This window comes from Phytophthora cinnamomi (assembly GCF_018691715.1).
Source record: "Phytophthora cinnamomi strain GKB4 chromosome Unknown Contig60, whole genome shotgun sequence".
Lineage (NCBI taxonomy): Eukaryota > Oomycota > Peronosporomycetes > Peronosporales > Peronosporaceae > Phytophthora > Phytophthora cinnamomi.
In genome coordinates, this window is record NW_027150993.1 from 370,187 (window position 1) to 504,063 (window position 133,877).

General features: G+C 55.3%; 41 protein-coding genes across 47 annotated transcripts; 24 read left to right on the forward strand and 17 right to left on the reverse strand.

The window, feature by feature from the left end:
* Nucleotides 1-19,647: 19,647 nt before the first annotated feature.
* Nucleotides 19,648-20,847, forward strand: IUM83_14033 (F-box protein; the record flags this gene model as incomplete). The annotated part of the gene is made up of 2 exons (XM_067938748.1): nt 19,648-19,725; nt 19,807-20,847. The coding sequence occupies 2 exons, from the start codon at nt 19,648-19,650 to the stop codon at nt 20,845-20,847; spliced, it is 1,119 nt and encodes a 372-aa protein (XP_067787517.1).
* A 553-nt stretch (nt 20,848-21,400) lies between these two features.
* On the forward strand, nt 21,401-22,330 carry IUM83_14034 (uridine phosphorylase; the record flags this gene model as incomplete). The annotated part of the gene is made up of 1 exon (XM_067938749.1): nt 21,401-22,330. The coding sequence occupies one exon, from the start codon at nt 21,401-21,403 to the stop codon at nt 22,328-22,330; it is 930 nt and encodes a 309-aa protein (XP_067787468.1).
* Nucleotides 22,331-22,666: 336 nt separating this feature from the next.
* IUM83_14035 (Uridine phosphorylase) lies at nt 22,667-24,082 on the forward strand (the record flags this gene model as incomplete). The annotated part of the gene is made up of 1 exon (XM_067938750.1): nt 22,667-24,082. One exon carries the CDS (start codon nt 22,667-22,669, stop codon nt 24,080-24,082), a length of 1,416 nt encoding a protein of 471 aa, XP_067787469.1.
* Nucleotides 24,083-24,197: 115 nt separating this feature from the next.
* Nucleotides 24,198-25,757, forward strand: IUM83_14036 (Phenylalanine-tRNA ligase; the record flags this gene model as incomplete). Its single annotated transcript, XM_067938751.1, has 5 exons — nt 24,198-24,315; nt 24,403-24,559; nt 24,652-25,435; nt 25,508-25,624; nt 25,707-25,757. The coding sequence occupies 5 exons, from the start codon at nt 24,198-24,200 to the stop codon at nt 25,755-25,757; spliced, it is 1,227 nt and encodes a 408-aa protein (XP_067787466.1).
* Nucleotides 25,758-25,885: 128 nt separating this feature from the next.
* On the forward strand, nt 25,886-26,991 carry IUM83_14037 (phenylalanine-trna ligase; the record flags this gene model as incomplete). The annotated part of the gene is made up of 6 exons (XM_067938752.1): nt 25,886-25,904; nt 25,983-26,128; nt 26,195-26,224; nt 26,281-26,382; nt 26,472-26,801; nt 26,896-26,991. The coding sequence occupies 6 exons, from the start codon at nt 25,886-25,888 to the stop codon at nt 26,989-26,991; spliced, it is 723 nt and encodes a 240-aa protein (XP_067787467.1).
* A 2,611-nt stretch (nt 26,992-29,602) lies between these two features.
* On the reverse strand, nt 29,603-29,809 carry IUM83_14038 (Ubiquinone biosynthesis protein COQ7; the record flags this gene model as incomplete). The annotated part of the gene is made up of 1 exon (XM_067938753.1): nt 29,603-29,809. The coding sequence occupies one exon, from the start codon at nt 29,807-29,809 to the stop codon at nt 29,603-29,605; it is 207 nt and encodes a 68-aa protein (XP_067787474.1).
* Nucleotides 29,810-29,827: 18 nt separating this feature from the next.
* On the reverse strand, nt 29,828-30,184 carry IUM83_14039 (Ubiquinone biosynthesis protein COQ7; the record flags this gene model as incomplete). Its single annotated transcript, XM_067938754.1, has 1 exon — nt 29,828-30,184. One exon carries the CDS (start codon nt 30,182-30,184, stop codon nt 29,828-29,830), a length of 357 nt encoding a protein of 118 aa, XP_067787472.1.
* A 1,479-nt stretch (nt 30,185-31,663) lies between these two features.
* On the forward strand, nt 31,664-32,224 carry IUM83_14040 (Ubiquinone biosynthesis protein COQ7; the record flags this gene model as incomplete). The annotated part of the gene is made up of 1 exon (XM_067938755.1): nt 31,664-32,224. The coding sequence occupies one exon, from the start codon at nt 31,664-31,666 to the stop codon at nt 32,222-32,224; it is 561 nt and encodes a 186-aa protein (XP_067787509.1).
* A 2,945-nt stretch (nt 32,225-35,169) lies between these two features.
* Nucleotides 35,170-36,036, forward strand: IUM83_14041 (putative serine protease family S33; the record flags this gene model as incomplete). The annotated part of the gene is made up of 1 exon (XM_067938756.1): nt 35,170-36,036. One exon carries the CDS (start codon nt 35,170-35,172, stop codon nt 36,034-36,036), a length of 867 nt encoding a protein of 288 aa, XP_067787508.1.
* Nucleotides 36,037-36,258: 222 nt separating this feature from the next.
* On the forward strand, nt 36,259-37,694 carry IUM83_14042 (putative serine protease family S33; the record flags this gene model as incomplete). The annotated part of the gene is made up of 7 exons (XM_067938757.1): nt 36,259-36,317; nt 36,414-36,523; nt 36,608-36,641; nt 36,721-36,770; nt 36,845-36,908; nt 36,995-37,146; nt 37,213-37,694. The coding sequence occupies 7 exons, from the start codon at nt 36,259-36,261 to the stop codon at nt 37,692-37,694; spliced, it is 951 nt and encodes a 316-aa protein (XP_067787507.1).
* A 2,633-nt stretch (nt 37,695-40,327) lies between these two features.
* IUM83_14043 (RxLR-like protein) lies at nt 40,328-41,063 on the forward strand (the record flags this gene model as incomplete). The annotated part of the gene is made up of 4 exons (XM_067938758.1): nt 40,328-40,432; nt 40,502-40,606; nt 40,690-40,783; nt 40,864-41,063. The coding sequence occupies 4 exons, from the start codon at nt 40,328-40,330 to the stop codon at nt 41,061-41,063; spliced, it is 504 nt and encodes a 167-aa protein (XP_067787506.1).
* Nucleotides 41,064-41,166: 103 nt separating this feature from the next.
* Nucleotides 41,167-43,013, reverse strand: IUM83_14044 (Negative elongation factor A; the record flags this gene model as incomplete). Its single annotated transcript, XM_067938759.1, has 2 exons — nt 41,167-42,705; nt 42,777-43,013. The coding sequence occupies 2 exons, from the start codon at nt 43,011-43,013 to the stop codon at nt 41,167-41,169; spliced, it is 1,776 nt and encodes a 591-aa protein (XP_067787514.1).
* A 949-nt stretch (nt 43,014-43,962) lies between these two features.
* IUM83_14045 (Clusterin-associated protein 1) lies at nt 43,963-45,348 on the reverse strand (the record flags this gene model as incomplete). Its single annotated transcript, XM_067938760.1, has 1 exon — nt 43,963-45,348. The coding sequence occupies one exon, from the start codon at nt 45,346-45,348 to the stop codon at nt 43,963-43,965; it is 1,386 nt and encodes a 461-aa protein (XP_067787513.1).
* A 165-nt stretch (nt 45,349-45,513) lies between these two features.
* Nucleotides 45,514-46,645, reverse strand: IUM83_14046 (Tryptophan synthase beta subunit-like PLP-dependent enzymes superfamily; the record flags this gene model as incomplete). The annotated part of the gene is made up of 2 exons (XM_067938761.1): nt 45,514-46,452; nt 46,538-46,645. The coding sequence occupies 2 exons, from the start codon at nt 46,643-46,645 to the stop codon at nt 45,514-45,516; spliced, it is 1,047 nt and encodes a 348-aa protein (XP_067787512.1).
* Nucleotides 46,646-46,794: 149 nt separating this feature from the next.
* IUM83_14047 (AGC/AKT protein kinase) lies at nt 46,795-49,621 on the forward strand (the record flags this gene model as incomplete). 2 transcript variants are annotated; one of them, XM_067938763.1, is made up of 4 exons in its annotated part: nt 46,795-46,816; nt 46,903-47,115; nt 47,202-49,022; nt 49,107-49,621. In XM_067938763.1, the coding sequence occupies 4 exons, from the start codon at nt 46,795-46,797 to the stop codon at nt 49,619-49,621; spliced, it is 2,571 nt and encodes an 856-aa protein (XP_067787511.1). The 2 variants fall into 2 exon arrangements, with proteins under 2 accessions (XP_067787511.1, XP_067787510.1); XM_067938762.1 differs by having other exon boundaries at nt 46,906-47,115.
* A 48-nt stretch (nt 49,622-49,669) lies between these two features.
* On the reverse strand, nt 49,670-50,659 carry IUM83_14048 (phosphatase Slingshot 2 protein; the record flags this gene model as incomplete). The annotated part of the gene is made up of 3 exons (XM_067938764.1): nt 49,670-50,202; nt 50,321-50,486; nt 50,546-50,659. 3 exons carry the CDS (start codon nt 50,657-50,659, stop codon nt 49,670-49,672), a joined length of 813 nt encoding a protein of 270 aa, XP_067787516.1.
* Nucleotides 50,660-50,958: 299 nt separating this feature from the next.
* On the forward strand, nt 50,959-53,536 carry IUM83_14049 (E3 ubiquitin-protein ligase HERC2; the record flags this gene model as incomplete). The annotated part of the gene is made up of 3 exons (XM_067938765.1): nt 50,959-51,041; nt 51,113-52,044; nt 53,511-53,536. The coding sequence occupies 3 exons, from the start codon at nt 50,959-50,961 to the stop codon at nt 53,534-53,536; spliced, it is 1,041 nt and encodes a 346-aa protein (XP_067787515.1).
* A 43-nt stretch (nt 53,537-53,579) lies between these two features.
* Nucleotides 53,580-54,751, forward strand: IUM83_14050 (E3 ubiquitin-protein ligase HERC2; the record flags this gene model as incomplete). The annotated part of the gene is made up of 5 exons (XM_067938766.1): nt 53,580-53,687; nt 53,750-53,824; nt 54,235-54,391; nt 54,458-54,600; nt 54,701-54,751. 5 exons carry the CDS (start codon nt 53,580-53,582, stop codon nt 54,749-54,751), a joined length of 534 nt encoding a protein of 177 aa, XP_067787432.1.
* A 148-nt stretch (nt 54,752-54,899) lies between these two features.
* Nucleotides 54,900-57,587, forward strand: IUM83_14051 (ATP-binding cassette sub-family F member 1; the record flags this gene model as incomplete). The annotated part of the gene is made up of 1 exon (XM_067938767.1): nt 54,900-57,587. One exon carries the CDS (start codon nt 54,900-54,902, stop codon nt 57,585-57,587), a length of 2,688 nt encoding a protein of 895 aa, XP_067787433.1.
* Nucleotides 57,588-58,071: 484 nt separating this feature from the next.
* Nucleotides 58,072-58,846, forward strand: IUM83_14052 (40s ribosomal protein; the record flags this gene model as incomplete). The annotated part of the gene is made up of 3 exons (XM_067938768.1): nt 58,072-58,146; nt 58,232-58,300; nt 58,577-58,846. The coding sequence occupies 3 exons, from the start codon at nt 58,072-58,074 to the stop codon at nt 58,844-58,846; spliced, it is 414 nt and encodes a 137-aa protein (XP_067787434.1).
* Nucleotides 58,847-60,622: 1,776 nt separating this feature from the next.
* Nucleotides 60,623-62,576, reverse strand: IUM83_14053 (Transmembrane protein 87A; the record flags this gene model as incomplete). Its single annotated transcript, XM_067938769.1, has 6 exons — nt 60,623-60,935; nt 61,027-61,118; nt 61,198-61,403; nt 61,479-61,592; nt 61,669-61,790; nt 61,879-62,576. 6 exons carry the CDS (start codon nt 62,574-62,576, stop codon nt 60,623-60,625), a joined length of 1,545 nt encoding a protein of 514 aa, XP_067787435.1.
* A 186-nt stretch (nt 62,577-62,762) lies between these two features.
* IUM83_14054 (Gpr7 transmembrane protein) lies at nt 62,763-64,519 on the forward strand (the record flags this gene model as incomplete). The annotated part of the gene is made up of 4 exons (XM_067938770.1): nt 62,763-62,945; nt 63,039-63,650; nt 63,737-64,264; nt 64,343-64,519. The coding sequence occupies 4 exons, from the start codon at nt 62,763-62,765 to the stop codon at nt 64,517-64,519; spliced, it is 1,500 nt and encodes a 499-aa protein (XP_067787436.1).
* Nucleotides 64,520-64,669: 150 nt separating this feature from the next.
* IUM83_14055 (Gamma-interferon-inducible lysosomal thiol reductase) lies at nt 64,670-67,301 on the reverse strand (the record flags this gene model as incomplete). The annotated part of the gene is made up of 12 exons (XM_067938771.1): nt 64,670-65,008; nt 65,086-65,184; nt 65,248-65,292; nt 65,376-65,501; nt 65,591-65,759; nt 65,836-65,892; nt 65,951-66,363; nt 66,446-66,490; nt 66,568-66,696; nt 66,768-66,912; nt 67,002-67,082; nt 67,156-67,301. The coding sequence occupies 12 exons, from the start codon at nt 67,299-67,301 to the stop codon at nt 64,670-64,672; spliced, it is 1,794 nt and encodes a 597-aa protein (XP_067787437.1).
* A 393-nt stretch (nt 67,302-67,694) lies between these two features.
* Nucleotides 67,695-68,644, reverse strand: IUM83_14056 (Phosphatidylinositol transfer protein SFH5; the record flags this gene model as incomplete). The annotated part of the gene is made up of 2 exons (XM_067938772.1): nt 67,695-68,136; nt 68,226-68,644. 2 exons carry the CDS (start codon nt 68,642-68,644, stop codon nt 67,695-67,697), a joined length of 861 nt encoding a protein of 286 aa, XP_067787438.1.
* Nucleotides 68,645-69,078: 434 nt separating this feature from the next.
* Nucleotides 69,079-70,038, forward strand: IUM83_14057 (TBC1 domain family member 5; the record flags this gene model as incomplete). Its single annotated transcript, XM_067938773.1, has 1 exon — nt 69,079-70,038. The coding sequence occupies one exon, from the start codon at nt 69,079-69,081 to the stop codon at nt 70,036-70,038; it is 960 nt and encodes a 319-aa protein (XP_067787439.1).
* Nucleotides 70,039-70,256: 218 nt separating this feature from the next.
* On the reverse strand, nt 70,257-72,298 carry IUM83_14058 (Myotubularin-related protein 2; the record flags this gene model as incomplete). The annotated part of the gene is made up of 3 exons (XM_067938774.1): nt 70,257-70,695; nt 70,777-71,340; nt 71,463-72,298. 3 exons carry the CDS (start codon nt 72,296-72,298, stop codon nt 70,257-70,259), a joined length of 1,839 nt encoding a protein of 612 aa, XP_067787440.1.
* Nucleotides 72,299-73,634: 1,336 nt separating this feature from the next.
* IUM83_14059 (uncharacterized protein) lies at nt 73,635-75,522 on the reverse strand (the record flags this gene model as incomplete). The annotated part of the gene is made up of 2 exons (XM_067938775.1): nt 73,635-73,970; nt 74,050-75,522. 2 exons carry the CDS (start codon nt 75,520-75,522, stop codon nt 73,635-73,637), a joined length of 1,809 nt encoding a protein of 602 aa, XP_067787554.1.
* Nucleotides 75,523-75,696: 174 nt separating this feature from the next.
* Nucleotides 75,697-76,686, forward strand: IUM83_14060 (uncharacterized protein; the record flags this gene model as incomplete). Its single annotated transcript, XM_067938776.1, has 6 exons — nt 75,697-75,699; nt 75,811-75,894; nt 75,970-76,026; nt 76,100-76,147; nt 76,231-76,413; nt 76,477-76,686. 6 exons carry the CDS (start codon nt 75,697-75,699, stop codon nt 76,684-76,686), a joined length of 585 nt encoding a protein of 194 aa, XP_067787523.1.
* Nucleotides 76,687-76,946: 260 nt separating this feature from the next.
* On the forward strand, nt 76,947-78,051 carry IUM83_14061 (px domain containing protein; the record flags this gene model as incomplete). Its single annotated transcript, XM_067938777.1, has 4 exons — nt 76,947-77,319; nt 77,393-77,824; nt 77,919-77,956; nt 78,046-78,051. The coding sequence occupies 4 exons, from the start codon at nt 76,947-76,949 to the stop codon at nt 78,049-78,051; spliced, it is 849 nt and encodes a 282-aa protein (XP_067787522.1).
* A 502-nt stretch (nt 78,052-78,553) lies between these two features.
* IUM83_14062 (px domain containing protein) lies at nt 78,554-80,293 on the forward strand (the record flags this gene model as incomplete). Of its 2 annotated transcripts, none has more annotated exons than XM_067938779.1 (2): nt 78,554-79,034; nt 79,104-80,293. In XM_067938779.1, 2 exons carry the CDS (start codon nt 78,554-78,556, stop codon nt 80,291-80,293), a joined length of 1,671 nt encoding a protein of 556 aa, XP_067787526.1. The 2 variants fall into 2 exon arrangements, with proteins under 2 accessions (XP_067787526.1, XP_067787525.1); XM_067938778.1 differs by having other exon boundaries at nt 79,107-80,293.
* A 383-nt stretch (nt 80,294-80,676) lies between these two features.
* On the reverse strand, nt 80,677-81,200 carry IUM83_14063 (uncharacterized protein; the record flags this gene model as incomplete). The annotated part of the gene is made up of 3 exons (XM_067938780.1): nt 80,677-80,742; nt 80,819-80,890; nt 80,964-81,200. 3 exons carry the CDS (start codon nt 81,198-81,200, stop codon nt 80,677-80,679), a joined length of 375 nt encoding a protein of 124 aa, XP_067787524.1.
* Nucleotides 81,201-82,073: 873 nt separating this feature from the next.
* IUM83_14064 (Phox homologous domain) lies at nt 82,074-82,895 on the reverse strand (the record flags this gene model as incomplete). Its single annotated transcript, XM_067938781.1, has 1 exon — nt 82,074-82,895. One exon carries the CDS (start codon nt 82,893-82,895, stop codon nt 82,074-82,076), a length of 822 nt encoding a protein of 273 aa, XP_067787519.1.
* Nucleotides 82,896-87,053: 4,158 nt separating this feature from the next.
* On the forward strand, nt 87,054-88,791 carry IUM83_14065 (CAMKK/CAMKK-META protein kinase; the record flags this gene model as incomplete). Its single annotated transcript, XM_067938782.1, has 2 exons — nt 87,054-88,690; nt 88,767-88,791. 2 exons carry the CDS (start codon nt 87,054-87,056, stop codon nt 88,789-88,791), a joined length of 1,662 nt encoding a protein of 553 aa, XP_067787518.1.
* Nucleotides 88,792-90,272: 1,481 nt separating this feature from the next.
* Nucleotides 90,273-91,286, forward strand: IUM83_14066 (WW domain-containing oxidoreductase; the record flags this gene model as incomplete). The annotated part of the gene is made up of 1 exon (XM_067938783.1): nt 90,273-91,286. One exon carries the CDS (start codon nt 90,273-90,275, stop codon nt 91,284-91,286), a length of 1,014 nt encoding a protein of 337 aa, XP_067787521.1.
* A 127-nt stretch (nt 91,287-91,413) lies between these two features.
* Nucleotides 91,414-93,540, reverse strand: IUM83_14067 (Acyl-CoA dehydrogenase/oxidase; the record flags this gene model as incomplete). The annotated part of the gene is made up of 2 exons (XM_067938784.1): nt 91,414-92,749; nt 92,939-93,540. The coding sequence occupies 2 exons, from the start codon at nt 93,538-93,540 to the stop codon at nt 91,414-91,416; spliced, it is 1,938 nt and encodes a 645-aa protein (XP_067787520.1).
* A 386-nt stretch (nt 93,541-93,926) lies between these two features.
* IUM83_14068 (uncharacterized protein) lies at nt 93,927-94,902 on the reverse strand (the record flags this gene model as incomplete). Its single annotated transcript, XM_067938785.1, has 4 exons — nt 93,927-94,336; nt 94,418-94,471; nt 94,543-94,755; nt 94,848-94,902. 4 exons carry the CDS (start codon nt 94,900-94,902, stop codon nt 93,927-93,929), a joined length of 732 nt encoding a protein of 243 aa, XP_067787496.1.
* Nucleotides 94,903-95,173: 271 nt separating this feature from the next.
* IUM83_14069 lies at nt 95,174-100,087 on the forward strand (the record flags this gene model as incomplete). 4 transcript variants are annotated; one of them, XM_067938787.1, is made up of 2 exons in its annotated part: nt 95,174-95,916; nt 95,972-95,987. In XM_067938787.1, the coding sequence occupies 2 exons, from the start codon at nt 95,174-95,176 to the stop codon at nt 95,985-95,987; spliced, it is 759 nt and encodes a 252-aa protein (XP_067787528.1). The 4 variants fall into 4 exon arrangements, with proteins under 4 accessions (XP_067787528.1, XP_067787527.1, XP_067787529.1 ...); XM_067938786.1 differs by lacking the exon at nt 95,972-95,987 and having other exon boundaries at nt 95,174-95,793; nt 95,852-95,933; XM_067938788.1 differs by having other exon boundaries at nt 95,174-100,087.
* A 214-nt stretch (nt 100,088-100,301) lies between these two features.
* IUM83_14070 (Potassium channel GORK) lies at nt 100,302-100,766 on the reverse strand (the record flags this gene model as incomplete). The annotated part of the gene is made up of 2 exons (XM_067938790.1): nt 100,302-100,356; nt 100,423-100,766. 2 exons carry the CDS (start codon nt 100,764-100,766, stop codon nt 100,302-100,304), a joined length of 399 nt encoding a protein of 132 aa, XP_067787449.1.
* Nucleotides 100,767-106,441: 5,675 nt separating this feature from the next.
* On the reverse strand, nt 106,442-108,210 carry IUM83_14071 (R2R3 Myb protein; the record flags this gene model as incomplete). Of its 2 annotated transcripts, none has more annotated exons than XM_067938791.1 (4): nt 106,442-107,173; nt 107,335-107,698; nt 107,786-108,057; nt 108,124-108,210. In XM_067938791.1, 4 exons carry the CDS (start codon nt 108,208-108,210, stop codon nt 106,442-106,444), a joined length of 1,455 nt encoding a protein of 484 aa, XP_067787450.1. The 2 variants fall into 2 exon arrangements, with proteins under 2 accessions (XP_067787450.1, XP_067787451.1); XM_067938792.1 differs by having other exon boundaries at nt 107,275-107,698.
* A 987-nt stretch (nt 108,211-109,197) lies between these two features.
* IUM83_14072 (Thymidylate synthase) lies at nt 109,198-110,664 on the forward strand (the record flags this gene model as incomplete). Its single annotated transcript, XM_067938793.1, has 1 exon — nt 109,198-110,664. The coding sequence occupies one exon, from the start codon at nt 109,198-109,200 to the stop codon at nt 110,662-110,664; it is 1,467 nt and encodes a 488-aa protein (XP_067787447.1).
* Nucleotides 110,665-115,627: 4,963 nt separating this feature from the next.
* On the forward strand, nt 115,628-116,392 carry IUM83_14073 (uncharacterized protein; the record flags this gene model as incomplete). The annotated part of the gene is made up of 1 exon (XM_067938794.1): nt 115,628-116,392. The coding sequence occupies one exon, from the start codon at nt 115,628-115,630 to the stop codon at nt 116,390-116,392; it is 765 nt and encodes a 254-aa protein (XP_067787448.1).
* Between the last annotated feature and the right edge of the window lie 17,485 nt (nt 116,393-133,877).

The following is a 133,877-nucleotide window of genomic DNA, read 5'->3' on the forward strand; positions in this document are numbered from 1 at the left end:
AGAAGGACATATGTCTTCTCACGTCCGAGATGTCCCGCAGTCGGGGCGTCATGATATTCGTACATGATCCTGAGTCGCAGGTCATGGTCATTCGACACGACAACGCGGACCGCGTTGTCGTTGACTGCATTATAAAGAAGCAGTCCGTCGTGCACACGAAAGCGGTGTGCACGCGCTCGAAGGTGCTTGGGCAGCTTCTGACGGGACTTGTCAGAAGGCGCTGTGCCATAGGCCAGCAAGAGCTTCGCGTCCGCGTCGTGCGCGTACGCGGCCTTCACATCATCCAACAGGGACGATGTGGGTTTGCTCGATCGCATGACGTCAATGGCATTGACGTCGGCAGCTTCCGCGTAGTCCGGCCGACGTGATAACACGTCGGCCACTACATTCAATCTTCCGGGTTTGTATTCGACCCGGAAGTTATACTCCGCAAAGAATGAGAGCCATCTCGCCATTCTTTGTGATATGTGTGGCGACTTCACTGCGGTGCGCAGTGAAGCATGGTCGGTGTAGACCACAAATGGTCTACTCCCAAGCAAGTACACTCGGAACTTTGCGAGTGCATACTTCATGGCAAGGAGTTCCTTGTCATGCACCGGATAGTTGCGCTCAGCTGGCTTCAGCTGACGCGATTGGTAGTAGACGACACGATCACGGCCCTCGTGATCGTGCTGCATCAACGCGCATCCGATCGCGAAATCGGATGCGTCACACACTACGTGAAATGGGCGATCTTGGTCAGCCACTGCCAAGATCAGCGCCTCAGTCAAGCCCCGCTTGACTGCATCGAATGCCTTTTGGCAATCGGTTGTCCAATTCCACACAGCTTCTTTCTTAAGAAGTTGTGACAGCGGGCGGATCTTGCCCGCGTAATCCTCCACGTACTTGCACAAGTACGTGGCCAAGCCAATGAACTGCCTCCGTTCCTTGACACTTGAAGGCGTTGGCCATTCATTGATCACTCTGACCTTTCCGGGTCAGGGCGAACACCATTCTTCCCTACGAGACACCCGAGGACGGGTATCTCGCTCGCCCCGAAGATGCACTTCTTCAGGTTCGCGTAGAGCTTATGCTTTCGCATAAGCTCAAGTAGCTTCCGGAGATGCACCCTGTGCATCTCTACGTCGGTCTTCCCGTCCACAGCTCGGCTGTGGATGAACACATCATCGAAGTAGCTCGGCGCGAAGTCGCGCACCGAGCGCAACAAGTGCGTTACGCACCTGTTGAAAGTCGCAGGGGCGTTCTTAAGCCCCTGTGGCATTACTAGCCATTCCCAGAGCATGCCGCTTGGCGTGCTCACTGCCGTGAGAGGGATATCGCTCTCACGCATTAGGATTTGGTAGAATCCATCTCGCAAGTCGAGAGCACTGTAAACGGTGCTCCCGGCCATCGAATCGATGATAACATCTTTTCGCGGTATCGGCGTCTGCGCCGGTACCGTCGCATCGTTCAGCTTGTTATACGCATGAACGATGCGCCATCCGCCCTGTGGCTTCTTGACACAGAACGTCGGAGCACTGTGCGGGGACTTTGATTCCCGCACTTGTCCTGCTTTACGACGACTTTCAAAGAAGTCGTCGATTGGTTTTACTTGTTCTCGCGGCAGTGGCCACTGCCGCGTGACACAGTACTTCGTGCCCGGCACGAGATCAATCTCGTGCTGAATACCCTTATCCTGCGGAAGCTCCGCAGGAATCTCTTCCGGGAGTACGTCTTTGTACTCCCTCAGCAATTCGTAATAGGGACTCGACTTCAGCGAGTCCCAACCTTGTTCCTCGAAGCGCTCTCGCTTCGTCTTCGCACTGAGAGTGTCTTCACTCTCAGTGGTACTTCCCATGAAGAGCTGTTTCAGCTCTTCGCTCTCGCTCTCCGTTCTTTCGCTGTTCGAAAGAACGCAGACCTGCTCGATGTGTCCATCGTACAAGTCGCGCGTGAAGCGCTTCCAGCTCATGGCTGGAAGCGAAGTAAACTCCGACGCCATCGTCGGAGGACTAGCGAGTTCCATCTCTCGATACTGGAATCCAGTATCGGTGCGCGTCAAGACGCTTAGCGTCTCGACATCCGGCGTCACCGCCGCAGTTTGTCCAGCAGACTGTTCTTGTTGCGTCTCGGTCCCGGACTGAGACTTGCGCAGCGCTCTCCGCATGCGCCATCTTCTTGTTGTGCGGAGTCGGGCTCCGCACAGTTGTTCTTCTGGTCCAGGCCCGGACGTGGACAGTTGTTCGCCGGCGGACCCTGTCCGCGGGCGCGCGGTATCAAGCCCGGCTTGATCGCATGGCGCTTCGTCGTGCAGCCCGGCTGCACGACAGCATGCAAATTGCTTCAGTGCAGTAAGTTTGCAACCGTCCGCACTGTTTGCAGCGTCAACTCCCGGAGTTGACACGCCTTCGTCACCTCGACGCCATTCATTGGCGGAGCCCCTCATGACCGAGGGTGCGTCGGCTCCCGGAGCCGACGCGTCGTTGTCGACCTGACCTCTTCGGGTCAGGGACTGTCCCTTACACGCTTGAACGTGGGTGTTGGTTCCCGGAACCAACACATCTCTTTCTTCCGACGTCGGCAGCATTGCCGACGCGGGTTTCACTTGTGCGCGCCCTCGCGCACTCCTTGGGCACTCCGGGACAGCGGCGTAAAGCGCTGTCTCGACTGGCGAGTCACGCGCACCCGCTGGTGCGTGCGCTGCGGTAACAGGGCCATCGCTCTCTGTTCCGCAGTCGCGACCGAAGCGCACGAGCGTGCGCTTCTTCCAGTCTATTACCGGATCATGCCGTGCAAGCCACGGCATGCCCATTACCACGTCGAACTTATCGTCCAGGTCCAGGACGATAAAGTGTTCGACAAATACTCGTTGTTTGTACGAGAAGTGCATGTTCACGACGCGCTTCTCGGTCGTCACGATGGCACCTGTTGCCAGTCGTACTTCCAGAAGATTTCGAGCTGTATCTACCTCCTCGAAGTCAAGTCTCGGCAGGCTTCGTAGTCGAACAAAGTTGTTCGACGCGCCTGAATCTACCAAAGCTCGAAGAGAGTCACTCGCTCTCTTCGAGTAAACCTTCAAGATGACTAGGTTTGGCCTGTCATCTTGTTTCTTGCAGTGAGAGCTGGTCTCACTGGGGGCTGCAGTCCTCAGTGTCGCGTCCCGATGTCGGCACGCGTGACTGCACTACCAGTAGGGCGCCCCGCGCCTACTGGATGTTCGCGTTTTTTGTTGGTCCGCGGCGATGCCTAGCATCGCCACGACGGCCACCTCCAGGGGGCATGGGAGCTGTGCACTCCCGTGCAAAGTGACCGATCCTTCCGCAACGGAAGCATCGCACGTTGCCTCCCTGCTGCTGGTAACCAGCAGTTGTTGCGTTCGAGAGGTCCATTAGTTCTGGACCTCCCGTCCTCGCTACCGGGCGCGGTTGCGGCCTCGGCACGTTTGCATCGAGGTTAGCCTGCCGTAGGCTAAACTCTTCTTGCATGGCAAGGGTGATCGCAGCTTCGAGAGTACTCGGGTACTATCGGCAGAGATAGGTCTTCACAGGCCCATCCCTCAGTCCCTTCATGAACGTGACGACTTTAGTGGCCTCGTCTATCGGGTTGGTCTCGATATTTGAGACCAAGTATCGTGCGCGCTGCGCGTAAGCATGAACGTCATGCTTACCCTGCTGAAGGTCGAGGAACTCCGCCCTCGACCGGAACTCGTTTTGCGGGGGATCAAACGCTTGTCTGAGCTCCTCTTTGAATACTTCGTACGTGCTAAAGCACGTAGGATCGGAGAGTCGGCGTCCATACGTCCAACTCCTTGCGCGTCCTCCAAGACAGGACATGGCGAACGCGACCTTCGACAGCGGGTCGACGATGCGTCGAGCCGCTATGGCTGTGTCGAGCTCGACAAGCCATCGGAGGAGAGGCTCGCCCTCTCTTCCCACGTAATTGCTTACGCTCAACTTTAATGGTTGAGCACGCGGTGTCGTCCCTGACGACGCCGTCACTGAGGAAGCAGCGTCACGCTGCTCCTTCATGATGAACCCCAGAGCAACACCATGTTGCTCCGTCGGCGATAGCGTACGCAGCATTGTAGCTATCGCCGCTTCTCCAATGACTGTTGACAGTCGTTGGAGGTCTTCCCACTCTGGGTCAGACAGGTGGGGGCAGTCTGCGCGTGCAACATGCGTTGCAGGCGTATTGGAGCTCTCCATGGGCACCTCCGTGCTCATGGGGTTCTCGGCTCCGCGTTCGTACACCGCGTACGAACGTCAAGCAGTCGGTCGTTGGACGGACTACAAAGTGCTACCAGGTGTAGTGGGTCTAACTTGACTCACTACTTTAGCTTACACGTCGCGCTACGTGTATGAGGAAGCGTAGGAGTTTATTAATAATTTGAATTAATTATACTTGAGTCCACAAGTATAATATAATCAAGTAAAACACCAAATAGCTAGTTTAAGGTAAAATGAGAACTGTATTTGTTTGTGAATTGATCTTCCTTCTAAATCTGCTAAAACTGTTTATCATCTATGAATGGGGTTGGCAGCGGCTGGCTGTCAGAGCCCCGCTAATATGCATGCCTCTGATTGGTAGAAAGATGCTGCTTTCTACCAATAGGATCTTTGGGTATGTGTGGACCACTCATTGTGGTGGCCCACTTCAATGTATCCATTGGTGTGACTTACACCAAGATGAGGAAGTATCCAAAACTTTTAACAGATATCATATCTGTTAAATTCGCAAGTGGCTTGTAGCCACTTGTACCTGTAACCCCGTTACAGGGAGTGCATCCCGTCGGCCGAGAAGACTGTCACGCTGAACGATGTTATGGAGCTATCATACTGTGTGGACACTGGTGCAGACCGGACTGCCATTAGCCAGAGGAACGTCGAGGAGCTCATGCTCCGTGACCCCGCGATTAAAATGACTCGGCTTAGCACATCATTGCTAATCGTTGGGATAACCGATCACGATATTACTTGCAGCACATCGGTGAAACTTTGGTTGTTGTTGAACACCGCTGCTGGGCCAGTAGCGATCCATGAGCCCATTGAATGTCTCGTTATTAACGATGACGAGCCCGAATTCATTCTGTGCCAAGACCTGCACAAACAATTGGGTCTTGACGTCGATCGACAGTTAGAACAGCTCGCCGAGCGCGAGACTGACGGTGATGAGTGCCTGATGGATGACGATGACGGTGCACCTGTCTCTGACTCCCCTCCAACAGACGATGACCTTCGCTAAGCTGTTGAGCGCCTTTTGCAAATGGCACTCCAACACGGATTTCCGGAGCATTTGGAGGAGAGGCTCCGCGATATTGCGACCAAGAACGACATCTGGCGTATCGAACTCGGCAATGACCCTCCGGCCCGAGTTAAACCGCTCAAAATTCGTATCAAAGACGGGGTCAATGCTGTGAAAAGCAAGCCGCGCAGGTACCCACCTGCCGTGCGAGCATTTCTACGCGAGTTTAACGAGAAGCTGGTTGAACTCGGCTGGGTTTATGAGAATCCGAGTAGCCGTTGGGCCAGCCCAGTGCTGCCGGTTCGAAAGCCGGGTACCAGTGACGATGAATATTGCCAAACCTGCGACTACCGACTGGTCAACGGTCTAATCGTAGCATTGATTAGTACCATGCCTCACATGAGTGCATTGCTAGAGCACACCAAGGGCAAGAAGTATTACGGGCTGTTCGATCTCCTCAAAGGATTTTGGCAGATCCCTCTAGATGAGCTTAGTCAAGAGCTGATGTCATACATCACTGACGCAAAATATACACTCCTCGTCGTGTGCCCCAAGGGTGCTGCGACGCTGCTGTGCATTTCCAGTAGACAATGGAGCTATGTTTTGAAATGCTTTTGTACAAGTATCTTAGGCCGTGTTCGAGGATAATGCGTATTATGATAAAACGCATACTGAGCGGTTGGTACGGTTCGATGATAATATCAGTTTGGTTTGTGTGTGTTCGATGAGGAAAGTGTACTGAGAACGAAGGGTCGCGAGAGTGAAGGGTCGCACTCCCCACGATGAACGACTCAAGCGAAGACGATGCTGATGCTGTGGCGAGCTTGCGCATGCTCTACATTCTGCTCACTCGGCTACGTCAGCTTTACGAGTCGAGCAGTAAGCAGCCCTCAGTCGAACGGATTCCTCGTATCTCGCCTACATTGGCGGAGGCCGAGCGTCCTTTAAACCTAAACTACTGCAGTCAGAACCCGAGGGTTTTCCGCGACGCGTATCGAATCAACCGTCCCGTGTTTGATGCTCTACTCGAAGTATGTGACCCGTACATCACAGAGTCCGTCCGCAGCCGTCGGGAACTTCTCGGTGTTACGTTAGATTGGATGGCGACAGGATCATCTGCAAGAGCCCAAGAAAACAGCTTCAAGATAGCATATTCCACTTGTCATAAGTACCGAGTACTCGGTTTGAAGGCTATCATTGCTGCGCTTCATCACACGATATGCATGCCTTCAAGAGTGTGCTCGACATTTGCCTCGCGTCATCCTCATTTCAATCAAGCGTTATGCGCAATCGATGAAGTGCATTTCCAGTTGGTGGTTGCAGAAGATGATGCCGATCGATTTAGATCCCGCAACGGAACTACAACGACCAATGTGCTCATAGCAAGTGATTGGAAATTACAAGTTGCTTTTGTCTATGCTGGTGTGTTGAAGGAAGTGCTCACGATTCTTCGGTACTCTCTTTTAGTGGATTCATGACTAATGTTCCACCTCGTTACTACGTACTTGCTGATGCTGGATATGCTTTGACGTCGCAAGTTCTTACTCCATACAGAGGGGCTCGGTGTCATTTGCAGGAAAGGGGTCCTCACAATTTACAACCACAGAACCCCAGCGAGATCTTTAACATGAAACATGCAAGTGCACGCAATATTGTTGAGCGTATCATTGGTGTTCTGAAGCGCAGGTTTCGAGTGCTACGCCAGGTTAACGAGCGTGAATTGTCAGTGGTAAAAGCTACAATATTTTCTTGCTGCTGCTTGCACAACTTCATCCGTCGAGTGGACGCTGAGGATTTGGCTGAGGATTTCCCTGCCGTGCAAGAGCAAGAGGAAAACAACGACGTTATTCCGTTCGACTTCGAGACAGCAGTCTCCTGGCGAGACTACTTGGCAAATCAGATGTGAGCAGAACGCCAGACCGTCTTACGGGAAAAGAACATGGGAACAAGAGCCGCACGCTAAGATGATGCACTAATTGCATTTTATTATTTTTAATAACAAGATGATGACCGCATATTCACAACCGAGTAGCGTGCACGAAGTGCAGGAATGGGGACGAGTTGTCAATCCGATGACATTACTAATCATCGGACTCGGAGCTGTCGCTGTCCAAGTCGTTGGAACTTGGACCGGTGTCAATTTGCTTGGAGCGTTTTTTGAAAAACTCTTCACTGGCTTTGCAAGCAATGAATGCCTCCAGGGCACGATCAGTTGAGGCCGTCGCCGCTGTAGCCGAGGCCACCGCCGTCGCCCTCCCGTCTCGCAGTCTTTTCACCTTGTTTTGGCGTTGCTCGTGACTCGGTGGTACAGGAAGCTCGACCTCGCTCGCCACAACGTCATCGCCACAAGTACCACGCGTTTCGAGGGAGGCGGCGGATTCTTCTATGTTGTCGAGGCCTGCGGTAGCAAACTCAGTGGTAGAATCTCCCTGCTCACCAGCAGCTACAGCATCCCCAGCGAGAAGCGCGCAAACATCAGCATGTGCGAAACCAGACCTCTGCAGCATGCGGTACGTGCTCTGAGTGTTTGCGTCGGCCCTGCCCTTCAAGTCCATCCAGACGCTGGGGTCGAGCGTCACTCTGTAACGGGGTTACACGCACACGTGGCTGCAAGCCACTTGTGAATTTAACAGATAGGTTATCTGTTAAAAGTTTTAGATACTTCCTCACATTGGTCCAAGTCACACCAATGGATACATTGAAGTGGGCCGCCACAATTAGTGGTCCACACATACCCAAAGATCCTATTGGTAGAAAGCAGCATCTTTCTACCAATCAGAGACATGCATATTAGCGGGGCTCTGACAGCCAGCCGCTGCCAACCCCATTCATAGATGATAAACAGTTTTAGCAGATTTAGAAGGAAGATCAATTCACAAACAAATACAGTTCTCATTTTACCTTAAACTAGCTATTTGGTGTTTTACTTGATTATATTATACTTGTGGACTCAAGTATAATTAATTCAAATTATTAATAAACTCCTACGCTTCCTCATACACGTAGCGCGACGTGCAAGCTAAAGCAGTGAGTCAAGTTAGACCCACTACACCTGGTAGCACTTTGTAGTCCGTCCAACGACCGACTGCTTGACGTTCGTACGCGGTGTACGAACGCGGAGCCGAGAACCCCATGAGCACGGAGGTGCCCATGGAGAGCTCCAATACGCCTGCAACGCATGTTGCACGCGCAGACTGCCCCCACCTGTCTGACCCAGAGTGGGAAGCCCTCCAACGACTGTCAACAGTCATTGGAGAAGCGGCGATAGCTACAATGCTGCGTACGCTATCGCCGACGGAGCAACATGGTGTTGCTCTGGGGTTCATCATGAAGGAGCAGCGTGACGCTGCTTCCTCAGTGACGGCGTCGTCAGGGACGACACCGCGTGCTCAACCATTAAAGTTGAGCGTAAGCAATTACGTGGGAAGAGAGGGCGAGCCTCTCCTCCGATGGCTTGTCGAGCTCGACACAGCCATAGCGGCTCGACGCATCGTCGACCCGCTGTCGAAGGTCGCGTTCGCCATGTCCTGTCTTGGAGGACGCGCAAGGAGTTGGACGTATGGACGCCGACTCTCCGATCCTACGTGCTTTAGCACGTACGAAGTATTCAAAGAGGAGCTCAGACAAGCGTTTGATCCCCCGCAAAACGAGTTCCGGTCGAGGGCGGAGTTCCTCGACCTTCAGCAGGGTAAGCATGACGTTCATGCTTACGCGCAGCGCGCACGATACTTGGTCTCAAATATCGAGACCAACCCGATAGACGAGGCCACTAAAGTCGTCACGTTCATGAAGGGACTGAGGGATGGGCCTGTGAAGACCTATCTCTGCCGATAGTACCCGAGTACTCTCGAAGCTGCGATCACCCTTGCCATGCAAGAAGAGTTTAGCCTACGGCAGGCTAACCTCGATGCAAACGTGCCGAGGCCGCAACCGCGCCCGGTAGCGAGGACGGGAGGTCCAGAACTAATGGACCTCTCGAACGCAACAACTGCTGGTTACCAGCAGCAGGGAGGCAACGTGCGATGCTTCCGTTGCGGAAGGATCGGTCACTTTGCACGGGAGTGCACAGCTCCCATGCCCCCTGGAGGTGGCCGTCGTGGCGATGCTAGGCATCGCCGCGGACCAACAAAAAACGCGAACATCCAGTAGGCGCGGGGCACCCTACTGGAAATGCAGTCGCGCGTGCCGACATCGGGCACGCGACACTGAGGACTGCAGCCCCCAGTGAGACCAGCTCTCACTGCAAGAAACAAGATGACAGGCCGAACCTAGTCATCTTGAAGGTTTACTCGAAGCGAGCGAGTGACCCTCTTCGAGCTTTGGTAGATTCAGGCGCGTCGAACAACTTTGTTCGACTACGAAGCCTGTCGAGACTTGACTTCGAGGAGGTAAATGTACCTCGAAGTCTTCTGGAGGTACGACTGGCAACAGGTGCCATCGTGAAGACCGAGAAGCGCGTCGTGAACGTGCGCTTCTCGTACAAACAACGAATGTTTGTCGAATGCTTTATCGTCCTGGACCTGGACGATAAGTTCGACGTAGTAATGGGCATGCCGTGGCTTGTACGGCATGATGCGGTGATAGACTGGAAGATGCGCACGCTCGTGCGCTTCGGACGCGACAGCGGAACAGAGAGCGATGGCCCTGTTACCGCAGCGCACGCACCAGCAGGTGCGCGCGGCTCACCAGTCGAGACAGCGCTTTACGCCGCTGTCCCGGAGTGCCCAAGGAGTGCGCGAGGGCGCGCACAAGTGAAACCCGCGTCGGCAATGCTGCCGACGTCGGAAGAAAGAGATGTGTTGGTTCCGGGAACCAACACCCACGTTCAAGCGTGTAAGGGACAGTCCCTGACCCGAAGAGGTCAGGTCGACAACGACGCGTCGGCTCCGGGAGCCGACGCACCCTCGGTCATGAGGGGCTCCGCCAATGAATGGCGTCGAGGTGACGAAGGCGTGTCAACTCCGGGAGTTGACGCTGCAAACAGTGCGGACGGTTGCAAACTTACTGCACTGAAGCAATTTGCATGCTGTCGTGCAGCCGGGCTGCACGACGAAGCGCCATGCGATCAAGCCGGGCTTGATACCGCGCGCCCGCGGACAGGGTCCGCCGGCGAACAACTGTCCACGTCCGGGCCTGGACCAGAAGAACAACTGTGCGGAGCCCGACTCCGCACAACAAGAAGATGGCGCATGCGGAGAGCGCTGCGCAAGTCTCAGTCCGGGACCGAGACGCAACAAGAACAGTCTGCTGGACAAACTGCGGCGGTGACGCCGGATGTCGAGACGCTAAGCGTCTTGACGCGCACCGATACTGGATTCCAGTATCGAGAGATGGAACTCGCTAGTCCTCCGACGATGGCGTCGGAGTTGACTTCGCTTCCAGCCATGAGCTGGAAGCGCTTCACGCGCGACTTGTACGATGGACACATCGAGCAGGTCTGCGTTCTTTCGAACAGCGAAAGAACGGAGAGCGAGAGCGAAGAGCTGAAACAGCTCTTCATGGAAGTACCACTGAGAGTGAAGACACTCTCAGTGCGAAGACGAAGCGAGAGCGCTTCGAGGAATAAGGTTGGGACTCGCTGAAGTCGAGTCCCTATTACGAAATTGCTGAGGGAGTACAAAGACGTACTCCCGGAAGAGATTCCTGCGGAGCTTCCGCAGGATAAGGGTATTCAGCACGAGATTGATCTCGTGCCGGGCACGAAGTACTGTGTCACGCGGCAGTGGCCACTGCCGCGAGAACAAGTAAAACCAATCGACGACTTCTTTGAAAGTCGTCGTAAAGCAGGACAAGTGCGGGAATCAAAGTCCCCGCACAGTGCTCCGACGTTCTGTGTCAAGAAGCCACAGGGCGGATGGCGCATCGTTCATTCGTATAACAAGCTGAACGATGCGACGGTACCGGCGCAGACGCCGATACCGCGAAAAGATGTTATCATCGATTCGATGGCCGGGAGCACCGTTTACAGTGCTCTCGACTTGCGAGGTGGATTCTATCAAATCCTAATGCGTGAGAGCGATATCCCTCTCACGGCAGTGAGCACGCCAAGCGGCATGCTCTGGGAATGGCTAGTAATGCCACAGGGGCTTAAGAACGCCCCTGCGACTTTCAACAGGTGCGTAACGCACTTGTTGCGCTCGGTGCGCGACTTCGCGCCGAGCTACTTCGATGATGTGTTCATCCACAGCCGAGCTGTGGACGGGAAGACCGACGTAGAGATGCACAGGGTGCATCTCCGGAAGCTACTTGAGCTTATGCGAAAGCATAAGCTCTACGCGAACCTGAAGAAGTGTATCTTCAGGGCGAGCGAGATACCCGTCCTCGGGTGTCTCGTAGGGAAGAATGGTGTTCGCCCTGACCCAGAAAAGGTCAGAGTGATCAATGAATGGCCAACGCCTTCAAGTGTCAAGGAACGGAGGCAGTTCCTTGGCTTGGCCACGTACTTGCGCAAGTACGTGGAGGATTATGCGGGCAAGATCCGCCCGCTGTCACAACTTCTTAAGAAAGAAGCTGTGTGGGATTGGACGGCAATTGCCAAAAGGCATTCGATGCAGTCAAGCGGGGCTTGACTGAGGCGCCGATCTTGGCAGTGGCTGACCAAGATCGCCCATTTCACGTAGTGTGTGACGCATCCGATTTCGCGATCGGATGCGCGTTGATGCAGCACGATCACGAGGGCCGTGATCGTGTCGTCTACTATCAATCGCGTCAGCTGAAGCCAGCTGAGCGCAACTATCCGGTGCATGACAAGGAACTCCTTGCCATGAAGTATGCACTCGCAAAGTTCCGAGTGTATTTGCTTGGGAGTAGACCATTTGTGGTCTACACCGACCATGCTTCACTGCGCACCGCAGTGAAGTCGCCACACATATCACAAAGAATGGCGAGATGGCTCTCATTCTTTGCGGAGTATAACTTCCGGGTCGAATACAAACCCGGAAGATTGAATGTAGTGGCCGACGTGTTATCACGTCGGCCGGACTACGCGGAAGCTGCCGACGTCAATGCCATTGACGTCATGCGATCGAGCAAACCCACATCGTCCCTGTTGGATGATGTGAAGGCCGCGTACGCGCACGACGCGGACGCGAAGCTCTTGCTGGCCTATGGCACAGCGCCTTCTGACAAGTCCCGTCAGAAGCTGCCCAAGCACCTTCGAGCGCGTGCACACCGCTTTCGTGTGCACGACGGACTGCTTCTTTATAATGCAGTCAACGACAACGCGGTCCGCGTTGTCGTGTCGAATGACCATGACCTGCGACTCAGGATCATGTACGAATATCATGACGCCCCGACTGCGGGACATCTCGGACGTGAGAAGACATATGTCCTTCTCACGCGCGACTTCTACTGGCACCACCAGTATAAGTGAGTGCGCAAGTACATCCGTGCTTGCGAGGTATGCCAACGCGTAAAGCCTGCGCCGTTCGCGCAGGCTCCGTTACAATCACTACCGACTCCGTCGGAGTGTTGGAAGTCCATGTCTTTGGACTTCATCTTTGGTCTTCCCCCGGACAGCGGAGGGAATACCTCTTCGTCGACCGCTTCAGCAAGATGGTACATCTTGCTGCGGTGCCGGCAGAGGTGACCGCGAAGCAGACAGCCCGTCTGTTCGTCGACATGGTGTTCAACCACCATGGCATGTCGTCCGACATCGTGTCGGACAGAGACCCGCGCTTCACAGCGCACTTGTGGCAAGAAGTGTTTACACTTCTTGGGAGCCAGCTTTCCATGTCGACTGCGGATCATCCGCAGACGGACGGTCAAACCGAGCGCGTGAATCGCGTGCTCGTCGATATGTTGAAGAGCTACGCTCACTCGTTCCAATACTGGAGCGAGTGCTTATCGATGGCAGAGTTTGCCATCAAAAACTCAGTGCATGCCTCGACCGGGCATACACCGTTCTACGTGAATACCATGCGGCATCCACGTCTACCGAGTTTACTCGGAGTGATGGCTCCCACTTTAAGTGGGGGAGGATCTACGACTGCAATACAGCAGCCGCAGAAAACCGCTGACACTTCCACAGTGTCAGCTGCAACAATGAACAAACCACATGAGTCTGCACAGGGCGCAGACTCCTCCAACAACAAGGACAAGGACCACGGGTCTGCGCAGGGTGCAGACACCGCGAAGAACCACGCAGAGACCGGGCCTCTAGCGGAGAGCGAGCTGAATGACTTCAGCTCGGATGCAATCAGTTTCATCACCAAAAGACAAGCCGTAATTCGGTTTGTCCAAGACACAATAGCAGCTTCTGTTGATCAACAGAAGCTGAACGCAGACAATGCGGGCAGAGGCAACACAAATGAATTTAAAGTTGGTTCATTAGTTTTGTTAGCTACACAAAACCTGCCTAGACATGCAGTTTCGGATTTCGGAGCAAGCAAGCTTGTTCCGCGCTTCATCGGGCCGTTCACTGTGTTGGCACGGCACGGCAACGCATACACGCTAGACATTCCGTCTAGCATGCGCCTCCATCCGACCTTTTACGTCGGACGGCTGAAGCCATACCTGCAGCACGAGCCATCTAGCTCGGCTGACCCGAAGCCTCGGCAGGAGCTGAGGCAGAAGCGGAGGACTTGGCCTCGGCGACGAGCAGCCTCTCCTCCAGCGCGCGGACGCGCTGGAGCAACACCTTCATCTAGGTCCCCAACTCGACCTGGATATTCGAGGCGGTCTGCGAGACCGCCGCGACTTGGGCCTTCTGGTTCGCCAGCTCCTGCTTCAGGGCGGCGAACTCAGCGCCCTGCAGACGCTCCACGGCGGTCACCCGGTCGTGGAGAGGCGCATACTGATCAGCCCGGGGCAGATCATACCCGGGGCGTGTTCCCACCCCCGCCACCGCCGATCCGTGACGCCCGCGGCTCAACCCGCTGGATTGTTGAGCGGATTGTTGACCATAGTATCCCGAAAACGAACCCTCAAGGGGCTCGTTTTCGTATTCGTTGGAGAGGATTTCCTCCCCATCAAGATACATGGGAGCCGCGGAACGTCTTGCTGAAGGACGTTCCGGAAATGGTGAGGGCGTACGAAGAGCAGTACGCGCTGGCGCAGCGGAAGTAGTGCGAGCGCTGCGGTCATCGCTACCGCCCGAACCCTCACGTGTTAAGAACTTAGCACGGAGCTCTTTGAGACTCTCGGGCACACGGAACGACGTGTACCCGTTCAGGTCGCGGTCGCTCAAGCGGACCGCGCCTGCGAAGCACTTCGTGCACTGAAAGCCCTCGGGCACAGCGCACGGCACATTTGCCTCCTCAGCAGCAACATGAAGTTGCTCCAGCTTTCCACGCTTCGAGTACGTCTCGAAGCGATCACGCGCTTGCTTAATCCGATCACGGTAAGCACTCGGTTTCTTGTTGAAGTTCTCAACAAAAGCATTCCAGCTTTGACAAAGTGCCTGTCATTCGGGCACTTTGCTGCGAGAAGAGGTCTTCTTGCTTTGAAACCATCGGAGCTCATGAAAGAGTCCGATGTAGTAATCGCGCCTTTGATGCGTTTCCGCGTCAAAGTGCAGCTCGGCAGCCACAGCGTCATCTTTGATGGTGCTGTATACGTACAGCGGCACCTCATTCGGAGGTACCGAGTTCCCATACCGGTCCGCGATCTCGGACGCGGACGGCATCCATGGATCGCGCGCTGCAGGCGCAGCGCGCGGAGAGCCTTGAGCTTTGACATCACGCGCTGCAGCAGCAGCGCGCGGAGTACTGAGAGCCCCAGCGGAAGCGAGTGGGGTATTGCTCTCAGTACGCGAACGCTTCGAACTCGAAGCGTCCGATTTGTCCCCTTCACGCGGGCGAACGTTCTTGGCGTGAGGGTCGAGCGATTCGCTCGACACTGAGTCTTTACGCTTTGAGGGCGAGTCCTCCTCGCCCTCCATGTCTTCATCGTCGTCGTCGAAGTCGACGACGTCGCCGTACTTCGCCTTCTGGCGTTCGAAGTAGTCGTCGATGGAGAGATGACTCCCCACCGACTTTGTGGACTTCTTCTGAGGCGCGCTCATCGTTGAATGAGCGCGGATTTCTTCTCCAAACGCGGAGAATTCACGAATGGTCAATTCCGAAGATTGACGTGCGGAGACCCCGCGCGTCTAACCTTAAGGGGGGATGGTGTAACGGGGTTACACGCACAAGTGGCTACAAGCCACTTGTGACTTTTAACAGATAAGATATCTGTTAAAAGTTTTAGATACTTCCTCACATTGGTGTAAATCACACCAATGGATACATTGAAGTGGGTCACCACAATGAGTGGTCCACACCTACCCAAAGATCCTATTGGTAGAAAGCAGCATCTTTCTACCAATCAGAGTCATGCATATTAGCGGGGCTCTGACAGCCAGCCGCTGTCAACCCTTTCATAGATGATAAACAGTTTTAGCAGATGTTAGAGGAAGATCAATTTACAAGCAATACAGTTCTCATTTTACCTAATCTAAGTCACTTGGAATCCCTTCTTATTTAACTTATATTTGTGTATTCAAATATAATTAACCTAAGTAATTACGAAGTACTTACGCTTCCTCGTACACGTTGCGCAACGTGTAAGCTAAAGTAGTGAGTCAAGTTAGACCCACTACACACTCGGTGCGACTTGGGGTCAACGCCAGCCCCACTCAGGTTGCACACGAAGCGGTAGGTTTTGTACTGAGCCATTAGACGCTGGTATTTGGTCTGGTATTTGCCTGGCGAATGAAAACGTAGGCATTGTAAGCAATCTTCACTCGGAACAACAAAAACCCGGGACAAGTAACCAACCTTGCATATCACGGTTAAAACGAGTCTTCATTGCCTCATCAATGCGGTGCCAAGCCTTCTTCTTATGGCCCTTCCTCCCCCCCACTCCCTCTCGCCACCATCACCAAGTCCAGCAGATGCTTCTCCATGTCCAGGTCCCACAAAAACTTCATCGATACTTCCTCCTTCGTGGAGCTTCCCCCTCGAGCTGCTTTTGCGGAATGGTCACGCCGCGCCCTTTCAGCATAATATCAGTATGGATTTCATAGATCACCAAAAAGGCTAATCTGAGAAAACGCATATTATGTGGGGATAATACGCATTATCTTTCAGCGTGTTTTTCAGAACATAATATGCATTATCCCCAGATAATACGTATTACCTTCTCAACGAACACGGCCTTATTATCTGAATCGATGCTTTGCCGATGATATCGACACCTACTTGTTGAAGTTAGAGCAATTCTTTGACTTGGTGACGCCATTTGGGCTGAAGCTCAGCGCGAAAAAGAGGAGTTTGTATCAACAATCTGTGAGATGGTGCAGTCGTATTATCAACAGCTATGACCCAGAGAGGATCGACTCCCTGCGTTCGATGCCGCACCCGGCCACCGCCGGCCAGTTGCAACAATTTCTTTGTGCAGCTAACTGGATGCGAGAGTCTATAGCAGACTATGCTTGTGTTGTCGAGCCGCTCCAGCGGCGACTTGATGACGCCTTCCGCAACAACAAACGCACAAAGCGTGTAGCTGCTGGAATTTCGATTGAGTTGTCTGGAGTAGAGCGAGATGCATACGATCACGTGAAGAATTTACTGGCGACATCCAGCACTCTGTCTCTGCCTGATGATGCGGCTATGACTTGCGTTTTCACCGACACCTCTGATATCGGCTTCTCGGTCATCCTCGCCCAGGTGAAGGATTTTGCACCGAAGGTTTCAATCACGACACAGAAGCATCAGCTGCTCACGTGTTTGAGTGGGACCTTCCAGGGCTCTCAGCTAAACAGGGCCGTTATTGAGAAAGAGGCCTATCCTATTGTGGTAGCCTGTGAGAAGCTAGATTATCTACTGCTGCGCGCAAGACCGATTCGTCTATTCTGTGACCACCGAAACTTAATTCACGTATTCGCCCCTCACACGAGCATCAAAAAGTACATACGCTGAAAACTTCTTCAATGGGCGCTGAAGCTGATGCCCTACCGCTTTATTATCGAGCACATTGACGGAACAGCCAACGTTTGGGCCGACATGCTCTCAAGGTGGGCCGGCCAGCCAACGACTGTGGTCAAGCTGAAGCGTTTCACTCAAAAGAAGACGAAGAAGCAGCGACCATTGACGAAGTCACCCGGCCAGCAAGCCCTGCGGCCCCTAGACGACGATGGTTTCACGTGGCCAACCCTGGCCAAATTCAGGGCGGCACAACAGCAACACCAGGCCCCTGTAGGTGTAGTTAGTGACAAGTACTGTGTGTTACGAGTTGACCAGCGAATCTGGGTCCCTCGAGCATGCACAGACCTCACTCAGCGTCTCTGTGTGATCTCTCACTGCGGGGCCCAGGGCCACCGCGGCAAGCAGGCTATGGTAAACCACCTGCGTCGAGTTTTTCACATCCCTGACCTACGGAGCGTCGTACAGACATTCGTGTCGACGTGGATGTTGTGTCCACAGATAAAGGGAGGAAAGATGATTCGTCGCCCGTGGGCGAAACTATTGAGTGCAATGAACGAAACGGAATCCTACCTTGGGATTTCTTGTCCTTAGGCGAATCCTTTGATGATAGTAAGTACCTATTGGTGCTAAAGGACCACGCAACGCATTTCTGTGAGCTGGTAGTGTGCGATGCAGCGGACAGTGCTGTCGCCACTGCAGCCATCCTCGACTGGCATAGCCGATTTGGAGCCCCACCAGTGTGGGTGAGTGACAACGGCAGCCACTTCAAAAACGAAGTGGTGACAGAGCTTTCCAGAAGGCTCAACAGCCAGCAAAACTTTACTTTGGCATACAGCCCTTGGATCAACGGATCTGTTGAGCGCGTCAATCGCGACATGCTTCAGGTACTACGAGTCATGACTCTAGAGTACAAAGTGTCGACGAAAGATTGGATCTATCTAGTACCATTAATTCAAGTCAGCTTGAACCATACGGCTCTACCTTCACTCGGCAATCGAACACCTGTAGGACTATTTACTGGGTTACCATGTTCGTCACCCCTCGCTGAATTCTACCCAAAGTTGGTCACACTGCCGAACAACACAGAGGAGATTGACAAGTATCTGGCAGAGTTGCGAACCAGCCTGTGCGCAATGCATCACCCCATTGCTGACCAGCGCCTCAAACAGAGGTTCCTCAACAAGAAAAAGGAGCGAGGGGAGAACATGGTAAACTTCGACGTGGGTGACTACGTGCTACGCTCACGCGTCGATGAGAAAAAGGGTAACAAGCTTCTCGTCACGTGGCAAGGGCCGTACAAAGTGGTCCGAGCGGACGCTCACTCCTTCCGAATCCGTCATTTAGTGACAGGGGATGAGTTCGATGTGCATGCATCACGTCTAAAGCTCTATGCGGACAGTAGTCTTCACGTTACCAAGGAAATCCTCGAGCACGTGGCCTCCCAAGGCATCATTTTGGTCATTAGTGAGCTGAAAAGCATCGCTGGAGCACTACAATCAAAGGCTATTGGGTCCTAGTAAGCTGGAAAGGCTTGAAGTCTGTAGAAGACTCGTGGGAGCCGCTGACATCTCTAGCCAAAAAAATTCAAGGTTCTCCTTGACCAATACAGTCAAAAACAAGACGCCAATGTGCGCAAGTGGAAGGACTACCAGTCCAAATATCAATAAATGTGGATGCATACTTTTACCAAAATCAAACATTTTCTTCAATCCTTATGGATTATGCTACCATGTCACTCAGCAATGTAAAATTATTTTACGCCACTTCCGAAACTAAACGGTCTAATATTAACTCCGAAACAATTCCGTAAGTTCAACTTCAACACGTTGCACCTGTAGCAGTTGTTACACAGCATAGGCATGGGTACACTGGCCCGTTACACCTGGTATATAACCCGGTGTAATTGTCTAGTCGAATCGCCACTAGCTATTATAGACTAGGCTAGGGGGGGCAGTGTAGTGGAGGAAATTTCCAGCCTGTCCAAGCTAGCAGTTTCAGCACCAACTGGTCGCAGTCAATAATGGCAAACGTGAGACTGCGACAACAAATCGTGTGCATAACGAAAAGCAAGCTGAGCATAACGTAAAGCTGATGACCAGCCAGAAATCCAGTGCACCATAACGACAAACTTGATGACTAGCTAACGACAGCCTAGATTGCAGTAGCTGCGGCTTCACTAGTTAGCAGGGGCCATAGAACTAGGAGTACCTCGTGTCCTATTCACGTTGCTGTTTTACCTTTGGCAATACAGACGAGGGCGTGAATAAGGAACGGGTGTCATCCTATAACCTCCAAAACCTAATGTTATGCAATTCTAGAGGGAAGAGCTTGAAGCATTGACATTGGCCATCATTGGCCAGCTCTCTGCACTGTGAGGAGCCGAACACGAAAGAGCAGCAATCATTTCGTTGCGTTTGCATTGAGTCTTATTATGCCCAGAATGTTCTCAAGGTTTACTGCGAAGCGTCACAAGTTCAGTTGCAACGTCTTCCTCATGCAACCTGCCAGGAGACAGCAAACGATGGCGGAGAAGGCAGTGGCGCTGCTTGACGCCGCGGCCCGCAATGACGAGAACACAGACGCGCAGAAGTCCGCCGAGGTGCGCCCTTGATTGAGCCTCGTAGCAGCAGCAGCAGCGGCGGCGGCAGTGACCTTTGTGCTTCCTTTTCCTGCTGGGCAGTCGGCGGAGAGCAGCGACTCGGAGAGCGAGTACGAGATCCTGTACCCGGGCGACGACGCCACCCAGGAGATCCTGAGCGACAGCGACTTCTACGGCAAGTTCATGCCTAGCGCCGACACGCTGTCCGAGTCCGTGCTGCGCTTCTGCGGCAGCTTCCCCGTGCGCATGGCGCCGCTGGTGGCGCGCGCGCTGGTGCAGCGCTTCACGGACGTGCGCTTCAACTGGGCCACCAAGACGCTGCAGTCCTTCCTGGAGGTGGTCTGCTGGGCCAGCGTCACGTACGCGACGTACTCGCTCTACGGCGACGTGCTGCTGGCCTTGCAGGTCGGCACCTTCGTCGGCGCCGTCATGTCCGTGTGCGACGAGGTCGTGCTGCAGTTCGTGCGCGGCTTGGCGCGCGTCATCCGCAACCAGTCGGGAGGCGGCGACCTGCTGCAGCGGCTGGGCTTCGACGTGCCCAAGAACGGCAAGGCACCGACGGACGGCCAGGAGATCACGCTCATCAAGAACCTGGTGTTCGGCTACCTCGGCGTCGTGGCGGTGCGCTCGCTGTGGGAGAACTTCCACGACGTCAAGTTCTTCGCGCTGCTGACGGCCTGCACGGGCGTGGCGTTCGTGGTGACAGCGGAGTTCTGCTGCCTGTGGCTGCCGACGCGACGCGTGGGGCTGACCCTGCAGTCGCGGTTCACGCAGGTGCGACGGAACTGGCAGGAGCACTGGCTCCGGTCGATGGTGGAGGTGCTCTGCTGGATGCTGTCCACGAGCTACTTGTACTACAGCTCGGAGGACTTCTGGTGGGCCTTCCGGGTAGGCACGCTGGTCGCCGTCGGCGTGAGCCTGGGGTCGGGGCTCGACCGCCTCGCAGACGTCGACGTCATGCACATCGAGAAGCCCGAGTACGGCTTCTGGGAGGAGCGAGCGCTGGACGACCCGTTCATGGCGCTGGCCGGGCGACTGGTGAAGGTTCAGCTCGCGCTGGAGTCGACCTGGCGCGCAGTGGAGGCAGAGGCCATGAACATGTACGAAAACTTCGGCGAGTGAAGAGGCCGATCGATGCCCATGGAGCCGAATCTCAATCCCAGATCGGACTGTACGATTGTTGCTCTCTCACTTTCTCTTCTCTTCCTTCTCGCGCAGCGTCTCTGGTGACGCGCGAGCACCGCGATACTAACCCGACACGCGTCACCTCAGCGAGGCCGCCATGCTGCGCATGATGGCGGCTGTTACAGTCGCTACCGGTAGGACAGGCGCCGCGCATGCTTGCAGGCCGCAATAAAGCCGCAACTTGGCGGCTCTATTCGTCTGCAGCGCTTCACGTTGAAGCGGCGTCGACGCTATACTTACCGTCGCCCCGACTATAGCATTGGCGCTGCTATCATTCCGCGCCGTTAGTCTCGATCAAAGCATCAATCCGGTGCGCAGCGCGCATGCATGGTTGTACTTGTGCAAAAGGCAACTTGGCCGAGTCTGTCCCAGGCCATCGACCGCGTACCTCTGCGTCTTAGCCGGCGATGGCGCACCACCAGCGGCAGCAGCAGTATCCAATTCTCCCCATCAAGCTCAAGTCTTCCACCGTCCTCTCTCGTCAAGAAAGATGGCTCCCAACATGGACGCAGTCGCCACGGCCGCCCCGCTGGCGCACGTGCAGAACAGCCACATCCGCGAGATGCACTCGGACGTGCTGTTCCACATCGGCCTCACGTGCTCGCAGGAGGAGCGGCAGCAGGTGGCCGCCACCTTCGGCGACGTCAAGTTCTTCATCACGGGCGGCAGCGCCGAGCGCATGACCAACTTCGCGCACGCCGTGGCCAAGGAGCTGGGCATCGCCACGCCCTACGGCTACAAGCTGTCTCCCATCGGCAGCACGTCGCGCTACACGCTGTTCAAGGTGGGCCCCGTGCTCGTGGCCAACCACGGCATCGGCATGCCCTCCATCTCCATCCTGCTGCACGAGGTCACCAAGCTGCTCGAGTACGCGGGCGCCCACGGCGCCACGTACATCCGCATGGGCACGAGCGGCGGCATCGGCGTCGAGCCGGGCACCGTCGTCATCACGTCCGAGGGCGTCAACAACAGGATGCAGTCCGTGGACGAGGTGGCCGTGCTCGGCGCCACCGTGCAGCGCCCCTCCATCTGCTCGCCCGAGGTGCGCGACGAGATCATCACCGCCGCCAAGGAGGTGGGGCTGCCCTACGCGGTGGGCAAGACGCTCAGCTGCAACGACTTCTACGAGGGCCAGGGCCGCCTGGACGGCGCCATCTGCGAGTACACGCTCGAGGACAAGATGGCCTTCCTGCAGAAGCTGTCGGACGCCGGCGTGCGCAACATCGAGATGGAGGCGCGCTGCATGGCCGGCTTCTGCCACAAGCTCCGCATCCCCGTCGCGGTGGTCTGCGTGACCCTGCTGAACCGCCTCAACGGCGACCAGGTGCTCTCGAGCCACGAGACGCTGCAGGGCTTCGAGCAGCGCCCCGGCGCCGTGCTGCTGCACTACATCAAGAGCAAGGTCAACGCCTCCGCGTAGACAGACTTCTGTAGATAGACTCGTGTCAATATGAAAACGTTTTTGCTCCAAGACGTGCTGTCGGCAGCGCAGAGCTGCAGCGGGCGTTATTGAATAGTTCGTCGTTGCAGAGCGCCAACTGATCGCGCTGCAAGCACGTCAAGGTGCTCAGCCCAGCAATCCAGAAGCAGATACACAACGCGGCGAGTGCCGCTTGGGCGGCCCACTTCAACATCCCCAAGAAGAAGGGCGGAACACGCCCGCGATAACTGCTGCAGCCGAGTCTGCAGCATTCACTTTTCAATCGCCGATACACTGGCACGACGTTGGACCAAGCCCCGCAGGTGACGACGCACCATGACCTCCAGCTCGCGAGCCACGCACCCCGTGTGCTTCCAGTCGCAGTGGGGAGACTCCGGGCTGGGCGTGAACGTGGCTGTGAGCGGGATCAGCAACATCGGGGCCACCGCCAACCGCGAGAACCAGGACGCGTTCTTCACCTTCTACGATCCCAAGAACGCCGCCTTGGTGGTGGGTCTCTTCGACGGCCATGGCAGAGACACGGGCCGAGACGTGGCCACAGCAGCCAAACGGTACTTCGAGGCGCAGTTCCAGGGCTACTCGCACGAGGACTACGCGCGGCTGCAGCGAGACCCGGAGGGTTTTTTCCACGAGTTGTTTGCTTCGTGCCACCAAGTCCTCAAGTACATGCTGCGCGACCTCTACGAGCGAGCGGGCCACTTCGTGGAGGAGCACCAGCCCGACGGGTTCTTGGTGCGTCACAATTGGCACACCGGGACGGTTGCCAGCGTCCGTGGCGGTACCACGGCGACGGTCGTGGTGGTGTTAAACGGCCGAATGTATTTAGCGAATGTGGGCGACTCGGCGGCGCTGATGATCTCGACCCGGCCTGCAATGCGCGCGGATGACGTGAAAGTTCACGGAAATGATGGCGCGGATGTGCTCCGGCAGAACGAGCAGCTGAATGATGACTCGAGCGAAGGCAACAACCACACGCCAAGGTCCAATATATTGATACTCTCGGGCAACCACAGTCCCGAAAGCGCCACCGAGTTCTTCCGCGCTCGGTCTACACGACGCAGTTCACTAGATGCTGCATTGCCAGCTCTGCGCTTCGTGTACGACAGCACGGAGCCGAAAAGCCGACGACTCCCCGTCTTCACCTTGGCCAACAACGGCGAGCTGCACCGGAACCCAAGAGGCGACTACTACAAGAACGTTCGCGATGAATGGGCAACAGTGGTTGCAACGCCATTCACCTCGCTGTTCCCGGATGCGCTGGCGTTCACTCGTTCGCTCGGGGACTTCCACATGCACAGCTACGGCGTCAGCTGCGATCCGACCGTGACGGAGTTGTCACTCGAGTGGGTCGTGGCCAGACACCTTCGACTCGCCACTCACTCGCTAGACAACCAAGATTCGCACAACTACGACGACGCAGACAAAGACAGAATGAGCTGCGCCTCGAACAGCAGCAGCGAGGAGCCGAGCGAGCACACGTTCATGTTGCTGGTGGCGTCCGACGGGGTCTGGGACAACTGGGCGTTCCGTGACCTGCACTCTTTCCTGTGTACTGCAAACGATAACAAGAGCTTGCGGCAGCAAAGCGAAGTAGTGTCCACCGAGTTCGCTCCCGTGGACGCCGTGGTGTCCTCGCTGATGGACGTCAACCTTCAACGCGCCGCCAGCTACTTCGGCGACCAGGCGGACAACATGACGGCCGTTCTATGCAACTTCGCCTTCAGAAACTGAGTTAGATCATAAATATACACATATGCGTATGCATAGGCTTCTCGCGTGCGCCACACCATATTTTGTCGCGCGTCCACCGCCGCAGATCACGAGAGACCAGCAGGCCCAGAAGATCATGATGCGCCGAGCGGCCCAGGGCTTCGGCGCGCGATGCGCCGCCATGACGAGACGCCCGAGCGCGCTGCAGAATGTCAACAAGTGCGCAGCCCGCGCGCTGGCCACAAGCGGCTCCGGTTCGTGGAGATAATGGCGTGGGTGCGCCATTGACACACCCGACGGATTGACTGACCGCCTTGTTGCCAATGCTATTGCTGCTGCAGAGCTGGAGTGGATGAAGAACCGCGACCCGTACTGCAACGTGGGCGAGTCCATCGCAGCCAAGATCGGCGTGAACCTGCACCGCCAGCCGAACCACCCGCTGCACATCATCAAGACCAAGATCGAGGGCTACTTCGACGACCTGCACCAGACTCACGGGTGCGTCGGGCTCTGGCAATGCTCTGAGCCTCTGATGGTTGGTGGTGGTGAGTCGGTTTGGCTGACAGACTTGTGTCTTACTAATCTTGCAGCGCCCCCAAGTTCACGGTCTTTGACGATCTGGACCCCGTGGTGACGACGTACGACTGCTTCGACTCGATGCTCGTGCCCAAGGACCACGTGAGCCGCAAGGTCACGGACACGTACTACGTGGATGAGAACCGCGTACTTCGCGCGCACACTAGCGCGCACGAAGTGGCGACCATGAAGAAGGGCTTCACGTCGTTCTTGGTTTCGGGCGACGTGTACCGTCGTGACGAGATCGATGCGAGCCACTACCCGGTGTTCCACCAAATGGAGGGCGTGCGCATTTTCTCTGAGCTTGATGCGGCGACACCTCGGGAGGAGAAGGTGGCGCATGTCAAGGAAGAGCTGAAGAAGACGCTGGAAGGCATGGCGAAGGAGCTCTTTGGCGATGTGGAGATGCGCTGGGTGGAGGCATACTTCCCGTTCACCGAGCCGTCGCTTGAGCTGGAGATTTACTTCAACGGTGACTGGCTGGAGGTGCTGGGCTGTGGTGTGCTGCAGCAAGAAATCGTGCGCAACGCTGGACTTGGCGAGAACGTCGGCTGGGCGTTCGGACTTGGTCTCGAGCGTCTTGCTATGGTGCTGTTTGACATCCCCGACATCCGTCTCTTTTGGTCCCAAGACGAGCGCTTCATTTCGCAGTTCAAGGACGGCCAGATCAGCAAGTTCAAGCCCTACAGTAAGTACCCCGCTTGTTTCAAGGATGTGAGCTTCTGGCACGACGACAACTTCCACGAGAACAACTTGTGCGAAATTGTGCGTGACATCGCTGGCGACATGGTCGAGCAGGTACGGGCAATTACAGTTCACCTAATGCAAAACCCCAACGACTGTCAGTCCTCACGCTTGTATTTGCTACAGGTGGCTGTCGTGGACGAGTTCACGCACCCGAAGACTCAGCGCAAGAGCAAGTGCTACCGCATCACGTATCGCCACATGGACCGCAACCTTACAAATAGTGAGGTTGACGACATTCAGGTAATATATTATACTCCTGCTCAAAAAATGTGCCAGGTACTTCAGGCAGATCACTAACATCAAACTTATTGCCGATGCATAGGAGGTCGTGCGTGGCAAGATGGTGAAGGACCTTGGTGTTGAACTCAGATAGATTTTGGAAGCTTGATGTTGAGCTAGATGTACCAAAGCACGGAAGGGTATGCCAAAGCATGAGGAAAACAAAATCAAACAACCCAAAAGCTGAGGGCTATACTTGATCTTGCTTTGCTGCTTCACTCACTGTGGTGTCCAAAAGAAGGTATGGTTCCTGCATTGTCTCGTCGAGTTCATCTTATTGCTTGCTTAGGAACCGTTTTGTTTGGCTGAAACGGATAAGCGAGTGAGGAGGCGAAGACAAAACAGGCCACTCGTGCGCGCGCTGGCACAGCGCACCGATTATCTTGTGTCAGCATGGAGGAAGTGGCTAGAAACCCAACGAGCCCAGCAGGAGACTGGAAGCGAAGGTTTCAGAGGGAAACCAAGGTAAGAGCTGTGATCTGCTCGCCCTAGAGGCCTTTAAGACTCATCGGACATTACTTGGATGTGAAGGTCAACAAGGAACTAGGCCGACGGCTTCGGGTATGCCTTGTCAGTCAAAACATGTACGCTTTGGTACTGATCGTTCATTATTGTAGGAAACAAAACATCAACTCGAGGAAGAAAGGTTGCGGTCGCAGGAGTTGACGACTCAGCTGCTTCACTACAAAAGACATCTGTACGGCGATGAAAAACCGAATGTGCGCGTTTTCGTATTGCATCTTCACACGAATATGGCTGAAAATTGCTAATCAACGCCTTTTTGCTTCTTACATTTGCTGCATGCTAGAAACAGGATGGTGAGTGCTGTAACTGCGAAAGGCTTGACGAGGAAATTGCCAAGCTCAAACGCATCATCGCTGAAGCTGGCTTTTCCGCAACCCAGGAATTGGACTTGGAATCGAAGAATACTCAGCACGAAAAAGATGAGTGCACACCAGAAAGAAATTTTTCTGAGTTTGAGCAAGAGGACCCAGCAGAGAAACAGACCGATGGTAGCTCTTCAGCAACGCAACCCGTGCCATTTCAGCCGAGCGTAGCAAATATGCCGTTGCTGAGCACACAATCAGCGGTAACCGCTGTAGGGATCAATGGACCTGAGACCGACGATAGCAATCAGGTGGACCACGACTCTCCTCGACAGATTTTCACTGACATTGATGACTCATCCCTCGGTGCTTTGTTCAAATATGCCGTTGTGCTTGCTGGTCCAGTACCCACCAAAACTAAACCAAAGCCACGCTTATCATTCACGGATCGGTTCAAACCTTTGGATGTTCCGCGAACACGGAATCCCCAGGAGTGTCTAGAGCAGTCTGAGCAGCAAGACAATTTGGCTGCCCAGGAAGAGGTTTCTGGTCGTCCAAGAAGTGCTCCAGCTGGCAAGTGGAAAGCAATATCTCCGAATGGTGGTAGCATGTGGCCGTTAAAACGATCATCACCGTCAGTTCTGGATAACGTTAACGAAGCGAGAGTACCATCGCCACTAAGACGAGCAGCTACGGGATTATTATCAAATCTTGTGCCCAATGGACTGCGAGGTGGATCTCCTTCGCTAAGCGCGCCATCAACACCCCCACTCCCTCCCCCTGCTTCGCCTAAAGCTAGCACACCACCACCTGTTGAAGTTTCCCCAGCGTCAAAGCTCTTGTGTGTATATCCACCCAATGCTGGTGAAGTCCAAGAGCTTGAAGGTTTACTGGAGATATGCTTTCCATACGGAGAAGAACCCCCACTCACAAGCGATTTCTCAATTACGCAGCTCAGACGTTCGCTGCAAGAGCGACATCGGACGTACCGAAGTCCGAACTCAACTTTTGTGTTGACAATCGCCAGTGCTAGCAATCCAACGGAAGTAACCTATGCCATTTGCGTGCGCTGTCCGTTGTTTCCGGACAGAGAAGACAATGATGACACTGACCCTACAGCGTCGAAACGTGAGGATCCTCCGAAGTTTTCGGACGGACCGACTCAGTGCTGTTTGTGCTTGCTAAGTCCCTATCCCTTCTTCGGCCTCTTTTTCAAGGTTTTGTATGGAATTGCTGTGCTCTGGAACAACAAACGAAGGGAAGGTTTGACGCTGAGAGCGACCAGAACAGGCTCGGCATCCGATACTTTGGCTACAATGCTGGAGAAACCTTTGGGGATGCTAGACTTTGTGGAAGTGTTTCAGGGAGTAATGGAACGCTTGAAGGCGATGGAAATTCCGGCTATGGGTGGGTGGAGCCGCATGGTTCTTTCTCCACAAGTCACACATTTGGCTTTCCACCGTCCTCACAGTTCAAGTCTGGCCGTGGAGCGAAGACACTTACTACTGGAATACGCAGCTCCAACCCTCTTCGGTCTCCTATCAGTGGACCAGGTGCTCTTTTTGCTCGGGTGCTTGTGTAGCGAGCGTAAAGTTTTGGTGGTGTCGGATCATGTCAACATCGTCAGTTCCTGTGTTCTCGCGCTTATTACGCTACTTCACCCACTACAATGGGCCGGCCCAGTAATTACAGTGCTACCACCTAGGCTCAACGAGCTCCTAGAGGCACCTGTTCCATTAATTGCTGGTCGGGTCTCCATCAATTCGGCATCGATACGAAACTTTTCAACGTTGGATCGCCCGATGAAAGACGTCATCGAAATGAATATGGATCAGAATGCTTTGCATATGCACGACGAAGATCTGATCACATACCATGAGCTTAAACTTCCAGAATGTGACGAGTTGGTTCACGAGCTTGACCCCTATTCGGCGCAGCTTTTTGGAAAGCATGACGCTCCCGATTTTCCGACCGTTCAACAAGATGAGGCATGCAAGATTATGTGTGCAAGGATTCACCATCACATTGAATCCATCTGTAATTTAGCTATGGCGGACAAAAATGGAGATATGATCATCGGGACGGATTCTCCGGGGAAACAATCAGATTGTTCTTCCTCAGAAACCTCTCCGCCTCGGGGATCGATCACGCGCCTTGGTGCTGAGCGCCGTTGTAGTGCCATGGTTGCTGACTACATAAATCGTTTTCAAGAAACTCAAATGTTCAGCATGTTCACACTGCAAGCCCAAGACGCACAGAACGAAAGTGACGAAGGTGATGCTGAGCACGATGACAGCGAACACGATGGTCACAATGATGAAGAATATCACTATGAAATCAAGGATGCATGATTAATCCGATAGGAATCACATTCTTCAGTACATTCGACCAATTTCTTGGTTTTGAACCAGCGAATGGAAGTCCACCCATCCGCTACATGTAATTTCCCAAAGGGGGATAGTCTCTTGAAGAAAAGAGAGCAGAACAACCGTAACATATCAATTACCTAACAATCGGTAGATCTTACGAAGTAAATATACACAGGTAGATGCCATCAGCTTTATTTGGCAAATCGGTATCAATACTTCGTATACTCGCTAGGATGATAATATCTACGACTACAAAGCCGATAAGCACTTTCATCATCGTTTTAGCGTACATGAGTACACCGCCAAGAAGCATTGTCACGAGGAATTGATACTGCGATCGCTTGACTATCGGCATCTCACGTTCATACACAACAAAGCCAATGCATGCGAGCATGATGCATGCAAGTAAACATGCGACTACCAAAACCGCTTGTGATGCTGTGGCGGTGTAGGGCACGTATTCACAGTCAATCAAAATCGAATCAGGGAGAGCCATACCGTCGCTGCATTCGCTTGAGAACGTTGTATTTGAGCTATTCGGCAAAAACCAGCGGTATGTCACCTCGCGTTCCCCCCCCCCATACTGGGTTCATAGTTCAGTGTTTATATTAGGTATTTATGTGAACGGTGCCCATGCACCTCGCTCGAAAAACAAGTTCCGATCCTAGATTCTTCCGCACCATGTCGACTGGACTACATCCCCCTGACGATGACCACTAGCCGTCTCAGCCCCAACCTGCGCTCTACTCGTCGTCCGCCTCCACCTCCTCAAAGCGGCCACGTTTCTTCATATAGTCACTGAACGCCATCGAGCCCAAGAGTAGCGCCACCACCGCCGTCTGCCCGTAGATGCGCGTGTGCATGATCTGCTGCGAGCGTTGAATCGACGTGTTCATGCTCTGGTACGCGAAGATGCCGCCCACGAGCGGCACGCCCGCCGTCACGAGCATGCGGTACGGGTGATCGTATCAGTAGTTAGCGGCACGTTGGTACATCTTCAGCGAGGCTTGCTTGGGCACCCGCAGCTCGACGAAATTGGGGTCCATGGCGGCCAGGTACATCTGCGGGTTGCGAGCGCCTGCCAGCATGCGGTTCTCCGATACGAAGGAGAAGACGGCCATCGCTGGCATCAAGGCCAGAGCCGTCTTACCGCTCACTCCGAGTCGGACACGGAAGGCTGGCCAATACTTGTTCGCCGACAGCACCGCGGCGCCAGCGACCATCCCTGTCACCGATCCGGCCTTGATGCCGGACATGTAGGCGTGCCACGTGATGACATCGCGCGTCGATTTGGGAGCCATCATCGAGTTAGAGGAGTGCTGCATGTTGGTCTTGCTAGTCTCGTTGGGTTGCTTGGACTATCGTTGGACGCTTGTTGATCGCTTGCTTGCTCCCTCGATAGGAAAGCTTAGCTGTTTTTTTAAGTTGCTTGTTCGCTGTATATTCGGGAATGAGGACTTCGACGTCATCGGTGTGGGTCTTATAGCAACCTTCAAGAGGCCGCAGGAATGGTATGATGCAACCGTGAGCTCTATCCTCGCGGTAGACAAGATCGTGTGCCTGACCGCTGCGCCAAGAGGTCCAGACCGGGGATTAAAAGACAACGAAGAAAACAGAGAAGTGCGATAAGTTGGTGTGCCTGACTTGATCGAGCCTGATCCCATTGGCGGATCCCACTTCATCCCAACGGCTTCGTGTTTCATCAGATCTTGCCTGTTCCTAAAAAGTAATCTAGATTTGGTTAACGATGGTTTCTTACATGGCGGAATCGCATCCCACCAAGAAGGTGCCAAGCGAGTTGCCATCGATTATTTATCGTGTTCGTGAAAATACCACTGATGATTTTCCTTTGTTTTTCCGGTGGTGTCTAGCATAAAATCGGTTTGTCAAAGGCTAGGCTCGCTTGGAAAAACGAAAACTCAGAATGTGGTCGTCATCTTCGATTCCAAGACTGGCTCTTCGCCATTGGGTTCGTTCAGAAAAAAATATATGGTATCGCTAGATCGTTTATATACCCCATGTAGTGTAACAGAAATCAGGATCTCAATCCTTGCCATAGCGGATCATGGTTTCACTTCCATAAATTTAAATTGTGGATGAGGGAATGAATCGCCACGTACTGAAACAAAGCCTGGGATTGCGAACACGTAGATATAGTGTATAGCAGAGTACTTTTAACTAGTTTAAAAAGCGGTACGTTTCCATTGTTAAGCAAATCTAGACTACTTTTTAGTAACAATCCGAGCGGAGGTATCCACGAACGAAAACAACAGGGTCGCCACGCTGCCCCACTTGCCAACGTAAACTATAAAACACTTATCAGGTCTCACCTTAGTACAAGCCAACTGCTAGAGTCCCAGGGACGGGTATGGTCACAGCGCCAGCCCACAACGTGGTAAGATCTGATGAAACACGAAGCCGTTGGGATGAAGTGGGATCCGCCAATGGGATCAGGCTCGATCAAGTCAGGCACACCAACTTATCGCACTTCTCTGTTTTCTTCGTTGTCTTTTAATCCCCGGTCTGGACCTCTTGGCGCAGCGGTCAGGCACACGATCTTGTCTACCGCGAGGATAGAGCTCACGGTTGCATCATACCATTCCTGCGGCCTCTTGAAGGTTGCTATAAGACCCACACCGATGACGTCGAAGTCCTCATTCCCGAATATACAGCGAACAAGCAACTTAAAAAAACAGCTAAGCTTTCCTATCGAGGGAGCAAGCAAGCGATCAACAAGCGTCCAACGATAGTCCAAGCAACCCAACGAGACTAGCAAGACCAACATGCAGCACTCCTCTAACTCGATGATGGCCCCCAAGTCGACGCGCGATGTCATCACGTGGCACGCCTACATGTCCGGCATCAAGGCCGGATCGGTGACAGGGATGGTCGCTGGCGCCGCGGTGCTGTCGGCGAACAAGTATTGGCCAGCCTTCCGTATCCGACTCGGAGTGAGCGGTAAGACGGCTCTGGCCTTGATGCCAGCGATGGCCGTCTTCTCCTTCGTATCGGAGAACCGCATGCTGGCAGGCGCTCGCAACCCACAGATGTACCTGGCCGCCATGGACCCCAACTTCGTCGAGCTGCGGGTGCCCAAGCAAACCTCGCTGAAGATGTACCAACGTGCCGCCAACTACTGGTACGATCACCCGTACCGCATGCTCGTGACGGCGGGCGTGCCGCTCGTGGGCGGCATCTTCGCGTACCAGAGCATGAATACGTCGATTCAACGCTCGCAGCAGATCATGCACACGCGCATCTACGGGCAGACGGCGGTGGTGGCGCTACTCTTGGGCTCGATGGCGTTCAGTGACTATATGAAGAAACGTGGCCGCTATGAGGAGGTGGAGGCGGACGACGAGTAGAGCGCAGGTTGGGGCTGAGACGGCTAGTGATCATCGTCAGGGGGATGTAGTCCAGTCGACATGGTGCGGAAGAATCTAGGATCGGAACTTGTTTTTCGAGCGAGGTGCATGGGCACCATTCACATAAATACCTAATAAAAACACTGAAGTGAAATTAGTATGCTGGTTACGCGCAAACTATTGTAGTGTTGGCGTACCGAGTACTGGAGACAACACGAAGGTGATGATATCTTGGGCTTGTTCTAGCAAGTTAAATTGAGCCAGGGCGCTTGCTTGCAGTAACGTAGCTAAGTCCAGCTCAGCAGTGTTCATACTCGGATCGTGGAGTGCGAAACCTCAATCTCGCTGCATATGAATCTCAGCAATCGATTCAGCGATGCTGCATACTTCGAAGTACTTTGAAGTAGTTGCCATTCGCCGATGCAATGCACGGTGTTCAGAAAGGATAATTCGGAGATGTCGTATTGCAGCTCGGAGCTATATTAATACTTAGGTCCGTGAAACGAACGAAGCAGACTATCTTGGTGTACTCTAACATACGCCGTCAGGTTCTCCTTGTCAGCAGACCTTGCGCGCCTGACGGTGCAAGCGCTAGTTACGACGATTAGCAATGCTTTATGCCCGGTGTGGTGGGTCTGTATTGCGTGTTGGCAGAAGTTTACGCTGCATTGCAATAGCATTTATTGCCTGGCAGGTGAGTTCTGATGGCACTATTCCTGCGTCGTCTTGCACCGACTGATGAACTTGTTCAGGCATTTGCTCTTCTCTTTTCACAGATATCTGCAGCTGTAGCCCCCAACCAATTGTTGGGAACTTGCTTTGATGATGAGTGGGCAGCGTCAATATCTGCAAACTTGTCTATCTCGGTTACAGACCGCGATTCATCTGGCACCTTGATCAATCCGTACCTACATGGGGCTCTTAGCACTCCACGTTTCCGCGTGAACGATGCCCGTACAGCCCGTTCACGTGATACGCTTTTCAAGTCTGACTGTATGCCTTCGGATTCAGTTTTCTATGGTGTTGGCGCACGTATCGACAGCAATGGAATTGTCACCAATCCAGGGCGTGTCAATGGCACACTTGTACTGGAGATCGACACCTGGAGCTCACACGCACTCTCCTCGACGGTTTTAGCTATTCTAGCGCAGGAATTGGTCCGTGTACATGCTTCGATATATATCGTCGTTTTACTTCTTCACGGAACTAAACATCGTCTTTCGTTGTAGCTAGGGTATGAAGTATCCTTCTTCCAAGCTTCCGGTTCAGCAGATATGACACAGCGAATGTCTTCTGTCAAAACGGGAACTTGCTCTCCCACTCATGCAAATATCGAGGTTTGGATGGGCGCAGCAGCAGTACGCTCGTTCGCTGTATACTCCAATGAATCCTCTTTCGTTGGAAGCGTGGGGTATGACGGACTCTCAGGTCTATTCGCAAGCACTTCGTTCATTGAAACTGGGCTGACTGCGTCGACACCGTTCAGCGCTGACTTTTGGAGAGATTATCGTGATAAAGATGCTCTAATCTATGAATTGCGCGCCTCTATTCTCTTCAACAACTCAGATCATTATCCTCCAAAAGAGTCTGGCTGTGCTGACGGTGTACTGGGCTGTAAAGACTCGTGCTCCAAGTCTGAAGCTTGTACAGCAAGAGAGCTGCAGGGACAGGAGTGCCTTGTGGTCATTATGATGGTTGCGTCGTACGATCTTGGATATTTGCAAGCCTCGATGTCCAACAACGGAATTCCAGCCTACTTTTGCTTCCTTGGTATATCTGGGTCCGCAAAGTATGTGGCTGAAGCACTGGCGAACAAGACGCCTGTAGCTTTCTACAATTATCAGCCTGACGATTTTTTTCAGCATTACTCCGGAAAAATCGAGCGAGTAGCTTTGCCATGGGCTACACCTGAGCTAACAGCGATGAATACGGGTGATTTTGGAGAAAATGGTTATGGTAATGCTACGAACAACCCCGTTCGTGTCGACTTCCCGCACGTGCTCCTTGGAAAGTACTATGCCAATGTGTTATCTTCGAACGAGGGTGGAATAGCTAGTCTGATAAATGTGATCATGCTGTCCGAAAAAGACATGGACACTTTACTTAGTTCCTACGACAAATTACGCAACGCTGGCGTCCTATCGGAGACCGAAAGCCACTTTACAGCTGCCTGCAGCTGGCTACGCACGCCTGAGAACTATGCCATTTGGAATGGCTGGTTAGACCCTCTACCCGCGTGTGAATATGATGTCCATTATAGCTATGTCATAGAAGGGTGCGACACTACATCGAGCGGCACAGACTCTTTCCCTCGCCGTGTAAAATTTTATTGGCGATCACCACGACCAGAAAACGAGTCTCTACCTTATAATTGTGACCCGTACCATTTACCAAACTCGCGGTTGCCCAGCACACTGGCCACTAGTCGGTCCTGTTCCTGGCTCACTGAAAATACTAACATTTGGCTGGTGTGGGCAACTCTGGGCACACAACCGACATGTGATACTAGTTTCTATACATACGACGTTTCTGAGTGCACAACCTCGGGTCGACGCGAGGTGACATACCGCTGGTTGTTGCCGAATAGCTCAAATACAACGTTCTCAAGCGAATGCAGCGACGGTATGGCTCTCCCTGATTCGATTTTGATTGACTGTGAATACGTGCCCTACACCGCCACAGCATCACAAGCGGTTTTGGTGATCGCATGTTTACTTGCATGCATCATGCTCGCATGCATTGGCTTTGTGGTGTATGAACGTGAGATGCCGATAGTCAAGCGATCGCAGTATCAATTCCTCGTGACAATGCTTCTTGGAGGTGTTCTCATGTGCGTCGCCACAGTTATCTATAGTGGCGCGCCGTCACGAGTACGTTGCTCTTTGCGTCCAACGTTAATATCTTGGTCCTTCACGTTGATCTTTGGCTCATTGGTGGTCAAGTCTATGCGCGTTTACCGCGTGTTCCTATCAAGCACCCTGAAACGTGTCGTGCTGTCGGCTCAAACGATGATGAAAGTTCTTGCCGGCTTTTTAGCAGTAGATATTATCATCCTAGTGAGCTGGGAGCTCGTATCGCCATCAAGGGCTGTCGTTAAGGCAGAAAGCGATGCTGAAATTGGTGGACTGACTGTGGAGCGTCTTCGCTGTGCTTCCAGCAGTTCTGTCTTCGTCGGACTGTTGTTCTTCTGGAAAGCGGTCATGCTATTTGGTGGGCTCTACTTGTCCATTCTCATCCGCAAAGTCTCGTCCGATTTCCAGGAGTCTGTTTGGATCTTTGCTTCTGCATGCGTGGTGCTTTTCTCGAGTCTTCTCCTGCTCCCGATGGGCTACTTCGTGACGCTGCCCGCAACTACTTTCTTCCTGTTCTTCTCGTTTATCGTGTTGAGTGCCACCATGCTCGTGATTGGGCTCATGCTGGTCCCCAAGATCGTCCGTCTGCACGACTTGGCCGCGAGCGAAGCTACGAGTAACAAAACTTCGAGAGAACGACCCAACTCTTCGTCGGTCTCGGACGCCCAAGTCGCACCTCTGCCGCATCGCTCCGGAACCAGCGGCGGCAGCAAGAACAGCAGAAGAAGCAGCAAAAGCAGCCGCGGTGGCAAAAGCAGTCGCAGTGGCAAGACCGATATCGTACGCGTTGCTGTCCGTATCCCTGCGTCCGTCCGAAAGATGTCGGCCAAAGTCACCGCCATGAATTCTTCCACACCAGTCACGTCCTTTAACCCCACGGGCCCAAGATGGAGGTGGAAGCGAAACAAGGACGCGGGCGCCGAGGCCACCGTCGACGACCGAAGGCCTTTAGACGAATAAACAGCAACGACACCTCCCATAGAATAGAATAACCACATCCGGCCAAACTTGACCACGTTGAAGTGACCTACGATCAGCGAGATTGTACCCATATCGGAAATGACTGCGCCATTCGTGACACGACCAATCACAGCCCACTGTAGCTCTCCGACGGTCGGCCAGTGCGTCATTCATCCATCACCGACTGTCGTCGCAAGTGCTCGACGCTCGTGCCCCTCGCCGATGAGACTTCCCAGCGGACTTTTCGCCTCGGCCGCGCGTCGCGGAGCTGCCGCTCGCAGGTGCAATCGCGTTGTATTGGTCTATTCATTGGCTGGGCGAGTGGGGGCGGCGGTGGTTTTGACGCGCTGTGGACTGGCTGTTGTCACTGCATGAAGCTTCGCGCTGGCTCGACGGGAGAAGAGCACGTTGTCGTACCGAGTGTTCGAGGACGCCAGCAGCGGCAAGACGCCCACGAAGACGGCGCTGGTGATGCACGGCATCCTCGGTACGGAGAACAGGGTGGGGGGTGCATTGCGGGGACGGCTGGAATGACCATTGACGGGTGTATCTGTGTGGTGGTGCGACGCAGGGAACAAGCTCAACTGGCGCACGTTCTCGCAGAAGTAGGGAACTGTGGGAGGGATCGACAGGTGTGGGGGGAGCTTGTGGCTGAGGGTTTGTGTGTGGTGGGAATCGTTGCAGGCTGACGAAGGCGAACCCTGACTGGCGGTTCGTCTGCTTGGACCTCCGCGGTAAGTTAGCACGCTGGGGTTTGACTGTGGAAATGTGTTTGCTGAAGCGTTGCACTTGACTTTGTGTGCTTCAGGTCACGGCGACTCGCCGTCGTTCTCGGAGCCGCACAACCTGGAGGCGTGCGCCAACGATGTCCTGTACGTGCTGAAACCTTCCACTACCGCAGCTAACTACTGTTTGGTGCTTGATACTGATTTCTGGTGCGGGGTACTGTCTGCCACAGCAAGCTGGCTGAGCATTTGAAGGTTGAGCCGACGGCTGTGCTAGGGCACTCATTCGGAGGCAAGGTGGCGTTGACGTACCTGCAACAGTGCATGCAGCACGACCGCACGCCACCCAGCCAAGTGTGGGTTCTGGATTCGCTCCCGGGAACAGGTAGCAACTTCTGCACAAGGATTGTGCCCCCGGAGGCATCTAACCTTGCATTATTTGTCTAATTAGGTGAGACGGACTACGCGAGTCGGGATCTGACGAACTCGATCGAGACGATCCTACCGGTTGTGAAGAAAATCCCTGTGCCGATCCGTTCGAAGGTGCAACTGGTGAAGGATCTGCAGGCCCAAGGCGTTGCGTTGGGCGAGGCCCAATGGCTTACGACGAACTTGCGTCTAGCCAGCAAGAGCCCGGAACTCTACGAGTGGAAGATGGACGTCGATGTTATCGAGCAGCTCTTCCGCTCTTTCCTGGCGACGGACCTGTGGCCAGTGGTGGAGAACTCGCCTGCGACGGAAGGCAAAGATGTGGAGCTTCATTTCGTCCACGCTTCAAAGAACAATATGTGGACCCCGGATCTGCTTGACCGACTGGACGCCCAGCAGGAAAACCAAGTCTACCACCACTTGCTGGAGAAGTCTGGCCACTGGGTGCACATCGACAACCCGGCGGGTCTCATGCAGATCATCCAGACCTACATGCTTAAGTAGAGATACAGGTAAGCCGTGTGTTACGCATTCAAGTTGTGTCTCAAATTTTTCAGTGAATACAGGGCACGTGAGTTGTGAACCGTTCATTGTCTCGGATCCTTGCGCGTCCCTCAGCAGGATGCGAACGTCTGCCCTGGCATTTCGCTGTGGAGAACAGACTGCTCAGACTCGGATTTACCGCGACTGGTTCAACCCGCGACTCCCAACCGACCATGGGTCTCCCCAAGCACCGAGGAGTTTTGCTGCTGGGAATCGCCTTGCTCCTAGGGGCTAGTCCCTCGGCTCAAGGAAGTTTGCTGGAGGCGGCTGTGACGTACGATGCAGAAAACTCGTGTACTGAGTTGTCTACAGCACCTGTGCTAGTGACGGCAGTTCCATCTGATGGTTGCGTAGAGAACACAACGTGTGCGGAGACACCAGCAGGAAGCTCACTGTTTCCTGCCACCGTTTGCTCGATTTCGGATGGCACAAGCAATAGCGAGTTCATCAAGACAACACTACCGTACCTGTTTGGTGCAAGCCCATACGTCGTTGTGGAGGCGTACCAAGCTGGTCAGAGCTGTGATCCGACGAAGCTAACGAAAAGCACGGCGTATTATGCCAACGCCAAGTGCCACAAGACGGATTTGACGACGAGCTACCGAGCCACGCGCAAGGCGGAAGGCTCGGTGACTGTGCAGCTGTATGCGGATGCGGTGTGCGGCACTGCCGAAACGTTGCTGGCGGTCTCAGCAGCACAAGCTACGAACAACGCATGTGACGGAACTATGAATGGTATTCCGGATGTTAAGGTTTACGGTTCGGGAGCGACTCCAGTGTATTTGACATCCACAATAAGTTATGACTCTGCTGACGGATGCAACAACTCGGGCTGGCCGTCGCTGGTGACAACAGCGGTGACTACCGTGGATACGTGCGCGGAATCAACAGCTTGCGCTGGCAGCTCTGCACCGTTCACGGGCATATCATGCAGTACGACGCTGACGTACAAGGACGACATGGCTGCTGCGTTTGGGTCGACCCCATACTTAATTGTGGAAAAGTACACTACCGGACAAAGTTGCAGTCCGGAGGAATTAATGAGCATCACGACGTACCGGGCGGACGCCAACTGCCGCCAGATGAGCACGACAACCAGTTACAGAGTGACGTGGTCAGCTAGCGATCTTTCAGCAACACTTGAAGTTTTTACCGATGTGCCATCTTGTACGACGCCTGCAACGATACTTGACTTGACCCGAGATATGATAGCGAACAACGTCTGCTTCGGTGACATCAAAGTGTACGGCAGTTGGGCTATTAAACTGTACTTGTCGATGACAATGGTATACGAATCACGTGCGAATGGCTGCGACTCACCAGCGGTACCGACACAACTGGTGACTGAAATGGCGGACCAGACCTCTTGCGTCACGTCGGATTCTTGCATCGGTGAGACCGCACCATACACTGGTACGATCTGCACTAAGCCTACAAGTTACCAGAAGAATTTAGGTGTACTGTTCGGCTCGAATGCATACGTGACCGTGGCGAGTTATGCAGCCGGGACTAGCTGCAATGAGGATTCCTCGACCAACCGATCTTATATTGCAGACACCAAGTGCCATCGGTCGAGCTCTACCACCAGTTTCAGAGCAATACGCAAGGCTGATGGATCGGCAACAGTTATGCTGTACGCCAACTCTACAAGCTGTAGTCGTGGTCTAAAGACGTTCGCTGTCACAGCAGACCAGGCGGCCGGGAACTCATGCGCAAAAGGACCCACTGGTGTCGTTGACAAGAAACTTTTCGGTAGTGGAGCGACGCCGCTGTTCCTGACAGTGACTTCGATTTACGATTCAATCGCGTACGACTGCATGTCACCGGCTATTCCAGTGCAGTGGGTGGCGACCACGCATAGCGTAGATGTCTGCGCTCCATCGGCCGGTTGCCGATATGCTGGATACTCACCCACTAGTACTGTGTGCAGCTCAACGCAAACGTACCAAACCGATGTCGCTGCCGCGTTCAGGGGGACTCCATTCGTGACTGTCGAGAGGTACATCGCTGGAAAAGGCTGCTCGGAATCAGCGCTTTCGAGCGTCACTACCTACGACGCCAGAGGCAATTGCCACAGCTCGAGCTCGACCACCAGCTTCAGGGCCAGCGTAGGAGCGGATGGTTCGGCTACGATCGAGATATTCCCGGACTCCCTTAGGTGCGACACAATGCAGTACACTCTGTTCACTCCTGCTGCCCAGATCAATGGCAAACAGTGTATCAACACCGACCTTGCTGACATCAAAGTCTTCACTGCGCTCGACGACTAAACAGCGGCGTGAACCTCCAAGTTGAAGTGTTGAAGTGACAATCTAGTCGGTTACCATAACGACGCGCTATTGCTACCGATTTTACACTTAAACGTTGTATTACGACTATCAAAAGCTGTCAAAAAGATCGCGAAACGACGCCAATCATCACCGATCGTAGCTCCTCGACCGAACATGTCCTCGCTGCTCCCTGCTCTCCTACTGCTGCTGCTTGCCAATGCTGCTTGTAGCGTGCGTTCGCCCCCGCAATTGCCCCACCAGTTCCAAGCGGAGGTGCAAGTGTTGTCGCACCTCACCGACCCTCGGCAGGACTATCCGCCGTCCATGGGCAGGATGAAGGTGCAGTACGACTTCGATCAGCAGCTCGCACGGGCCGAGATGCTGGAAGGATACAACGCGGGCAAAACCTTCGTGCGGCGCTACGACCAGGTATGGGCACACGGGTCCTGTTGCAACAATGTCGTCGGATCTCTAGAAATGTTACGGCTTTTTGGCTAGAAACAAGAGTTCATGGTCAAGAGCGGCGAGTTCCGCAAGTGCGAGCGAGCGTACTTGGGGGACGCCATGCCGACACCGGAGATCCCTTTCACCCAGGAGTTTGTGGTCCGTTGGGCTTGTTGTTTGATTGGGGCAAGTTGACAAGTAAAATGTTGTTGACGATGAGACTCCTTTTGATTGTGTAATAGGCTATGGAGAGTGTGAGGGGCAAGGTCTGCGAGCACTGGGTGCACGCGCATGAGGACGCGCGTGTGCATGTGTACAGTGATGTTGCTACGAGTGGTACGGACAGATCGATTTGCTCCACTGAAGAATACCGCAGCTTGCTCAGTGTGTTTTTGTTGTTGCTGATGGTGGTGCAGTCCCCATTCGACTGACGGAAGAGAACATCATTGACGGGCAGCCTACGATGCTGCTGACGTTTGATCTACTCGACGTTCGCGTGGGGCCACAGAACGTGTCTACCTTTTCCATCCCTGACGGATATGAGCGCAGCGACTGTGTACGAAACGTTGGGGGCTTCCCGTATATCCATGCCTTCCATTACTACCTGAGGTTTTAGTGTAGGGACGATGACGACTTCAGGATTGGGCGTGGTAACACTGGATACAAATGCACATGCCTTCGCACTCACGGGTCCTCTTCGCCATCGTCTACAATTCCGCCTATCTCCAATATTCCCCTGATCCCATGTATCCGCCTTGGTTTTGCTGCTGGTGTTGTTGTTGCTGTTGCTGCTGCGTTGGGTCGAACCCCAACTGCCGACTGCCGAGGGGCGGGAGTCCGAGCCCGTTGTCTGGCTGTCCCATAGCCGAGTTGCCGTAGCCCGTTGAACCGAATGCGGTGGGATCTTGCGGCGCGCCGTAGTTGCCAAATTGATCGCCGTAGTATCCCGCAGTGGTGCCGTAATTGTAGCCCCCAAATCCCATCGGTACCGCGCCGGGGTTGCTGTTGTTGAGGGTGTCCTCCGGCTCGAAGCCCTGGTGATATTGAGGCTGCGGCGGAGCCAAATGGTGCATCTGCAGTTGTTGCTGGGGTCGATACAGTTCCTGGTACGAGGGTGGCTGAAGAGGTTGCTGCTGCTGCATCTGCTGCTGGTCCTGCAGTTGCTGGCTTTGCTGGCTCACGACTTCCTTCATGATGTCCTGTGTAGAGTGGAAGGCCGCGTTCAGCAGTGCCTGGGTTCCATCAGGAACATAGTCGTCTCCACCTGCACTCTGGTTCGGTTCAGCGTGCTCGGTGTTATCCTCCGTTTGCAGTTGCTGCTGCGAATACTGCTGTGCCGGGTCGTCCAGGCCTGGTTGCTGATGCATCGCAAAGATGTCGGCAGCAATAGCCGCGTGCTCTTCATTGACAGCAGGCGTCGCAGCCGTGCCATCAGCAGCTCCACCCTTCTCGCCGGAGCTGGCAGCTGCGCCCGCCGCAGCAGCGCCACTCTTCTCCTTCTCCTTCTCCTTGGCTTTCTCCTTCTCCTTCTCCTTCGCCGCCAGCTTCTGCTTCTTGCGCTCCTCCGCCTTCTGCGCCTTCTCCGACTCAATCTGCTTCACCTCGTTGATATCGATCATCGAGATGCGGCTGCGCTGGCGCTTGAAGCGGCCGGCGTCCGCCTTGCGCCGGATCTCGGACGACAGCTCCGTCAGGTTCTTCTTCTTCCCCACGGGCGGTTTCGGCGCCGCCTGCGCCAGCCGCGTCGCCGAGGACGAGGACGAGGCCGCGGCCGCGGCGGACGTCGCCATGGCGCCCGCCGGCCGCGCCATCTGCGGGCGGTGCAGCGGCTTCTTGAGGGGCGACGCGGCCACGTCGTCCTCCCTCCCGTTGGCGTCGTCGTCCTCGCCGCTCACGGTGAAGTGCGTGGCGGCCGAGGGCGCCAGCTGCGGGCGCAGCGACGCGCTCAGCAGCGCGTTCTCCAGGGAGAACCGGTCGTCCAGCGCCACGAGCGCCGCGCCGCCGCTGGGCCGGCGCCGCTGGGGCGGGGACGCCACGGCCTGCACCACCTTGGCGGCCGTGGCCTCCAGCTGCGCGTGCAGAGGCTGCGCGTCGTCCGCGCGCAGCAGCAGGAACTGCTGGACGAGGCCGGCGCTGACCTTCACCCACTCCTCGGCGTCCTGCGCGGCCAGCAGCAGCAGCGCGTCCGCCTCCTGGCGCCCGGCGGCGGCCTCGGCCTCGTCGCGGCGCACGCTCAGCAGCGACAGCAGCAGGCGCACCTGGCACAGCAGCAGGGGGAAGACAGCGTCAGTGGGGGCCGCTGGGGCGAGTGCACACGGGCGTCTGGTACCTTGATGGGCGTCTCCAGGTGCGGGAAGCTGGCGCGCGCCTCCGCCAGCTTGGGCGGCGTCAGCAGCCCGCCGAACTCGCGCGAGCTCCACTCCTGCCGCAGCTTCTGCAGCAGCCACGCGTCGAACGAGGACGCCGGGTCCGCGCGCGCCGCGGCGGCCGGGGGCGTCGTCGCCGTTGCTGTCGCCGTCGCCGTCGCCGTCGCAGAGGCCACAACGCGCGTGCTTGCCTCCGTCATTTTAGCTCTGTGGTCCGACTGACCACTCTTCGCGCTACAAATCACAAAAATGGTCAGTTGGCGAATCACAAAAATAGTCCTGAAAGTGTGTAGTAATAAGTCTGGTCCAGCCTAAATTTGAACGTCGCTTTTTTATCGCTGACAACAATTAGTCAGTCTTCAAAATGGGCAGACTAATTTTGACACAAACTAATTTTGAACATGGACTAATTTTGCATGCTTATGGTACCAGTAAAAAGAACAGATATTTAAGTAGTCAGGACTGTCGCTTTCAGTGCTTCTAGGTAAACTCCAAACGATGGCCTGCCTCGTCGAGGATGGCAGGCCCTATTCGCTCTGAGCAGCATCTAGCTTCACTCTCGTCTTCGTCGATCGGCTATTATTCATCTGTTGTCTCCCCCCCCCCTCCGCCGCTTTACAAGCGAACTCCATTGTGTACTCTGTATAATCACCTGTAAATGACGGAAGATGCGCTGCTGACCATGTTCCGTCAACACTAATCGGTAAGCCACATCGCATCATAGCGTTGGGTACTTTATTCATGGGAATGGAACCAAACCAGTTGCCCAAGACGAGCCCTGTTCAGACAGACTAATTATGAATATTTCTGCCCAGACTAAATAATACCAGCATGTTCATATTATGAACACGCTGATGTCTGTAGCACATGAATTAGTCTGGTCCAGACTAATTTTGAAGCCGGACTAATATTGAGTCAGAGTAATTTTGTATCCATAATGATTTTGAGACCAGACTCATTTTTGTACCCATACTAATATTGAGTCTGGACTAATTTTGAGCCCTGACTAATATTGAGTCCAGATTAATTACAGTACTAGGCGCTGTAGTTGTCCAGACCAAGTTGAAGTGGATTTGAATTCATTGACCTGGGCCGTGAACTGTGAACTGTGAACTGTGAACTGTGAACTGTATGCAGCTAGCTAGCAGCTCAGAAGTCTTGATCCGAGTCCGAGTTGGTCTCGGAACCTGATCCTCCCGAGCCCGAACCGGAGCCAGAGCCCGAGCCAGCCTCGGACCCAGAGTCGTCGTCGTTGTCAATGAGCTCGCCAGAGTCTGCAAGTGACACCTGGTCCGAATCCGAGCCGTCGGCTGCGGCCCCATTGCCCCCGCCACTCGGAGAAGCAGCGCCAGCCGCGCTCTCGTCGCTGGAGTCGTCGTCGTCGCTGCTGCCGCTGCCACTGCCGCTTATCCCGTCGGAGCTGCTGTCGTCGGAGCCCGCTTTCTTCTTGCTGGCACCCGCACGGCTCTTCTGGTTGGACGCGTTCGACTGTCGTGTCTTGCCGCCACCGCTATGCCTGCTATTGTTGTTCGACTCCATGGCGTCCAGCATCGAGTTTTCGATCTGGTCTTCCTGCTCGCCGCGCAGGATGGCGAGCTCGTCGTCCCGGAACTTCTTCTGCAGCTTCTTGAGCGACCTGTCGTTCTCGGCGAGCTTCTTCATCTCGCGGCTATTGTGCAAATCGAGTTCGCGCTGCAGGTAATCGAGGTTGCGGAAGCGCTCGCAGTAGATCGCGTACTGCCGCTCCAGCTCCTTCTCCAACTTCTCGTACTCATCCATGAATGCTGGGCGAACGTGCTGCAAACTTTTGAGGCGCTTCTCGCTGCGTTCGAGGTCTGCCTGCGCCTTCTTGATCTTAGCTGCTAGTGCTTTCTCCTCGGCATCCAGCTCGACAACTTGGCGCTCAGTTAGCTCGACGTTATCCTGTAAATTGACCAAGATGTCCTGGATACTGCGCTCGAGGAACTTCTGCTCGCTCGAGTTTTCATGGTTGGTGGACAGCGCGTCCAAGAAACGGATAGCTTGCTGTCGTGCGTCACGGACGTCGAGCTCCGTCTCCAACAGGTCATATAACTTGGCGCCCGACTGCGTGATGTCCGAGGCAAGCTGTCGTGTCGCTTTCGGGTCTTTCACACGCGACCCCAGCAGCGACTTCACCGATACGTCGTCGTCATCGTCATCGGGTTCCTGTTCCGTAGCCAGATCGATCCGTGAAGCCTCGTAGAGCACCCGTGCCAGCTTGATGAGCTCCTTGACAGCAAACCCGTCGGCTGCGTACAGCCTCTTCGGGTTGAGCCGGATCCGAGCCTTCGCCAGCACTTCCGTCGCCACCTGCGTGAGAAACTCGACGCGGTCGTCTTCCGTGTCAATCTCCTCTGCGATGCTCGAGCTCGGGTCGTACTTCTTGACCATCCAGTAGAGCAGATCGGACACCAACTCAAAGTTCGGCGTGCGGAAGTTTTCCATCGAAATCGGGCGAGGGTAGCCCAGCGCCCGCATCATCTCCGTCAGGTTTCGCAGCTCGCGGAACGACATCGCTCGCTACACCAAGTACGTAGTAGTTACCAGTCTCTTGATCCCTCAACGCAGAAGCAACGCGGTTGAGCAAGCTGGAGGCTTATCTCGTGTGCGATGGATGCACTACTCGACGGACTTCACCACCCGACGCGCCGTTTCAAGGACCCTGGATCGCGGCGGCTGTCAGCGCCCTCTATTCTTGCGCTCGTATCTCGCGAGCATGGTGGCGTTGCCCGAGGTGCCTCCCGTGTGGACGTAGAGCAGCTCGCGCTCCTCACCGCTGCCGTCAATAGGTTTGTTGCTTGGTGCCATCAGGTCTCGTGTCAAGGCGCCTCTTGTCTCGCTACGGCCTAAAACCTCGCCCAGCACCGCGTCGTCCGAGAACAGTGTGTGCCAGGCGAAGGCTCCGTACACGAGGTCGAAGTCCACCTTGGTCTCCCGCAGCACCTCGTGGTACGTGTCGTACAGCGGCCACCATAGCCGTCCGAACCGACTTTTCCTCTCGGGCGCGATCACTCGCGGCAACAGCGCCGTCTGCTCTTGCAAGGTCGGGTCCTCGTCAATAAGCTGACGGAACTGCTGGTGCAAATACGCCGCATCGCCCACGCAAGGAACAGCGTACAGCCTGATGCCCGGGTGCAGGTGCTGCGCCAAGTACAGCGCCGTCGTGCCCGTGCCGCAGGGCAGCACAACCGAGAAACGCTTGTCCGGCCACTCCGTCCGGACGTACTCGTTGATCTCCTCTGCCAGCAGCTTCACGCCGTCCTGCGCCTCCGGGAACGCAGCTCCTTGCGGGACGTACAGGCTCTTCGTACCCGGCGGCGGGCGTCGATCTCCATCCAGAAACGCAGCGAAGTCCCGCGTCCGGACCAGTTCGTGGTATGCGTCCGGAGGGAGCTGCACGTGGTCCATGCCCAGCGCCCTGGCCAGCGCCAGATTGCCCTCCACAGCCCCACCTCGAAGCTGCAGCTCTCGACTGAAGTACGTGAAGGGCACGCGCCTGGCGTCGGCCAGCTGCGCCAGGGCCAGCATGGCGTTGCTCTGCGAGCCGCCGAAGCTGAACAGGTGGGCGCACGCGAAGAACTCGTCCGTCTGCCTGACGAACCAGTACATCTTGCGCATCTGAGCGCCATGTATCACAACCTCCGAATTAGCCAAACGTCCTCATCCCTCCCCCGCGGAGCACCCGCAGCCAGTCCGTCCGCACCTTGTTCCCCGCCAAGTGGAACACGTCGTCCCTCTTCACGTGCACGCGCTGGCCCCGGAAGCGCACGCGCGTCACGGGCGACGCGCGCCACTGCCAGCCGCGCGCCATATTAGCCTAATTCGCTGCTCTCCAAGACTGATTAACTGCAGTGTATCCACGCACCTCCAAATTAATTCGCACTTAGCGCGAAGCTACACCCTTTACAACGCGACGCCGCTTCCTCGGGCGTCAGTTTCCGCGCCGCCCAGTCCGCCAGCATGCGGCGCCTGAGCTCCAGAGGTGAGCGCTCCGCCCCCGCCGCTCCTAGACGCATATATATATGTGTATGCATACGTAAACTCACTGTCCTCGCTGCGTCTGCCCAGCAGGCGGCAAGAACTTCAGCCTCAAGAGCGAGGAGGACGTGGAGGAGCTCATGCAGACGCTGGTGGCGCAGATCCACGCCAAGCTCAAGAGCGAGCTCAACCTGCGCGAGATCTTCATCCCCAACTCCAAGGCCGAGGCGCGCTGCAACATCTTCGTGTCGCACAACTACGCGGCGTGCCCCAAGCTCTGCGTCTTCCTGCAGCCGGGCGAAGGTGGCTCGCTTTTCTGCCGTTTCTGTAGACCATTTTACTGATAACTTTTACATTATTTTATGTTTTTTATTTGTGATGCCCGGCAGGCATGCAGCCGGGCATGTGGAGCAGGACGATCCACCCCAAGACGGGCTTCCAGGGCTCCATGATCCCGTACCTGAAGACGGCCATCCAGGGCGGCTACGGCGTCGTGATCCTGAACCCGAGCACCAACTTCTGCATGGTCAACGGCCACCGAGCCAAGATCCTGCACTCGTCCTCGCCCGAGGCCCACGTCTCGTACGTCTGGAAGAACTACATCGTGCCCAACGCGGCGCAGGAGATCAGCTTCATCGTGCACGACAACGCTGGCGTGCTGTTGAAGACCTTCCTGTCCACGCTGAGCGGGCACGAGGAGCAGCGGGTCGGAGGCATCGCCTTCATCGAGTCCGCGCACCAGATCTCGTCGAGTGACAGCAACGCGTTGCGGGACTTGCTGCGCGAGAAGGCAGTCAACTTTGAGGCCTCGACGGAGCCCATGTTTACTGTGATCGGGTCCTCCAAGGCGAGGCTGGGGTGCATGTCGCTGTCCGTGGGGCGCACGTCGGGTGAGGCCAATAACCGCGAGTGGACGGTTCATTCCGTGCAGACGTCGGCATTCGTGTTCCTGCAGTCTATCGCCAGCGGGATCGAGGAATCGCTGCATGCTATCCGTGCCACTTTCCCCAACAAGCTTATCGTCACGGTGAACCGTGCACGTCTGACGGGTCAACCGTACAACAATCCGTTCGCTGTGGTGCAGTGTGCGGGGCAGAAGAAGGAGACCGTCGGCAGTCATAAGCATACGATGGACCCCGAGTGGAACCAGACCTTCTCCTTCCCCGTCACGTCCAGCGAAGCTAAGGTGGTTATCATCGTGAAAGACAGATCATTTCCAATGAACACTACGCTGGGTCAGGTTGTAGTGAGCATGAGCGAGGTGGGACTAAATCGCGCCGACCGGCGATGGTTCTCCCTGCGTGACGAGAAGGTACCATCAGCGCTCGGCAATGGTGAACTGGAGCTGACACTCGAGTGGGTGCACGATACATTCGTTGCGCGCTCTGATTCGTTTATTCGTGGGAACCGTATGCCGACGCTAGAAGCTCAGCAGCAGCGCACCCGTCAAGGTGGCGATGGCGAGAACTCCTGCTACCTGTGCAAAACCACTTTCGTATTGCACCGCCGTCGATACTGCCGCATGTGTTTGCGCTTGGTATGCACGTCGTGTTCAGATCGCCTCTTCCTTCCCGGATTTAGCGAGCCAAAGCGCGTGTGTTCCGGTTGCTGCGATCTTCAAATGATGCTACACAATAAACTTCCGCGTATGGGTCCTAATGGTCCGGGTTCGAAGTTACCCTCCCAAGACAAGCTGGACGAACATGCACAGCGTATGGAGGCGATGCGGAAGCGCGAAGAAGCCGAAAAACGGCCTCTTTCTATCAATGATTTCGATCTGCTCAAGGTGGTTGGACGTGGTGCCTTCGGTAAGGTGCTACTGGTGCGCAAGAAGGACGGCAAAAACGCCGGCCAAATTTATGCTATGAAGATTCTCGTGAAGTCGCACATTATTAAGAACGACCAGATCGAGAATACAAAGGCGGAGCAGCATATCTTGAAGGAGATCAGCCACCCGTACGTGGTGCGACTGCGGTACGCGTTCCAGAACGCAGACAAGCTGTACCTCATCATGGACTACTACCCGGGTGGCTCCATGTTCTACCACCTGCGCAAGTCGAAACGATTCACTGAAGACCGCACACGGCTATACATGGCTCAACTGCTGACGGCTCTGATGCATCTCCACAGCAAGCAGATTGCTTACCGTGATTTAAAGCTGGAGAATATTCTGATGGATCCGAAGGGCAACATCGCGTTGACCGATTTCGGTCTATCGAAGGAGGGTCAGATGGTTGAAGGCGCAATCCGTGCGTCTCAGGCAGATACGGGTATGAAAACCATTTGTGGTACAGCCGAGTACATGGCACCAGAGCTGCTGCGTCACCAACCGTACGGAAAGGTGGTCGACTGGTGGAGCTACGGCATTTTGCTGTTCGAGATGCTAACGGGTCGAACGCCGTTCGTCGACCGCAATCGTCGGCAGATGTTCAAGAATATTATGCAGTCCGAGGTCATTTACCCCTCGCACATTTCGCCGGTGGCGCGGTCGCTGATTTCTAAATTGCTGAATCGTGATCCAGCACGACGACTTGGTGGCGGCCCCAACGGTGGTCGTGATATTATGGCTCACCCGTTCTTCGAGTCAATCGACTGGGACAAGCTTATGCGCAAGGAGATAGAGCCTCCGTTCGTTCCGGACGTCTCGAGTGTGGACGATATCACGAATGTGCCCGAGATGTTCCAGAACATGGCGGCCGTGGACTCCCCCGTCAACAAGAAGAATGGGGAGGGCCACCACTTCGACGACTTCACGTACCAAGAAGACGGGTACATTATGCGTGCCACGCACAACATAAACCAGCATTAAGAGAGCTACGCAATACATCGATCTGTATTATTTGTAAACTGTCGAAGCTTACTCGTCAGCCTTAACTTTCTTCTTCTTGCTCGATGCTTCTCCATCTTCTCCGCCTTGCTCGTTCGTCTCGACATGTTGACGCTTCAAATTGGGCGGAAGGCTTGGTCCGATGACAACCTTCTCTTCATCCGTGCTAACCTCTTTCACCACTTCCTTAGAGCTGGAACCAACACTTGTGGCTTCAGCTTCGCGCTTCCGCGCATTCATGAGGTGCGGAGGCAGCTGGGGTCCAATGGCCGCACTACTCTCCTCTTCGCCATCTCCGCTCGCTTTAGCAGAAGGTGGCAACTGCGGTCCCGCTGGGCCGCGAGCAACTCGAGCTCCTTTCTCCTTTGGTGCACTGCGCTGCAGACGACGTCCGTATTCTTGCAGCTGCCGACGGAAGCTCTCGTTGGGGTTTGCTATGGGGCGGCGTTCGACCACAAACGCCAACGCCTGCTCGAAGCTCATGGCGCGCAGCTTCATGAGGTACGCCACGACCATGGACGACGAGCGACTCACGCCCTTGTTGCAGTGAACGAGGATGCGACCTGTATGTCCATCACCGACAGAACACGAAGGAGGGAGAAATGCACAACACACGCCGCACTTGGCCACCGTTAGCAAGTCGGCCACGCCGTCAAGTACCGCCGTACACGTAGCTGATACCATAGTACTTGGCTTGGTCCATGAAGGCGACGCAGCCCTCCAGCACGCCCGAGATGTCCTCTGCCTTGTTGTCGAAGATCGGGCAGCGCCTGTACGTGAAGAGCTTGTCCTTCTCGAAGAAGTTGGGCACCCCCGCCACCGGGTCCATCGTCTTCGGGGGCGTCACCTGTGCACCAGCACGTTAGTCCCCTCCCATCGCCCCCAACATGAAAACTGCGGCTTTACATTCAAGACGTGGGTGATGCCCAGCCGCTGCAGCAGCTCCTTGTCGCGCGCGTGGGCTCTGGAGCCCAGGAACACGTGCGCCAGGATCTGCGAAGGCTCGGCGTCGTCGCCCATTGCTGCTGCGCGCGCCGCGTTTTCGCGCCAAATGCAGATGTACCGGGATATCTGCTATTCAAATGCCCCAAATGACTGGGGACAATGTGTGAACGTCAAGTGTCCTCGCTGCTGTGGGGAGGCAGCTCAATGTGACTTAATGCTGGCGACAGAATGCTAGCTCTGCTACCCGGGTGCATGCAGCTCTACTCGTCTCGAAATCCTAGCGACCCATCCATTTCAACAAGGACGACCCTCGAGCGCATCGCGGCTCTTGGATTGTTTGTGGTAGACTTCGCACTCGCTGGTGGTGGTGGGCAATGGGCGGCCGGTTCTCTCGGGTGCAGTATCGAGAGCAGGATGCTGCTGTCTTGGGCCACTTGCTGCTGCTCACGCAAGTCTGGTGCGCGTTCGTCGGGTGGTTTTGATATGGTTGGTACATGTATTGAAGTTGGTGGCGCTTGCTGGTGCTAGGGGTCTGGACGAGATCGCGTTCCTGTCGACGAGGCTGCGACGACTGTCGTTCAACTTCTGCCTCACTCTCCAGCAGTTCGAGGACCTCGTGGGTCTGCGCAGCAACCCGCTGTTCAAGACGATGCTGCACCGGTGGTTCGCCAGTTTCCAGAACACGCACAGCAGCACCATCGTCAACGGACTCGAATTCCTCACGGCTCTGGCGCTCACCGCTGCGGACGGCAAACTCGAGGAGAAGGCGGGTGCCGTATTCGACATCTTTGACTTTGACGATTCGGGCGCTATCACGCGCGACGAACTTGGGATTCTCATCAAGTCGGCAGTCCGCGGACTCTCCAAGGCGACGAAAGGCTTAGGCCCCAGGCTGGCAGCACTGTGCCCCATGAGCGAGGTGGCGGAGCTCACTCGACAGTGTTTCGTACACTGCGACCTGGATGATGAACAAGATCTACCACGATCGCGCTTCATCCTCTGGGTCAAACAAACGCCAAAGATCGTGAACTTGTTGCGTTGTTTCGTGCAGCGAGAGTATCTGTCAGAGGAAGAAGCTGCGGTAGTGATTCAAAGGTGCTCTCGAGGTATGCTGGCGCGCCGTGAGGCTGCTGAGCGTCGCCTCGAGCTGCAGCTCGAAGTGGAACAGGAACTCGCACAGGCCGCACAAAAGATTCAGGACGTGGTGGTCACGCGCAAGAAGAAAAGAGAGCGCTTACGGCAGCAGAAAGTGGAGCAGTTCGCTCATCATGGAGCCGTGTATTCATTCGGCGCCAATGCTCGAGCTCAATTGGGTCATGCAAACTTGGAGTTGTCCCGACACGTCGTATCTCCATTGCTAGCAGCGTTTTTCAAGAACAACGAGTTGCGGATATCACGTGTAGCACTCAGTGAAACCCATGCGAGTGCCGTAGCGTCCGATGGCCAGGTGTTTACCTGGGGTGCGGGTGTACCGGGGTCCTTTGGCTTCCTCATTCCACCGCATTCACAAGACGGTGGAGCTGGTCTTGTTCGAAGACAACCTACCAGAGTGGATGATCTGAACGATGTCATCATTGTCGATTCACGGCTTGGTTGTCACCACTCGGTAGCCTTGAGTGCTGGAGGAATCGTCTACACCTGGGGTTCTGGTGGCTATGGACAACTTGGACATGGCGACTTCGCAGTTGCAGAAGACAATTCAGAGCGCAGCGATGCCGTTTTTCGGTTCCAATTCGATCCTCACACTGGTCGAGAGTACCCTGTTATCGATCTGCCACTGCAACTAGACTCCAGCTACTTCGAAGAGATGCGAGTTACACAAGTAGCTTGTGGTTACTACTTCACTACGGTTGTGACTGAGGATGGCAGCGTGTTCAGCTGGGGTGAAGGCTCGGATGGGCAATTGGGTCTTGGTTACTCGGATTCGTTTCGCGTTGGCTTCCTGGACCCTAACATCAGTGGCAGCAACTTCGTTTACATACCGTCTCCAACGCGCATCGATACGCTCAAGGAGCCGATAGATAGTATCGCGGTGGGTGGGAACCATGTTTTCGCTATCGGACGTGCCCCAGCAAGACACGTTTTCGAGTGGGGTGCCTGGAAAAGACGTGGCCCCACGGATGCACGTGAAAGTGCCTTCGCACCTCTGGAAAATGCAGCCCTATCAGCTCTAAATGTGCAACAAATAGCTGCAGGCAAAGAACACGCGCTTGCTGTGGCTTCGCGCGTTCAGGTCTCTCTCTCAGTAGACCAGTATCCGTATCGACAACGGTCTGGTACCCAAAGTATCGACGAAAGAACCGGGGAGGGCGAGTCCCTGCGTTCAATTGCGCTGTGTGCACGATTCGGAGCTCAGCCAACGCAACTCTCACGAGCGATAACAGGTTCAGTCTTCGCTGTGCCACTACCCACTGTTGAGTTTGGGGGATCGTTTCAGGGTTATCCGAGTGCATCCGCTTCATCTTCTGCAGCTTCAGCAGCGTTGAGTGCTGCAGTATGCAATCGTTCCGATTCACAGCTGCGATCCAGTTTCGCACGCTGTACGGGCAGGATCACGCTACTTGATCGAGGCACATCTACAGGTCATTGGATATCTCTGCTGCTGGACTCGTCGCGACCTGCTGAACTGCTGGAGATATCTTGTGTGCCAGCGAATTTCGGGCCTGCACTGAATGCGACAGGTGTAAGAGCGCAACTCTTCTACTCACAGGAGCGGTTATCAAGTCTGCGTTTGTATGTTCGACCTGATGAAGTCGTTGGTCGAATTGCTGTACTGGAGTTTGGTCAAGAGGATGTTGCTTTCGATGCAGATGCACTTGAGGCGGCTGATCTTATTGGACGTCTCATGAGCTCTTTAGTTGCGCTTGTCAAAGACGCACAGGATGCAGGCGCAGTTGGGGTTGTGATCATTTTTGACTTTCTTGAGGCGGATGCCTTCTCATTGGAAATTGACGAGGAAGACAGCGACGCGGACGCGTTCAAAATTCCTGCAGTTATGATACGCAAAAGCCTTCATGGTGAACTGTTGCTTGAGCAGCTTCAAACGCCTGGCAAGCGGCCGTGGTCGATCATTTCATACAAGGAAGACGTGCTGGGGAAGCAGGTAGGCTGGGGGAGATCAACGTGAAAGATCACTTCGTGCATCTAATGCTGCGTTGTGCTCAGATATCGATAGCTCAAAAGGCAGGGGCGAAGGCTGTAGTCGTTGCTCAAACTCGCGTCGACCCCGACCCAACAAGGGTAAACTGATCTCAACCTCGTTGCTGAGTTGCTACAGATATTTACTCTCCATGATTGGTTTCTTGGTAGCTGGGCATGAGTGTATTTGGTCCAAGCGAAGACGAGAAGGCCCCCAGCAGCTCGGGCGTAAAGATCCCCGTGATCTCAATTCCATACCAGGTACAATGAAGATAGCTGCAGTAATTATCCTCTTGCCTAGTCTGACACTGGCGTGCGAAGATGGGAGCGAGAATGAAAGCAAACCTGGACGGTGTACAGGCCGAGGACTCTCAGTGCCGCATAGCCCTTGTTGACTCAGGGACACTTTATGCATGGGGGCTAGCGGAGAATGGACGACTCGGATTGGTACGTAACTTCATCGTCTACTCTTGCCGCTTCCGAACTGATGAGCTCGCACGGTGATCCCTCAGGGCGACATCGAGAACGAGTTGCTGTTTCAGTCGGGCTATGATGGTGCACGACAAAAGAGCTACCAGTTCGTCCAGGACCCAGAGGTTGTGTCGACGCTGCTGCTCAAAGAGATAACACACATTTCGTGTGGCGAGGAGCATTCGGCTGCTGTGTCAAGTACGTTGTGCTGCACGAAACTCGAAATGGTCGGTTGGTCTGAAATTGCTCAAACTATTTGCACAGGCGACGGCGCGCTTTATTGCTGGGGAAGTGGCCGCGACGGAAAGCTCGGCACAGGGTCACTGGACGATGAAGACGCACCCGTGGCTATCGACTCGCTGAGCTCCGTCAAAGTCGCCCGCGTCGAGTGCGGCAGCAGCCAAACGGTGCGTAACAACTTCAACATGACCAAGTGGCATACACCATCAAGTGTCTCCACCTCGCCTCACTCTAACACCGTGTATACATGTATCCACACACACGCAGCTCGTCGTAACGCAGAACCCTTCTCTGCTAAGCAAGCAAGTAAGCACGTAAGCACATAACGTCATAAAGTCATGGAGGCACAACCATGTTGAAGCGTGCGGTCTTAATTCGTACCCTTTATAAGGGGTGTAGTCGTGTAATTCGTCGGTACGTTTTTGTCCAGTCATGACGCCGAGCCATTTCCCCATTAGACTCGACGATGGCTCGCGGCAAGAAGAAGGGAGGCCGGCGCGGCGACGACTCGGACTCGGACGACGCGCGCGCGGCGCCGCCCCCCGCCCCGGCGGCCGGCGGCGAGGGCGACAAGAAGGCGGCGCGCAAGGAGAAGCTGAAGGCGCGCAAGGCGCAGCGCCAGGCCGCCAAGGCCAGCGAGGAGCAGGCCAGCGAGCGCACGGCCTCGGACGCCGAGCAGGAGCAGGAGCAGGAGGAGCAGGAGCAGGAGCAGGTGGACGAGTACGCGCAGGCGGCGGCCAGCGCCAGCAAGAAGAAGAGCAAGAAGAAGAACAAGAAGAACGTCAACTTCGCGGCGCTCATGGACGACAGCGACAGCGACGAGGAGCAGCAGGAGGAGCAGGAGCAGGAGGAGCAGGAGGAGGAGGAAGTGGACGAGTACGCGCAGGCGGCGGCCAGCATGAGCAAGAAGAAGAGCAAGAAGAAGGACAAGAAGAAGAAGCACCAGGTGGAGGAGAGTGAGGAGGAGGAAGAGCAGGAGGAGGAGCAGGAGGAGCAGGAGGAGGAGGAGAAGCCCGAGCCTGTGGTGGAGAAGAAGAAGGACAAGAAGGACAAGAAGAAGAGCAAGAAGAAGGTGATCTCCACCGACCTCTTCTTCGACCCCGTGGACCAGCCCGAGGAGGAGGAGAAGAAGGACAAGAAGAAGAAGAAGAAGAAATCCAAGCTCCCTTTCGAGACGAACGACGAGGAGGACGAGGACGAGGACGACGGAGAGAAGAAGAGCAAGAAGGACAAGAAGAGCAAGAAGGACAAGGACGGCAAGCGCCTTAGCAACAAGGAGCGCAAGCGCCTCAAGGAGGAGCAGGAGCGCCAGGAGCGCGAGGAGGAGTACCACCGCGCCGCCAACCCCATGGACGGCGCGCAGTTCTCCGTCTCGCAGCAGGCCTTCACGGAGGACTCGAACTGGGAGAACGCTACGGACATCCACATCGAGAACTTCAGCATCAACGCGCACAACAAGCTGCTGTACGACAACGCGTCGCTGCACATTAACGCTGGTGGCAAGTATGGTCTCGTGGGACCCAACGGTCAGGGTAAGACCACGATCCTGAAGATGATCGCCCTGGGTGAGCTCAAGATCCCGCCCAAGATCGACTGCCTGTACGTGGAGCAGGAGGTTGTGGCCGACGACACGCGTGCTGTGGACGCCGTGCTGAAGGCCGACGCCGAACGCTGGGCGCTGTTGGAGGAGGAGAAGCACCTGCTTGCCGAGCTGGAGACCAAGCAGGACTCGGCCCTGGATGACCGACTGAACGAGGTGTACGAGCAGCTGTCGACCATGAACGCGTCTGCTGCTGAGGCCCGCGCTCGCCGTATCCTGTTCGGTCTGGGTTTCGACTCGGCTATGCAGGAGAAGGTCACGAAGGACTTCTCTGGTGGTTGGCGTATGCGTATCTCGCTCGCCAAGGCCCTGTACGTGGAGCCGACTCTGCTGATGCTTGATGAGCCGACGAACCACTTGGATCTGAACGCCGTTATTTGGCTAGATGACTACCTGCAGAAGTGGAAGAAGACGCTGCTCGTGGTGTCCCACGACGCCGATTTCCTGAACAGCGTGTGCACGGAGGTGCTGCACCTTGAGAACAAAAAGATTGCTCACTACAAGGGCAACTACGACATGTTCCGTGAGATGGAGAAGCAGAAGCGCAAGCAGATGGAGAAGGCTTGGGAGAAGCAGCAGAAGCAGCTCCGTAACCTCAAGGCTTCTGGTAAGTCGTCCAAGAAGGCTACTGAGATTGTGAAGAAGAAACGTGAGCCCGGTGCTCGTTCTGCAAAGAAGAAAGCGCTTACGCCCGATGACGCGGCTGATGCGTCAGCCCCCACGGAGCTGCTGGAGCGTCCGAAGGAGTACATTGTGCAGTTCAGCTTCCCGGAGACGACGGTTGTTTCGCCGCCCATTCTTGAGGTTCGCGAGGCCAGCTTCCGCTATGGCGAAGGCCCGTACCTGTTCAAGAACTCTGACTTCGGTATCGACACGACGTCGCGCGTGTGTATCGTGGGCCCCAACGGTGTGGGTAAGAGTACGCTGCTGAAGATGATCACTGGTGAGGTCATCGTGACCGAGGGCGAGGTGCGTCGCAACCCGCGCGTGCGTCTGGGTATCTACAGCCAGCACTTCGTGGACAAGCTTCCCATGGGCGAAACGCCCGTGGAGTACCTGCGTCGCCTGTTCCAGGACCAGTCCTACCAGCAGGTGCGTAACCTGCTCGGCAAGGTCGGTCTCGAGGGCCACGCCCACGAGATCAAGAACCGCCTGCTGTCTGGTGGTCAGAAGGCCCGTGTGGTGATCGCCGAGCTGATCCTGATGCGCCCGCACATCCTGATTCTGGATGAGCCGACGAACAACCTGGATATCGAGTCCATCGACGCGCTGTGCGACGCCATCCGCGAGTTCGAGGGCGGCGTGGTGATTGTTACGCACGACGCGCGCCTGATCGAGTCGACGGAGTGCGTGCTTTGGGTGTGCGGCGGCGACCAGGACGTGGTGGTGTACGACGGCTCGTTCGAGGACTACAAGCAGTCGATCCTGGACGACCTGCACAAGCAGGCGCAGGCCGAGGAGGAGCGTCTGCAGGAGAACGCCGCCAAGAAGGCCGAGGCGCGCGCCCAGAAGATGATCAAGCAGACGGCGGCCGCCACCGAGGCCGAGGCCTAGATGTCCAGTGCCGGTGCTGCTGCTGCAGTGGCGGTGCAGCTATTACAATAGCGATATGTTGCTGTGCATCGCCTTAGACCCGCGGAGTCCGCGCCCCCAAAACAAGTTGCATATAATCCCCATACCTCCATGTCGTCGCTCCAGCATTTCTGAACATGGCTACACGGCACTCGATGCGCGGGAACTTTAGTGACGTGCCACTGTAGCGAGTATTGCGCCAAACAACCGACCTCTCTGTACGCATCCTCTGCAGCATCTTATCGGTATAATAATGACGAAACAATCTGACTATCCCTGCTATCACACGTACCCCTGTCAGTCCCGATATGAAGTAGCCGGCCACGGCGCTCTCGCACGCTGATTGGCCCGCGCGCAGAGCGGCGGATTGGTTGGCTCTGGAGGTCTTCGCCTCGCTCGAGCCGCCCGCCAGCAGCTCACTCCATTCCCCGCAGAACTTCTCGTTACTAAGTCAAAGACAACAAGCATGGCTGACAAGGTCCCCGTCACGGTGCGCACGCGCAAGTTCCTCCGCAACAGCCTCCTGGCTCGCCGCCAAATGGTGCGTCCCTGCCTTGCCCCGCCGCGCCGCGCCGCGCCGCCCGCCTGCATGTCTGACCGTGTCCTCTCGCTCTGCGCGCTATCAGGTGGTGGAGGTCATCCACCCGGGCCGCGCCAACGTGCCCAAGGCTGAGCTTCAGGAGAAGATCGCCAAGGTACGAACGACACCCGCACACCCGCTACTCTTCCACACAGCCATCCAGCCAGTCAGCTACAGGAAACACACACGCACACACAGGAACAGATACTTTCCAGCGCTGAAAGCGCTAGGAGCGAGATATTCAGAGCCGATTGCACTGCTGATAGACGTGCAGACGCCCCGTGCGGAGGCCTCGGAGATTCCGCACTGCTGACTGGCTGGCTGGACGACGCACGCATTGCGGGACCGTGGATGGATGGCTGACGCTGTTGATGGTGCTGTCTGTGCGCAGATGTACAAGGTGAAGGACGCCAACACGGTCTTCCTGTACGGCTTCCGCACGCAGTTCGGCGGCGGCAAGAGCTCGGGCTTCGGTCTCGTGTACGACACGGTGAACGACGCCAAGCGCTTCGAGCCCAAGTACCGCCTCATCCGCCAGGGCCTGGTCGAGAAGGTCGAGACCTCGCGCAAGCAGATTAAGGAGGCCAAGAACCGCGGCAAGAAGGTGCGCGGTGTGGGCCGCCGCATCGCTCGCCACAAGGCTGCCAAGGCCAACAAGTAGAGTTGAGGACTCGGTCGCCACTGCGACGTCGATTCTGGCCCGAGCGAGCGCTCGCCGCGCTGCTCACTGCGCTTGGCTCGTTGTCGCCATTCCGCTGAGAGTATTTTGGGGAACAAGAAGGTCATGCTGGGAAGTGTAACTAGTCAAGAAACTCACACGTTTGCTTGATCCACCACGCCGTGTTGTCCTCAACTGTGCCGTTTGTGTCTATTAAGTACTATTGTCGACGCTAACTTGGCGAGTGGTCTGTCTGCAGAATTCAAGCAATGGGGGAGACACCCAAGCGCAATGGGAGACTAGCATTGTGGGACTGAAATGCATTATGGGACTGAAAGGCGTGTGCTTCTACCAATTCTATGGTCGCGGCAAACTGCGCTCATAATTATGATGCCGGGGAGGGTGGGATCGACTTCAACACGGAGCAAAACGTCAAACGCGAGTCGCTCAAGTTGAATCTGGCGGGGCTCACTGGGTTGGCTCGGAACTCGTTCAACACTCCACTCATGCCTCCGGAACTGCGAGGGATTAGGATGAAGTGGCGATGCCTGGATGCGTTATTGAATCACGCAACAACCACCCTTGGGAACCCCTTGAACCGTGCCCGGACCTGCCTGCTTGCTGTAGTGTGTTCGATTGGAGTAATTCATTTCCACCAGCGAGCCGCCGGTCTCGTCCGCGAACGTGAGTAGCCTACCGGTCTTGGCGACACTGAATTCACCGGCCCCAGTCTGAGGTGTAGGAAGAACTTCAGCTGCTCCATCAATATCGTCTTCTTCAAATTCGTGGCCGTTGGCGTCGGAAGTGCCATTCACCTTGGCGTTGCTGCTTCCCGTTACGAGCGGTGGCCTTGAAGCTTGAGGTAATTCATCGTTCGGGGTGTTGTCTTGAGTCATGAAATCTGGAGCGGTGGTAGGATCATCCCCAAATGTTGGCCCTCGATAACCTCCTGGTGCGGGTGAATGATCTGTGGTCTCTGGTTGAACACTTTCGGACGAGTTTTCGGTTGCTAGGTCCTGCCAGTCATCGTCTTCCACGCCTAGCTTGCGTCGCTTCTCGCCGTCTGCGTTTGCTTCCATTGGGTGTACGGACTGGCGCATGAATCCCCTTCCCATCCAACGGGGGGCCTAGTCGACGCGCAAGCAATAAGCTTGGCTGGGTGTGTGTCTGCTCTTGGGGGTCTTGAGGTTCTAAATGAAACAACCTTGATGTCTCGCGGGAGCAAGGCGCATCGGGTGGCTGACTTCCTTGTGCAGAAGACCTGGGTTGCCACAGACGATGCTCTCGTCCTCGTCCACCCCAGTTTAAGTTGGGTAGTACTAACAACACGTGTGATCGTTATCGCCTGACCTGATCAACTTTGTCTTGATATCACGCAGACACCAGGATAGTAGTCCCCACCTTCCCTGACGTTCTTATCGCGGATAATGCAGTCCTCCAGTTCTGGTGTGGCATGTTCTGCTGCCGCTGCACAAGACAATAATGCGCTCATCATGGGTGCTCCTATATATAGGGGTGTCGGAAACTTCTCTCTTCGCGTGTAGGTGCACCAGAACGAAAATACGCGTAGCTGTGACGGGGATAGCAGGTAGTTGTGGCCATTTTGGCCTGTTGAATTCAACCTTCACTTTGGGATGTTGCCCCAGTAGTGGCTGTGTTTACTGCACATGTAACGAGCTCTGCAGCCTCATAATAATTATTACCTGTTAAACTGGCGCGCATTCCCACAGCTCGATGGCCTACATATATCATACCTGCTTGATCAACTCCCACCCCGTTTTACAGCGACTCGATAGTGGAGGCACTTGTGCCAGTGTCAGACGCCGATTTGGTTGACGAAGCCTTAGCTGGAGGTGAATTTTCATCATCCGCAGCTGAAGTCACACGCTGTGTCAATTCGATCCCCCGAGCGATCGAAGCAGGCGTGACCGGTTCACGACTGGGTAGTTGGTCCATCCGTGCGTACAGCAGTCCGTGCTGCGTGGGTCGCCACAGATACACCACTACCATCAAAATCCCGAAGAACAGTAGGCGAGTAGCTGCCCATACAATCCACATATATGTCCATGGCACCCATATAGCACCCGAATAGCTGCAGCACAGAGATGATATGCACGCAAAGTTGCGTCAGTAAAAGGATGAAAGCCACCCAAAACATCGGTAAGAATGACGCCAATACTTACACAGCTCCTTCAATTGCCATAAAAACGAAGGATATCACCACATACGCTACGAGGATTCGATTCAATGAGGTATACATCTGTAGTTTCGCTGTCTGATAGCAAGACAAAGCATTAAAAGCAACATAAGTGTTAGTAAAATAAAACGATAGATGCGTTTGCATGCTAGCTTGCCTGGCCAAAAGCTGCGAGGTTCTTGCGAGTTAGCTCGAGAGACAAAAAGATCCAACCCCCAAAGCACGCGTTTGTCATAATAACGAGCGCTTCCCAGACAGCAGGTGGCTGCGCCTCCCCGTCCGACTGATTAGCAAGATGACTCACTTCCAGTGCTCCAACAGCGATAAAGTAGCACACCCCGAGACCAGAGACCACAAACACTTCTGGCCATGATATTTGCATGCGCACAATGCCGTAGCCCAAGCTGACAAGGGTGGTAGCAATGCGAGCCACCATACCTGCCATCACCTTCACGAGTGTAGAAAATAGCACCGAGTCCGGGTAAGGGCAACACACCGGCACACCCGAATCGTTCAGCAGTTTATACGTCACAAACCATGCAACCGATTCGCCTTCACACAAAGCAACACCAGCAACATTTAGTCGAGCTTTTTAATCACCTCACCATAATAACTTCAACTCACATACCGGTTGCAAGTAGCAGCACCACAAGCAGAAAGTAGTGGGTCCCCACGACGCTCTGGCGGTGGCGGTTCAGCAGTGCCAGGAAGTACACGTCCAGCGCCGCATACATCAGCGACAAAACGCCACTGGGCCGCACCAATCCACACAAACACACAAAAAAAATCGCCATCAGTCTCCACTCTCTAGCCCAAAAGGCAGAAATCACCCACTCACTTGAACGGGAACAGGCCGTACAGCAGCCCCGGCAGGTATCCGTACGGGTTCTGGAACGCAATCGCGGCGTCCAAATGCAACAGCGGGTCCACCATCGGATACGCCACGAACTCGTCGGCACTCACAGGGTAGCCGAACGCCGCGCTCTTCTGCTTCCAGCAGGGCACGAGCAGCGCCGTCTGCAGCCCGCCCTCCGTCGGGTAGAACGTGGCGTTGAGCCGCAGCGTCTCCCCGCTGCTCACGGGGAAGAACTCTCCCTCCAGCTGGCCCTGGGCGTTGCTCGCGTTGGAGAAGTTCCAGCTGCAGGCCGCGCGGTCGTCGAAGCCCGCGGCGAGCGCCGCGTCCGCCGAGTAGGCGGCCAGCACGACGCCGAAGTCGAAGTAGTCGCGCAGCCGGCGCACCGTGATGGTGTCCTGCACCTCGTCCTCGCCCAGAGGACGTATCGTCGCGTTGACGAGGACGCTGGAGCGTCCGCCGAGCCCCCAGGGCCCCTGGCCGTCCGCGAACATGCTCTCCGTGAGTTTGCAGCCCGTGATCTTCTCGTGCACGTTGTGGATCGAGCCGGCCGCGTGCAGATCCCGCCAGCATATCACCAGAAGCGTCGCGAGCAGGAGATTCCACTGATGTCTGCATCGCCGCGAGGAAGCGCCGTAGGCGTGCGGTGCGGCGGCCGCAAGCGCGCCGACCAGCGGCGCCATGACGTTGCGCGCGAGTGCGGAATGATCATCAGGCCATGTCAACTGTCACATCGTCTTCAAACCGCATTTTGACCAATGAGCGGCGACGTTGATTTTCCTCGCCTTTTCGACCAATGAGCAGGCGCGGATGCCCTCGGAAGCTGTTCAGTCCGCAATTCACCCGATACAGGAGAAAAGCTCTGGAAGATGCCTCCGAGGCTCGTGACGTCGTCGCTGCTGCTGCTGCTGGCGCTGGCGCTGCGCTCCGTGGCCGCCTCCATCTACCCCGTGGAGAGCAGCTACTGGGTGCCGCCCTTCCAGCGCGCCGAGAAGCTGTTCGCCACGGACCAGGGCCCCATCCTGGCGCGCACGGGCAACTCGTCGGTCTCGGTGCGTCGTGTTGACACGCAGCTGCAGTATTGCATTGTATCACTTCCTGGAGGGCGGAGATATCACTAACTGGGGGTGACTGAGGCCACGCAGATCGACATCAGCGGCGTGAACGTGACGCAGGACATGGCCGGCTGGAGGCTCGTGGTGTTCTTCTACCACGTGGACAGCTACGAGGACTTCCAGGCCGTGGCCGACAAGATCGAGCTGCTGGCCTGCTCCGACGTGGAGGGCATGAAGTTCGACGGCATGTCGGACATCCAGCGCTTCGTGTTCCCCGTGGCCAACTCGTCCACGCCCGCGGTGAGCGCCAACGTGACGCACCCGGTGAACACGAGCGGCTGGACGGACACGCAGGTGTTCGTGTGCGCCGACGACGAGGGCGCCCCCACGGAGACGCTCACGTTCGCGGGCTCCATGGAGGTGCGCAACCCGTACGGACTGCTGCCCGCCGTGCTGTACGGCATGCTGCCCTTCAGCGCCTTCCTGACGATCGGCTACCTGGTGCTGGACGTGTTCTTCGTGTTCCTGCTCATCCGCTACCGCCGCCAACTGCTGTCGCTGCACTGGGGGATTCTGCTCATCCTGGTCATGGGGACGGCGGCCTCGGCGGTCTGGTTCTACGCGTTCTACAGGATGAACAAGACGGGAGAGCCCGTGTGCTGCCCCTACCCGACGACGTTCCTGATTGCCGTGATTCTGGATGTGAGTTGTGGTGTTTGTGGGGACGTGGATGCTGATTATGTTGACTAATGTGCTTGGATTGTGGTGTTTTTTTGCTGGAATTGTAGACGTTTGTTCGCACGCTGGCGCGTATCATCCTGCTGGTGGTGTGCCTCGGCTACGGCATTGTGCGCAGTCACTTGAGCCGCGTTGAAGTTGGTGTGATCGCCTTCTTGTCGCTAGCGTACTTCGTGTCGGGCATTGCTGACGAGGTCACGCGCGGCACGTCTAGCGGTGCTGACTTCCGCGAGAAGCCGACAGCTTGGTCGTTTATCCAGTTGTTGTGCAACCTCACGTTCATTATGTGGATCCAGTACTCGATGGAACGCATCTTGCGTGATCTTCGTGATCAGAAGCAGTTTGCCAAGCTAAGCATGTACCGCTGGCTTGCGTGGTCTCTGGCCGCCTTCATCGTGTTCTTTACGATTCTTACGGTTGTGGCCGTCTGCAGTCGTCTGGGCGTGTTCGAGTGGGATGTCGAGTGGGAGTGGATGCAGCTCGTGGCTTGGCCCGTGCTAAACTTCACTGTCTCGGCTGCGATGACCTTCATCTGGCGGCCGACGCAGAATAGTTCGCAGTTCGCGTACTCCATGCAGGTACGTTTTGAAGGCCACCAGAAGTTTGGGGATACTATGGAGCTAACGGTTCAACTGTTGTATCGTATTGCTTTTCAGTTGCCTATGACAGAGAGCCCGGGGATCGAGATGACACGGAACACACATGGCTCGTCATCTGATGAGGACATTAACCCGGAGATCGAGTCCGACTCGGACGAAGAGAACCCGCGTCCCGTTACGGACAAGAAGCAAAAGAGCTACAGCAAAGATAGTGATGATATGGAAGGGGTCTAGGATATCAACATAATTTTGTGGGCTGTTCGCATCGTGTTGGTGCAAGTAAAAGGCATGGAGACAGAGGAATGAAACCGCTTTTTGTACGTAAAGCAAAACAAGTTCCTGCTAGCTACCATTTAGCGAAGTTTACATTGCTCTTCCTCCATGTTAGGCGTCCTTCTTGTGGTCGCGCGTTAGTCGCAGGGCAACGACAACCAGGCCAACAAAGCACGCGCCGGGCAAAATTACCGCCGTCATTGTAGCTCCATCGGATGCTTCCTGTTCATCGGCCTGTTTGCCTCCGATGACCTTTGCATCAAACTCGGTGACGGTCTTGGCCTCTGGCACTGGCAGTGGCTTACCGATGCCTGGGGCATCATCATACTGCGCACCTGTGTTGCCTGTGTCCTTCTTTGGAGCGCAAGGCTTAACCACATCGTCTTCAGCTGGAGGCTTCGATTCCTCTTCATCACGAAGCCGTTTGGGTTGGCACGCCGCTGGCCACAACTGTTCATGGATCAAGAGAGTCAACCTTCGTTAGAGTAAAGCCCGCGATCTACTGTAGAGACAGAAGGCATACATACATCTTTCGGCCCCGAGTACGCCTTGCATACAGCATCCATGAGCTGCTTCAACCCGATTCCGTGCGATGCATCGCCCAACGGTTCACCATTGAGGATAACCTACCACCCAAGAGAAAACGTCAGGCAAACTAAAGTACCAATCATCAAGATTAAACGACTTACATAAGGCACCCAGGGAACACGAAGAGACTGCCGTTTTGCAACGTTCTGCATCAAGTAACAACACCCGGAGGTAAGACCGATGTTAGACGTACTACCAACATGGTGTTAATAGCTAGATTTAAACTGACCTGTCGAAGAAGCTCGTCGCTCTTCGTGTCGTAGCACGTTTTCATCTTCGCATGTGCTTCACCTTCAAAGCATCGGTTGATGATGAAGCTCCAGGTCATGCCCTTGTTGTCCTTGCTTTCCATACACTATCTCAATTAAAAAAATGCATCCAACGTAAGTAAACATCCAAATGAGAGATCGAAAGGTAAAGCGTGCGTCCAACGGAGCTACTCACAGCAATACGCTCCACCAGCTCTCCAATTTGATGGAATTCCTCAACAGCGCAGCTTAACCACTTGTGCCCCATACACTCCACCATGCCAGCTGTGCATTTGAAGTTCCCCTTCGCATCAAAAGTCGTTCCTGCTGCCGGTACGGGGTGAAAATCGATGATCTCCTGGAATCTGGTCGGTTGAACGCAATAGGGATTAGATGATGATACTGGGGTATAACGCTAGTTTGCATGGACAGTGAACGTACTCTTTGTTTCGGATCAGCGAAAGCAAAGGCCGCGTGATAAACGACATGCACCCAGGGCTAAGCATAAGACGTTAGAAGGAATATAGCACCAGGAGTGGTATAAATTGCTACGTACCAGAATGCTCGCCAGTACATATCAAGTTTCACCTTTCCAGTCATTGCTGTAGTAATGGGCACGTTTGCAGCTGCAGGGGTTGGCTCCTCTTCCTTCATATCAACGGCAATATCACCGTCACCGCCCTCGATCGCGTCCCCTTTTGCAGGAGCTTGGACTCCAGTGTTCACTTCTTCCTTTTTAGGCGCAACAGCAGCAGTTTTAGGGGTTTCTCCTGCTGCCACAACCGGGTTGTCGCCCTTGTCCACTGTAGTCTCTTCAGGTGCAAACTCCTTCTGCTCTCCAACAAGCTTCACACATTCTGCCGGGTAGAAGCTTTTGGGGCCGGTGTAAGACGAGCATACGCCTGCCTTCAGCGCGTTCAAGGCCACGCCTTCAGTAGCGGAACCCAGCACTTTTTGATTCACAATTGTCTGCTCAAAACAAATAAAAAATACGTGATAAGCAAACATTCCAGGCTGACGTATGCATCAAGCCGCAGGTATACTAGCGTACGTATGGCATCCAGGGAACGCTTCCGGAGCGCTCGTCGCGAATCATCTAAATCGGCACAACAATCGTCAAATGTTATTCAGTCAGCAACGTGCAACTACATCACCCACAACATCCCCACCTACCTTCACGAGTAGGTCCTTGCTGCGGTTGTCAAAGCACTCCTTGACCACCACGCGCTCTTCGTCCGTCAAGCAGTTCTTGACCTTTGTATTCCAGTCACCCACTTGTCCCGACTCGTCTCCTTCAATACACTGCAAAACGTAACCCCATCAGTCAATCGCATTTACCACTATAGCACCATTGAAACCGGTCGCCTACGCACCGCAATCGTGCCGAGGTACTTGACCACATCGTCGCGGTCCTTGTCCAGCACGCAGACCTGCCAGCGGTGGCCCGTGCACTCCAGCGGGCCTGCCTCACACGTGATGGATCCGTCCTTCTCCTTCATCCCCGCAGCCGGGATCAGCCTGCAGCACCAAACAGCACACCAATAAGTCGCGAACGTATTGCTACGGATGAATCCCTGGAGATGCAGCACTAGGCAGCAGTGACGCACGTCAGGTTCACGATGTTGCGGTACTCTTCCGTGCGCACGAGCTCCAGCAGCGGGTCGCCCACGAACCACTGGCACGCGGGGCTGCAGAGTGCACCCAACGAGAGAGCGTGAGACATTGGGTCTAGGACGTTAGAACTGCAGGGCGTGAAGGTACCAGAAGGCGCGGAAGAAGACGCGCAGGCTGATGCGGTGCTGCTCCGAGACGCCCGTGGACGCGGCCGAGGCGGAGGGGACTGGGCCATGGAGGCCAAGCAGCAGCGCAGACGCAGCTGCAGCCGCCAGCGATCGCAGGAGGCCCATGGCGCGAGGGGAGAGACGCGACTTCGAGCAGCTACGATACGCGTATGCGTTGGCAAGTCAGTCAGGCGGTCAATTGGCAGTAAAGTGGAGGTTCAGTTGGAGAGAGGTTCGTCTGGACGGTTTAGGAGCATGTTTGGGTCTGTACGGTACACCAAATTGAAGTGACGAGTGACCGAGCTGCAGCCTACGACGAAGTACATGACATTGTGTAGTCACTGTTGCTTAGAGCTAGCTCGCGTCACAATGGACAATAGATTCAATAGAGTTGGGGTGGTTCCAATGGAGTTTCTCACTCACCTACTCGCTATACACTCGGTGACTTGACTGCTCTGTCCGCGGCCATGTCAAGACGGTAGGAGGGGCGCGTGACAAGTCTCTTGCAAGATCGAACGCCTAACTCGTCTCTGCATAGAGCGTCTGCTCGCCGATGGTGTCGAGTGAAGCGGCCTTGCCACCGTAGACCTCGGGGACGCCGTCGCCCAGCTCTGTAAACAGCTGCTCGCCGTAGCTCAGCACTGTGAACTTGCGGACGGTCTCCGCCGGCAGGAAGAGCTTGAACGCCGCGAACATCCAGCCCATGACGACAGGCACGTTGACGAAGAACTTGCGGCTCAGCATCTCCGGGTACACCTTGGAGAACACGTCGATGGTCTTCCGCGACGCGACCTTGACGTCCGGGTCCTGGCGCAGGAACGAGATGTTGAGGTAGTCGTGCACCTGGATGCCCTGGTACGGGTCGCGACCCTCTCCGTAGTCCGGGATAGGCACCGTCGCTTCATTCAGCTTGAGTTTCTGGATGCCCTTTTCCATGAGAGCCACTCGCCAGCGCAGGAACCTGAATCCACAACAACACTAAATAGTCAGCAAAAACGGCAGCACCCCGCTGTCCGAAATTGCACAGCAGCCCGTGACAGCTTCACTCACTGGTCAAGATCCCCAAACGTGGCCTTGTTGTCCTTCACGGCGCCGTAGATGTTGAACGTCACGACGTCCTTCTTGTTCTCGCTGCCGGGGACGCCCTCGACCTCAATGACGTAGCCCAGTCCGCCGAAGTGCTCCTTGGAGAATTTCTCGTCCAGCGTCTCCAGCGGCTTGAAGCTGCTTCGCCACGCGAGCGTCTCGCCTAGTTGCGTCTTGGCCTTGTTCACGTCGTTGGCGTTGGCTCTCAGGAACTTCTGCAGGACGAGCTTCGTCGTGAACGGGCCGCTCGGGTCCAGCGTCACGCCGAAGACCTCGCTGTAGCCATTGGCGGCCTCGATGAGGGGCGGTAGCGCCTTGATCAGCTGGTTGATGGGGTGCTCCTCGGCGATGGCGGGCCACTCAGGGGCGTTGGCAGTCGACATGGCGAGCTTCTACCGATGCGTCGGAGTTCTTCGGAATTGATTGAAAACCAAGCAGAAAAAAGTGCGGCTGTCGACGAAACCTGCGCTAGGGACTGGACATGAAAGATAAGAGGCGCGCGCTCATTGGGCACTGGCACACTTCAACTTGGCGGAATGACCAGCTACAAGCACGTGCTGCACTGCAACGGGGTATCAACTCCCTGCAGGTTGATCGATTATTTGCACGGGAACATCTACCATGTAGCGAGTGGTGACTTGTTCTTGGCTACAGCTCGATTTTGACACGCATGTGACGTGTGACGAGGCCCTGCCCCGATATATTTAGTGCGAGGGCAAGTGCACGCAGCAACTTCATCGTGGGTCATGATCGTCCTCGTTTCCTTGTCGACTCGCAGTCGCCGCTGCTCTCGTGTCTGGCAGCGGCAGTAGCAGAGATGACTCAGCCGCGGTACGTCGACCCTCGCGACGAGTCGGTGGACGATGAAGACTTCGACGCTGTCGCGCCAGTGGACGAAGACGAGCTGGATGCTCATCAGCAGGTGCTGGGAATGGCGTCGGCGATCGAGCAGCTCACGCACGACTTTGCTCGACAGCAGGAGGAACTGGCGGCTGCGTACAAGAAGCTGCAGCAGTACGCGTTGCTGGAGCAGAGTGGGGAAGGTCCGAAGGCCTACCAGAATGCTCGTCCTGGCAGCAGAGAGGCCAACGGATATTGCGGCTGCACTCATGCGATGGAGCTGGAAGAGTTGAAGAAGTTGCTAGAGGTAAAGGACTTGGCACTGGCCGAGGCGCTGCAGCAGCGCAACGACCACCGAGTGGAGCTGGAAAAGGCCGAAGCGCTGATCGCTGAGCTTCGCTCGCTCCATTTGGACTCCACAGGGGGACGGATCCCTCAAGCAGCGTGGAAGACAAGCCCTCCTGGTGCGCCTGGGTCTTCATCATCTGGGGGCATGATCAATCGCAGCGCCCGAACTGCTGTCACGTCAATTCAGTACTCCCAGGCAAACGCAGGTATTCGCACACCCATGACACAAGCAGCGACAGCGGCTTTGCTCGGGTGCCCCGGGGCCATCGATGTACCTCACGACGAACGGTTTGACACGGAAAGCTCGTATAAATTACGCAAGGAGACTGGTGACGCCTTCTGGCGGAAACAGTACAAGGAGGCCGTGCGAATGCGCAAGTCTCCGTCAACTTTAGGCCAACAGACCGCTGTTTTTACTCAACACAACTCGGTTCAACCATCCCTGAAGATTTTTTCGAGCCCCGACAACCGCAAAAAGAAGACCGACCAGCTTCGCGATGAAACGGTGCCGTCCTCGCGCTACATTGGCATCAGCTCCAGACAGAATAATATCATCAAGGAGCAGCACCGCATGCTCGCGAAAGAATGAGCAGCCAACACAGTTGCTGGTTGCAGGACCAGATCATCGATATGTACAAAGTAACCTACCACGCCCTCTGCATCGTGCGAATACATGTACTCGGCTTCAAACATGAACGCGGCTCCATTATACACGCTTACGAATGCCCGCACAATGGTGAGCGGAACCATTCCACAACTTTGGCTGATAATTTTTTTGTGTTGCTTGCTGTCTCGAGAATCAACGCATTATTCCGCGACCGGCACCGGTACGGGGAGAGATGCAGCGGTGGCGGCTGCAGCGTCAACAGCAACAGCAGCTTCGGCAGCAGCAGTAGCGTCGATGGGCGCAGGTTTCTCCTCCTTGGGCTCCTCCGGCTTCACAGGCACGGTCGGCTCAAGATATTTGCCTTCACGGGCGGACTTGATTGCTGCGCTGATCACAGCACGGCGCTTGTACTCACTAGCATTCTTGGGAATTGGGGGCGCCAGCACAGTGCGGCCATCCACCACGAAGTGCGTGACACGCTCGTACGGGAACGGCGACAAACTTGACTCGTGGAAGTAGCCTGAACACTTCAGGCGGCGCAGATTGACATGGTAAATCTTGTCTTGCGGACGGCTTTCTACAACGAATCCCGAGCCAAAGGTGGTCAGCACGCGCTCGTCCTTGCTGAATTTGGGTCTCCTGCATAGCAAATAGACAACACACCGCGTTACTACAGCGCTTCAAATATCTAAACAAACACCTTGGCACCGAGGAACTTACGGGGTCATCTTGATGGTTGCCATTGAAGACACCCTAGCCTTCACGCTGGAAAGCGTCGGGAGGTTGCCAGGAAGTGTAGGCAGGTTGGCTGGTAGCGTTGGTAGCGCACCAGCAGCCACAGAGGCGCTACGCATTCTCTCACCCGCGTTTATCATGGACGTGCGCGTGATATTCAGAATCGAGGACAGGCGGGCATTGACCGCCGGTGCGTGCGTCAGGGCCGTCTCGGCCTGCGCGTCGCTGATAAACAGCAACGGCGATTGAGAGACAAGCGACGGTGTCTCCAACTCCACCGCGTACGCCTGGTCGTCCTCGCGGAAATGAGCGATGTGGCCGAATCCGAAAGGCGTGCTGACGCGGTCTCCCTGGGCAAAGTGCGTCCGTCGCTCCAGCATCCGCACCGAGTCTGCGTTCAGGTACGCCGTGGCTCCGCATCGCGTCTTGACCACGAAGAACTTGTCCGCGCGCACTTCCAGCACTGTACACACTCCGAACGGCGTCTGCGCCTTGCCTAGGTCCGGCTGCTCCACCGCGTCTTCGTGCTTGGCGCTCACCACTGGGACGCTGTCTCACCAACCGGCCAGGGCGAAAAGACACAGCAACGAAACAGCGCATGAGAAACCCATCCGGAAACGGTCTCTAGCAAAATATATAATCCCTACAGCAGCATAGCAATGAGCATCTACCTCTTCGTGGAGGTGTTGAGCTTGGAGCCGACGCTCTCCCGCAGCGAGCTGTAGCCTTCGAAGAGGCGGTTCTTGGTGTTCTGGATGAGCGTGCCGCGCGGGTGCACCTTCTCGAACTTCTTTGTCGTGGCCTTCATGCGCCAGACGTGCTCGTCGTCCCAGCGCCAGTCCAGCGCGATGCTGTACATGTCCTCGTCCACGTAGTACTGCTCCACGGTGGCCATGCCCCAGCGCGTCTTCACGCGCTCGCCCACGACGCTCTTGATCTCCCGGATGATGGTCTCCTCGCGCAGGTACGCGACGCTCTTGGGCACGAGCTGCACCACGAAGAAGCCGTCCTCGTGGCGCACGTCCAGCACGGTGCCCGTGCCGAAGGTGGTGGCCACGCACATGCCGCGGCGCGCCTGGAAGCCCGGGTCCGAGCGCGGCGACGCCGAGCTGCCGGAGCTGCCCGTTAGCGACGTCTTGTTCGTCTCCACCGGCTCGGGCGCCGAGTTCTGGCGCACGCTCATGCGGCGGTAGAGCGACGTGGCCGTCTGCTCGATGGACATGCCGCGGCGGCGGATGGCGGCGGCGGCCACCGCCGCCGCGGAGGGCGCGGGCACCACGCCGTCGTGCGAGCGGCGCTCGCCCGGGAAGTCGGGCAGCTCGCCCGCCCGGTCCTCTTGGTTGTCGTCCAGCACGGGCTCCTCCTCGGCCTCCTGCTCCAGCACGGACGCCGGCTCGTCCTTGGCGCCCTTGTCCTTGCGGTAGGTGGGCACCTTGGGCAGGAACCCGCCGAGCGCGAAGCCCGCGCGCTTGGGCTTGACGCCGTCTTCCTTGCTGGTCGCGACCATCGTATCGGAGCTTCTCGACTCGACTGGACTTTTGCGGTTGTGCGTGGCAGTGGCGCAGAGTCTGGAAATGGGCACCTCCCGCGAAATGGATACAGCCGTTAGGGTAGTAACGGACAATAGGGTCAAATAGGGAGAGGCGGGCATTCGCCTCAAATTAGATTTGTCCAAACTGGTCAGTTGCCGTTGACGCCGGAAAGACATCGCCGTTGAAGTGAGTGTGCTGCTCTGCCCACGGCTTGAGGTGCTCCTTCCAGTGGTGGATACTTCGAAGGAAGCGCGCGGAGTAGTACCCGCTTTCTTTTCGCCCTTGGCTCCTCTGTGAGCACACGCCATGCCAATCAACGCAACTGGCAGCAGCCTGCGTCACGAGAGTTTCTCGCGTGTATTACCCATAGAAGATGTAAGCGCGTTGAAATGACATTACACGCGACGGCGCTTGTTGACTGTGAATTCGTGCGGCATTTGGTTACGTGAGCTTCTGATGATCTTCTTCCGCCATCTATTTTACCGAATCTAATGCTACCGACTAGCGCAACGCCTTCAACCCGCATTCAATGGCGCTGAAGCGCTGTCACCAGCAGGAGATGCGGGATGCTGCTGCATTGCAGCCACACTCGCGGCGGAGACCGGGACTTCAATGTGCTCGGTGAGGCAAGGCGCCCTGGCTGGCAGCGCGGTGGGCCCAAATCAGAGCCACAAATGGGTTACGAGTGCCCGTTTTCCGCGCCTTGTAACCGGAAAAAGCGTAAAGGAGGCCACCTCGCCACTCCAGAGATGCAGCGGATGCCAGCGCCGTGAGCCCAGCAGCAGCAACGCAGGAACGCGCGCCGTCGCCGGTCGCAGAATGCAGCCGAGTCGGTCACACGCGCAGTCCTTGACGCGGATATACGTCGGCCCAGCTCTCGCTGGCCCCAAGGATTAGGCCCCACTTTCGCAGCGCGTGCTCCCATGACATCACCTGCGCAAATCGTGGGCGCTCTAATCAGAGACCAAATTTTTCTGTTGAAGCCATGTCTCTCTGGGCGTGGCAACTCGACGTTAGGAACAATCGCTGAATTGTTGAAATGCATCTGCGGGCACTTTCCTTTCGTCGGCGGGCACTTGCCATTCGTCAGCCGAGATGAGAAGCATTCCCTACTCGTTCACCATACCTTTTACACAAGGAACGCGATTTTTAGGGACTTTTTTTAGGTCATTCAAAAACTGTTGTTGCCTTCTCTGCCTCGCTACGGAGCTGTGGTCTGCGGCTGTAGATCATGACATCGAGCGATGATAGGAACGCCATGAGCGGTAACAATCCGGCAATGACAGGCGGGAATCCTGCCGCTTTATCCTTTCAGCGGATGATCTTCTGCCACTCGTTCAGCGTTAGCATGTGGAGCGAGTCGCTCCGTAGCGTGTCGTAGTGGATACGCTTGGACACCACGCCGAGCTGCACGGGGGTGCGCGTCTGACGTCGGCGCCGCCGAATCACTTGCGGCCTGCCGTCGTCTTTGACTTCGACGACCTCCTCCACGTCGCTGCCATCGTCGTCGCTGTTGAGCTCGTAGCTGTGGAAGTCGAGCGGGTCGCACCGTTCGACGGGCTGTTCCTTGACTTCGCCTTCCTTCACACTCTTCGTCGTCTCACGCCTCCCCTTGGCCTGTTGCGCTCGGCGCTCCGCCGACGTAGGCTGCAGATGCAATACAATGTATGTGAGACCATCGTACCCCCAAGATGGCAATACACCATAGCAACGCAACAAAGCGTACCCGGTAGGATGAATAGTTCAGCACCAACTGCGAGCAAAATGCACAAACGGGGGCTTCATCGTACAAATGTGTCATCCGGGCATGATTCATCCCTTCGGCGGGTTGCTCCGCCACGCCATTTTCATTGTCGGCGGCTTGTGTCGGGGATCCATTTGCTGCCGCCCACGATGCCCGCAGGTCGACGATGCTCTTGTAGGATACTTTTGTTGTCAGGTTCGTCTTGGGGAAAACATACAAGCAGAGCGAGCACGGTTCACTAGTCAGTGGTGCCATGGTACTGCTCAGAAGAGGCGTCTGTTCTTCAGCGAGCACACGACGCAATTGACGCAGCTTTGCTCGCGCCTTGATCTTGTCCAGTGTGCGCTGGGACTTCTCAAACTCCTGTGAACATGCGTGCGACTTCGCCAAAACGCGGCGCAGCTTCTTGATCGCGCAGCGCGAGATCGATCCAAACTGCTCCATAAGCCGCTCTTCGCTCATTTCCTCGAGTGACAGCTTTGGTGTTCGTTGCGAAGGCACTGCGTTATTGGCTTCTTCATCATCACCATTATCACCCCCAGATGAGGCTGCCAGCCCTGTAACTTCGCTAATGTGCGGCAAGCTCGCACGCAGCCCTATCACCGAACTGTGGCGAGCCGTGGCTTTCGCTGCTGCTGCGTCCACAGCCACGGCTGCTACCGCTTCCAACACGCCATGTAAAGCTCTGCTTGAGGATGGTGAGTGTGGCGGCGGAGGTCCGCTCGCAGCTGCAGACTTTTTGCGCACTATCGAGTCTCGGTGGGGTGTCATGGTACCTGCAGCACTGATCGGCCGTTGGTTCGTGTCCATTGCCTTCTTCGTCGAGCGATGAAAGGAGTCCGCATCAGACGGCAGCGACAATCTCGAGCTGCTACTCCTACACGACTCGCCTGCCAAGCCTTTCGAAACGAGGTCGGATGTGCTCTTGCAGACCATTGCAGACTTTGGTCGAAGTCCGAGCGAAGATGGTGAGCTCGACAAGTCGGGCGACTGATCTTGCGCGTTGTTGTTGCTGCTGCTGGGCGCTGCGGATCTTGACCTGGGTAGGGATCGCTTGCCGACGAACTTCAGCTCCCTCTTCTTGCACATAACCACAACCTGTTGCTGCGGAACCAGCGCGTGGTGGCGGATTGTCTCTGCTATATCTTTCTCGTGCAGTTCGACTGCTCTCCTCACCACCGCCTCCAGTAGCGTCGTATTACCGCCGCTGCGCTTGCCCCCTGTCGCCGGACTTCGGGGCCCAAAGCCCAAGTTCTCCACCATTCGATTCCACGTCAGTCGTGCAGGGATTTTGCGCTCGGTTCGCGCGCACTCGTCGACAAGGCACTGAGCCGTGGACTCGAGCTTGCACGCGACCAGCCACTCCTGCACCAGCAGCAAGGCGAACTCGCCCGCGTTGTTCTCGCTGGACACATCCTTGCGATGCTGAGGCGAATGCAGCGCCGTGACGGCCATCTCGCGCGCTTGCGTCTGTCACAATAAGTCTGTCCTCACTGTCAAGTGCTCGCGTGCGCCCGTTACGGGCTCTGCAAATAGGGCTGCCACGTACTTCGCACCTTTTCGAGATCCGATCAGATTCTGAGTACTTGGAGTCAGTTCTGAGTATTCCATTCTTTCTTGATCGGCGAAATGGTGCGGTCGAGTGCCTAGCTTGGAGGCGGCCTCTCTGCTCGATACGCTCCACCCACGCGTTATGAGCGCGTGGCTACGTATTTCACTAACGCTGCAATGGATATGGTGCAGAAATTCCGGTTCTGCGGGGGATTGGAGCCGCCCGACTGGCTGCTGGGCGAGGTGCCGCTGCTCTCTGGGGAGCAGAGCAAAGTGGTGCGTCTGCTGCGTCGTTGGCGGAGCATGCTGGGGGTTGTAAATGTTGCTAACAAGTTTCCACCTGCATTGCAGACGCCTGACGACCTTGCTGCTATGTGTGAAGCCATTGGGGCGGATATCGGAGTGCAGGTTTGCTTTGGATCCTTTAGTGTCGTTGCTGGGGGTGCAGAGCTTAGCATTGCTGGATTTGCGTTGGTTGCAGGAGCTGGATCGAGCGCAGATACTGTTCCAGGATACTGCAGATGCGAAGGTTGCACACAATTGGGTAGAATGTAATGACACGAGTTAGGGTGAACTGAACGAGGATGTGGTCGCTGTTCCATTCCGGTCCAGGCTGCTGTTGCTGCGCTGCGCTTCATCTTGACGCACGCTGCCAAGTACGACGCAGACCGGTCCGATCTTGTTGAGGAGCTGCAGCAGCTAGGCATGCAGCAGGCAGCAGTTGAAGCCATTGCACAGAGCTACGAGGACCAACGCGCGACCATCCAGGGCCAGCAGCGCGCGCGGCGCTTCCAGGTGCGTCATCTCGACCCTTTGCTGTACCAAATGTATCGCGCTCACGTTTACGTTGCTGCTCAGTTCCCCCACGTCGAGCAGGTCGAATGGGAGGTGGAGGCAGCGACGGTAAAGCTGAAGTTGAAGCTGGACCAGCCGGCGATGGATTGCGGCGTCGCAGTGCCGGCCACGGCCACAGCAGAGCACGAGCTCAGCTTCGACATGGACAAGAGCAAGTTCCTGGCGCTGTATGAGGAGCTCAGCCAAGCGCAGTCGCTGCTGCGCGGCGTCTAATGGGTCATGGCAGAGCTCTCCGCCCCGCCGAAAAGGGCAAGTTCCGACCCCGATCAGCGCGTCATCAAAGGTCCAAAAATAGAGTGTCGCAAAGACCTGTCCGGCGGCTGCCCCATTACACACTTATTCCCTCCACTTGGTTCTACTATAACATCCAGTTCAACTTGAGTCCCAAAGGGGGCACTTATCGCGGGACAACCCTCAGCTTAGACTGTCTTCATCTGCATAACCAGAAGAACCCCATACTAACAGGCTCGGCGATGGGCGGCGGGTCCTGGGTCGTACAGGAGGGCTTCCTGCTCGTCAAGCGCGACGAGGCCGCGTCCCCGCGCGCGGAGAGTGCCAATCCCCCGCAGTGGAAGCCGGCGATGGGCGGCGGCAGGGGCCTCAAGGAGTTCTACGTGGTGCTCACCATGAACCGCAAGCTCGAGTTCTTCGACGGCAGCGACGCCGACACGCGCAGCAAGGTGGACTCGGCCTACCTGCTGGGCTTCGCCGGATGGGACGGGGACGGACTGCTCAAGGCGGACTCGTACGGGCTGGAGCTGAAGGTGGAGCGCCACGCCCAGCCGCGCATGCACCTGGCGGCGTTCAACCGCGTGGATCAGGAGAAATGGTGTCGCGGATTTATGGGTACGTGTGCCTCGTATTTTAGGGGGTGAGCCCAATTGTTGACGGAAATTGGGTAAATCTTGTGGTGATGCAGCGGCGCTGGATCCGCAAAGTGCCGCGGGCGAGGAGGTCCGGCGAGAGCGGCGCCGCGTGAAGAAGGAGGAGAAGCGGCTGCAGGAGGAGAGGGAGGAGAAGATCCGCAAGTGGAAGGAGAAGAAGGCCCGGATGATCAAGGAGGAGCAGGACCGGCTGCTCGCGCGGGAGGAGGAGATCAACAACATGACGCCCCTGGAGCGCGTGGACGGCCTCGGCTCGCTGGACGACGACACGGCCAGGATGCTGGAGAAGAGGAAGCTCAGACTGCAGCGTCGGCAGGCGCCCACGACCGGCAGAGTGAACAAGGCGGCGTACCGTCGGCGTCTCGAAGAGGCAGCGGGAGGAAAGACCGACAACGTGCAGCCGCTGCACACGAAGATCGTAGAGCAGAAGGCCAAGGTCCGCGTGGAACTCCCCCCGCCTGGACAGTGTGAGTGCTCTTTCGTTGAGTGTGGTGTGATGGTGTGAGGGATCTGGGACTCATTTGGTATTGTTTGTGTGTGTGTGTTGCATTTTGCGACCAGTTTTCGAGGTCGGCGGCATTGTTCACAACGACGCACCGGTGCGTGTAGGCTCCTCCGGAAGTGACATGTCGGACAGCTCGTCGATGTCGTCGCGACTTTCTTCTGTTTCGTCTGTGACGGGATCCAGGCATGACGGTGGTATGGGCAATGCGCCTCCTCCTCCCCCGCCGCCACCGCCGATGCGTTGGTCAGCCAGTAGTTCCCGCGTCTCCATGTCTTCTCGAGCGTCAATGAGTATTCCACCTCCGCCACCTCCCCCACTGTTTGACCACCAGAGTTTCAACGAACGGGAATCGCGACTCTCGAGATCCAGTAGCAGCCTCCGCAGTTCGTCGTTTGACTCGTTCGCCTTCGATCGGGATGAAGACCCGGTGCCTCCTCGATCTTCGTTTTCCCAAGGCAGCCGCCGTGTTTCGAGTAGCAAACAAAACGTGCAGGACAATCTCGCTGCCATTTTAGGCGGTGGAAGACCAAAGTCCGCCTCACGAGCGTCTCGCGCGAGCCGTCGACGCGACTCGTTTGGATCGACCGTGAGCTCCGTGACGACTGCATCCTACGCGGTACCAGATCGAAAGCCTAAGACAAACATTACCCGATCAAACGGAAGCAGCAGCCCACCAGCTCCAGAACCATCGATGGCGAACGCGTTCGCTGCTAGTCTTGCTGCGATTCGGCGCAACCGTGCCGACACCGTCGAAGAAATGAGCGTAACCCGCAGTGCTATAAGTCCGGTGGCAAACGCCCCCGTCAATGGCAAGGTGCGCGATCGGAAACGCGATTCTCAGCTCAGTGCCGAAGGGAAAAACATTTTGAAGAAAGCAATGGGCGGTGATAGCGCTCAAGTTCCTGGTTCTAAAATCAAGTCGAACGCGAATTCCGGTCGCCGGGGTCTATTTGACGACAGTAGCAGTGACGAGGACGAGGAGTCTGACACTGGGCTGTTTGGTGTGGGTGGACGAAAGAGCAAGGCGCCGAACATTGCCTCCCGTGTGTCAAATAGCATGCGTTCCAGTGATTTGAGTGTGGACTCGCGACCTACACCAGTGAAGAAGAGCGTCCCTGCGCCGTCTGTGAGCAGCGATGAAGATGTATCGAGTGACTCCGATTCCGACGATGGTACGATCTCAACACTATCTTGTGTCCGGCCTTGGGATGTTTTACTGACGTGCACGGGCGTGTTGTTAGCAGGCAATTCATTCTTTGTTCAGCCACGCAAGGTCGAACCAACAAGTCCAAGGGGTGCTACTACGAACAATATGGGGGCCAGGGGCGCTGGCCCGAGCGTGGTGGTGGTGTTCATATCGTCTGCTTTGCGTACCGAAGGCAAGAAATCGACCGGCGTCTTCACATTTATGCTTCAGTTTGGGAACTTGGAGCACAGCTTCTCCTTCACATATTCGGAATTTGAGGAGATACACACCCGGCTGACCTCAGCTTTTCCGGGCACAGCGTTGCCGAAGTTCCCTTCGAAACACCGCTTACGCAATAACACGAAACCGGAGAACATGGAGAAGCGCGCCCAGGAGTTCCGTCTGTACTTGCAGCAGCTGGTGGCCTTACCTGGCGTTTTGCCGAGCGAGCGGTTCCAGTTTGAATACCATATCGACGGCGCCTTTGCGCGCGCATTGGCAAACGGCCAAAGCTCCAACGGAAGCGCAGCGAATGGTGCACAATCTAATGGCCGGCCGCCGAGAAGTCCCGTTGCACCTCTACCGAAAAAGGAACAAGTGGTGTCGCCCGCTTCTTCTGGCCATGGAAGCCCTCCTGCACGAGCTGCGAAACCGAGGGCGTCGAAGGGGCTTTTCGGTTTGGACGACTCGGATTCCGACCCCGAGTCCGACTCGGATACGTCCGTTGACACGCCAAAGCCTGTGGCTCGGCAGCAGCGTCGTGAGTCTGCAGCATCGGCAACCCAACCGAGGAAGCCGAAAACAGCCGAGCTGTCCAGCAGTGTTATCAACGCCGTCCCCGAAGATAATCGGCGTGGCAAGAAGAGTCGGTCGCGTTCGCGGTTGAGCTCTCGAGCGAGTTCCAGAGCAAGTTTGGCAGCACCTCCTCGGCCCGCAGAGCAACCGAAGCCAGCCGTAACGGGATTACCTTCAGGACGCCCGAACCCCTTCGCAGGTGGTCGTGGTGACCTGCTTGCGGCTATTCGCCAGGGCACCCAGCTGAAGAAGACCTCTGACTCAACCGGTGACAGCGCCTCTGATGCTTCTTCGGTCGCCGCAAAACCTCCGCCGCCGCCGCCAGCACTCTCGCAGCCTGGCTCCATCAACGAAGCCATCACGAATGCTATGGCGATGCGGCGTATCCACGTGGAGTATGAGGAGGCAAACTCGAACGCAGACTCGGATTCGGATGACGACTGGGACTAACGCCACTCCGAATTTTCGGAGTGGCGCTTCTCGTGGCGAGGTGTTGGTGGTTCGCCGACCTGCCTCTGCGAGCTCCGTCGGAAGAGCGAGCGATGAAGGGCACACGCAGCGTTCTGGACCAGACCACGAGACCGTAATATAGTATGTACGACGCCGGGGGAGCGGCAAGTAGCGGCGGCGGGCAGATGTCGCCGTGCATTTCTGACTAGAAAGAACTACCGGTAAACAGCAAAATGAATGAACATGATAATTTTTCTGCTTCGGGATAGTCACGGATGTGCACTTCAAATTGAACCTGCGTTTAACAAGCGATGCGCTGCGCAATGGGCAGCAATTCCTTGCCGAAAACACGCAGTTGTCAAGGAACGGCAACTTGCAGCAGCTCAGTCCTGCTCGCGCTGGCCCGCCTCCACCACGACGCTGCCCTCGAACTGGCCGGGCGCCGTCGTCTGCCGCACAACAGCAACGCGCCAAAGCTCTTGCGTTAGATACTAGCACAGCAGGCAGCAGCCATGCATTATATACCTCCTCCATGCTGCTGACCACGATGCCCACGACGGAGAACGCGACGGCCATGCCCACGCCCCAGAGGAAGCTCTGCAGTGCGAACAGCCTCGTTAGCCAGCTTTACACATAGTAGTACATGTATGTGTTCTGGTTATCCGCCCACCTCCTTCATGACTCCGCCAAAGGTCTGCGGCGCCTGCTGCTCCGACTGCACGAAGGGGTTCGCCAGCGGCGGCGGGGCAGGCGCCTCCGTCAGCGCGTCGCTCGGCTTAGGCGCATCGGGCACCAAGCGCCGCGCCTCGCTCTTCTTGACACGGATGGGCTTGGCGCGCTTGACGCCTGCGGACGAGAAGCCGCGCGCGAGGGCGGGCACGGAGCGGCGCAGGATCGGCATCATCATGGGCAAATGGATAGCGTAACCTCGTCGCACTGTAACCTCATCGTACCCCTGGTTTACACCACCAGCAAGGAATGGAAAAAAGCCATGTTTTTTGTGAATTGTAGGTGGAGGATTGCTTGCGGGTGGTGAGTCGGAGGAATCAACTGGGTTGTCTATTCCTCGTGGAATCAACTGGGTTGTCTATTCCTCGTAAAAAAACGAAATAAAGCAATATGATTGGCTATCCCGATAGCCAAATCAGATACGTTTTTCTTGGGGTTTACTAAAATAAAACAATTTACTGAGAAATATTCATAATTCATAATTCTCAGTAAATTGTTAATTTTTAGTCAGAAGGAAACCCCTGCAAATTTCACAGTTTATGACGTGGGGTGGGTGGGTTGCCAACGGAGGCGAGCTGCTGCACTGCTTCCCGCCGCTGGGCCAGGGTGTCAGCAATTCACCGCTCGCCTGGCTGCCAGGAGCAGCAGAGCGGGCAGATTTCTCTTCGCGCCGCCCCAGGCACGCCACCACCACCAGCACACGACGAAATGGACACGTACGTACATGCAGGATAAGACGGCAGCGTTCGCTCGCATGGTTACATATATTGCACCCAACCAGTACATGGTCGATAAACTCAGTAAATAAATAATTTACTCTCTTCTCCTCCAGGTAGCTCCACCTATTGTACGTGTGTGGTGTCGTCTCTCTGTTGTGTCGGGTGTTACCGGTGCCTTCTTCGATCGAAATGTCCTTCCTCTCCTTCTCTCCCTCTTGCTCTCTCCTTCTCTCTTCTGCTCTGTGTGTTCCCACCTCCCCCGCTTCCTTCTCTGTGGTTCTTCACCGTTCTCTCTTTCTCTTTTGTCTTCTGTCCCTTCTTGTGCTGGCTGCTTACACCGAGTAGCTGGTGTCAAAGGACCCAGCGGGGCTCAGGCGGAGCTGCCGGTCGCTCTTCGGCACCTCGTAGCCCGACAGGCTCACGTAGCCGGCGTCGTAGCTGCTGGGGTTCTTGCCGATGAACTTGCTGAACGCCGCGCTCTTGCACAGCCTCGGGTGCGCGTGGATGACCAACAGCAGCTCCTGCAGTCTCGCTGCGCGCGCGGTAAGCATCTTGTCAGGCGACACGAACAGCTGGAAGACCGACACGATGCCATGTGGCGGCAGCTCCGGGAGCTCTGACAGCTCTGACAGGCCTTCGTGCAGCAGCTTGAAGTCCGTGAAGCGGCGGCGGACCGCGTAGGCGTTCGTGTCGCTGGGTCCACCAACGTCCACCTTGAACATCCACGTGCCGTGGCTGTTCTTGGAGTAGCCCGAGATGGTGACGGTGCGGACGAGGTCGACCTCGTCGCCCGCCGAGTACGGGCGCGCGCGCGCCGCGCCGCTGGACGGGGCGGCGGGCGCCATCATGCGCTCGAGGCGCAGCGCCGACTCGGAGTAGCTCTTGTGTCGACGGCCGCGACGGCGGCCACTGCTGGCCACCAGCGCGCCGCTGCTGGAGCTGCTGGTGATGGGGCGGCGGCTGCTGCAGCTCTGCACGTAGACGACGGCGGTGGCCGTCGGGGACGCGGCGGGCGTGGCGGCCGAGGCCGTCGGGGACGTGGCCGTGGACGGCGAGGCCGGCTTGAGGCTCAGGCGGTAGACCATGGGCGGCACGGCCGTGGCGTTGCTGTAGGTGACGGAGGTTCCCCGCGGGGAGTACTCCGGGATCATCATCCTGGAGGCGGCGGAATGGTGGCGACGCGGGCGGGGGCAGTCAGCGCTGCGGGGCGCTGGGGTGCTACGGGTGGGTGGCTGGGGGAGGGAGAGCTCCGGCCGAGAACGATACAGCGGCCAGCTCTGCCCGGATGCAGCAGCGACTCGCGCTCCTGCTGGCAAGTTTGAAAGTGCGGCTCCCACGCGGGCGTTGGTGCCCTGGGCGACAGGGCGCAATGCATAGCCGGGGCGGGTGATGCGCTTTTTGACGGCTCCAGTTGACTTGGTCTTAGTATGGGCCAAAAGATACGGCAGTTGGTGATGGTCAGGCTGCAACTCGCTGCTGCAACTCGCTGAGGCCAGCATGCTGCGCACTTTGGCGCTGGTGAGGACCGCGCAGCAGGTGGCAAGGCGCCGTGGCGGCGGCGGTGACCGGCGTTGAGCAGCTGGGCGTAGGCGGACTGGTGCGTAAATTTATTGGCCGGGAAAGCCTTGCAATGGCCAGTCTCTACGGCGAGATCCCGGGCAGAGACCGGAGCGCGGCGGTGGGCGAATTTTCCGGGCCAATGGCGAAGGCAAGTCGGTGTCGCGCTGTCGATGTTGCTGGCAATATCAGCCCCTACAATTTTCCCCATCGAATTGGCCGCCGCTGCGTCGCCAGGTTGTGGCAGCACCAGCGCCGCCAGCACTGCTCGCAGCAGGGGGCAGCAATACTCTTTTGCCGTGAGAGCTTGACGCCAAAGTGAGACCGTGTTGGCGCCGACGCGTCACAGAGACAAGGTTCATTAGTAACCAATCAGATCGTTTCCCTGCCCAACTTCATATTAATCTCGCTTTGCAGCGCCAGCAGCTCTCTGCCTGGCGTCGAGCTCTATTGAAGCCGCGCCTTTTGCCGTGAGCAATGATCCATTGCCAGCACAGAGCACACTTAACACAGAGCCAAAGGATCCACCTAGCAGTGTTGATGCCAGCAAGTAAAGCTCCAAGGTCGACGATATGACATTGGAGAGTTTCTGAAGCGTAAGGATACGCGCTGACTCCGCTTCAAGCAGGTCAAGTTGGAGGCAACAGGTGGCTCGCCGCGCGTTGCGAGGCAACAGCAGCCTGTGGTCGTCGTTCCGACGCGCACCTTGTTGGGTGCCGAGCCGCAGGTGGTGCCGCTGGTGAAGGTGCTCGTCAATGCGCCCTATTGATGTGACAGGAGCGGAGTTGCTGCGATACACCTGAAAAAAGCTCGCTGCAGCCTGCAGTGCAGTACATGTACACACAACAAGCCACGCTCCGTAAATTGTGCAGTACATCTACAGGCAAAGTCCGACCAGCTCGATGAGCGACACTTGAACATTTTTGGCGAAAAATGCCGAGGCTCGGCCCGAGCAGCTCCGGCTCGGCGGCGTGCGTGGTGTGTAGCTGTCGCAGCGCTGCCGCCGCTGATTTGGATAAGCCTGCAACCCCTGGCGCTTCTGGTACTGGCAATCATATCCTGGCGTAGCTCCAGCGATGAAGCAACAGCGGACCGGTGCCAGCACCCTTGCGGCGGCTGCGCTGCTAATTTAACACGCTGGTGTCCCAGGAGTATCCCGCGCGTTTGACTCACCGGTCATTAGCGGTCCTTCAACGCGGAGGGGACGTCACAGCCACCCGATACGGCAGCGCAAGCGGCCAAGCCCGCCGGGACGCGTTCGCGACCTCGGGTTGGCGTCCACGTGCGCCAGCCGATGAGCAACTCTCGCACGCCGCCAGCTTTCTGAATTTGAGGCCCCGATCCGCACGCGAGCAGCCTGCGGTTTGCGCTCGTCGATTCGTTGCTGCGCTGCGTGTTCGTGGACAGTTCCGGTCATGCTCGAGGTAGCACGTAGGCGGAGATCTGGCAGTCTTCGGCTCACTGCCATCGCGCCGGCGAGGCCGAGGCGGCAGGAGCAGCCTCCCGGTTGTGGCGATCGTCGAGCAAGCAAGCTTGCGCTGCTTGCGTGGCGGGACTGCTGGCCTTCATCAGGCGAAGGCGAAAGTGTGACGCGTTTCGCGTCGGCTTCGGGCGTTCTTGTTGACAGAGCGCGGATTGCATCGACAGAGTGGCCTCGGAGTCTTGCGCTCTAGCGGTTGGAATATGGTGAAGCCTAGAAAGAAGAGGGCGACGAGTTGTGGCTTATTCTCGCCAAGTCCAGACGAAAATGATGTGTCGACGCCCTAAATCTGCTAGGAGTAAGTTCTGCTCCTAGCCATTTGACACGACGAGCAATTCATTCTTAGGTTAGAAACCATTGCCGTAACATTTGACGAGTAGGCTAACCTACTTTCTCCCGGTACGCCAGCATGTCGAGATGATTGGCGCAAACTGTTCGAGTACTGCAAGAGTGATTGAATTCGACAACGAATTCAATCGGGACAAGCTCAATTCTGATGCTAAAGCCGCCCAATTCGCACGCAGATCAAGGAGAACGTGTCGGCCACGCAGCATTACGTTGCATGAGATGACTTCATATTTTTCCCCTCCAGGCAGAAGGCTGCCAAAGCAATGCTTATTCTCGTTTTGCAATGTTGAAACTGTTGTTCTCTCACAATAGCAGCATTCTCTGCTGCGCCAGCTCACGAGGTGGTGCTTTCGCCGACGTGATGGCCACGAGGCGAATCCAGTGTTGGTAGGCATCACGAATGGGCTGTGTGGCCAGCAAGCCTGTTCCCCCACCTCCTGCTCCTGCGAAGACTTCCAATGCACAGGCCACAGCTCAGCCTCCTGCCGAAAGTAGCACCACACCGCACGACCAACCCGAGCAGAGCAAACCAGCCACCGACGCGCTTTTGAAGTTAGCGATGGAAGCAGATGATGAAGTTGAAGAAGTCCAAGATGAACAAGACTCGGCACTCCTCGAACCCGTGAATGGTAGCCCCTTGAAATCGCTAATTCAGCAGTCAATCCTAGGCGACCAACAACCTGAAGATGCGGCTGTGTCCTCCATGCTACCAGACGTATCGTACTCCATGCGCGGTAGCCCCGGTCAAGCATCTTCTGCGAATCCCATCGACGGGCTAAATCAGCAAACCAACGTTGTGCCATCAACCTGGAAAGGCACTAGCGCCTCGGGAGTGGTGCAGATGCCACCGAGACAAGGATCAAATGTGAGTGGGGCCCAGATGCCAGCGATTCTTCCCTTGCAGCAGCCTCAAGTCGCGAGAGCACCAGGTTGGGTGTCAGGTCCGCCACCACGAGGACGAGGTGGGCCCGTCCCCAATGGGTATCGAGCTCCTCAAGGCGGTGGTGCCCCTGTTCCTCGCGGTTCACTACCAGCTACACGCGGAAGGGGACGGCCGGTACACGCAGTGATTCCAAGTGACCGTAGTATGACGCACGGAGGCCAACGACAGCCTTTTCCTGCCGTGGGGAACCCGCAATCACCTGAGAATAACAGTCCGAATGCGAAAGCGAATCGTGTTGAGGTGCAAAGCAAGATTGTAAGCTCTAGCAGCGATGGAGATGACGATTCCGATGAAGACGAAGACATCGCAAAAGAGGACGAGGAAGTCGAAGATTGGGATCTTGGCGACGGTGACAACGTTGTGGCTCCAAAACCCACTGTAAAATCACCTAGAAGTGGCGCTCCGACAGAAGCAAAAAGTGACCCACAACCTTCTCAGGCTCGAAGCTTATCTGTGAAAATCGGCTCCCCAGTTCAAAACCACGAAATGGCCCCACCGCGTGTCGTGCCGCCGCCTTTATCTTCACCGCCGCCTCGACGATCGTCAGGATTCCAGCCAAAGTTCCGACCAACGCTCGAGTTGACCGACGATATTGAGACTGTGCAGTCTGACAGCAGTGCAAGCAGTGACAACAGTGATGACGATGATGCGGATGAATCCGACGACTGCGTTCACGATTGGCTGGACGGTCCCGGAGATCCGTCGCCGAATATGTCTCCGTCTAGACGTTCAGTGAGCCCAGTAAAATCTGTGACGCCGTTGACTTCGGCACGTGAACGCTCCCAGCCGAGTCCAGGGGCAGCCTCTCCTAACCCAAATTCACGCCACTTGTACGGGCTCTCCATTGTCCCTCCTGGTGCCACTCCAACTCAATTGGCAATTAACACCTCTGGCCCTACAACACCACTTCCTCCGGGGCGTGCGCCACAGCCGCCAGCTTATCGTCAAGGTAATATGTCTCCGACAAGAAGTGCAGGCGCAAATATGCACATCGCAATGATGGGGTCGGTGTCGCCTGTGAAGCAGTCCTCGTATCGCTCTGGCATTGTCAGCAACGTCGCCCCAGCGGTTGTGCCTCTTGTCATGGCGGGTGACCAATCTCCAGGTAAAGCTGCTCCTTCTCCGAACAGCTCCCCGGCCGCCGCAGCTATCCGAGACACGAAGATAGTAAAGAAGAAGAAAGCCGAACTGCCTCAGCACAATTTGCCACACCCAGTGCCAAAATTCGGAGACTGGCTCAACTCGCGAACCATGATCAACAATTACATCATTTTGGAGTCACTCGGCACTGGAGGATATGCTGAAGTGAAGCTCTGCAAGGAAAAACAATCGGGAAAACTCTACGCAATGAAGTTTATCAGTCGTGACGTGATGAAGAAAGATAAACTGGGAAAGCAGAGCAAACTGGACGATATCAAGCGCGAAATCGCTATCATGAAGAAACTGAATCATCCAAATGTACTGCGGTTATACGAAGTTATGGATGATCCCAAGATGAACAAACTTTTCCTCGTGCTCGAGTACATGAAGCATGGTGACATGCTTTCGTTCCAGAAGAAGAAACACCCACAAGGAATGCTGGAAAATCTGCGAGACCGGGACTTGCACAGTGTTTTCTTGCAGGTAATTCTAGGTCTGGCTTATCTCCATGAGCAGAAGATTGTGCATGGCGACATCAAGCCCCAGAACCTGCTTGTTGGTGAGAAAGACGTCGTGAAAATCGCTGATTTCGGTATTTCGCAGTCTCTTTATGGCAGCAAACAGAAGATCACAGACGTCGCTGGCACACCTGCCTTCATGTCACCTGAAATGTGTTCTGGTGAAGAGTATTCAGGCCAGCTAGCAGACGTTTGGGCCCTCGGAGCGACAATTTTCATGCTGAAGTTCGGGAACCCGCCGTTCCTAGCCAAAAGCGCTATGCAAATGTTTGAGAGGATTCAGAATGACCCACTTGTGTTCCCATCGGCAATCGATCCATTGCTAGCGCATTTGCTGAACGGAATGCTGACCAAAACTCCACAAAAGCGCCTTACACTCTTGGACGTCATGGTTCATCCGTGGGTAACAAAGAACGAAAAACATAGTCTAGCACTTAACGCCGTCAACCGCCCTTCACACCCGATTACCGTGTCGAAAGACGAGATTGAGCATGCTGTAGGTGCAAACCATATCGCGATCGTTGTCAATATCCGCAAGCAAATGCTCAAGCGACTGAAACGTGCCCGCGAAAGCTTAGCAGCGAAAGGGAAAGAGGAAGCCATATCGACACCTGACTGGGAACACTCGAATCTAGTCTTCGCTCAGTCCCCGAAATCGATCAGCGCCAAGAACTCGGTAAAAGCAAACAAAGTGTTTGCTGTGACTGCAGAACCTATCGCGGACAAAGAGAAGGACCATATATCGGAAGAGCGTCAAGTGCTCTCGAATGAAGAAATCGACTACCGTTCACTGTTGTTCTCGCGGAAGAAGGCGAGCAACAAGAATGCGCTAGAAGCAGTTTCGTCAAATGGAGGAGAGCACTTCAGTAATGGTGGTGCTAGCGTAGCTCACGCTCATCACGTTCACGAGATCGTGAGTGATACCCTCGATGATGAAGATGCTTTTTCAGACGATGATGACGAGTTAGCAGTATCCCAGTCACCACAGCTCCTTGATGAGCTGCTCCTTATGACGCTCTCGATGCCTCCGTTGGCGAAGTCTTCGGCCAACTCTGCTGGAATGACTTCAACACTTGTCAGCAGGAGTGGGGTGAATGGCAAACCTGCCCCTTCCAGTGCAGCTTCAATTGGCAGCAGATCCACCGGGTCCTACCGAAGTTTGGGTGGAACAACCGGAAGCAGCGACGATCTACGATTCTACGGCGAAAGCTCTGCACTCGGCTTGAGCTTTGGCGTGTCATCGTTGGAGGGCCGACGCAACACTCAAGAAGATCGCTGGGTCGTGTTCCCTACCATTGCCGGTTTTTTAGACAACAGTGAGCCCCCAGCATCTTGGTCAGCTCAAACCGCATACGTGGGGATTTACGATGGCCACGGAGGAGAAGAATGCGCTAATATTTTGCACGACCAGCTTCATAGTTGGATATTCCGATCACAAGAAGCGCCTTCGCTAGCTCCCAAGGACTTACAGGATTGTTTTGAATCGCTGGACGCATCTGTGTGCGATTATTTGCTGCATAAGGATGATCTTAGCGGCTCTACAGCCACTAGCCTCATTTTGCGCCGAGGCGCAAGTGGGGGCATTCTTTTGACGATTGCGCACGTGGGAGATTGCCGTCTCGTTCTCAGCAAGCGCGATGGTAGAACTGTAGAGCTGACACAGGATCATCGTCTCACAGTCGAAGCCGAGCGCGACCGTATCATTCAGCTTGGAGGCCGGGTGGTGAATAGTCGTGTAAATGGCGTGATGGCCATCACTCGAGCGTTTGGGGACCTGGAGTTCAAGGGTATGTTAGACCCGCATCATGGTACATCTACAAGCAGTGCCGGATCTTCTGGATTTGGTAGCGCTTTCCGCGACAATGAAAAAGTACCGCCACTGCTCACAGCGAAGCCAGACGTGGGCGATGTAGCACTCGACCCCCGTGAAGACGCTTTCCTGCTTCTTGCTTGCGATGGGCTTTGGGACGTGTTGACCAGCGAGGAAGCCGCATCTATTTTCCGTGAACGCGTGGAATTGCATGGAGATTTGCAGCTTGCAGCGCACGAACTAGCCCAAGAGGGCATTCGCCGTTACTCAAATGATAACATCACGGTCATTGCTGTTCTCCTCCATCCAACTTTGGTGTGACATCTCGCCACCAACCTCGATTACAGCGTTTAGGAAGACTGTCAAAGTTTTACCAGTGCAGTTCTATTGGCGTTTTTGAGGTTTGATTCACTTTCCGAGTGATCACCACCCCATGGCGCTTTTAGTCCCCAGTATCCGATGGCTCAGTTGATGGCATGAAAGCGGCGCTGCTGGTTTCGTAGCGGCTATTACTTGGGTAGAGCTTTACTGCCGCCAGGCTCTACACTGTAGTTGGTGTTGACTCAGCTAGTATACACTGCGTGAGTCACGAGTCCCGGCTCACGTTGAAGTTTCCTTGACTACCGAAATGGTAATCACACTTATTTTGACCAATCAGCGTGCTGATCACGTAACAACTGGAGACCAGTTCAACTGCAAGACGGGTGCCATTGCCAGTTCCGCCTCCTGCCCGCCATGCCGCCGTCTTCGCTCCGCTGGGACGAGTCCCAGATGCCCCCGCAGCACGGCCGCCTGGCGGTCGTCACCGGCGCCAACACGGGCTTAGGCTTCGCCACCTCGCTGGCGTTGGCTCGCGCCGGCGCGTACGTGGTGCTGGCCTGTCGCAACGAAGCGCGAGGCCTCGAGGCGCAGCAGCGCATCCGCGACGAGATCCAGGCCGGTAGTGACACTGAGGGCGGCGCTGTGGGTCACGCCGAGTACATGCAGCTGGACGTGGGGGCGCTGCAGAGCGTGCGCGACTTCGCGTCGGCCTTCACGGCGCGGTTCGCGGGGCGTCGACTCGACATTCTGGTGCTGAACGCCGGCGTGAAGGCCGTCGAGTACGGCGAGACGGTGGACGGCTTCGAGCAGCAGTTCGGCGTGAACCACCTGGGCCACTTCGCCTTGTCGGCGCTGCTGCTGCCGGCGATGAAGCTGGAGGTGCCGGGGGCGGTCGACCCCCCGCCGTCTCGAGTCGTGTCCATCAGTAGCATCTCGCACCACGGGAGCTCGCTCGACATCGAGCAGTTGAGTGTGAAGCCCGAGAATTACGACGCGATGAGCGCGTACCGAGCCTCAAAGCTGGCCAACTTGCTCTTCGCCTATGAGCTGCATCGGCGGCTGGAAAGCGCCGGTGTTTCGCCGACACGCGTGTTGTCTGTGGCGTGCCACCCGGGTGTGACGGAGAGCAACCTGCTGCCCAACCTCGCGAGCACCTACAACTCGGTCATCATTAAGGCTATCATCGGATTCGTGCACTGGCTGCCGTGGGCGCAGACCAATGCTCAAGGCGCGCTCAACGTGTTGTGTGTAGCCACAGACCCGAACGTTGTCGGTGGGGAGTTTATCGGGCCACATGGGCTGAGCGAGTTCTACGGCTGGCCACGGACCGTGGCATCTAGCAAACAGAGCATGTCGCTAGATGATGCCCGTCAGCTCTGGGAGGAGAGCGAAAAGCTTACCGGCATTACGTTCTCAGTGGAGGATTAACTGCCACACTGCAAATTCAAAGCAAAAATTATCATTTCATGTTCTTCAAACACTAAAACCTGCCACCCTCCAAGCGAGAGGTGACGTATGCACAGCAGTCTCGATTCGCTACAATAGCAGAAAATCTCTACTCCAGCGTCTCACCCTCGAAGATGGGTTTGATGGTTGAAGCGAAATACGGAGTTGGGCCCGTGCGGTGGCACACAGCGTCAAGTGCACCTTCGTAGATGCTGCCATCTGCGCGGCCAACGGACGAGTTGAGCACCGTATCCGTGAACATGAAGGCATCGACGAGGGCCACGGCATCGGCACGCACACGTGCACAGCTTTCCATCAGCCGCGCACGTACGAGGTTGCTCTGGAAGGAGGACATAAATTTCTCCTTGAGCAAAAAGGCAGCGCCGCGATCAAGTTCTTGGCAAATGTAGAGTTGACAAAGAGCTTCCAATGCTGGCAAGAGTGCCACGTTGTCTTCTGACACCTCCGCCTTCAGCACATCAATGTGCTGAATGAAAGCGGTGGCCACGTTGTAGAACACGTGTATGCGCGCGATTTCCACGAGGTCCACTTGGCACGAGTTTAAGCGCTCTGTATCGGTACTCCCTGGAGCAGCAGCCAACTTCGCTGCGACCTGCAGTACTTGACGACCAGTGTACACATCCAGCGCATCGCGAAGCAGCGTCGAATTGCTCAGGTCGGCGGGACCCTCCACACCCCACTGGCGGCGACGACCACTGGCCTGCTCTCTCTCCAGATATTGCACGGATCCCGCTAATTTCACACCGCGACGCAACTTGTCCACGGAACGCATGAGATAATGTGCAGTTTGCTGCGCCATGACCGTATTGTCTCCTTCGAAGGTCACCATGACCGAGAAGTCTGCTAGCAGCTCTGCTAGCCCGGTGTATTTGCTGTATCCATTGCCTCCACAGCTCTGGCGGCAGGTATCGATACCTTCCTGCACATCCCAGGTGCAGAAGGCCTTGAAGCCCGACATGGTGCCGTGGATGTCGGCCAGGAGGGCCTCCGAGATATCGCTTCCCTGGGTGTCAAATTGCTGCAGCAGGCGTGTGATGTACCTGGTGTGCAGTCGATACGCGTAGGCGCGTGCTAGCACCGGCATCAGCCGGTATTGGTGCGTTTGGTAGTCGAGCAACCGTGTCTCGGCATTGGGATCCTCCGGGTTAACCTGCAAACCTTGACGTCGCACTGCAGCATAACGCACAGCAATCGTCACCGCCTTCTCCAAGATCCCCACCGACAGTGTCACAATCTTGCCGCGGTTGACAAGAAGCGCAGCATAGGCAAGCTGCGCCTTGTGCTGCGTCTGTGAGAACACGCCATCTCTAGAGACCTGAGCGTAGCGGCGCAGCATGTTTGCTCTCGGGATACGAACGTGGTCGAACTGGATCCAGCCGTTGTCCACCCCCTGGAGCCCCATCTTTGAGCCCATGTCTCCGACCCTCACACCCGGCAGCGGCTCGTGCGTTGTCACGTCACGCAGCGGCACAATGAAGCTCTGTATGCCATGGTCAGCGCCCCCATCCTTGGGCAGCACGAGTCTCGCGAAGCACACCGTGTGTGTAGCAGTCTGGCCGGCGCCTCCGATCCACCACTTGGTGGCTCTGTCAGTGGGCGTGTGGACCACGAACTCGTCCGCGTCCTCGTCGAACGTGGCCGTCGTCTCGAAGCCCCTCGTGAAGCTGCCGTGGCCCAGCTCCGTCATGCCGTAGCAGCCGAAGAGCTCCAGCATCATCGTGGGCAGCATCCACTCGTCCTGCTGCTGCTGGTCGCCCTGGCCCATGATGGCGCCGAGGAACAGGCCGAAGTGGACGCCGTTGCGCGTCCACAGCGACAGGTCGAAGACGCCCACGATGTCCGCCAGCGTCTCGCGCCTCTCCACGTCCGCGCCGTGCTCCAGGAAGAGCGCGTACAGGCGCCGCACGCGCTGCAGAGTGTGCTCGCGCCGCTGCGCCAGCGACCGGTCGAACGCGCCGGCGTCGTTGCGGAACTCCGCGTGGCCCTCCAGCAGCCGCATGGCCTCCAGGCGCAGCGCCGTCTGCCGCTCGCCGCCGAAGAGGAAGTCGGCCATCGCTCGCGGCGAGAAGCTGGCGCGGGCGCGCTCCGCCGCGAGCTCCGCGACGGTCTGGGCGCGAGTGGAGGAAGCGCATGGCGCAGGCTGCAGCTGGCGAGAGAGTGCCGCGAGCCGGCGAGCGGGAGCGGACGTCGCGGACGAGTCCGGCATGGCGGGCATGGTCACAGAGACGCAAATGCCGAAGTGATCGGCGGCTTGAAGTGGCCCTGACGTGTGGGCGGCAGGCGAGGATGGCCGTCATCGATCAAGTGAACATAAATGACAGGGAAATGAAAGAATAGAGGCAGTTGGAAGTGGAGACGCATCACGTTGAGGATTATGGCTGCGTTTTGCATTAGTTTAGAGAGGGTGTTTAGTCCTTCAGAGACAGAGGCATGTTTGAAACCTCGGCGACTGCAGTCGGGTGTATTGCTTGGACGTCTCTCTTAGGCACTGGTACAGGTGTTTTATTCCCAGTTCGAGGACAGACCAGATTTCGCCAGTGGGTCCTGCTGGCTGCCGTGTTGAACTTTATCCAAACTTCAACGGAGCGCTCACTCAGTGAGTCACTTGTTGCCCCACGCCAAAATGGCTGGCGGAGGGACGGAGTAGACCGGCGATTCCTCTCCTTCGTGCAGCTGCAGGTTGCGCATGTTCACGATGATGTTGATTTTCTTGCAGGTTGGCGAGCTCTGGCTGCGCTCGCTCAGCTCTGGCGTCGAGCTGGACGGCTCGAGCCGTCGCGGCTTGCGGTCGACTGTCTTCCTCTTCTTGTTCTTCTTACTCGTGTGCGCTTTCGTTTGCTTACCAGCTGCCCCCTGTGCGCTGTCGATGGCCACGGTTCCGAGTGTTTCAGTCGAATGGGAATGCGTTTGTAGCACGGGCTTGGCGGATTGCGGGCGTTGGGGCAGGTTTCTTGACATCAGTCTCGGGTAGGCCTCGCGTGCGGACTGCAGAGGCCGCGACTCTAGACATACTGGGGACAACAATCGCAACAACGTCGTCAGCGCACTTTTCGTTGCTGGCATCCGTGGAGGAAGAAGACAAAATGCGCTACCACTGCTCTCTCGATCCCGCTCCCTGGGCCGAAGCAGCTCGGACCTCTTGCATTCTGCGCACACCCAGCATGATGAAACCACATCCAGCTACAACAAGCACAAATATGACGAATGCAGCACCGACTTGTCGCTGAATTGGCCTGCCGCCCGTTGCAGTGCAAGCTGCGACTCCGCATCGCGGCAGTCTCGCGTCGCAGCAACTTGATCTGCGCAAAGTCCTCGACCGTCTTCTTGCCCATTATTTTCTGCTGCGCGTGGCGGAGCTGCGCCACCTCCCTCTCTCCTCGCTGCTGGATGCGGCGCTCGGCCAGCAGCTCGGTGTGCAGCTTAAAGCTGACTGCAAGTGCACCACCCACCAACACAAACACAGAGCTCGTCATCGATGTGGCATCACACAATAGACAACAACCTCTCCGCTGCCAGGCCCACCTGGCGCCACGACGGCCTTCCTGCACGCCCTCTCCTTCTCCTTCCGCTGCTCCATGATTAACTTTGGCTCATTTCGAGTGACGGAGACGCGCTTCAACTTGGTCGAGAAAAAAAAAAAAGACGAGGCACGACCCTCTCGTAAGTACGACGCAGTACCGTGCATGCCGCCAGCAAAGTGCGAGTTGGCGTGGCCCACACCCCCGTGCACTCGCGCTTGTATACCATACTGGGGCGCAGTGAATCGCGCGCCCGCATCTGCTCTCCGAAGTTCATTTCCAAAGAACCGCCGACGGCCAAGAAGCGCGGAAGCCTCGCGTCGCCTCGGCATGAACCCGTCGTACCCGGGCTCCTCCGGCGACCGCCACGGGCCCCCGTCGCTCAGCTCGGCGTCCAGCGCGGGGCTGGGCAAGGGCGCGGGCCCGCAGCCGCCGCAGCACAGCTACCACCCGCAGCCGTCGCTGGCGCAGCTCACGCACACGCACGGCGGCCACCTGCACCCGCTGCACGGCGGCTCGCAGGCGCAGCAGCCGCCGCAGCACTCGCTCATGCACCCGGGCGGGCCCGTGCTGCCGCCCCCGCCGCTGCCGGGCTCGCTGGGCGGCGGCGGCTCCTCGCGCTCGCCGCACCCGCTCTCGGGCTCCATCCTGCACCCGCCGCGCGGCAACCTGGGCGGCTCCTCCGGCGGGCCGTCGGTGCTGGGCAAGCCCGCGGGCTCGCAGGGCCCGCCGCCCTCCAGCGCCGGCGGCATGATGGGCCACACGGTGCGCATGCAGGCGCCCAGCATGAGCCAGAGCATGGGCGGCGTGCAGCAGTCCATGGCCCCGTCCTCGGGCGGGCTCAAGCCGCCCTCGCAGGGCTACAGCGTGCGCCCGCAGTCGCCCCCTCGCCGCCCGGCGGAGACGCAGCAGCAGCAGCAGCAGCAGCAACAAGTGCCCATCCAGCAGCAGTACGGACTGGACGGACGCATCATCCCCAACGACCAAGTGGAGGGCGACTACTACCAGCAGCAGCAGAGCATGGCGGGCGCGCCCCCGCGCCACCGCGAGCTCCGCGTGGAGGACGCGCTGCTGTACCTGGACCAGGTGAAGCAGCAGTTCGGAGACCAGCCGGACATCTACAACCAGTTCCTGGACGTCATGAAGGACTTCAAGGCGCAGGCGATTGACACCCCCGGCGTCATCCTGCGCGTCTCCACGCTCTTCCGCGGGTACCCGAACCTGATCTTGGGCTTCAACACGTTCCTGCCGCCAGGATACCGCATCCGACCCGACACGTCGATCGAGGTGATCCCGTCGCAGATGGCCGGCCGTGGAGGCGTGCAGCAGCCCATGTACGCGGGAGTGGGAGCGCAGCAGTCGTCGAATGCCAACATGGGCCACCGCCCGCCGCCCGTGACGATCCCCCCGCCGCCGTACTCGCCCCCGGATCTTCACAAGCCGACGCCGTCATCACGCCAGCAGTTGGCCCCTGCTGGCCAGATGAAGACTGGTGGGAAGCCCAAGAAGCAGCAGCAACAAGCTCCGACGCCTAGTGGCGGCAACGCAGCGGCTCGGAGCTCGACGAACCCTGTCGAGTTCGACCACGCCATCCACTATGTGACCACCATCAAGCAGCGCTTTGCGGACGAGCCGGAAACGTACAAGGAGTTCTTGGCCATCCTGCACACGTACCAGAAGGAGCAGCGCTCTATTCGCCAGGTGCTGGACCAAGTCTCGCATCTTTTCCGCGACCACCCGGATTTGCTGCGCGAGTTCACGTTCTTCCTGCCCGATGCAGTCCAGGAACAAGCGAAGGAGCGGTTGAACCGCGCGGCTGAGAAGGCTCAGCAGCGCAAGGACCAGATGGCTCAAAAGGCACGCAAGTATGGCACGTCGTCGCAAGGTTACCCGCAGTCGGACCGACGAGATGACCGTGGCGCGGATTCACCGTCCAGCGCTGCGATGAAGGGAGGACGGATGGTGGCTGAGGATGAAGATGCATACATGAAATATGGCAAGAAGGGAAGCGGCAGAGGCTACAAGGACGATGACCATCGCCTGAGTGGCAAGGCGCTGGAACGTCGTGAGAAGGAGCGTGAGCGCGAACGTAATCGTGCTCAGTTTAACCACAAGCGTGCTAAGCGCCGTCCGTACGACGGAAAGGAACGTCGTGCATACCTCGCAATTTCGGACGTGCTCCTGGATAAGGAAGAGTGGAATATCTTCGAGAAGATCAAAAAGATTCTGCCGTCTCGCGACAACTGGCGCGAGTTCTTGAAGTGTCTCGAATTATACAGCCAGGAGGTGCTTGATCGCAACGAGATGCTATCGCTCATCAGGAATCTGTTCGGTCGCCACACGGAGTTGGTAGAAGAATTTGACCATCTATTGTGCTCACATGGCGTGCAGAAGACTCCTAAGGAAATCTGGCCTTTCATTCCGTTGGCCGAGACGGACCTGTCGCAGTGCCGCCGCGCCACTCCATCGTACCGCGGTCTGCCCGCGAGTTACCCGATCCCACCGTGTTCCCATCGCTCGGCTCTTGAAAAGCAAGTGTGCAATGACTCTTGGGTATCTGTACCTACTGGAAGTGAAGATTTTTCGTTCAAGAGCATGCGCAAGAACCAATACGAGGAGGCTCTGTTCAAATGTGAAGATGAACGGTTCGAGATTGATATGGTAATCGAGGCAAACGCATCTACCATTAGCGTTCTTGAGCCCTTGGCGCACGAGATCGAAGTTCTTAAGAAAACCAAGGATTCCACTGGTGACGATGGCAAGATGTGGAACTATGTTGTGGACAAGGGGACGTTCCGTGTCACGCATCTTAACGCTATCACGCGAATCTACGGTGAAGCTGGCACTGAGATTTTGGACTTGCTGCGTAAGTACCCGGCAGGTGCAATTCCCGTGATCCTCAAGCGACTCAAGCAGAAGGACGAAGAGTGGCGTCGTGCGCGCGAAGATCTTAACCGTCAGTGGAAGGAAGTAAACGAGAAGAATTACCACAAGTCCCTGGATCACTCTAGCTTCTACTTCAAACAGAAAGACAAGAAGCAGACGAGTATGAAGATGATGATGCAGGAGGCTAAGAAGAAGTTAGAGGCTGATGAAAAGCGCGTTGAAGAAGCCAAGACGGAGTCAAGTGCGTCACCATCTACTGTCTCAGCTACGGCTGACGTTGTCAGCGCCAAAGCCCCCCCACAGGCGTCGGATATTGCTGACGCCCTCAGGAAGGAACAATCTTCCGTTTCCGCAAAAATTCCGGCTGCAGATGGCAAGGTAGCGGCGACGTTTTCGCAGCCTGTATCCTCAGCCAAGTGGAAGCCCCACTTCACGTACAAGTTCGCGTCAGTGCAGATTCACAAGGAAGCATTTGGTTTGCTTTCGTATGCTGCAGAAAAGAATTTGAGCGTGGCGGACAAGGAAAAGATCTCCAAGGTGTGGCAGGCTTTCTTCTTCCCGTTTTTCCATCTGGAGGAAGAGTGGCTCGTGCGCAAACCACAGCGCACTACGGTTACGCTCGAGAAGGCAAAGACCCTCTCCGTTGGTACTGAAGTAAGCACGGAGTTTGGTGAGGGCACTGTGCAACAATTCAACAAGGAGAAGGGGTACTTCACGATTAATCTACCTGCTATCGGGTGCCAAGCGTACTTGCAACCTGCTGCTCTCACCATCCAAGAAGCCGCGGACTTCCCGCCTGGTTTACCTGCGCTGGACAGCAAGCAGGATGCCGCCAAGGTGAAGGCTGACTACAAGTCTCTTTTCTATGGCAATCAGCATGCCTATGCGTTCCTGCGTTTGTACCAGGTGCTACACAACAGACTGGAGCGTGCATTCGATCTGTGCGAAAAGGCAAAGCGCAACCGCAACCGACGCACGATAAACCCGGCAGCGCGCGCACTAGCTCACGCTCACCACTCGCTGTCTGCGTCAACCAAGGAAAAGACCGGGGACTACCAGGCGTTTGTTTCGAAGCTGTATTCGCTGATTGATGGATCGGTGGACAACTCCAAGTACGAGGACTCTTGCCGCAGCCTCATGGGATCGACGTCGTACTTCTTGTTCACTATGGACAAGCTAGTGACTCTCGTTCTCAAGCAGATGCAGCACCTCGCGAACGATGACACCTGCCAAGAACTTACCAAGGCATTTACCGAAGTACAGGGCGAGCCAAAACCATCGACGGATCCTGCAGGTGCTGAAGCCAAATCCACTGCGTACCTCAACAAGACGAAGTCCATTTTCGAAGGCGAAGGCGCATTCCGCATCGAATTTAACCCTGGTGTGCTGCGCAAAACACCACTAGAGGCTCGAGGTGGCACCACTCCATCGGGCGCGTCTGAGCCTTTCAAGATTTGGGCGCCATCCCCACGCGTAAAGGCCCCGGAATCGAGCAAGTGGCTTGTTGAACCAGAACTAGCGATCGAGTATTTGGGTTCCATGGACGATGACGGAGACGACGATGATGACGACGACGACGACGACGAGTCACCGAGTGCCACGCCGGTGGACACACCTTCAGCAACACCCATGTATGGCTCGCCGGTGCACGACACACCTGTGCATGAATCTCCGGACGATGATGACGATGAACCAATGGAAGAATCGAAGGAAGGCGACGACGACGTAAAGAAGGAGATGTTGACACCAGCATCGTCTGGAAGTGTCGAGCGGAGTGACAGCGCCAGCGCCTCATCAGATGATGCGCACGCTGCCAACACGGTCAAGGCGTTGGAGTCAGCAACTTTGCTTAAAAAGCGTGCCCGCGATTCCTCTGACGAGGAAGGTGCAGTGTCAGCGGCATCTCCATCTTCGCTCTCTGCAGCAACGGAGGGGTCAGTTTTGGCAAAGAAGGCCAAGACAGAGACCGAGGTATCGAATGACGAGACTTCAGCTGACAAGACTAAGGTCTCTGCGCGCAGTTCTCAGGAGGATGACCCGATGACGGAAGAAGTCGAGGAAGGACAGGTTGCCTCTGCTTCTTCTGTAAAACCCAAAGCCCAAGAAGGTCTGCAAGAGGTAAAGCTAGAGAAAACGCAGGAGCATATTCAAGACCCGGAAAACAGAGCGGAGATCGAGAGGCAGGCAGGGGATAAGCCCAATGGCCAACAGGCGTTGTCTCTGGACAAGGTAAAGTCCGAGCGACCGGGTGGCAGTACTGCGGCTGTGCACTCTGCTATTTCCACAGGCGACGCGAAGGCTCGTACATCGGATGTCGCGTCTGTAACGGCACCGAGTGATGCCAACAAGAAGGATTAACGGGTCAAGAAAATCGATCGTACAACTGAGAAAGTGAAGGCAGAGTGAGACGCCACTGCAAAGATTGGTACTTGTGTTCGGTAATTCATGTATGCTTGCCCAGTAACAGAGCGAGTTTTGCTTGTGTTTCTGTTTTGCGTGCACCCAACAGGACGCAAGCTACCGAGGGTGTTCTACTCGATCAGTGCATACTCAGATGGATTGACAAACTCGCCTATTCTGCCGGAACGACATCGTAGCCTCGATATTGCGGTAACAAGGGCAGTGTCCTGTCATCAGCACGCAACCACGTCAGCGGCTATAACAACGCAGTGTTTAGACACGTGGATACGTACTTGCCGTGCAGTTGCCGGCGCTTAGTTACAGTGGGGAACAGGAACAGGAGATCATCTGACGTCGTCTGCATGGTTTGATCTGTGGTGAGCGTATCAGCAATGGTAGCCTTGACAGACATCTGCACGCAGTCTCCGAGACACTTGGCAGCAACGGGGTACTGCAAGTTCGCGAAGGCCCGTGCTGCCTTACGCTGTTGCCGAGTCATTCGCGTAGGGCTCTCGGGTGGTGCAGTGGCATCCTTACCGGATACGACGGCGGTACTACCGAATTCGTTGCGAGCTCGCTGCTTTTTATCCTCCGAATTGGCAGCGACATGCCTCAGAACTACCGACGGCAGCGACATGGTGCGGGATGAAATAGGACCCCCTGAAGGAGACTGTGCTCGGTCGGGTTGACACGAAGAGGAGATTCGGTCAGCAGAGGAACCTCGCCCATTAGCGACGGAAGCTGACGACAGGCTTGACAACTGCTTGTCCCCTGGTATCACTGTTAGATAGTTCGTTGAATCAGTGAACTCGAGTGGGAGAAGCTAATCGTTCAAATGGCGGACATTACCTGGCTGCTTGTGGCGCAAAATATCACGCAGTGAATCAATCTTGAGGCGCTGGTCGCAGTGCTCGTTCTTGGACTCGATTTCGACGCGCTCCAATACAAACCTCAGCGTGTCATATGCCGTACATTGCAATTCTACGGATAAGTACAAGACCCTGTTACCCTGATGAAGACTAAAGCTCTAAGACCAACTCCACCACTTACTTTCGATACAAGCCAACACAGCTGGGTCGTGCCGATCGCTGGTTTCCCGCAAGAAATCCTCCTGCGAGAGTGAGAGGGCATGTACAGTGGTGACAGCTTTGACGGTAGTGGGCTCTGGAATCCCAAGCACGAGTGAGACATCCCCCACAGCAGATTTCGGTCCGAGGGAGGCTACTGACAGCTGCGAGTCGTCACTCCAACGGAATTTGCGTGCGTGGCGTAATTGGGCTTCAGCGGAAGTGAGCGGTGGTTTGGAGCTGGTTGACGAGGCATCAGTGAATACAATAGTGCTTGATCTGCTGGTGTCGTCACGTTCGACAGAAGCCCGGCACTCGCCTTCAACGATGAGATACAAATAGCTAAGTTGATGACCCTCTCGAACGATGGTCGCCCCAGGCTCGAAGACTGCTTGGCGGAGGCACCCCACAAACCTCTCGAGCCCAAATATTTTGGCCCATTGCAGACGGTCTGCTGCCCCCGAACCACTTTCTCGAACATCGCTTTCCGTGAGCACGATGTAGTCGGCCGGCCCAGAGATGATGACTTTGTTGTACAAGTGGATGTCCCTCCGCAGCGTGTTTTCTCGCTTGATGCGTCTCCACTTGCTGTTCGAGACACCAATTGTCGCGTTAGCTGCCATTGCTGAAGACGAAATGTGGCTTGTAGCTGAAGCCGTGTGCTGATGGGTAGGCATTCGTGGCGAGGCCCCGAGATTTCCTACAACAGAACCCTCTGTGAAGTTTAGCACTGGCGCGGTGGCGAGATTGAATGGTCTGGCTTCGGCATTGCCATACAAGAGGATACACGATCGAGGCGCGTCCATGGAAGTTAGCCATATAACGTGCTCTTCGTCGCGACGAAGGTGCTGCATTTTCATTCTACTAGCAGTCTCGAGACTAAGAAACCGAGAGAATTGAGTCAGTCGGGGAGGGAACTCGAGCGTGTAAACCGACCACCAACTTACCGTTCAGCATGTGAAAGCCCTCGCCACCATGGCTGCTCCAGGATCGTCGTCTCGTTCGCCAAGTACGTGACGATGAAGTTTAACTCATCGATGGAGAAGTCTAGCTGCCGCAGGAAGAGGGCGCGCAGATGGAAGCGGGCTCCGAGTTTGGTGGTTGCATGCACAGTGCCTCCCAATGCAGACGTCCAATGTGTGACACCCTGTACCATCGCCATTCGCTGCATTGATTCATCCATTAGCTCATTGTTCTCACCCTAGGCGGCGCCGTGGTGCGATTCGTACCCGGTTGTTCATGGCAGCTAAGAACGAGCCTTTCTTTCAATATTTTTAGTGAACTTCAAATAGCAAGCTTCGCTTTCAAAGTTATAAGTCCTAGGAACTGTACTTGTCAACCTGCGCTCGCGTCGCGCTACACTAATAGAATCCACGCGTCCGAACTTCTAACGACCAGATATGCCATTGGTTCTTCATAGTTGGAACTCATACTTGACATTGCAGTCGCTGCGATCGCTTCTGGGTGAGTCACCCGGCTACAGAACACAGGTGCATCGAAGGAAACCAGACACAACAAAGTAAGAGAAGACGTTGCCATTCGCCTCAGCAATAACTTTAAGAAAATATACATGCAGTCTATGGGAGCAAACCACACCGGAAGGGAATCAATCTCCCCTCCCACCTTCAAGTAGTACAATCACAGATAGGCATCATCGGTCCATACCTGCTCCAAGTGACCAGCTTGTTCAGTAGGCCGCCAACATACGATCGAGTTATGGCGGTGGCATCACACGATCCATCGGGTGTTATAGTGACAGGAGTTCCGGCATCGCTACAATCTGCGGTGTTAAAGGGCCTGGTCGCGTCATCTCCAGGTGGAAATATGCTGGAGATCATGCCTATTGTCATCTTCACCATGGCTTGGGCCGTTGTACTCAATACCTGGAGATGAAAACTCGCTACAGTATCTGATTGGCTGACTTAGTGACCTCAACGATGTGACAACGGGATATCTGCACCACAATTTCTCCAGCTAAGTTAGGTGGAGACGCACCTGGAGACGATATCCAAGTAAATCAGCGGAGCCGTAATGACAGATACGAAAGATGCCGCTGTTCTCGTATCAGCGCTCGTCGGGCAAACGATGGCTCTCGTTGCAGGCAGCAGGAATGAAGAGGGGAAGGTGAAGCTCTGACAGACCTATAATTTGATAACGCGCTGGCCGATCCTCTGTGTGAGGGGTGGTTCAGGACGCATTTAAGGTGCTCTCGCCGTTCGTTCCTTGAAATCTGTTGTTTCCCTCGGGCCGAGGCGTTGTGTTTGCTAATGCTGCGGTCAAGCAACACTCATACGAGAAGAAGGTCGCTGCTGCCCTCTATTTCCTAGCGTCTGTGAGCGGCTACGTGGAGACTCGGCTACGATTGGAATGGCCAACACCTACGCCATTGCTATCATCGACGAGGTCATTCGAGTACTCTACGAAGCTGCAGACGATGTACTATGCTTCCCACGTGATCTCCTCGGAGCTGCAATCTGCCCTGTTCCGAATTACGGTTTCGACGGGATCGCCTCGGAGCTGCAAGCTCTGAATCGGGCTCCGGCTGGTCCTCCTGGGAGGATTGCATGCCGGGGACACGAGTGTCTTCCTGCGATGCAGTAGGGGCCATTGGAGACCTCAGCAATCCGGCCATCGACCCTGCTTGCGCGTCCGAGGGTGCCACACGAGGTGGTAGCCCCTGTCGTCGCGAGCTTCTCCTCCTAGTGCGGGATGTGGGCTATCTTCATAATTGTGACGCCAAATTATGTCTTGTTTCGTAATTAAAACTAACTTACCATCTGGCTGTAGATGGAGATTCCGCGACCAGTGCACCTGGAGATGGAGGTGGAGATATGCTAGAGATCTCCAGTAGGGAGATGACGCGACCAGGCCCAAAGTTCTCCAACGTGGCGGTGCCATAGTCGTTAGTCAGCGTAACTCTGAAACCAGTCTTCGCGTCCTCGAGTACGTGACACGCGCCGTCCGCGGCATACACGTCCACTGCAGTCACCGTATCACACGTACCCTCGTTGAAGGTTTCTTGGATTAAGAACGGCGTCAATCCAAAGGCAGACTCAATGACCGACAAATAGTCGACGGTGTCGAGGCAGTTTTCAGCAGTGTAAGCACTGATCGAATTGGCCGTTTCCGCATTGCAGACACCAGTTGCCGTACACGATCCTGCATTTGCAAATGACAGCTTGTTCGGTGTTAGCTTGCAGCTAGCAGCGCTGTAAACAGCTGTCGACGTCAACAACGGCCACGACTTGCTGGTGTAGTATTTTGCACCATCGCCGACACATTGATTGCCCGCCAGGTCCGAACCAGTGATCGTAGTCGTGGTGCCATCCGTGGCGCAATTCGCGGCCGGGTACGTTATGAGGGTCGTGTTCGCGCCTCCGGCCATCGCTACCACCATGAAGCTCCTTGAGACGCCCGCGTAACACGCACCATCAGCAGCATACACAGTCGTGGAACTTTTAACGCCGGAGCAACCAGTGTCCGCGTATGTCTCCTTGATCAAATAGGGCGTACTTCCAAAGGCACCGTCGAGATAGTTCAAGTACGCAGAGCTGGTTGTGCAGTCAGCGCTTGCTTTACTGGAACACGTCCACACAGTGTTTGTACAATCGGTGCCCGCGGCGGCATCAGTGAGCGTCAACTTTGAAGCACCAGATGCACAAGTTGAGCTCGCGTAGACCCCTGCCACGTCAATAGACGTGGGCAACGTTCCTTCTGTGGTGTACGTGGCCTTATTGGTGCAAGTCGTGCCATCCGCTTTCACAGGCGCGGCAGTGCCGCCTTGCTGGCAGACAGCGTCCGTATACGTTGCCAAAGTAACTTCTGCACCGTTCAGCACTTTGAAGCTGGTTGTTGAGCTGTCTGCATAGCAGTTACCGTCGGCAGCATACACAGTAGTATCACCTTCATTGCCACTGGTACATCCAGCGTCCGAGAACGCTGTCGTTAGCAAGTAGGGCGTATCACCGAGCTCCCTAGCGATGTAGTTCAAGTACGCTTCCGTGGTTGTGCAGTCCTTGCTGGCTCCAGCTGCGCAAGTCTGAGACGTTTCCACGCAAGTGTCCGCTGTAGCTGCGGAAAGTGTAAGCTTTGAAGCACTCACCGCACAGGTAGCGCTCGTGTAGACTCCCATAACGTCCAAGCCAGTAGGCCAATTAGCCGTTATGTACTTAGTGCTCGATGAAGTAGCGTCAACGCAACCTGCAGCCAGGTTTGCGTTCGTCACTGTGATCGCAGCAGTGTCTGGATCAATTGTCTTGCAGGTATCGTCCGTATACGTGGTGACCGTTGTATTCATCCCGCCAGCACCAGCCACCACCTGGACATACTTCGATCCGTCCTGGTGGCATTGACCGTCAGCCCCGTAAACAGTAACACCCGTCAAACCCGAGCAGCCTGTGGAAGAGTACGCCGCCATGACCAAATAGGGCACAGCCCCGAAAGCGTCCGCTGCATAAGCCAAGTACCCCGCGGTTGATGAGCAATCCGCACCGGTAGGAGCCGTGCAGGTTTTAGAAGTCGTTTGGCAAGTGCTGGACGTGACAGGACTAAATACCAGCTGGAAGGGCGCACTGGTGCAGTCCTCGTAAACGCCCGTGACGTCCAGTGCACTCGGCCAGTTCGCATTCGTGTACTCCGTACCAGACGAACTACCAGCGATGCAGCCAGCAGCAATATTCGCGCTCGTCACGGTGACTGCATCCGCGGCACTGTCGACGGTTGCCTCCCAATGCAGACGTCCAATGTGTGACACCCTGTACCATCGCCATTCGCTACATTGATTTATCCATTAGCTCATTGTTCTCACCCTAGGCGGCGCCGTGGTGCGATTCGTACCCGGTTGTTCATGGCAGCTAAGAACGAGCCTTTCTTTCAATATTTTTAGTGAACTTCAAATAGCAAGCTTCGCTTTCAAAGTTATAAGTCCTAGGAACTGTACTTGTCAACCTGCGCTCGCGTCGCGCTACACTAATAGAATCCACGCGTCCGAACTTCTAACGACCAGATATGCCATTGGTTCTTCATAGTTGGAACTCATACTTGACATTGCAGTCGCTGTGATCGCTTCTGGGTGAGTCACCCGGCTACAGAACACAGGTGCATCGAAGGAAACCAGACACAACAAAGTAAGAGAAGACGTTGCCATTCGCCTCAGCAATAACTTTAAGAAAATATACATGCAGTCTATGGGAGCAAACCACACCGGAAGGGAATCAATCTCCCCTCCCACCTTCAAGTAGTACAATCACAGATAGGCATCATCGGTCCATACCTGCTCCATGTTGTTGAAGTGGCCCATACTCGGAGCTTGTCTATACAGGGGCATGGACATCGGCTTGGATTGTTGCATCGCCATAGCCTCGCTGACTTGGCCTTGCTGCTGGGCTGGAATGCCTCGGAAAATCTGCGCTGTCACGGATACAGGGCTATCATTCTTCCACATGTCACGCTGTGAGCCCTGGACATCGAGGATACGCTTGTGCGGGAGATTCACTGGCTGTGAGTCGGCTGGACGGTACTGCTGCGGGGTGGGTCCTGCGCCGGACGGGCTTGAGTACATGCCACCACGCACGTTGTTAGAGTACGGGTTCCCCGACATCATGTAGTTGCCAGGCTGTAGCTGTTGTTGCTGCTGCTGCATGTGGCCTGCCGGTGAGCCGTACGGAGAGTTCATCATGCCCATCGACGTCGAAGGAGGGGGCGTGCCCATCACAACCGACCCAGGACTGGACGATCGAATGCGCTGGATGGATGCTTGCATTGGAACATAGTCGAAGGCCTCATTCTGGTTGTTCTGGTTCATATCTTCGGCGGGGGACACCGAGCAGGGAGACGACGTCATGGACATGGGGCGGCTGTAGTCCGGGTTCATCCCGTTCGAGTAGCCTCCGTTCACTGGGTAGACCATCGTCGGCTGTCGAAGAGAAGTAGCCATCATGTTGGAGCGCTCAAAGTCGACCATGGAGGTGCCATCCGCCTGCATCAGATGAATTAAAAGCGACAAAGGACAAGGTCAGCACCCGTGCTCACTGTATCATGACCCCTCATCTGGAGCACACTACGAGAGAGGGGACTCACGCGTGCGGCGTTCCCAGGGATATCCGAGAACAGCTTCTGAAAAGTGGATTGGAAACTCACCCCTCGCTGCGGCGGAAGTTGCTGCTGCGGCGACAGCTGCGGCTGCATGCCCGCGTTCATGGGTCTCTGCATGGGGACAGGCCCGACTTGACCGCCGCCGTTCTGCACGGGGGACGAGGTGACGGACGCCACGCGGATGCTCTTGCCCTCGCGCATGGGGCCTTTCTTGCGGATCGACTGGCGCTGCATGCGGCGCATGGTCGAGTAGTAGCGGTTCTTGATGGCGTTGTCCGTGCGGCCGGGCAGCATCTTGGAGATCTCGGCCCACTGGTTGCCCACGTTCTTGTGGCACTCGAAGATGACGTAGTCCTCCTCCGCCGTCCACGCGTCCTTGCGGACGGACGGGTTCAGGTGGTTGTGCCATCTACAGTAGCAAACAGTCAATCCACACACAAAGCATGAGTCCCCGCTCCCAGTCCTCCAGGCACAACTGCCCGCACGTTCTGCTCACCTCTCGCGGCACTGCTTGCCGACGCGGCCGGGCAGGTGCATGGCGATGAGCGACCAGCGCTTGGCGCCGTACTGCTTGACGAGCTGCATGAGCTTGTCGTTCTCCTCGCGCGTCCAGGGGCGCTTGCTGTTGGAGTCCGTCTTGCGCCGGGCCGCCTTCTTGCTGCTGTTGTCGTCGTCGTCCTCGCCGAAGGACTCCTCGGGGCTGCCGTACTTGCTGCTGGTCGTGCTGCTCGAGGCGGCTTGGGTCGCCGTCGCCCGCAGGTAGCCCAGCTGCAGCAGGGCAGAGTCAGTTAGCACGCAACCGTCTAGAGAGGAACAGGGCTGCGGCCAGCGTACGTCTGGGTGGTGCGCCACCTCCATGAGCGGCATGTCCTGGTTGCTGCCGCCGTCCTCCAGCTCCATGAGCTCCAGCTTGCGGTTCATGTGCGTTTCGAGCGTTGGCGGGAGCGTTGCGCTCTGTGGCTGTAGCTGCTTAAGCTGCTGAGCTGCTGGCTTGGGCGGCGCGGGTGCGTTTTGCGACTGGCAGTTCTCCTCTCGACTGCCAAAGCGCCGTTGCAGAAGCGAGCGGCTCCCCAAGATCGAAAGAGTGGAACGGGCGGTCGGTTTCTGCGTTTGGGCCAATGGAAACGCCTCCTGAGAGCACTTTCGACCAATGGCGACCCGCCGTTCCCCTTCGATGGATACCTTTTTTCTGAAGGGGCGCGAGATGGCAGAGAAGCATAACGGACGGCCGTTGGGGTGTCTCTCCTTTTGGGCCTTTCACCGACGAAACGGCCGCATCCGCTGCATCCGCTGCGTCTAGCGCCAGTAGCGCGTGCGGCGTTCGTCTGCAACCAGCAGCACGTTACCCCGCTTATCCCCTGCGTTACCGCGTGAAGTGAACGCGGGGCCGAAACCTCCTGTGCGTAATGCAACGCTGGGCACCTACACTTGCCTGATGCACTCCGTTTGACAAGGCTCGATGCTCCAGGCAATCGCGCAATGGAACGCAGCGGTAGGGGCCAAGGAAGGAAGGAAGGAGGGTATGCGCAACGACAGCGCTTGCCAGCCAGCTAGCCAGCCAGCCGTGCAGCTCGCCTTTCGGTCCAGTCGCGGCGTCGGGCAAGACGGCTCGCCGAACGTGTCCCAGCCAGCCAGTCAGCCCGATCAAGTTTCGCCGCCACAGCCAAGCAGCGCTTCTCTCCAAGAAGCCCTCGAGGCGCAGGTCGCACGCAACGTGCAACGTGGCTTGCCGAGCGCTGGTAGCCACACAAAGGCAACTTCAACTCGGCTTCCGTCAGCTGGGTATCCTTTGTGTGGTGCGCGCGCTGATTGGGCAGACCTCGCACCTTTATTTTTTTTTTGGCGGCAAATTCACCCCTCCCACTCTTCAAATTCTTGGCCCACAGTACAGCCAACACCTGCAGCAGCATGAGCGAGCGCTCCGTCCGCGTCGTCGTGGCGGCGCTGGAGGCCACGGGCGGCATCGGCCTCCGCCAGCAGATCCCGTGGCGCCTGCCCTCCGACATGAAGCACTTCCGCGCGCTGACGACGGCGCCCGCCTCCGCGTCGGCGCAGCACGCGGTCATCATGGGCCGCAAGACGTGGGAGTCGCTGCCGGCCAAGGTGCGGCCCATGCCGCAGCGCTACAATGTGGTGCTCACGCGCGACGCCAGCTACAGGCAGAGCCAGGCCGTCCCCGAGAGCGTGGGCGTGGCCGCCAGCCTCCGCGAGGCGCTGGCGCTCGTGCAGCAGCAGGGACAGAGCGTGGACCAGGTCTTCGTCATCGGCGGCGGCGCCGTGTACGCGGAGGCGCTGGCCTACGCCGGCTGCAGCCACGTGCACCTGACGCGCGTCAAGGGCGCGTTCGAGTGCGACGCCTTCTTCCCGCTGGAGCAGCTGCAGCGCCACTTCACTGTGACGCACGAGTCGGAGCTCATGGAGGAGAACGGCGTGCAGTTCCAGTTCGTGGAGTGGCAGCGGAAGGCTGGAGGGCCGGAGACGACCGCGCTGGCGGACAGCACGACGCCGCACGAGGAGATGCAGTACCTGGACCTGATCCGCAAGATCCTGACACAGGGAGCCGAGCGCGCAGACCGCACGGGGACGGGCACGCTGTCGGTCTTCGGCGCGCAGATGCGGTTCAGCCTCAGGGACAACGTGTTCCCGCTGCTCACGACCAAGCGCGTGTTCTGGCGCGGCGTGGCCGAGGAGCTGCTGTGGTTCATCAGCGGCGACACCAGCGCGCACTCGCTGCAGCAGAAGGACATCCACATCTGGGACGGCAATGCGTCGCGCGAGTATCTGGACAGTCGAGGGCTGCAGGCGCGAGAGGTGGGCGACCTCGGACCGGTCTACGGCTTCCAGTGGCGGCATTTTGGCGCCAAGTACACGGACATGCATGCCGATTACACTGGCCAGGGCGTGGACCAGCTCGCGGGGGTTATCCACAAGCTGCGCACGAACCCGACGGACCGCCGCATCGTGCTGTCGGCGTGGAATCCGGCGGATCTCAATGAGATGGCGCTCCCGCCGTGCCACATGTTCTGCCAGTTCTACGTGGCCGACGGCGAGCTTTCCTGCCAGATGTACCAGCGCTCGGCCGACATGGGACTTGGCGTGCCGTTCAATATCGCTAGCTACGCATTGCTTACGCGACTGGTTGCGCAGGTGGCTGGATTGAAGCCTGGAGAGTTTGTTCACGTTATTGGAGATGCCCACGTGTATCTGAATCATGTCGAGCCGCTCCAGAAGCAGCTTACTCGAACACCGCGTCCGTTCCCGACACTCCACATCAACTCGGAGAAGAACGCAAGTATTGACGACTTTGCTTTTGAGGACTTAGCGGTGCGAGACTACCGCCCTCATGGCACGATCAAGATGGAAATGTCCGTTTGAAGCCGCGCTTCGAACAATGCAAGTAGGCAGATAACGAAAAACAATCGTACGTTTACAGTGATATCTTGACTTAACCCTTTTTAAAGGGTTAGTACAGGTCCGTTGAGACCTGTACTAGAACCAATTAGAGCTTCAGGACCGCTCTTAACCCTTCTAAGACGGCAATACGGATACTCCGGAATCCAATTCGTGGTGGACCCGTGGGGGGGGGGGAGGCGCAGTTCGATCGAAGGATGAAACAAACGACATATAGACTGAAAAGGAATAGATTAATTGGTATTAAAAGACTGCAAAATGGACAGAGCGCATAACTGTTTTTCTTCTTGCAATGCTGATGTTGGAGGCCTGGACAGGAACATAATTATTATCTGTTGTTCTCCTCCTGCTCGTCTGTTGGGCCTCCACAGTCACTGCTCGCCTGTTGCAAGCACTACTCATCTGTTGCATATCGACAGAGAATCAGCACTGCATATTTGTTGACCTGAAAACCTGTTATCGAAACGCATACCATGAGCACAATGTAGTATATATACAGACTACCTTATATTCATCGCCGTGTTCGGATGAAGTATATCATATACTTCATCCGAACATGGCAACTAAAACATTTAAGCAGTGGTCCGTGAGGATGAGGGTGGCTGTGACTAGCACATGTACGAGAATAAATATCAGGGCGTGTGTAGTGGATGCCGAGGTTTGACAATCCTGGTTCCACCGCAGCTGACTCAATAGGTGACCCACGTGTCTGTCTTTATTGACAAGAATGGGTTCACTACTCAACAGGCTGGACAGACTGTAAGTGTCTCCTCCGGTATGCTTCCTGCATATCTTAGAACTTGTATGCCCAACTGCACATTTATCTGGACAGAGTCCAACGGAGACGACGAGCTGGTTACCATCAGACCCCGATCTCACTCCTCAATCTTCTATCTATCGATCAATGCGGCATCAGTTCTCTGCGGGTTAGCCACCCGCATCGCCCTGTGTTGATTGAGTTTGAGGCCTTCAGACCCGGGACCCACTACAAAGAATTCTTTAGTAGAATTTCTCACGTCCCGCCATACGGTCCGACAAGATCAAGACCTTTCCTGTGGTGCGCTGTGAGCAACTGAAGACTCTCGCGCCGCCCGCGACAACTCTCGCTGGGCCAAGAGATGGAGAACAATGAAACGAAATCAAGTGGAGATGGAGCTTCTTCGGGTTCTGTCCCACTCTTCACGCCGCTGCTTCCCCCCAGTGATTCTCAGCATTTTACACGAGGCAGTGATGAAGTGGAAGCCAGAACGGCGCGAGTACGAGGCTAAATTGCGCTCGCGCTGCCGTGTTTCTGGCGAAGCCTACGCTACTGTTGTTCAGTCTGTCCGCGATTCTTTCAACGATAGCCTCCGAAAGAGGTCAATGCCAGGTCAGGTCTAGATAGGTCAATAGACATTTGGTTGGTTAGGTCAATAGACATTTGGTTGGGCCTCTACACATACACATCATATGTCAGCCAAAAAAAGACATTTGCTAAGTGTGTAATAAATGTTGAAGCACAAATAGAACGAACACACGCATTTGGTCGGACTCACGTGAGTGTGCCACCGTGGCAGTGGCTCCCAGAGCCGCCTCGTTTTCTACCTAGCTGTACAGCTTGTGCAAGGTACGAAATATAACGCGAGGCAAAGAATTTTGTTTTTGCTCATTTTAATATATCGCTATGCAGATTTGTCTGGCTTGTCCGCAAAAAAATGTTGTCGTTGGATGATTTACATACATTAAAGCAGATTGTTTTGGATGGAGAGCTTGGTAGTGTCAACTACAACCGTGAGCTTATTGCAGCTAAACTTGACGACTCCATTAGCTTTTATTGCGACAAAGAATTCACCCTATCGACACTAAACTCAACCAAAAATCCATTACTGGTATTTCGTGATGCTCATCACAAGATTGTCCTTTCGGAAAAACATACGCCAATTCCTAAGACACCTGCTCATCTTTACGAAGCCTTGGGCACCGATGACGTACCGACTTTAATTCACCAGCGTGCTATGGTCACCAGACGGCGGGTGCAAAGCGCGCCACCCGATCAGTGTACGTGGCACATCGGTGAATACAAAGACGCATTTCGCTTGGAATTAAACCAAGGATATTGTTTCGCTAGAGAGTGTTGGCTACAAGCTGGTAATAGGGAGAGTCCTGGGCACATGGATGCTGGACGAGTTTTGGCCTACATATACAACACACATTTAAAATATGGATTGCTTTCAAGGACTTTAAAAGTGCGAAATTTTTTTCGTTTGGATGTGATAACGAGGCTTTCAACAGAATGGCTTCAGATCCAAACACAGTGATCATCGTCCAGCGTCCTGGAGATGTGGTTTATGTCGGTCCATTAGTGTACCATTCTGTAATTCTTGGCTACGCACCTGGGACACCTCCCACGAAGCAATGGGGTATCATAGACGGATTTTTATTTATTCTCCGAGAGGATAAATTATTTTCCTATCTATACGCCACTCAGGCGAACACGGGTACTCGTAAAAATTCGGACACTTCATGGACTCAAGTGCTGGGGGCCTATTGCGCGATGGATGGACGAGCCTTTAATTCATGAATGTTAAGGAATGAAGTAAAGGCTTTTACTGAAGACGTGATGGCCAAGAATCCAGAATTTGCGAAGAAGAGCACTGATGGCACAAAATCGGAGAAACCGGCGGGTGGATTCAGGTAATGTGAATTGAGTTGAAGTGCCAATGTTTTCATAGCTCACATTCGCCGTGTGTGTTGATGTCGTGGATCTAGCGCAAGCACAAGATGGAGGCCCGTTACAGAGTGATATTGCTGTTAGGGCGAATGTCTCCGAAAATCAAGTGAATACAACTAGGAGTTTGGCTTGCGCGATGCAGTTTATCTTGAACCCCCTCCCGTTAGAGATTTCTCAGACAAATAGAAATTTGGACCCGCACGCGCAGTCCGTATCGAGTACTCACTCGAATTTTGACGAGGACTTTGAATTCAGATTCGATGAAGGTGATGAGGAATTACGTGCTATGAATCCTCCGAACATAATTACGGATTTGGCGGCCCATTTTGCTCAGCGACCGGATACAGCCAACTCTGACAGCAACAGGCGAACCGGACGGACAAATGTGTGGGTTGGTGGATACAAATACACGATATCGAACAAGAATCAAAACAAAATATTCTTGCGCTGTAGGATGGCGTTTTGAACGCCCGAAGCTAGAGAAGTGATCACCCCGGTCATGTTTCCGCGATTGTATGCCGTATCTACTCGCAGATTCTCTTCCTCACAAACTACTTGATGGTAGGTTGACCGATGTTTCTTCAAAAGCTGCATTTTTTGCTTGAGCACTTTGCTTCCTTGAGGCTCTGGATCGACATTGGTCTGTCGTATATGTAAATTCCGTGTACTGGTGTCTGCCCGAGACGGTTGATGGCTCTCTTCTTGATTTGCGGATTCAATTCGAGCAGCCCCTTCTGTTTTTTCCTCGATTTCCTGTCATCTTGAATTCCGTTGGACTCTCCTTTGAAATCATGATCCGGATGAGCTGCGAACCAACGCTTTTTAGCAGCTTTCGAAAGCTTCAGCCATGCTTCTCGTAGTCGTTGACCACCACGACCACGAAGCCACTTGGAGTCTTGAATACGTTTTTGGTCAGAGTCAAAGAGCTTTCTTTTCTTGGCATAGGCACGGGCATACGCGTTGCCCTTCGTTTCAGCATAACACCAGACCGCTAGGTGGACCTTCATCCGAATGATGTGGCGGAAGATGCAAATTGAACCCAAAAACGCTGAATCGACCGGGGTAATCCCGGGCCGCTATTATTATACAGTAACATCGAGGTCAGATACTTCCGAGGATACTTATCTCGGAATAAGAGTATTCTTTACTAGCGCGAATCTGTAGTAACGTTATCAGCAAACACAAAAGCCAACCGAGCAATATTCGCACCGGGGTACCATTTTTAAAGTGCTACATCTACACTTCAACACCCTATAATCACGAAACAGCAGAACCATGCTAACGATGGTAATTTCAACGATTAAATTGTTGGAAACGAGGCGTTTGCTAGCTGGATGACGGCGCGTTTAGAGTTGATTCTTAGGACTCGCCTCTAATAGAGCTTGTGTACGTCGGTGCACTTCCACACTTTTGTGGGGTTACATTAGTGCATGTTCCACATGTACAGTAGTACTGTAGTACTTTTAACGGATCGATGTGTATCCCAATAGTCGTACACCATCTGATGCAACACCTGTGACTTGACCTACATTGACCTGACCTGTCATTGACCTGTATCGGGCTCTTCCCGTTCAACGCCGACGTTCTGGACACGTTTTGCGAGATGTGGATGGAAACGGAGGCGGATTAGCGTGGCAGACGACAAGCTGATAGCGGAAATCGACAAGATTATTGGTAGCGTGAAAAACAACACACTTCCTGACATCAAGGAGCTTTTTTTACCGTGAATTGCGGATGAAAATGGCCGAAAGTGACGTGGCCGCCCGTGTTGTGGACTATTTTGTGCAGTTGAAGAAGATCATTACTGAAAATGGTCTCACCAACTGTTTTGATGGTGACGATGGCGAGCGCCAGAAGTGCAAGGTGTTGATAGCATCGTTGCACCCCTCTGCGCTCGAGGGCGAGGTCAAATAGTGCGTCCGCTACACGCACAAGACTGCCGCAACAGACACCAAGTTGCTGTTTAAACTGATACTCGAGAGGGCCACGGGGCATGACCGCCAATTTCATCGCGCGAAGAAAGCGAAGCGCGACCAAAATGGACGAGGAAAAGCGGAGACGAAGTCCGTCCCGCCAGATAAAATACAGAAGACATGGTGTGGAAAGGCGACGCCTCAGCCTGCCAGTATTGCTCGTAGCAAACCCAAGCTGGATGAGAAGCCACACTCCGTTAAGCAACCGTCTGTACCGCCGGCGCCATGTCCTAAGTGCAAGGAGATGCACTGGCTGCGGGACTGTAAAAAAGCGAGCGAAGGTGAGAAGGCTGAGCTACGCAAGGATCTGCGTAAGGCACGGGAGAAGAAGCGAGCGCACATCAAGCGTCTCAGTCAGACCATGCCTGTCCCCGACCGCCGCGTGACATTGAATGGGATGCTAGTGCTGCCGTGCTGCCCTGATAGTGGTTCTGATTTCACTGTAATTGGTCGTTCGCATTGGGAAGAGCTCCGTACCCTGGACCCCACCATGGTAGCCGAACAGCTCGACTCTGCTGTCGAGAACCAAACGTTTGGATCATCGTGGGTGTGCGCCAATCAACGGACAAGACTTCAAGTAATGATTCACACAGCTGCTGGCCCTGTGCAGCCAATGGGTACGGTTGACGTTTTGATCATGGACGTGGATGACGATGAATTTATCGTTGGAAATGATTTACTGACCTCTCTGGGTATTGACGTCGGGCGCCAGCTTGAGCAGCTGGCTGATCACGGTGACGATGAAACTATTGGAGATCCAATTGATCTGGAAGCTGACGAAATGCCTGTGAACATGGACGGCGCTGAGCCGAGTGGAGACGCCGACGTTTTCGCTGCTGTGGAGCGAATAATTGAGCGCGCCGTGACAAATGGATTTCCACAGGAACGTGTGGAGCAATTGCGCACCATTGCACATGCATACGACGTGTGGAGGCTCGAGCTTCGCGGTGACCCTCCCGCGGATATGCCGCCGCTCGAGATCCGACTGCAGGATGGGGCTCGCCTGTAACGGGGTTACACGCACAAGTGGCTGCAAGCCACTTGTGATTTTAACAGATAGGTTATCTGTTAAAAGTTTTGGATACTTCCTCACCTTGGTGTAAGACACACCAATGGATACATTGAAGTGGACCACCACAATGAGTGGTCCACACATACCCAAAGATCCTATTGGTAGAAAGCAGCATCTTTCTACCAATCAGAGACATGCATATCAGCGGGGCTCTGACAGCCAGCCGCTGCCAACCCTTTCATAGATGATAAACAGTTTTTAGCAGATTTTAGAGGAAGATCAATTTACAAACAATACAGTTCTCATTTTACCTAATCTAAGTCACTTGGAATCCCTTCTTATTTAACTTATATTTGTGTATTCAAATATAATTAACCTAAGTAATTACTAAGTACTTACGCTTCCTCATACACGTTGCGCAACGTGTAAGCTAAAGTAGTGAGTCAAGATAGACCCACTACACCTGGTAGCACTTTGTAGTCCGTCCAACGACCGACTGCTTGACGTTCGTACGCGGTGTACGAACGCGGAGCCGAGAACCCCATGAGCACGGAGGTGCCCATGGAGAGCTCCAATACGCCTGCAACGCATGTTGCACGCGCTGACTGCCCCCACCTGTCTGACCCAGAGTGGGAAGCCCTCCAACGACTGTCAACAGTCATTGGAGAAGCGGCGATAGCTACAATGCTGCGTACGCTATCGCCGACGGAGCAACATGGTGTTGCTCTGGGGTTCATCATGAAGGAGCAGCGTGACGCTGCTTCCTCAGTGACGGCGTCGTCGGGGACGACACCGCGTGCTCAACCATTAAAGTTGAGCGTAAGCAATTACGTGGGAAGAGAGGGCGAGCCTCTCCTCCGATGGCTTGTCGAACTCGACACAGCCATAGCGGCTCGACGCATCGTCGACCCGCTGTCGAAGGTCGCGTTCGCCGTGTCCTGCCTTGGCGGACGCGCAAGGAGTTGGGCGTATGAACGCCGACTCTCGTACGTGCTTCAGCACGTACGAAGTGTTCAAAGAGGAGCTCAAACAAGCGTTTGAGCCCCCGCAAAATGAGTTCCGGTCGAGGGCGGAATTCCTCGACCTTCAGCAGGGTAAGCATGACGTCCATGCTTACGCGCAGCGTGCACGGTACTTGGTCTCGAACATCGTGACCAACTCGATAGACGAGGCGACTAAAGTCGTCACGTTCACGAAGGGACTGAGAGATGGGCCTGTGAAGACCTATCTCTTCCGAGAGTACCCGAGTACTCTCGAAGCTGCGATTACTCTTGCCATGCAAGAAGAGTTTAGCCTGCGGCAGGCTAAACTGCATGCGAACGTGCCGAGGTCGCAACCGCGCCCGGTAGTGAGCACGGGAGGTCCGGAACCAATGGACCTCTCGAACGCAACAACTGCTGGTTACCAGCAGCAGGGAGGTAACGTGCGATGCTTCCGTTGCGGAAGGATCGGTCACTTTGCACGGGAGTGTACAGCTCCCATGCCCCCTGGAGGTGGCCGTCGTGGCGATGCTAGGCATCGCCGCGGACCAACAAAAAAACGCGAACATCCAGTAGGCGCGGGGCGCCCTACTGGTAATACAGTCGCGCGTGCCGACATCGGGCACGCGACACTGAGGACTGCAGCCCCCAGTGAGACCAGCTCTCACTGCAAGGAACAAGATGACAGGCCGAACCTAGTCATCTTGAAGGTTTACTCGAAGAGAGCAAGTGACTCTCTTCGAGCTTTGGTAGATTCAGACGCGTCGAACAACTTTGTTCGACTACGAAGCCTGCCGAGACTTGACTTCGAGGAGGTAAATGTACCTCGAAGTCTTCTGGAGGCACGACTGGCAACAGGTGCCATCGTGAAGACTGAGAAGCGCGTCGTGAACGTGCGCTTCTCGTACAAACAACGATTGTTTGTCGAACACTTTATCGTCCTGGACCTGGACGATAAGTTCGACGTGGTAATGGACATGCCGTGGCTCGCACGGCATGATGCGGTGATAGACTGGAAGAAACGCACGCTCGTGCGCTTCGGACGCGACAGCGGAACAGAGAGCGATGGCCCTGTTACCGCAGCGCACGCACCAGCAGGTGCGCGCGGCTCTCCAGTCGAGACAGCGCTTTATGCCGCTGTCCCGGAGTGCCCAAGGAGTGCGCGAGGGCGCGCACAAGTGACACCCGCGTCGGCAATGCTGCCGACGTCGGCAGAAAAAGATGTGTTGGTTCCGGGAACCAACACCCACGTTCAAGCGTGTAAGGGACAGTCCCTGACCCGAAGAGGTCAGATCGACAACGGCGCGTCGGCTCCGGGAGCCGACGCACCCTCGGTCATGAGGGGCTCCGCCGATGAATGGCGTCGAGGTGACGAAGGCGTGTCAACTCCGGGAGTTGACGCTGCAAACAGTGCGGACGGTTGCAAACGTACCGCACTGACGCAATTTGTATGCTGTCGTGCAGCCGGGCCGCACGACGAAGCGCCATGCGATCAAGCCGGGCTTGATATCGCGCGCCCGCAGACAGGGTCTGCCGGCGAAGGGACACATTACCGTGCAGCCGGGCTGCACGATGGAACATGCGGTCAAGCCGGGCTTGATACCGCGCGCCCGCGGACAGGGTCCGCCGGCGAACAACTGTCCACGGCCGGGCCTGGACCAGAAGAACAACTGTGCGGAGCCCGGCTCCGCACAACAAGAAGACGGCGCATGCGGAGAGCGCTGCGCAAGTCTCAGTCCGGGACCGAGACGCAACAAGAACAGTCTGCAGGACAAACTGAGGCGGTGACGCCGGATGTCGAGAGGCTGAGCGTCTTGACGCGCACCGATACTGGATTCCAGTATCGTGACATGGAACTCGCTAATCCTCCGACGACGGCGTCGGAGTTGACTTCGCTTCCAGCCATGAGCTGGAAGCACTTCACGCGCGACTTGTACGATGGACACATCGAGCAGGTCTGCGTTCTTTCGAACAGCGAAAGAACGGAGAGCGAGAGCGAAGAGCTGAGGCAGCTCTTCATGGGAAGTACCACTGAGAGTGAAGACACTCTCAGTGCGAAGACGAAGCGAGAGCGCTTCGAGGAACAAGGTTGGGACTCGCTGAAGTCGAGTCCCTATTACGAATTATTGAGGGAGTACAAAGACGTACTCCCGGAAGAGATTCCTGCGGAGCTTCCGCAGGATAAGGGCATTCAGCACGAGATTGATCTCGTGCCTGGCACGAAGTACTGTGTCACGCGGCAGTGGCCACTGCCGCGAGAGCAAGTAAAAGCAATCGACGACTTCTTTGAAAGTCGTCGCAAAGCAGGACGAGTGCGGGAATCGAAGTCCCCGCACAGTGCTCCGACGTTCTGTGTCAAAAAGCCACAGGGCGGATGGCGCATCGTTCATGCCTACAACAAGCTGAACGATGCGACGGTACCGGCGCAGACGCCGATACCGCGAAAAGATGTTATCATCGATTCGATGGCCGGGAGCACCGTTTACAGTGCTCTCGACTTGCGAGATGGATTTTATCATATCCTAATGCGTGAGAGCGATATCCCTCTCACGGCAGTGAGCACGCCAAGCGGCATGCTCTGGGAATGGCTAGTAATACCACAGGGGCTTAAGAACGCCCCTGCGACTTTCAACAGGTGCGTAACGCACTTGTTGCGCTCGGTGCGCGACTTCGCGCCGAGCTACTTCGATGATGTGTTCATCCACAGCCGAGCTGTGGACGGGAAGACCGACGTAGAGATGCACAGGGTGCATCTCCGGAAGCTTCTGAGCTTATGCGAAAGCATAAGCTCTACGCGAACCTGAAGAAGTGTATCTTCGGGGCGAGCGAGATACCCGTCCTCGGGTGTCTCGTAGGGAAGAATGGTGTTCGCCCTGACCCAGAAAAGGTCAGAGTGGTTAACGAATGGCCAACGCCTTCAAGTGTCAAGGAACTGAAGCAGTTCCTTGGCTTGGCCACGTACTTGTGCAAGTACGTGGAGGATTATGCGGGCAAGATCCGCCCGCTGTCACAACTTCTTAAGAAAGAAGCTGTGTGGAATTGGACACCCGATTGCCAAAAGGCATTCGATGCAGTCAAGCGGGGCTTGACTGAGGCGCCGATCTTGGCAGTGGCTGACCAAGATCGCCCATTTCACGTAGTGTGTGACGCATCCGATTTCGCGATCGGATGCGCGTTGATGCAGCACGATCACGAGGGCCGTGATCGTGTCGTCTACTACCAATCGCGTCAGCTGAAGCCAGCTGAGCGCAACTATCCGGTGCATGACAAGGAACTCCTTGCCATGAAGTATGCTCTCGCAAAGTTCCGAGTGTATTTGCTTGGGAGTAGACCATTTGTGGTCTACACCGACCATGCATCACTGCGCACCGCAGTGAAGTCGCCACACATATCACAAAGAATGGCGAGATGGCTCTCATTCTTTGCGGAGTATAACTTCCGGGTCGAATACAAACCCGGAAGATTGAACGTGGTGGCCGACGCGTTATCACGTCGGCCGGACTACGCAGAAACTGCTGACGTCAATGCCATTGACGCCATGCGATCGAGCAAACCCACATCGTCTCTGTTGGACGATGTGATGGCCGCGTCCGCGCACGACGCGGACGCGAAGCTCTTGCTGGCCTATGGCACAGCGCCTTCTGACAAGTCCCGTCAGAAGCTGCCCAAGCACCTTCGAGCGCGTGCACACCGCTTTCGTGTGCACGACGGACTACTGCTTTACAATGCAGTCGACGACAACGCGGATCGCGTTATCGTGCCGAATGACCATGACCTGCGACTCAGGATCATGTACGAGTATCATGATGCCCCGACTGCGGGACATCTCGGACGTAAGAAGACTTACGTCCTTCTCACGCGCGACTTCTACTGGCACCACCAGTATAAGTGGGTGCGCAAGTACATCCGTGCTTGCGAGGCATGCCAACGCGTAAAGCCTGCGCCATTCGCGCAGGCTCCTTTACAATCACTACCGACTCCGTCGGAGTGTTGGAAGTCCATGTCTTTGGACTTCATCTTTGGTCTTCCCCCGGACAGCGGAGGGAATACCGGTGTTGTGGTCTTCGTCGACCACTTCAGCAAGATGGTACATCTTGCTGCGGTGCCGGCAGAAGTGACCGCGAAGCAGACGGCCCGTCTGTTCGTCGACATGGTGTTTACACACCATGGCATGCCGTCCGACATCATCGTGTCGGACAGAGACCCACGCTTCACAGCGCACCTGTGGCAAGAAGTGTTTACACTTCTTGGGAGCCAACTTTCAATGTCGACTGCGGATCATCCGCAGACGGACAGTCAAACCGAGCGCGTGAATCGCGTGCTCGTCGACATTTTGAAGAGCTACGCTCACTCGTTCCAATACTGGAGCGAGTGCTTATCGATGGCAGAGTTTGCCATCAATAACTCAGTGCATGCCTCGACCGGGCATACACCGTTCTACGTGAATGCCATGCGGCATCCACGTCTACCGAGTTTACTCGGAGTGATGGCTCCCACTTTAAGTGGGGGAGGATCTACGACTGCAATACAGCAGCCGCAGAAAACCGCTGACACTTGCACAGTGTCAGCTGCAACAATGGACAAACCACATGAGTCTGCGCAGGGCGCAGACTCCCCCAACAATATGGCTAACGACCACGGGTCTGCGCAGGGCGCAGACACCGCAAAGAACCACGCAGAGGCCGGGCCTCTAGCGGAGAGTGAGCTGAATGACTTCAGCTCGGATGCAATCAGTTTCATCACCAAAAGACAAGCCGTGATTCGGTTTGTCCAAGACACTATAGCAGCTTCTGTTGATCAACAGAAGCTGAACGCAGACAATGCGGGAAGAGGCAACACAAATGAATTCAAAGTTGGTTCATTAGTTTTGTTAGCTACACAAAACCTGTCTAGACATGCAGTTTCGGATTTCGGAGCAAGCAAGCTTGCTCCGCGCTTCATCGGGCCGTTCACTGTGTTGGCACGGCACGGCAACGCATACACGCTAGACATACCGTCAAGCATGCGCCTCCATCCGACCTTTTACGTCGGACGGCTGAAGCCATACCGGCAGCACGAGCCATCTAGCTCGGCTGACCCGAAGCCTCGGCAGGAGCCGAGGCAGAAGCGGAGGACTTGGCCTCGGCGACGAGCAACCTCTCCTCCAGTGCGCGGACGCGCTGGAGCAACCCCTTCATCTGGGTCCCCAGCTCGACCTGGATATTCGAGGCGGTCTGCGAGACCGCCGCGACTTAAGCCTTCTGGTTCGCCAGCTCCTGTTTTAGGGCGGCGAACTCAGCGCTCCTACAGACGCTCCACGACGGTCACCCGGTCGTGGAGAGGCGCATACTGATCAGCCCGGGGCTGATCATACCCGGGGCGTGTTCCCACCCCCGCCACCGCCGATCCGTGACGCCCACGGCTCAACCCGCTGGATTGTTGAGCGGATTGTTGACCATAGTATCCCGAAAACGAACCCTCAAGGGGCTCGTTTTCGTATTCGTTGGAGAGGATTTCCTCCCCATCGAGATACATGGGAGCCGCGGAACGTCTTGCTGGAGGACGTTCCGGAAATGGTGAGGGCGTACGAGGAGCAGTACGCACTGGCACAACAGAAGTAGAGCGAGCGCTGCGATCATCGCCAGCGCCCGAACCCTCACGTGCTAAGAACTTAGCACGGAGCTCTTTGAGACTCTCGGGCACACGGAACGACGTGTACCCGTTCAGGTCGCGGTCGCTCAAGCGGACCGCGCCTGGGAAGCACTTCGTGCACTGAAAGCCCTCGGGCACAGCGCACGGCACATTGGCCTCCTCCGCAGCAACGTGGAGTTGCTCCAACTTTCCACGCTTCGAGTACGTCTCGAAGCGATCACGCGCTTGCTTAATCCGATCACGGTAAGCACTCGGCCTCTTGTTGAAGTTTTCAACAAAGGCGTTCCAGCTTTGACAAAGTGCCTGCCATTCGGGCACTTTGCTGCGAGAAGAGGTCTTCTTGCTTTGAAACCATCGGAGCTCATGAAAGAGTCCGATGTAGTAATCGCGCCTTTGATGCGTTTCCGCATCAAAGTGCAGCTCGGCAGCCACAGCGTCATCTTTGATGGCGCTGCATACGTACAGCGGCACCTCATTCGGAGGTACCGAGTTCCCATACCGGTCCGCGATCTCGGACGCGGACGGCATCCATGGATCGCGCGCTGCAGGTGCAGCGCGCGGAGAGCCTTGAGCTTTGACATCACGCGCTGCAGCAGCAGCGCGCGGAGTACTGAGAGCCCCAGCGGAAGCGAGTGGGGTATCGCTCTCAGTACGCGAACGCTTCGAACTCGAAGCGTCCGATTCGTCCCCTTCACGCGGGCGAATGTTCTTGGCGTGAGGGTCGAGCGATTCGCTCGACACTGAGTCTTTACGCTTTGATGGCGAGTCCTCCTCCCCCTCCATGTCTTCTTCGTCGTCGTCGAAGTCGACGACGTCGCCGTACTTCGCCTTCTGGCGTTCGAAGTAGTCGTCGATGGAGAGATGACTCCCCACCGACTTTGCTGACTTCTTCTGAGGCGCGCTCATCGTTGAATGAGCGCGGATTTCTTCTCCAAACGCGGAGAATTGACGAATGGTCAATTCCGAAGATTGACGTGCGGAGACCCCGCGCGTCTAACCTAAAGGGGGGTGGGGGTAACGGGGTTACACGCACAAGTGGCTACAAGCCACTTGTGATTTTAACAGATAGGTTATCTGTTAAAGGTTTTAGATACTTCCTCACCTTGGTGTAAGACACACCAATGGATACATTGAAGTGGACCACCACAATGAGTGGTCCACACATACCCAAAGATCCTATTGGTAGAAAGCAGCATCTTTCTACCAATCAGAGTCGTGCATATTAGCGAGGCCCTGACAGCCAGCCGCTGTCACCCCTTTCATAGATGATAAACAGTTTTTAGTAGATTTTAGAGGAAGATCAATTTACAAACAATACAGTTCTCATTTTACCTAATCTAAGTCACTTGGAATCCCTTCTTATTTAACTTATATTTGTGTATTCAAATATAATTAACCTAAGTAATTACTAAGTACTTACGCTTCCTCATACACGTTGCGCAACGTGTAAGCTAAAGTAGTGAGTCAAGATAGACCCACTACATCGCCCGTCAACGTGTAAGCCCCGCAAATATCCTCCTCACATACGTCACTTCCTTCACGAATTTAATGAACGTCTCGTTGATCTAGGACTGGTCTACGAGAATCCAAAAAGCCGCTGGGCGAGCCCCGCGTTTCCCGTCAAAAAGTCTGTTGACTTTAACGACTTGCGTCAAACAATTGACTACTAGACAAGGAATGCACAGACTGAAGTGATGGTGGCGGTGATGCCTATTCTTTCGATCGTAATGGAAATACACGTGGAATGAATCACTTCGGACTTTTCGATTTGCTAAAGGGTTTCTGGCAGTTGCCTCTAGCTGAGATGTGCCAGGAATTTCTTTCATACATGACCGACGAGAAGATTTTCACGCCTCGACGAGTGCCTCAAGGCTGTAGCGACGCAGCTATCTTTTTCCAGAAAACAATGGAGAATTGTTTTGCGAGTCTGCTCTACAAACACCTTCTTATCTGGATCGATGACTTGCTACTCTATGCTGCTGACATCGAGACATACCTCGAGAAACTAGCTGAGTTCTTCTCCTTGCTCAATCAGTTTGGACTGAAATTGAGTGTGAAGAAGTCTAGCCTGTACGAGACTGCGGTAAAGTGGTGCGGCCGGATCCTCAATAGCCAAGGTGTCCGACACGACTCAAACCGGATAAATACGTTACGAGCAATTCCGTATCCTCGTACAGCAGCAGAACTCCAGCAATTTGTCTTCGCAGCCAACTGGATGCGTGAGAGCCTGGTTGATTTTGCTCGTCACGTTGCACCGTTACAGAGACGACTGAATCTCGCACTCAGCAACACTAAACGCTCGCGACGTGCAGCAGCTAGTATTATTGTGGTGTTAGATGAGTGTGAGCGCCGAGACTTTGACGCGGTGAAGGAAATGCTAGCAACATCAGCTACGCTAGATTTCCCAGATGACAGTGCCACAACTTGTCTTTTCACTGATGCCTCGGATGTTGGTTGGTCGCTAATTATAACGCAGGTGGCCGATTTTGATCCTAAGCGACCTGCTACAGAACAACAGCACCGCCTCATCCAGTGTATGAGTGGAACATTTTCTGGAAGTCAACTAAATTGGACGGTGATTGAGAAAGAAGCTTTTCCAATAGTCATGGCGTGTGACAAGCTAGACTATCTCCTTTTGCGCCCGAAGCCATTCAGGATGTATTGCGATCATCGCAATCTTATTCACGTTTTCGCCCCGCATGAGAGCCTAAAGAAACACGTCAAAGGCAAGCTTTCGCGCTGGGCAATGAAGATAATGAACTTTCGCTATATTGTGGAGCACATGCCAGGACCAACAAATGTGTGGGCAGACATGATTTCTCGCTGGGCGGGAAACCACATTCCGGCCGTTGCTATCAAACGTATTAAAGTGGTGCGCCGCTGTGAACCTACTGCTAATCCAGTGCAGATAAGTGAACTTCGGCCTCTGGACGATGCACAGTTTATTTGGCCAACGTACGCTGAGATTGCTGTCGTACAGGCTAATTTCACGGCACCCGAAGCTGCTCAGCAACGAGAAGGTTTTTTAACTATCGACGATCGCGTTTGGATACCTGCAGAAGCCGATAATTTGGTGCAGCGCCTTTGAATTATCGCTCATTGTGGGCCACAAAGCCACCGTGGAAAACACGCAATGACCGCTCACCTGCGTAGAATGTTTTCTATTGACCAGCTATCAGCAGCTGTATCCAAGGTTTTGAAGCAATGCCGTCTGTGTCTGCATTCCCATGGGGGGGGGGGAAGATTATTCCGAGGCCATGGGGTGAAGTGATCGACTGCAACACACGAAATGGCGTACTTCATTTTGATTTCCTTTACGTGGGGGAAAGCTTTGGTGCCAGCAAGTATCTTTGGTTTTGAAGGATCACGCCACTCATTATTGCGAATTAGTAGTTGCTGATACGCCCGATAGTGATGTGGTTGTCGAAGCGCTACTCGCTTGGCACTCTCGATTCGGCATTCCTCCCGATTGGGTATCTGACCAGGGTATGCATTTTAAAAACGCAGTGAACACAGAGCTGAGTCGACGTTTGCGCACGCAGCAGACATTTACTCCAGCATATTGCCCTTGGATCAATGGTTCGGTTGAGCGAATCAATAGGGACATTCTAGAAGTTATCCGCACAATGATTCTATCGTACAAAATCAGCTACCGAGACTGGGTGTATCTCGTACCGATGGTACAATCGAACTTGAATCACACTGCTGTTCCCTCGCTGGCGAACCACGCACCTATAGAGCTTTTCACAGGTTTGCAGTGTCCTTCGCCGCTGATAGAATTCTATCTACCTGAAAATGATGGATTTCAAACTGTTCCTGTAAGTACAGAAATTGACGAATATCTGGCTAACTTACACAGCAGCATGGAAGAAATGCACTGCAAAATGCATGACCAGAAACTCAAACAGCGATTACTGAACCAAAAGCGGAGGCGCGGAGAATCACTTGTTAATTTTGCCGAGGGTGACTACGTTTTGCGCTCTCGTGTCGATGAGAAGCAAGGTAACAAGCTGTTAGTGACGTGGACTGGACCATATCGTGTCGTTCATGCTGATACACACTCGTTTCGCGTCCGACACCTCGTTACGGGTAGCGAGATGGATGTTCACGCCTCTCGGCTCAATTTATATTCCGACGCCAGTCTGGAAGTGACCGATGAACTTCTTGAACAAGTGGCAGCGCAAGGAATAATACTTGCCGTGCATGAACTCAAAACACATCGGTGGAATTCCAACATAAACGATTTTGAAATATTGGTGGGGTGGAAAGGGCTTCAGTCGATCGAGGATTTTTTCGAGCCACTCCAGCACCTCGCTAAAGAAATTCGCGTGCTAGTGAACAACTATGTGAACCCAGCCCGTGACCAAAAGCTCACAGAACTCTGGCAGAAACTGATTGGAGAAACTGGGGAATTGAATGTGGCGGCCCTGCCATCACAGGATGCTGCTGTCTCCGTCTTAACTGATACTGACAACCGGCGTACTACTCGTCGCCAACGACAGGGTAGCAAACAACGCCGTCGGCAAACTGCGAGGAGACCTCGAACGAGGGATCCCCAGAATGCCAACACCAGGAATGAATTGGCAAATGGTACGCCTGTGGGTGCTCGACTTAATGGGTTAGAAGTGACCGAGTCAATGGCTCTGGGTGCTTTTCCTGTTAAGGCGCATGCGACCGAGGTGGTGCCTCTGGGTGCACCGGCTGACAGGCTTGAAGTGACCGAGGCTACGCCTCTGGGTGCTCAGCCCTCAAGTTCGGATGTGACCGAGGATTTACCAACGCTAACAAAGTTCCCAAATCGGCAAACCATGGACGAGAACTGCCCAGTACACACAGGACCTCAGTTCCCGCCTGGCCGCCAAACACGATCAATGACTGCTGCTGCTCAACAGCGAGCAACTATACCAGCCAACACTGGCAAGCAGCAAAATTGATTTTCCAACCATTCCGGTCGTGCTCGCAGAAACCATTCCAACAAAGCGGATGTGGTAAACGAGACCCCGTGAATTTATGTCATTGCACTGACGAATCAGTAGCGGTGAAACCAAGCTTGGGGGGCTGTGTAGTGGATGCCGAGGTTTGACAATCCTGGTTCCACCGCAGCTGACTCAATAGGTGACCCACGTGTCTGTCTTTATTGACAAGAATGGGTTCACTACTCAACAGGCCGGACAGACTGTAAGTGTCTCCTCCGGTATGCTTCCTGCATATCTTAGAACTTGTATGCCCAACTGCACATTTATCTGGACAGAGTCCAACGGAGACGACGAGCTGGTTACCATCAGACCCCGATCTCACTCCTCAATCTTCTATCTATCGATCAATACACGCGGCATCAGTTCTCTGCGGGTTAGCCACCCGCATCGCCCTGTGTTGATTGAGTTTGAGGCCTTCAGACCCGGGACCCACTACAGCGTGCACAGCTCGCAAAAAGAATAGACGCACACGCCAATACATGTTGGTAGGACGAAACTTAACAGGCTAGCCCACCCGGCACTCCCACGTTTACCGGCCAACAAGCAGTGTTTCCTGGATGCATCTACGACTTGGTCTAGGTAAACAACGAAATAACATATTAAATTTGCCAGGTAACAAGGAAAGCATACCCATTGTGCCGATGGTAGCAGCTAAACAATACTAATGACATGTGAGTAGGGGCCGCAGCTACTGAACAGACGGATAGTGGTAGAGTAACAGATAATAATTAGCAGCCGCTTGGACCACTGAGCAAGGGTAGGAGTAAAGGGACATAAAGTCGAGAAAGCCGAATGAGAATCGCTGCGAGATGTAGGTCCGTCGATGAGCCAGACGAAGAAACCTGTCGGGTGTAGTGAGCGGGTGGCGCAGCCGTGCGGCGGCGGCATCATGAAGGCGCACTCTCCTGCAGCGACGAGAACAACACGTCCCTCATGGCCCACGAGTTGTCGAATGCCGAAGTGTTCGTAGATCTCTGGACGCCTGCAGACGCTGGTGATGTTTAACCACCCTATATTCCAGAGGAGAGTGCCTAAAGTTACCATCTAGAGATCCGGTCTGGAGCACATCTATATTCAAGGGGAAGGCGACTCAAATCAGGGTGCGCTATCCCAACCGGATGTCTGGATGAACGCTCTGAATAAAGACCGTTATTAACTGCCGCGGTTGCTGGCTGCCGTCCATTCAGAAATCCCCCCTCCGATGAACAAGCGCTGTCAGGATGGACGCGAAAAGCGTCGAGCCCGCGATGAATCCGACGAATCCGCCTCCTCCGATGCGGAACATGTCGGTGAGGCTGAGCGTTTGGTTACCTCCGATCTTGAGACAGTTTTCGTGCCCACGCCGAACCTGCTACAGAAAACTTTCGACACCTCCAAGGAGTTCGAGGCGTTTTTCTTTACAGATTTCTGCCGACGGAAATACCAGGTGCACTCGCCTATCGCGTTTTGCTGGCTATAACGATCTAACCCCCGTCTGTGGTAGCACTTCTACAAGCGCACATCAATTACTCGGCAGCAGCGGGACAAGCAAATACAAGCTACGTACGCCAAGACCGGCAGCGATCCCCCCGATTCTGAGCTTTTGCGGAACCCGGCGTTCCCGCTTTACCTGACTACATACTTTGCACCCACACGCTAGAGAGCGGAAAGATCGTGGTGGTGGCAAAAGACCTCGACGCAATGTTCGCGCACTGGGCTGCAAAGCCAAGGTACATGCATTTTACAGTATAATTTAATTTTGGCAGTACTAACGTTGCGTTGTGATCACCTTCATATACTGCAGCGCTGTGAAGGCGACCGCTACTTCCTTATTGTATCTCAACACCACTCGGAACACAACCACCGCGTCGGAAAAGCCGTGTATGAGCAGATACATCTGAACCACATGCGGTTGAAGAGCAGCGAGTTGTCAAATGTGAATGCGTTGCGGCGGATCGGGGTGACAAGGAAGAAGATATTGAAGTACATCTGGGAAAACACGGAGTCAGAACCGTGCATGGCGGACGTTCACAATCTCCTGGCGAAGCAAAAACGGGAGGAGGAGGCTGGAACGATGGTTTCGGACCGTTTAGCTGAAAAGTTGAATCGATTTTGCGAGGAGGAAAAGTATGGTGTCGCCTACATCGCCATCGACCGAGTTGGCAAGGAGGTAAGCCGAGGCTGGAGTTCTCATTTTTGAGAAATCTATTAACGCATAAGCTATATTGTTGCGTAGGTGACTGCACGGTGTATCGTATTGCAAACATCCCATATGCGGTCACTGTCTTCAAGCTTTCCTGAAACGATTCTTGTGGACGCTACGCATGGGACGAACGTGGAGCGGTACCGACTGTTCTCTCTCATGGCCCACGATTCTTTTGGCCATGATCAGCATGTCCAGGCAAGCGCTTCAAGCTCTACGACCGACGCAATACTAGACACGCTCTGTCTTTCGTTCAACCTGTCGGCCAGAACTTAGATTGTGGTGGCTTGTATCAGATTGTATTGGATTGTAAATGTAATTGTAGCAGATTGTACTAGTTTGTACTAGAATGTTTCCTAACTTTATTCCATGTTCTGCTGTCAGCATGCCCTCCTTACAGATGAACAACCTGAAACGCTTCGGCATGCTATCCGCCAGTTCAAGCGATGCAATCCACGTTGGACAGAAATCCAGTGCGTTATTGTTGATAAAGATTTTACTGAAATTGACGTTTTCAAGTTCGAACTACCGCAAACAAGAGTGCTGTTATGCCAATTTCATGCCGTCAAGTATATCCAGGAACGAATCGCTAAGGCAGTGTACGGACTCTCGGCTATTCAAAGGAATCGACTCAATCTTGAGGTTATCCTTATCGTGAAAGCTAAAACCGATGCAGAGTATGACGAGTGCTATCGCTTGATGCGCCAAGAACTTGGGGTTCCTGATACTAACGTTGTTGAAAGCAATACAGCTGAAGACGTTGGTGTTCCTATATTCTGGACTTACTTGTGGAGAATTGGCACAGATGCCGAGAGATGTGGTGCTCATATTTACGCGACAACGCAGTCCATCGTGGCAACAACACCAATAACAGGTTGGGATCATCCTGGCAAAAGATCAAGACGATAGTTGATCAAAATGTGAATATTGATGAGTCTGTTACAAGTCTAATCTGGTGGGCTAAGGTTAAACGAAAGCCTTCACTGCGGAGGTGGCCAGGGTTGGACAAGTCTTTGACCCTGTCCACCATACGAATGTGGAGTTGACACGGCTGGCACAGATGGTAAGCCGCTATGCGTTCGATATCATAAAGGAGCAATCTGACATCGCGACAAAGGCAGATATGTATTACGATATTCGTGATGAGGGAAACGAGTTGTACGTGGTTGGTAGCGCCCCTACCACGTGCAAAGTAGACCCGTCGGTGTGGACCTCCTATTGCATGCTTGGAATCACACAGAAGCTACCATGTCGACACCTACTGTACCTACGAAAGAGCATGAATATTCCTGCCCTAATTCCGTTTGGCTATCGTGATGATCGCTGGAGGTTTAACTCCGCAGCGATGTTAGACCGATTTAGCGTCAGCGACTACGAAGTTAGTGGATACTCAGAAATTAATTTTGTTCGATTGCGGGCGCCACGTGAACCTACTCAGAAGTACAACGATTCTCTTGTACAGGCTAAGAGAATAGCAGAAGCGGTATGTCAGTATGGAGGACGTCAATATGAATAAGGTCGAAGAATTTTAGATACAATTACGAGCGCATTTACCGAGGGTAAGTTGGACGATCTCGATGCCGCTGTTGCACGACTTCGCGACCCAAGATATTTTTGTGAGCGCAGGAGTGAGGTTGACTTTGATGCGCCCCAAGAACAACACTATGACTCGGGCCCAGACACGAGCGCTAGCGCTGTGCGTAGTGATGAGCCTGGAGCATCTGCATGCGAAGACACGGTTTCTGTGGGAGGAGGTGGAACGAACCCTTTCCGCTCAGAGTCTGCCCCTGAGGTTGTGATACTTGGAGAAGACTCGGATGGAGATGATGTTCCTGCTACTCTGCAATCAGAAAAACCAAAAACAGCGTCTGTTCATCTATGGTCTGTAATGCGGGGTTTGAAGGCTGTAGGAAGACCAAAACGTACAGTGAAACAACGTAAGTTCGCTCGCGTGAAGAAACTGGACGAGATCAAAAGGATCTGCATGGAGAGAGAGGGTCGAGTCGAGGTATGGCGACACTATTGACACTTTATCGCAAGCTGTATACGGAGATCTCCTCATGTCTCGTGAATGGAACTCCTTCCTTAGCAAGATTAACATTGTTGAACACCTTCCTGCAACTGCAAAACAACCAGGACTATGCATTGTAGTACCTGGTGTAAATTCCACTAAGTAGCGGGTCTCTACTGCAATACCTTGTTGCTTCAGCGATCGCTCTTGACGCTCACGAAGCGCTAGGATATCCAGCAAGAACTGCACCTCAGGCAGTTCTATAACCACGGGCTGACTACCAATGATCCGACTCAGCATTACATCGAGTGACAACGCGAACACACCGGTGTTCTCGAACGCAGCTTGAATATTTGCTGGTTCAAACACACCATTCCATTGTTTCGGTTCAATGCCCTCGTCAACATGCACATGGCCATCTCGGTCAATGGTGCCGACGATCTCTGTAATTCCAATCCACGCTTCACTGGCAATTCCAGCGAGATCGTGTTTAGTCGGTTGCGGTGGACCGTGTGTGAGAGGAAAGTTCTCGAGAAGTCTTTCGTAATTCCGTTTTGACACAGAAAAAACATTGTCATCCAATGGTTGGATAAAGTGGCTCGTATGCCCGTACAAGACCAACAAACAGGACGAGGTGCTTTAATTAGTGTGAGGTGTTGATAAAAAACTAGAGCCAGTGCAGGAACAAGTACCCGTTTATATTGGATGAATCCCTGACAGCACAAACCGAATCCTCTAGAGCACCATCCATCCACTCCAGTTGTCTGCGCTTTCCTGCGAGGATGAATATACGAGGTATGTGATCCCCTGCCGCATTGGCACAAGCGATCACAGACACATTCTCACGGTCGTTTGAGCGCAGCGCGTTTGCTCTCATTCCTTTAGCGCAAATGACGCGGGGTGGCTTGCGTCCCTGGGGACAAAATCCGCTTTCATTACAGTTCCAAATCTGACTTGAGCCAAGACCTTGCATCGCTTCTTGGAGATCCATGTGATAAGAGCGGATCCCCTCTTCGGTCGACATCGCGTATCTCTTGACGACTAGAATCTAGGATTTTTTGCGACTCAGACAATCTCCGTGACGACGAACAAATCGGGTCACCCATTTCGAAGATGGAAACATAGCTGGCACGCGCATTCCATTAGTCGATGCAATCGTACGGACGAGAATACGAAGTTCACCAACGGTCATGCACATCCCACGCTTGGCACGAAAAACGATCGCTTGAGCAATGCTTCTCTCTTGATCGCTTGGCAGCATTGGCTGCTTTCCGCGCTTGGCATCGATCGCAATCTCCTTCTTCACCCATCGATGTAAGCTGGTGGGCGGTATACAAAAGGAACTAGCGGCCCTCGTGAGCGTAGCTCCCTCCTTCATCATGGCTAGTGCCCCTCGAAATCGCTCGGATCGATCCACCTGCTGTTTGGCTCGTATTCGCTGATTTGACTTGGTCTCCATGGGGCTTGATCGGCTTGGTGTATAATCCGAAAGTGAGAAAGTGAGTGCCCACAACTCGATAACTACTTGATCGTTTTACTCGTGGTAAAGGAGAGAGGCATCGACTTTCTTTCCTCTTCCTCTTCCACCCCAACCCAGCGCCAAGTGCATCGGGCAAATTTCAAGCCCAGGAGGCACGGCCAAATATCATATCTATTAATAGAAAATGTATCATTCCGTTCAATGTCCCTTTCAACTTCATGT